General features: G+C 45.3%; 3 long non-coding RNA genes across 4 annotated transcripts; 1 reads left to right on the forward strand and 2 right to left on the reverse strand.

The window, feature by feature from the left end:
* Window positions 1–45,874: 45,874 nt before the first annotated feature.
* On the reverse strand, window positions 45,875–85,839 carry LOC105469087 (uncharacterized). 2 transcript variants are annotated; one of them, XR_979794.3, is made up of 5 exons: window positions 85,255–85,839; window positions 82,839–82,939; window positions 80,667–80,820; window positions 77,918–78,039; window positions 45,875–45,977 (listed from the first exon to the last, which is right to left on the reverse strand). It is a non-coding gene; the product is annotated as an uncharacterized lncRNA (long non-coding RNA). The 2 variants fall into 2 exon arrangements; XR_011615983.1 differs by lacking the exon at window positions 82,839–82,939 and having other exon boundaries at window positions 85,558–85,839.
* Window positions 85,840–95,172: 9,333 nt separating this feature from the next.
* Window positions 95,173–97,423, reverse strand: LOC139359681 (uncharacterized). Its single transcript, XR_011615981.1, has 3 exons — window positions 97,087–97,423; window positions 96,019–96,154; window positions 95,173–95,546 (listed from the first exon to the last, which is right to left on the reverse strand). It is a non-coding gene; the product is annotated as an uncharacterized lncRNA (long non-coding RNA).
* A 5,413-nt stretch (window positions 97,424–102,836) lies between these two features.
* Window positions 102,837–109,199, forward strand: LOC105469086 (uncharacterized). Its single transcript, XR_979793.3, has 4 exons — window positions 102,837–103,051; window positions 106,141–106,259; window positions 106,718–106,874; window positions 108,913–109,199. It is a non-coding gene; the product is annotated as an uncharacterized lncRNA (long non-coding RNA).
* The last annotated feature ends 12,697 nt before the right edge of the window (window positions 109,200–121,896 follow it).

A 121,896-nucleotide genomic window follows, 5' to 3' on the forward strand; every position in this document is an offset into this window, starting at 1 on the left:
AATCAGGCCCTGCAAGGCGAGCTAGACAACATGCAAGAGCTGGTTATGTTCTTGGGCAGTATCTGTGAGGTCCATACCTTAGTCCCCACAGATGCCTCTCATGTGGTGTCTTGCTCATGGGAATAGCCCCTAACACATAATTGCTTTAGTATAGTCACACTTAGCCATGACCATGCATCATTAGGACCTGTATGGAGCCTAAAAGAAATAAACAATAATCTGATGCTTGGTCCACACTCCTGGGGATTCTAATTTAGTAGGTCTGAGGTGGGATCTAGTTAGATGGCCATTATGCAGTCACCTTAGCTGGGATTATTGTAGGCTCTAGAACCTAAAGCAGTGACTTCCCAACTTGAATGTGCATCAGAAACCCTGCAGGGCTCATTAAAAACATGGATTGCTGGGTCCCACCCTAGAGTTTCTGGGAGTTCTGTGTGGAACCCAAGCAAATGCCTTTCCAGCAACTTCCCAGGTGATACTGAGGCTGCTGCTCTGGGGAGAAGATAGTGAGAACCACTATTTTAGTGCATAGGGAGGTGCTACCATGAAAGGTACTTCAACAGGTGAGAAGCTTGGGCTTGATTCAGGGTATTTGGATTCTATTGTTAAACCACTAGCAAGTCTCTGCAGATCTCAGTTTTGCTGTGGATAGTTACCAAGTCCATGGGCTGATAGTCAGATAATTCCTCCTGGAAGTTACTACGGAAGGACCAAGGATGATGAATAAAGAATGAATAAAACAAAGCCTGAGGAAACAAAGCATTTCAAAATGGAAATTATTCAAAGCTCCTTTAAAACCCACCACCAGTGAGAACCTGAAAGCATAATTATATAACTCATGAATATAATTAGGTACTTCCCTTCTCTCTCCACCCACTTCTCCTGAGGCTTTGGGTCTGGGAGAAGTAGGAGGGGGTCCTGAGAGTCTCAGAACTCACAACATAATATCCTGCCTTCTTCTGTTCTTATAAACTTCCTCAAAAAATAGTACTTGGATCTGGCTGGAGCCAAACCCCAGAGCTCCTTGTCCATCAATTAATATTTATGGAGCCTTCACAGTGAGCTAAGCAGGCATATAAAAGACAACAGTACCTGCAGACTGTTATTAAGCCAAAGAAGAACAAGCACCTGGCCTTCCTTCTCACAAGGTGTTGGCAGCTGGTTGGTTGTGTCTGGGTCAACATGAACATTCAGCCACTCAGCCCAGAAACATCTCTTGAACACTCACTCTGTTGCAGACACTCCCCTAAGCACTGGAGAGATGGCAATGAACAAAACAGACACCCTGCCCCAACAGAAGGGAGAGGTTAGAGGTTCTAAACAGCTTGCAGACAAGGTCTGGTGTTAGATATCTACACTAGTGGAGCCCCAATCTGGTGACCGGGTCAGCCATCCTGTTCAAAGGCTGTCTGTTCATTTCATTTGTCCCTTCTCATAAACTACCACTGGGAATTAGACATCTGACATGTGAAGGCCTGTGAGTGATGAGGTCCAAGTTTAGAAACATCAAATGCATTGCCTCCAAGGACAACTCAGATGCTGGTTGACTTTCCATGTATCTTGCCTAAATAAGATTTTCACTCTGAAACTATTTGGAGCCAAAGCATCCAAAACTCTCCAGAGCATCTTCTCTCCCCAGCAGCCCTGCTCACCGGAACTTAGGTGCCAGTTCAGAGGCTACCTTGACCCTTGCTGGAATCTTGGAGCTCCGCAGGTCAAAGGTGGCTTCTTAATGCCTCCAGAAAGGAAATGTGGTTTTCCAGTGTATAGAGTGCCCTTTTTGAAAGGTGGCTTAGATACTAGGGAACCCAGATCCCCAGATCTGAGCATGACTTTTGGCCACAACAGAAATGTCCCCGATCAGGACCTTGCGACTGTAAAGTACATGGAGGCAGATGCCATTTTTCTTGTGCATCGTAGCACCCCAGCACATAGCACAGGACCTGGAGCTCAGTGGGCTAGTGAAGGAATGAATCAGAAACACTTTATGGAATTTGAAGTCCCATGGAACTCTGGCCAAGAAATCTTACCACCCTCAAGCTCCTTACGTTAACCTCACCGAGGACACAATGCACTCCCATTGGAGCATGGAGGTCAGACATTAGGTGGAGGTGGTAGGGGAGGTGAGAATCTAAATGAAGACCATGGGACCGGAGAACCGGCCACTGGAAGACCTAGACAGCTGCCCCATGAGGGGAAGGAGAGAAATGAGTTGTGGGCTAGAGAAAAAACACTGAGCTCCACATCCCTCCCTCCACCAACCCCACTCCCAAACATTAGTTAAATGGGGAGAATAGGAGTCAATTCTGAAAGAAAAGAATTGAAAATTATTCCCTTCCAAGACAATGGACCTGGGAAAAATGGAGGTTATGAGTGCTGAGTCAAGACTGAGCCCAATACTTGAGGTAAGGAGCAGGAAGGTATGAAACATAAAAGAAATAGAATACTCGGTGTCTGTGTTCAGTGTTGTGGTATGATAGAAGAAGGTTTCAAGCATGCATAGCATGTTAGCACAAACATGTTAACTTTAATGCAATTCATTATATGCCTATAATATATATAAGCAAACCTAACATACATTTTGCAGGAAAGCAAGAATCAGGAAACAAGATAAGTTTGGCTGGGCTTGGTGGCTCACACCTGGAATCCCGAGGCGGGCGGATCCTGAGGTCTGGAGTTCGAGATCAGCCTGGCCAACATGGTGAAAACCAGTCTTTACTAAAAATACAAAAGTTAGCTGGGCGTGGTGGTGGGCGCCTGTAATCCCAGCTACTCGGGAGGCTGGGGCAGGAGAATCACTTGAACCAGGGAGGCAGATGTTGCAATGAGCGGAGATCATGCCACTATATTCTGGCCTGGGTGACAGAGTGAGATTTCATCTCAAAAAAAGAAGAGAAAACCAGACAAGTTTATGTTCTCACTGTGTGGAATGTACTTTGTTCTATACCTCGAGATATTTGCATGTGCTTTTCTCTCTCCCCGAAATGCCAGAACTTCTTTTCCTGGGAAACTCCTATTCAACTTTCAAAACTTAATTTTCATTTCATTTCTTACCTCCAAAAATAACTACTTTCCCTCATGGATTACCACAGCACCCTTATCCTCTACCATCATTGAAAATATGAGTTAACATAGTGGTTGAACCTGTTACCCATTCTCCTACCCTTCTTGACTCTGAGTTCCTGAAGACCAGGGTCCTTCCCTCTTCATCCTTGTCTCTTCAAGGCCTGTCATGAAGTCTTCAATACATGATTTTTTAATAAAAATATTGTTTAAGGGCCATTACATGATACATCAGATTTGAACATCCAATGGGGATGGGGGTATGTCTGTATGGGGAAAACCGAGTTGCTGTACAGAGCTGGAAATTGCTCCCTGGGTCAGACCTTCCAAGCAAATGGGAAAGGGGGAAGACCATATGTCAACACCGGCTAAGAGCTACCCCATCATTCAGGAGGCCCTCTCAGAAGCATGGAGTTTCACAGGCAACTGGAGACTTGTTTTTTTTTTTTTTTTTATCAAATAAGCACTTGGTGGAGTATTCAAAGATCAGCAGGTCCCAACTCGAACTTTCTAAAGAAGTCATGGCCATATACCCTACATTCGGTACAAGAATGTGGGCAGTGAAACCAGGATTCAGTTTGCCCCTTGATGACAGACCCATCAAATCCACCGGTGCTCCAGTCTTGGCAAGGCCTCCAGAACTTTATGGGGATAAACTGCCCCCTCCATCCCACTGCCGGGTGTCTGAGAGTTGCTATTTGAGAAAATGGTAAGCAAAATGAAATAAGTGTGGTATTTACCGCTGTTAATTAACAGCAAGGTGTTCATGAGTAATGTTGTGGTATTAAGGGCGTGGAGCAGCTTTTCTTATTGACTCCCTCCTTTGCAGGGTTATAAACTCCAGGAGAGATGTTCCCTCCTGGCTGAAACTTGGCAGCTGGCCTAGGGTTTTTCTTGTGGCTGGTGCAGGACCTGCCCACTCATCAGCCTGTTGAGATCTGCCTCCCTTTCTACCATAGTCACTGTTGGGGCCATGAGCTTCTGGAAAATGTCTTATTATAAGCTATTCATGCTGTGACACTGACATTTGAAGTCCCTAAAACAAAGAATTCAAGAGTGAGACTTACATGCTCTAGAAACATCCAAGTTCAAATGAAAGCACCCAAAAAGCCAATGGGAGATTGTCCATGAATCGAACAAGGCTGTCTTCGTACAGCAGGTGGGTGCAAAAGTATTAAACCAAGAGCCAATCTGTAATTCTCCTGGATCAGTAGTCAACATTTTTAGCAAAGATTCCCAGAGGGTTGCTTCAGATGAGATTTATCAGGGAGTGAGTTGCGGGGTGGTGCATCTTTTATTTCGGATTAAATTTATAACATGCTCTGGCTTCTCATTGCTTGGGTAATTGAAACATCCCACCAGGTTTTACACTTTTCACTTTCTATGTTTTTTCACCAAAAAAAAAAAATTTTAATTTTTCTCCCCCATCAATAACTCTCTGAAGGAGGCAACAGGGGTATTGTTACTCCAATTTTGCAGAGAATTCAAATGACCTTTCTAGATTCATATGACAGTGCCCAAACTCAAACACACATCTTCTGACACCAAGCCCAGTGTTCAGATTTCCCACCCTAATGTCTTCTATAAAAAATAAAAGTCAGCATTTTTCTCTCACTTGGTCCTACACCCTGCAAAGCTGATGGGCAAGCAGGTTGATGGCAATGAGTTGTGACTTCCCCTCTTGGAAAGGAAGTGTTCTCAATGAGCAGTGATTCTCTTCTACTTAAATTTAGAGAAGCTTAGTTCAGACAGGCTTGGATTTCTGATGCCTAGGGATCCAAGACAAAGGGTCATTCTCAACTCTCTTGATCAGAATTTTGATCAGAGAAAAAAAGAACACAAGAGAGAGATAACTCTGAAGATCGTGACTAGACCCCTATCTCCCAATCAGACAAAGGCAACAATAGCACAACCTCCTCAAAGACAATAATGTGATACAAGGAACCAACAAATTAGTAACCAGGAGATTTTAATTAGTGAGTTGAGAACTAGACCCAACAGGAACTCCTCCCTAGAAATTCTTCCTGTTCCAACCACCTGGCAGGAACCTTCATTCCTATCTGGAAATGTTTTCAAGAAAGCTGGCAATAACCAGCTCAACCAGTCCCATCCTCTAAGACGAAGGGAAGAAACTCTTGGAAAAGTGACCGAAGCCCAGCTGACGACTGCAGCAGGGCCCAGAGACCCAAGGAAAAGGGAAAGGACATTGGTCACAGCTGCCTTCCATGTCTTTGTAAATCTTGGTGGAACTTTGCAGAAACAAAAGACCAAGAAAGACACCTCATTTTCAAACCTGGAGATCAAACGGCTACTCATCATTATCCACCTGAATAGAATTGCACTACGAGTGCATAAAGAGATATTTTATTTCATTTAGAGATGAACGCAATATGCTTTATGTTGCCATGGCTTTCCCTTCCTAAGGCAATTTGGCTCACATTTATGTTGTGCATTCCTTGATCTCATATTACCTGTGGAATGGAAAAGAGAAGAGATGAGAAAAGAACACAGCCTGAATATGAAGGACACAGCATGGACATGTCATGCATACATGATCTGTACAGGACATGGTCCTTGGTTCTGTCTCAGAGCCCTAGCTCACCAATGAGGGGAAGCAATCCAGGAATTCATTTTTATGTCTCCTGCATCCAGGAAATCTCTCGACCACTGCTGGTCTTCAAGTTCCTCCACAATATGTGCTATTCTGAGATGACTTAGCTGAGCATCCACAGGGTAAGGGTCTGTGCTGTCCTCCTGTATCTGTTGGAATAGGCCACAGGTGATAGGAAGCAGGCAGCTCTCCTTGCTCCCAGGCTCCTCTGTCTTCCCCAAGCCATGTCACTGAACATCCAACATCTTTTCACTGCGTGGTCAGGATGATATCAAGGAGCAGTGTGGTAGAGAAGAACTTCACCTTATACATTCCCTTCTACCACCACAATGCAGAAAAGCAGGGGTCCCCTGTGAATGCTCCCCTCCTCCTGACCTGTCTCCCACTCCTCATCTTCTTTATCAATAGTTGCCTCCAATATGGATCCCACACTTTTTTTTCTCAGGGAAGCACCCTTCCCCTCACTCCCTACTTATTTTGTGCCATGAAATCTTAGTACTCTGTTGGGTGCTAATGAAGCATCTTATCCACGTGTCTGAAAACTCTGGAGAAAGTGAGTCCTAAGAGTAGGAAAGCTGGTGGGAGCTCAAGTTTATGTTAAACCGTCTTTAGTAGGAGTATGTAGCTGATTTGCTTACAAGTTTCCTAAGAAGCAAGCCTTCTTCACCAAAGCACGCATCACTGTTATTTTCTTAGAGATGGCCCATCTAGTCTTACATGTACATTCCTTCTGTTCACATGGTTTAGACTTTGTCCCTTTTCAAAACAATAACCCTGGGCTGAGTGTGGTGGTATGTTGCCTATAATCCCAGCACTTTGGGAGGCTGGGGCAGGAGGATTGCTTGAGTCCTGGAGATGGAGGCTGCAGTGAGTGCTAACTGCACCACTGCCCTCTAGCCTGGGTGAGAGAGTGAGCCTGTCTCAAAAAAAAACCCTGGAATTTTTGTTCTAAAATGTATTCGATTCCTTTCCGAGACTTCCTTATATAATAAAGTATAGTATGAACAGATGTAACTTATCCAGTGGGGGTGGGTAGTGACAGTTACAATTAGATAATGCTGATGACCTAATCTCTCCCTAGTTTATCCCACTGCAAACTGATAATTGAGAGGTGGCTTTTCAGAGTTTTTATTTCTGTGAACAAAGCTTACCTTGAACTTCTCATAATGACATGAAATATAAGTAAAAGTAACAACTGAAAGAGCCCTGGAGGTTCCCCTATTGTGTGATATGTTACATTGCTGCAAAGTGACAACAAGCAAGAGGTAAGAGTTTTATCAGAAAAGGCTGGCTACTCACATCACTCGACGGAAAAAATGGTCTTTTCTGTAGAGGATGAATGCTCTTCTCAACTGGGTTCACAGATGTGGAAGAGATGTGCATTTAACCAAAAAACGTGGGGGGTGGGGAAGCTCACTTAGCCAGCCAGATTATTCAAATAAACCCTGTGATTAGTGGGCAACTGATCATTCTCACATCTTTAAACAGGTGTGAATAGGTTACACAAAATAGAACCACAAAATAATATCACCAAAGGGGAAACCCATGGGAGTTTAATACACCCTTGGAAGAACTTCACCAACAAAGCAATGTTTGCAGGACAAAGAACTATCCCATCATTCACATGATGTATTTATTATTTGAAAGCCTTTTCACATCTCTTACTTCTTTTTTTTTTTTTTTTTGAGACGACAGTCTTGCTCTTTCACCCAGGCTAGAGTGCAGTGGCTCGATCTCAGTTCACTGCAACCTCCGCCTCCCAGGTTCAAGTGATTCTCCCTGCTTTGGCCTCCCAAGTACTACAGGCACACACCACCACACCCAGCTAATTTTTGTATTTTTAGTAGAGATGGGGTTTCGCCATGTTGGCCAGGCTTGTCTTGAACTCCTGACCTCAGGTGATCTGCCCACCTTGGCCTCCCAAAGTGCTGGGGTTACAGGTGTGAGCCACCACACCCGGCTCACATGTCTTACTTTTTTTTTCTTTAACTTTCCAATCTGTGAGATTCATGGTGACGGTATTATTATTTATGTGATTCGAGTGATAAAGTGAACAGCAGGGGTTAGTGATTCTTTCTTGGTCACATAACCTAATTGAGGATATGTCCGCGATTGTAATCCACATCACTGAGACTTGAGTTTGTTTTCTTTTCCCAGAACATAAGGTTCTATTTAGCTTATGCCATTTTGGCCACTCCTACTCCAAGCAAAAGAAGCACCTTTCCCAAGCTATACTAAGATAAATAATAACCTGGAAGTGCCTTGGCCTCCTGACCTTAAGGCACCCTTGTAGATGTTGACAAGCATTTGCCAGGATAAATGAAAAGGAGAGGGAGCCCATCTCCTCCTCTTCTCTTTTCATGTCCTGTGGTTGTTATTCTGTGGTGCAGGTATTTCAACCCCTGCTGTACCAGGCAACAGGATTAGACAGGTTAGTGGAGCATCAGATTTCAGACTGTTAACTTTTTCACTTTTCTTCTCTGCACGTAAGCTTGAGAACTGACACCAAGACAGGAAGAGGGAAACTGATAGAGGCAAAACGGAAGATTAAAAGCTGATAGACAACTCAGAGAGCTAGAGGGGGAGTCAGAAAGTATGAAGGCAGAGACCTCAAGGGATCTGATGCAGTTAATTAAATAGCATGACCTTGTAGCCATGTCAGTGTCTGACCTGGAGGAATCTCAAGGAGGGAGGGGAGGAGAGATTTAGATAGAAACCACACACGAGGAGAGTAAAAGGAAAATAAGTCTTATTAAAGGTGGAAGAGTCAGTACTAGCTGTTGAAACTTATGCATCCCATTTCTTGGATGAGAAATAGATAGCATTTATTGAGCTAATGACCTGCATAATTAATCTCTGATGAGTTAAGCTTAAGCTGTAGCAGGGAGAGAGCAGAGGAAATGTACCAAGAAAGGTGCTTCACCAAAAGCGAAGTTAATTAAAAATGAGATCAAATGATCCAAGAGTGTATTAGAAGAGAGAACTCTAAGTCTATTTATTATCCAGATGAAAGGCTGAGAGCAGCTCCTGACAGCACTCTGAAACGTTAGATTCCACAATTGCCATGAGTAGGAGATGGCCCTCAAGCAGTCATTGATCCTATGGTAAGGTCATGCTAAAAGCTGAAAGGACCTGCTGATGATCAAGTTCAATTTCTTCAGTATGATGAGGAGGAAGGGCACTGATAGGGCTTGGATTTGTGTCCCCACCCAAATCTCATGTCCAGTTGTAATCACCAATGTTGGAGGAAGGGTGTGGTGAGAGGCAATTGGATCTTGAGGGTGGGTTTCCTCCTTGCTGTTCTCATTAAAGTGAGTTCTTATGAGATCTGATTGTTTAAAAGTGTGTAGCACCTCCCCCTTTGCTCTATTCCTCCTGCTCTTGCCATGAAAGACGTGCCAGCTTCCCTTTCACCTTCCACCATGATTGTAAGTTTCCTGAGGCCTCCCCAGAAGCAAAAGCCTGTGCAACCTGCAAAACCATGAATGAAGTAAACCTCTTTTCTTTATAAATTACCCAGTCTCAGGTAGCTCTTTATAGCAATGCAAGAATGAACTATATAATATAGTCCATGACTATATATGACTTTATAGCAATGCAAGAATGGACTATGTGTAATATAGGCACCAAATTTGGAGTGATACACTGGGTTTAGTTCCTGAATCTCTCTTTCACTTGCAGTGTGACCCTTGGGCAAACCATTTAAGCTTTCTGAGCATCAGTATCTGTGTCATATGCAATGGAGAAATTGGGCTCAGAAAGCTTAAATGGTTTGCCCAAGGGTCACACTGCAAGTGAAAGAGAGATTCAGGAACTAAACCCAGTGTATCACCTATACCTATAGAATGTGAGCAAAATTACTCAGTGCCAAAAGGTACTTTGTAAATTTTGGCATTATTCAGTTGAGAATGCTGAGACCCAGGAGGTAAAATGATGCTCAAATGGTTACTTAACTAGTCAAGGCCAGAACATTGGTCTCATGGCTAATGTTCCTTCCTAGTTGAGAATACAGTTTCAGGTGCAACATTACAAATGTTATAGTGTGGTGACTTGTTGAGACACTCCCATTTGCCCTTTGGATTGAGCAGTGAACAAACCCCAATTCCACTGCCAACACATTTTCTTCCCACTTAGCCTGAGAGTGCAGAAGAACAGTGCTTGTCCCAGAAATCAATATGGCAGCTTGCCCCAGAAATCAGTAGAGCTGTTTCCCAGTGGCCTTTGGGAACCCTCTATTCCACTCTAACCGCAAGCAGACAGTAGTAGGTAGCACCAAAAGCCATAGCCCCTAGGCTATCAGGGTCAGAACAGAAATCTGCAGGGGTGCAGACAACCACTGTGAGCCTGAGGGGTTGGCACCATCTTAAGAAGAGTATGAGACCAGTCACATGCACTTAGTCTTTCTTCTTAAGCTCCTCAGAAGACTGTCTGGTGTCACCCAGAAGCCAGCAAAGCCATAAATTCACCCATTGGGTGAGCCCTATCAACCTGTCTAATCCTGCTGGGAAACAGTACATCCGGCCCTTGACAGCACTCTCATGACTGCTTGCTGAGAAGCGGTATTTTAAATAAAGAGAGGAAAAAAAAAACACCCTATTGTTTTACTCTGGTAATTGATAGCAAGTTTCTCATGAGTAATTTTATAGCACTCAGGGTGTGCCAGAGTTTGATTTAACTTCTCTTTACAGGAGCTTCAAACCTGTAGTACAAACATGGTTTTGAATGGGATGAAACATACTTCAAAGATCCACATAGATATTGACATTTCCTATTTCTGTGGCCCACATATTCAAGGCCTTTCTCTTCATTTCTTCTCTAAATGTCCTCTTCGTATATTTGGGATTCTGAAAGATCTCAACGAATTTTGGTTCTAGCATGTATGTATCTATTTAATACATGTATTCTGACAATTTTATTTTATTTTATTTTAATTATACTATAAGTTCTGGGGTACATGTGCAGAACGTGCAGTTTTGTTACATAGGTATACACATGCCATGGTGGTTTGCTGCACCCATCAACTCATCACCGACATCAGGTATTTCTCCTAATGTTATCCCTCCCCTATCCCCCCCACCCCCGACAGGCCCCAGTGTGTGATATTCCCCTCCCTGTATCCATGTGTTCTCACTGTTCAACTCCCATTTATGAATGAGAACATGCGGTGTTTGGTTTTCTGTTCTTGTGATAGTTTGCTGAGAATGATGGTTTCCAGCTTTATCCATGTCCCTGCAAAGGACATGAACTCATTCTTTTTTATGGCTACATAGTATTCCATGGTATATATGTGCCCCATTTTCTTTATCCAGTCTATTATCAACGGACATTTTGGTTGGTTCCAAGTCTTTGCTATTGTGAGTAGTGCCACAATAAATATATGTGTGCATGTGTCTTTATAGCAGAATGATTTATAATCCTTTGGGTATATACCCAGTAATGGAATTGCTGGGTCAAATGGTATTTCTAGTTCTATTTCATTGAGGAAATTCCGCACCGTCTTTTACAATGGTTGAACTAATTTACTTTATAGCAACCACAGTGGGATTCCCAAAGTGCAATCTAAAAACTGGTTCCTCAAAATATTATTTTAAAAAGGATGGGGAGAGACTTCTGCAGAACTAGTTTTTAGCAATTCACAATATATATTAGTGTGGTAAATGCTCTGAGAAGTTCTGCAGAAGAGAGCCAAGCTCATCAATAATTTGAACACAAAATTTCCCAAAGTAAGTAGAAGACAGAATTTTTCTATGGGAAACTGCATACACACAAACATATTCTACCACTTTTTAATTTAACAGTGATATCTGATCCTACAGAGCTAGAATCTTGAGGAACATGTTTTGAGAAACACTGAGCTAAAAGAGAAGGAAGGAAGTACAATCAGTGTTCAGGAGTAAACCCTATTCTACTTTACTCTGGCCTTTGTACCCCAATCATTCAATCAACAAACATTTATTAAGTATTCAATATGAATAATGGGCAATAGAAGACACAAAGATAAATCAGATGTGAAGAAACATGATAACAGCATTTTCAAAAAGAATGTAATGGATGGGCCTTTGAAAGATCCGTTTGACCACCTCTGCTATTTAAATAAGAAAACAGGGATTGAGGTAAATTAAATGGTTGGTCTCTAAACATAGAACACCATACAACTCTTCCAGTTTGAAGTCCCTTAAGTAGAATGTAAGCATGGACTCCAATAAACATTTGGCCTAGAGAAGAAAAGATGTTCTATATATAAGTGCCATGAGCCAAAGGTATCTGCAAATATTCCCAAAGTGGGCGGTCTCAAATCCTATGACTTTTAGGGAAGGGCAGAAATGAGGACTGCATATTTCAGGGAAAGACATCAAAGAGGAAATTTGATGAGCCAGATGTCCTGCATTGAGGAGGACATTGAGTTAGATACTCAAACCTGGTCTCTGGGCCAAGAGGAAGCAGGCCCCTGGTGGCAGCATTCAAGTCTACTTGGTACCTTCTACTACTTGGTATGGCCATGGGAATGCCCTAGAGTTGACGAGAGACACTGCCCTTGGACATGGAGGGTGCTCAATGGCTTCACAGATTCACAGCCAAGCTCTTCATAGCTTTCTTATATACCTCATTGCTTTTGATGAGTTGCTTATACCTTAAGTAGGGAGTATTCGTTTAGTAATGGGACTTTTCTTCTCTCCAGCCCTAGGAGAGCTTCTTCATCCTCAGAGCTTTCGATTATGACTTATGGGCTCATGGTTCCCATATTTATAAGTCAAGTTCCAAACTTTTGTTCAAGCTCCATCCCTCATACCCCAACTGCCTGTTGGGTGGTTTTCATTAGTCCCTAAATATTCCTCTGAAACTTAATATATCCAGGTTGTCTTCTCTCAAACTGGTTTTTCCTCTCAATATCCCTATTTTAGTCCCTGAAGTCATTTTACATTTTTTTTCACCCCCCTCATTCCCATCCTCTCAGGCACTCAGTTTTGAAAGCATGGAACTTTTTCCCCTCTCCTTTTCATTTCTCGTAGCAATAAGTAACTAAGACATGTCCTTTCTCTTTGAAATGTTTATCTATTCTTTGTTTATCTATTCTCTTTGAAATGTTTATCTATTCCTTTCTATTTGCTACCAATATAGATGAAATAGATTTTACCCCTTCTGGTTGAATTCACAGTCATCTAATTCCAAGGTCCTAGTCATTCCCTCTTCCAATCCATCCATATGATTTCTATACCAGGCCGTGCCACTTCAGTTGTTTTGTTGAAAACAAAACAAAACAAAAAACAGATGCTCTGGACACCATATTTCAATACATTCTCCAGGTAATCCTGGTGCTCTGACATGGATTGAGCAAATGACCCATTTGCTCTTAGTGGTCACTCAAAGCAAGTAAGTCTCTGCAATCACACCATGTTCTGGGTTCATTCACAATCTCCTCATCAGCCACAGTAGCCCCTTCTGTTTCCTGCCTACCACATGCCAGCTATCTGCTCAGTGCCTGTTATAACACTATTTGTTTGTTTGTTTGTTTGTTTTCCCAGGCTGAAGTGCAGTGGTGCAAACACGGCTCACTGCAGCCTCAACCTTCTGGGCTCAAGCAATCCTCTACATCTGTCTCCTGAGTAGCTGGGATCACACCAGCCTAATTTTTGTATTTTTATAAAGACGGGTTCTTGCTATGTGACCCAGGCTAGTCTTGAACTCCTGGGCCCAAATAATTCTCCCACCTCGGCCTCCTAAAGTGCTGGTATTACAGGTGTGAGCTATTGCACCCAGCTAATACAATACTACTAAGTATCTATCACTATACCCTTTTCATGGAAAAGAAATCTTCCATTGACATCTAAAATCCTTATCAAAAAGTGATTTCCACCTTCCCCATTAATATGAGGTACAAATAAAATTCAATGTGCCTTAAAATCTGTTTGGATAGATATCATTGCCTATACGTATTTGAACATCAATGGAAATAATCATATAATTTGGAAAAGAGAGAAGCGAAATGCATGTCTCTTTTAGACAAAATTGGAGGTAGCAAGTAGAGAAAAACATGAAAAGGGCTTTAAAAAAGGGGGCGGCAGGGAGGTAGGCACTGCCTGTTTAAGATATGGGCACTGCCCATTAGTGTGTTAGGACCTGTTGTTAATGGAAAACTCACAGTCAAGAAAGTGGTTTTGCCTAATTTTGCATTTCAAAGAAAAGTATTAGAGACTCCCCTAAACCAGGCTGTTTCAGCAGGGCCCTATCAAACTTTGCACTCTCTCTACAGAGTACAGTTCTTGAACCCCTCCCCAGTTTACTCCAACAAGGCTGTCCACCTTCCCATTGGCCCTGCTGAGCCCTGAAAATCACTCTAGGTGCACCTGCCCACAGCCCACCAGTCCAAGAACCACAAACCCAGCTGAGGGGACGAGTGGGATTACTTCAAATAAAGTAAAGATAATCCCAGGCAAGAACCTTTTATCCACGAAAAGACTCCATCAAATCATCCTCACAGCTCCTCACAATCTCCTCTTAATAACTTGCATGCCAGAATGTTACAAAGATTAAACCTGTTGAGGAATGTGATGCTTTGTAGCCCCGGCATGGAGTGCTTTGAGCCAGAGGAGGAGGGGCAGGTGGAGGGCGGTGGGTAGCAAGGAGGAAAAGAGGAGAAGAAAGCAAGACAAAAGAGAGCATACTCTGCAATCATTCTGCTAAAAGCCTTTGTTCAGCCGGCACATTATTTGGTGATCTAGACGAGGCATAATAAGGCACTTTATCTGTGTGGTTTATTATGTGTGTGTGTCATAGGTCTATGTGTATATTACTGACTGTAAAATATATATAATATGTGCCAAGAGAGAGAAGAGAGAGTGTAAACGATCTGACTCAGTGAGCATTTGCTTTGTCGGAGGCAAGTTGGTCTTCTGCACCAAAATTGTGAATATCATGTTACGCCAAGCAGTGATATTTGAGAAAAGGCCGTTTCATAAAGTCCAAATAATTTTCAGATAATAATAAATGCCTATGCTAATTCCTGTCTTCAAGAGCTTGGACAAAGAGCAGTAATATGACTCTACTGGACATCAAGCATAGAGTTTATTTTCTGGAAGTTCAACGGGTAGCAGAGAGATGGGGCAAGACAACGCCCAGATTAGTATTGAAATGTGACATTACTGCATGTTTACTTCCTGCTTGCAGACCTGCTGGAGCAAACTTGCTTACTTTTATGTTTTCTGAAACATGTTCTTTGTTAATGAAATATTCACAGAGAGTCCTCCACAGTAGAATAAGAAAAAGGTTTGAGTTAGGCAAACTTTGGTTCAACTCTTGTCTCTGCCCCTTTGAGTCATGTGACCCTCTCTGACTCTCAGTTAATTCACTTGTAAAATGGAAGAGCAATACCTATCGTGGAGGTGTTGTGAAAAGTGGAGAGAACGTATGCATCCAACACACTGCACATGGTAGACCATCGGTTTATCATTTACAAGTATGCAGTTGGGGAGTGATTTTGTCCAAGCCTCCAAGATAATCCTTCCTACCTCCTGCAAAATAGATGGGATGGAACCATGCCAAAGGGATAAGTTGCTGAAGGGGATTAGCTCTCTCTGATTGCCTTTGGGAAGCCATTTTAACCCCCTGTAGTACCCATGAAAGAAAGAAAATGAATTCTTATCAATCAAACTCTTACAGAGCCCCAGAGGGTATATTATATCTTAGTAATATAATTCTTTTAAAGGAGGATTTGCCAGGTGGCATCAAAATTAGTCAATTTATACCTCCACAAGGAAAATGGGGAGAAAATAGGAAGCATCTTCAGGATCATCATTGCCTCTGATCATTGTTGTTTGCAGTATATAGTGTGAAGGCCTAGATTTATGTACGACCAAGTCTGTGCTCTCTCACTGACCATCTGAGTAACTTCCCAGTCACCCTAAGTTGAATCTCTACAGCCATTCATTTATCTAAGCATTCATTCATTCACTCACTTAGCAACTGTGTTTTGTTTTTGTTTGTTTGTTTGAAGAATATCACTGGAGGTTATGATGCATACAAAGAAGTGAGAGGAGGGAATATCTACCTGGAGCCTGCCTGTATTTGTCTGTTCTCACACCGCTAATAAAGACATACCCAAGACTGGATAATTTGTAAAGAAAAAGAGGTTTAATGGACTCACAGTTCCACATGGCTGGGGAGGCCTCACAGTCATGGCAGAAGGTGCCTTCACCTTCTGCAAAGGCACGTCTTACATGGAGGCAGGCAATAGATCATGTGCAGGGGAACTTTCCTTTATAAAACCATCAGATCTCACGAGACTTATTCACTATCATGAGAACAATACAGGAAAACCCATCCCCATGATTCAGTTACCTCCCACCACGTCCCTCCCATGACATGTGGGGATTATGGGAGCTACAATTCAAGATGAGATTTGGGTGGAGACACAGACAAATCATATCACCACCCTTAAAGCAATAATGGACAATTTTGACAAATCTTACAAATCTTATCCTACACAGTCATTGTTGCCTTCAGCCATTTGGACATCCATGAAAAATCATCAAAGACAGGAGTAGACAGAGTGATGTGAAATACACCTTTTTCTTAAGCAGCATTGGAGGTACTAAGAGAAGAAAAAATTTTAAAAAAAATTTTAAAAAAAGGATCAAAAACAAAGGAAGCTTCCTGTTTAATACGTGGACCTTGACTTCAAGAGATATTTCATTTAGTTGAGAAAACTGGGCAAATGTACATAATCACTTAACGTAGCAATTAAGGAAAGTCAAAGTATTCTTCTTTCAACTTTTCTGGAGGTTCAGAAATTTTCTTAAAAAAAATCACAGACCGCATGTATTAATTTTATCATCAGTGTCTCAAATACAGTGTGTATTATTAAAAGAGTTCAAAGCAAGGAATGGTTCCCTCAAACTGGAACAGATAGGAAGTTCTCTGTGAAAGAAAATAACTTGGGTCTTTTGAGGTAATATATTGATTATCATGATTATTGTTAAGATAAGGAGCTTTCCTTTCTCGATTATATATGCTATTCCAAACATTGGGGTATGTACTTAATCTAAACTGCCCCATGTGATCCTCATAATAACCTTGCAACATGAATTTTATTACTCCATTTTGCAGAGAAGAAAACCGAGGCTCAAAGATGTTTTGTGAGTTCAGGGTCTCACAGCAAGTTGTGGGTGGTAAAGCTGGGACCTGAACCTGGTTCTGTGTGACTCCAAGGTCAATGTTCATTCAACTCTGTGATAACGTCTCTCTGACAAGTTTCTGACATATTTAGATGAGATATCAGGCAAGGGAGGCAAGTATGCACCATAGCACAGTGACAAAAATATCCATGGCCTGTGAGGAAAAATAGAGTTGACTGCAGTGGTGGTTATTGGTTGTTCCCAATACCCTTTGTCATCTTCTTGCTTTAGTAATAAAACCCTGAATCTCAGTCAGATACAAATATGGTCAAAGACAGGAAAAAAAAAAAAAAGAAAGAAAGAAAGAAGAAGAAAAAAGAAATTTCCCAGCCTCTTTTGCACCTGGATGTGGTCATGTGACTACATTTTAGCCAATAAGATCCAAATGGAAGCCATATCTACAATTTCCAGAAAATGTTCTTAAAGGGAAGGACTATGTCCTTCTTCACTCCTGCCCCCCTTCTTGCTGGCTGTACTGTGGATTTGATAACTGGTTCTGAACTGGCCAATCGTGAGCATGATCTTGGGAATGGAGGTCACCCAAAGTAGACCAACAGGAGAGCAGGAGCCTGGGTCTCTGAGCCCTTGGTGGAGCAGAACTGGCATTTCTGTCCTGGGCTGCCTATACCTGGTTTTTAAAACAAGAGTGAAATAAGCTTCTGTGCAATTTAAGTCGCTGCTATTTTGGATTATACTGTTACTGGCAATTGAACCTAATCCTAATTAACACATAGTTTATGTTGACTTAAGCCAAGGGTTTTCATAGGTATCAGTGGGAAAAACAGGTTGGGAAGACATGGAAATCATGGAGAACTTCTCAAGTCAAGTTAAGGCCTGTGTCACCTATTTTGTAGGCTTCCTGAGCAGACCAATGTAATGCAAGTAGCATTTCCAGAAAACGCAGGCTGTGTGGTATAGAGTATCACAGTCTGGAGAGGTAATGAAGGAAGTGAAAGCATTTGAAAAATTACTCCAATAAGTCAGGTGTGAGGTGTTCAGAGTCTCACAAAGGAAGCAGGACTGGGTGGTCAAGATTTGAAGCTGTAGCACTTGGATATTAAGTCAATTGTGAGGGTTGGAGTACAAGGTAGTCAAAAGTAGTTGAGATTTCTCCCTGAAGAGGCATGGGACATTGGCAAAAACTAAGAAAGCAGAAGGTGAAAGGAATATCAAAGAGGGACACAGACTTCTATTTTACACCTGTGGAGCTAGAGATCATGCCACTGTATCTAGAGAGATACAGCCAGGATATACATGCCTGTAGCTTGTTAAATGCAAAGCTTAAAAATAGAAGTTTAGACAGTGGTAAGCATACAGGAGAGGGTTGAAATCGTGACACTAGATGAGTTTCTCAAAGAATATGTCATAGGAATAAGACCCATTTGTAAGCATAAAAAAAGAAAAGAGGCAGCAGAGACAGAGAAGTGGTGATTAGGAGGAAGAAGGTAAATCAGTATGATATATCATCCTAGGGTCCAAGGAAAGAGTTTTCAACAACTGTGGTGTGCGCCAGAAAAGAAGAAAAATAAATGAGAAAATGTTTGAGTTTAGCACCGAAGAAGTAGGTCATTGTTGACCACTGGGTGACAATATCACTACAAGGCTGGGAGTGGGAAGCCTAGCTTCAGAAGATTGAAGAATGGATGTCTTATAGGGGAAGGGAAGTACATTTGAGAAACCTGAGTGTGAACTGAAAACTTTCAGAAGTAGCTAGAAGATCAGCACAAGAAGACAATAGTGTCACCATCTTTAATGGAATAGGATGGTCCTATATAGGTTAGTTAGTAGAGATATAAACTGAAGGAAGCCACCCCTCTAAGCCTTCATATCTCCATGAGCCAATGAAGATAGCATCTACCATGTGGGATCACTGCAAAAATAATGTGGTGTGAAGATACACAGCACACAGCATGGCAGGTAGTAATGACCCATTAAGCATCTATTATTTTTTGTTGCCCTCAGATTATTTTTCCTATATATGCTGGTTTTTTATACCAATCTAATTGCCCTCAAGTGAGTGTCCCTGTGTTTGTGGACATTAGATGAGAGCTCAAGGTAAGCCCATCCAAACCATTTTTTTAAAGTCCTTTGGGATCCTGGAGGGTCTCAGATTGTGCAGCAGCATTTTAGACCTATCAGAGAGGAAGAGAATGCTCAAAAGTAGTGACTTGAATAGTTTCTATTGGTCTACAGCACCCAAAGAGCATATGATGGCCCTCCCATGTAATAGAAATACCAAAAGCAATAGCAAGACCATATGCTAAGCCAACACAATAATCAGATCATGTGCTAAGCCAATACAATAACCAGATCATTGTATTGTGCTAATACAATAGCCAAAGCAAGTGCTAAGCCAATACAATAGCCAGACCATGTGCTAAGCCAGTACCGGCTTTATTTCATTTAACCCATTCTATGAGGTTAGTAGAATTTCACACATGAGAAATTTGAGGCTCAGAAGGGCTTAACAGTTGTCATTTGCTGCCGTTCTCATGTGAGGGAGAGGAGGGTTTTCAGCTCATCCATGTCTGGAACTCATGTGATCTGCCACCACTCTCTAGGCCTCTTTCTGCTTCAGTGTTTTTGAGAATGAGAAATTGACCTAGCACTCTGGGCTACTTCCATGAGCACTCAACCAAGAGGCAAAACCAAAACAAAACAAAACAAAAACTAAATCAGCCCTAACTCAGGCTGGGGAAGGAGGGTCACAGGATGACAGTGATACTAGCACAGGTAGGGTCAGTGGTAGCCACAGTAAAAAGAATGAGCCTGTTTCCAAACAGGGAGGGTGAAGAGGTGGCCAGTGGCCCAAGGGCAGAAGACAGATCACGGGCCTGTCACCCCCTTTATCCCGAAGCACTCGGATACAGAATTGGGACCAGACCCATGGGCCGCAGCTTGAACCTCCAGCCTGGCAAACCTCAACACATTTCTTGACTTTCCCACTGCCCCCTTCAGCCATGTAAAGCCACTACTTCGTGGAGACAAAGAGAGTTCCAGCCTTCACACAACCACAGTAATTGTGGAGGTGGCCGGCCCCCCAAGTGACTCCACCCAACTCAGACACCTCAGAACTGCTACTCTGTAAAGCACACCCAAAGACTGTTACCTCTCTAAATGAGGTGAGCTCAAGATGAAAGACCAAGGCGATCATTTTAGACGGGCTTATGCATAATTACGCATTCATCAGTCAGAGCTTTAATTACCCGAGATAAAGGTACCATTAGTGTTTCGGGGAAAACTGGCTCCAGCAAAATGCATTTCTTTTGTCTCCAAGCCAGTGACAACTAACTGTTATCCTTGGAAGGGCTTAGCAGACAGACTCCAACCTAAGCCATAAAAGGCGATGCCACTGAGCAAGCTGCAGCATTCGTGGGAGATGTGGTGCAGTCTGGAAAGACCACAAGAGCTCTGGAGACAAGCGCACATTGCCCTGAGTGACAGAGTCACATCAGGGACAGAGAAATAGAGGACCAAAATGAAGGGGACGGGGCGGGGGGGAAATCTTAGGAGCCTCACTTAGAGTATCACCTTGCAACTCCCTGGGACGAAATGCAAGATCTCAGGTTCCACCCACACCTACTAAATCAGAATCTGTATCTTCACGTGACCCCCCAGGTGGTTCACATGTGTGTTAAAATGTGAGACACGTTGCTTTCAGGGACTCCATACCCAAGGACAAGACCCCTGCTGTTCGTTATTTCAGACAAAGAGCTGGAGTTTGCTCATCTCTCCTATTTATCTATGTGTGTTACAGAGAAGAAACTGGAAGCAGAAATGTGTGCAGTGGGGGGAGGAGTGTTTTTCTTTTCTTCTTCTTTTTTTCAACATCTGGCAGGAGAAATAGCTTTTCCCTTCCAGTGTTGCTTTAAAAGGTAAACATCATTGAATGGGGGCAAAGTGGGGCGGAAGTAAGACCATAAAACACACACAATGTCAAATTGAAATGATTAACAAAGCCGAGAGGCACAGCATCCCCTGGTGCGGTGTGAGATGCGACAGACAGGTCAGGGCAAACGCTAGTGAATCGTTTCAGTACCTCCCGCCTAAGGGCTGGGACAGGCAACAACAGAGAGAAAACCATTTCACAATGAGAAGAGGAAACTGGCAAGAAAGAACCCTCCGAAGAGGGAGGACAAGGTGAGAAGGAATCATATGGGGAGAGAAATTCTTTGGGTGGTGAGGTTATAGGTGTGGTGGGCTGTGACAGTGGTGTCCAGCTCCAAGCCGTAAGATTGGATTCGCAGCCCTAATTCCCAGGCATCCAACCCAGAACTCTGAATAATTAACCAAAGTTCTGAGGTCTGAGGATGGATTTGGCTTTTAATCCCAATGCTGCCACTTAGTAGAAGTGTAAATTTGGAGGCAATATAAATTTTCTCTTTGAGGCTTGATGCTCATCTGTGAGATGAGGATAATTCCATCAAAGTCATAGGATTGGAAAGATAAATGAGATAGTGCATTTTAAACCTAAGCAGGATGCCTGGTACATACCACATGCTTAAAATGACAGTTCTTATCACTTATTATTTTCCTACCAAGTACTCTTGGCATTATGCCTTTCCCAGCAAATTTCTTCTCTCAGCCTTGACCTTAACTGGTGGTCTGAAACAGGGATAGGAAGTGATTAAATGATTTCATAAGCTCCATCCCCCACTTTCTTAGAGCTCCCAAAGTATGATCACTTAGCCCATTCATTCATTTTTTTCAACAATATTCTGAGTTTACTACATGTCAGGCATATGAACCATGTAAATTACACTTAGTATCTAAGCACCTGTTAGTATCTAAGCACCAATGGAAGAGGGAACATTATGAAAATGCACAAAACCAGGTGAAAATCTAGCATCCTCTTGATCACATGAACCTGCATTTTCTATGACCTGGCTCTGGAGCAGTGCGGGATGAGGTTTGAGCCAACTCTCTGGGCCTCCTGGAAGTGAATCTATGGGCTCTGAAATGACCCCAGTGCTAAGTGAGCAGCCCTGCAATTACTGTGTCCCACAAAGCATTTCCTGTCTGCTGTGTCCCTGCACTGCATATGGTGTCAGATGAGGGACACCGGGCCAGTGAAACCAAGCTCAGTTACTCCTCAAGTGGCCTCTTGGCACTGCTATGTGGTCTTCATCCAAGTCCAGATCATCCACCATAGAGGCTCATGCCCTTTGTCCCAGCAGTGGGAGAATGAAGAAGCGGGTGGATCTACGCAATTTCACCTCATAGGAGGCAGAGAGGGTGGCAGGAAAGGCCTCAAGAGCAATGACCAGTGGCTGATGAATTCTTAGTAGCCTTTGTCAGAGACTGCTGACACCATAAGGAGCCCTACAGAAGTGCTGAAGGGTAGTCATCAATCTGTAGGCTCTGAGATCAGACAAAACTGGATGTAAATCCTAGTTTGGCCTTTTACAAGGTATGGCCCCCTGGCAAGTTGTTCCAACTCTCTACACTGCAGTTTCCTTGCCTGTAAAATGGGGATCCTATTAGTAGCTACTTTTGTATCATTCAGGGTTTAGGCAGGAACAGATGGCACCCTTATGTTGGGTAACTTCAGGAGAGTTTAATAAACGAACTACTTACAAATGAGTGGGCAGGGTGTCGAGAAGTAGCAGGGAACAGTGCAGTGCCCTAGGACCAGAAATAGTGGGGACTATCATTATCCAGGCCTGAAGGGGCAAGACCTTGGAGGAAGAATGATGCAGCTCCACAGTAGCTATGAACTCTGGCGAGATGCAGCCAGCACAAGGTCATCCTGCAAGGTGGGGTTCGGGGAATGAAATATCCTTACCTCACTTTCCTCCCCTCACTGTCATTGGCTGAACCCCACAGGAAGCCCAAGGGCAACATAGCCTCTTGATAGTATCCCGACAGCCCAGCCTCCTGGGACACAGAGCAGCGGAGAATGCATTTGCTTGGCTAGCCCGCTAGACTCTCAGAGCATCTGGGGTCTGGCTGGCTTACGTTCTTGATTTCAACCTAATGATGCTTGCATCTTGCAGTGAAGTGCTCTTTTGGAAGGGTTTACCTCGAAGTGACCCTCTGGGCAATCATAACTCCCTCCAGATCATTCAGCAGCTGCCCTAACCCAGGATTCTAATTCTTCTGAAAAAGAGAAATCACTCCACCAGGATCCAGCTTTCCCTTCAGATACCCCTGAATGCCCAGTACTAACCCAGGACCTAGCAATGTGTTTAATTAATCTTCCTAGATCATAAATCTCTTCTGGCCCCAGAGTGTTTTATTTGGAAACTTGATTTAATTACATGTTACTTTGACTTTCTCAGGGACATCCATGAACCATCCATGAAATTCCCCAGAGGATACTGTTTGTTATCATCAGCTCCCTCCGCTCTTGGCCTCCGCTACTACTGGCAGTCTATAAACTACACTGCACCTGGCTATAAACCACCACCCACTTTATCCCCAGAAGGAAAAACAGCAATGGATTGCAAAAATCTTGGCCTCATTTGCAAACCCCCTGTAGCGCTTATTCATATTCAAATCATTTCATCCAGGGCTCAACGAATGGGTAAAATAGAGGCGATGAAACCATTCAGCATTAGGATCAACGTCAGAGACCACCAGAACCAGTAATCCCTAGGGAGAATCACCAGCACATCTGACTAGGTAAGACTGCCCAACCTCCAGACAGCCTACCAGCTTCTTCAACAAGTGAACAAGCAGCTCTTCTTCTGGGAACATCTGGGCTATTTATCCTGTGGCAACTGGTGTTTTAATGCACTGCTGAAAAGTGCAATTTGAACATAAGGGAGCTACAGTTTGGTCTCAGGAGTAAATTCAAACATAAGTATGCATGCTTTAAATGGATGCTTAAGCTTCAGGATGCCTTGCATGTCAGACCTGGCCCCATAAACATTTCTATAAACCTGAGCTTCATGATCAGTTCCCCCAGTTCTTTTCCTAAAGGAACACCATAGGTACCCCTTAGTACTTCTCCCCTGGCTTTTGACCTTTCGGGACACCAAGTTGTGGCTAGGACCCGAAGTCACAGAGGCAGTATCAGAGTGGCTCCTCTCAGGAACCATGGAGGCTTTCTCAGCCTCAGTTTCCACATTTGTATAATTGAGTCAGTAAGATGGCCTATCTCATAAAGAGGCTGTGAGGAGTGAGCAAGAGAATTTACACAACATGGAGTCCAACAGACAGTAACACTCAATAAATAATAAAAGCAGGCTGGGCACGGTGGCTCATGCTTGTAATTCCAGCATTTTGGGAGGCCGAGGTGGGCGGATCACCTGAGGTTAGGAGTTCAAGACCAGCCTGGCTAACATGGTGAAACCCTGTCTCTGCTTAAAATACAAAAATTAGCCAGGCATGGTGGCCCACGCCTGTAATTCCAGGTACTAAGGAGGCTAAGGCAGGAGAATCGCTTGAACCCACGAGGCGGAGGTTGCAGTGAGCTTAGATCACGCCATTGCACTCCAGCCTGGACAACAAGAGCGAAACTCCATCTCAAAAAAACAAAACAAAAGGAAAACAAACAGGGAAAACCTGTCCCCCAACCCTGACACCCTCTCTTTTTCCTTCTATCCCTAAAGCTAATTAAAGTAACGTGTTAAACACTAGAGAGGTCTGTTTACAGGCAGTAATGAGAAACCCGCAATCATGGAGGTATTTTAAGTGAAATAGGCCATTTCATCTTATTGATGGAGATGCAGGAAAGGGTGGAACTGTTGGGGAGGGCGGATATGCATAGGCCAGTTTGATCTGGGGGCTGGAATGAGAGGGAAGGCATTAAGAGCCATTTTAGTAGCTATAGGACGATCAGATGAGATTCAGCTCAACAACTCTTAACTAGGGAGATGCTGACTCAGTTGATGAAAACTGGAAAAACTGAATAGGAAAAAATGAATCCCATCGGGCTGCCTCCTTCTGCACATTGGCTGCAAGGCTAAATGCATCACAGGCTTCCAATAAATATGAACTAATCATCAAATTTAAGAGCGAGGAAATCATTGTTCTCCCCAGTCTGGCCGTTTGCCCAGCTGCTGCTTAGAGGGTGATGAGTTGCTTTTTATCTGACAGTGGATCTCCCCTTTGCCCAGAGAAACTATTAGGAACCCAACCAGCTGGAAGACTTTCTCAGCAATGTTTGCTTGGACTGTGTTCCTCCTTTTCCAGTACAATCCTCACACCACACCCCAGGGAATCTCACCCTTGACTTTTTTTTTTTTAAATAAGCAACTTGATTTGCTCCAATTTCCCTAAGGATCAAAGTAGAAAACAGTTCACTTGTGGCTTCCAGGACCATAGTGCCAGCAATGGAGTTATATTAAAATTGGTTAGAGCCTAGGAAGGACCAGAGGAGAAGGTTTTCCCTCTTCTTTATCCCCTCTCCCCCGAAAAGAACAAGTGCCACTAGTTCTTTAAATGAGGAGCATCCTGGGAGTTCCATGTTGACTCAAATCTGGAGTCACAAGGTCCTGGGCCACCTACAATGGACTGATTCCCTCTCCATCCAGTATCCCCACAGTCTTCTTCTGGTTAGTTCCTGCTTCCTCTTCCTGTTGAGGTTGCTGACTGAATGCCCTGAATGTCAAAAATGGGGTTTATTATCAGAGCTGGCAAAGAAGACGAGTGTCTCAAAGACATAGGGGTCAAAATGCTTTCTAAAGGTAATTATAGAAACTGTTTCTTAGTCGTCTCTGTGCAATAGGTGCTTCCAAAACATGAAAAGTAGGCCAGGCATGGTGGCTCATGCCTATAATAATCCCAGCACTTTGGGAGGCTGAGATGGGAAGATCACTTGAGCCCAGGGGTTCGAGACCAGCTTGGGCAAAATAGGGAGACCCCATCCCTATAAAAAATAAATAAATAGCCAGGCATTGTGGCGCACTCCTGTTGTCTCAGCTACTCAGGAGGCTGAGGTGGGAAGGATTACTTGAGCCTGGGAGTTCAAGGGTGCAGTGAGCTCCAATGGTAGCACTGCCCTCGAGATGCTGTCTCTAAAAAAAAAAAAAAAAAAAAAAAAAAAAAGGCAAAGAACAGAAGAATTCCTGACAAAAGCCAAAAGCATTTTATTTCTAAAGAAAAAATGTGACCTAAGCAAATTTAAAGACCAGGAGAAAGGGTATCCGCACATCCCAAATATGCTAAGTAAATCTCAGAAGAAGAGATTGAGGCCAAAGACCTTTTTTGCTTACTCTGATTTTTCCCCAGGCCCAGCTCACTTTTTGTTTGTTCTAAGCTGTGGGGACACTCAATTCCAAGTCAACCAAAGGCAGAAAAATCTGGATAACAGAAACATTTGAAGAAATAGAGCACTTTACAAAGAAATCACCAAGAATTTCCTCTGACAATTTCACCAAATATATTTAAAATTCACCAACTTCAAATTTTTCCTATACACATGGATTTCTGGCACCTGTCTATTATAAATGTAAGACACACATCTATAGAAGTTGTAATTTTCTGGCGTTTTATCTTTGAAAAAGAAAAAGAATATCCTGTCTTGATCATACTCACTAAGATAATTAAGTTTATATTTCAGGCCAGGCACCATGGCTCATACCTCTAATCCTAACACTACGGGAGGCCAAGGCGGGCAGATCTCTTCAGCTCAGTTCTAGACCAACCCGGGCAACATGGCGAAACCCCATCTCTACCAAAAATACAAAAAATTAGCAGACCATGGTGGTGCATGCCTATGGTCCCAGTAACTCAAGAGGTTGAGGTAGGAGGATCCCTTGAGCCTGGGAGGTTGAAGTTGCAGTGTGCCAAGATCGTGCCACTACACTGCAGCCTAGGTGACAGAGAGAGACCCTGTCTGGAAAAAAAAAAGTTTATATTTCACAAACGTGTTACTAGTCCAGGGAGATTGTGAGGAAGTGCAGAGTGGAGAACGGACGAGTGGAGAACTGACTCCATCAGATTCCACCAGTGTTCCCTTGTGGATTCTCTTCCTAATTCCCATCTTAGTGTGGCCCACGGAACTCCGACAAGTGAGATTCTGATCCTGCTTAAAGTCTGCCCATCCTTCTTTAGGAGAGCTCCAGAAATCCCTGTATGGGTATTCACTGGGCCAATCTTTCTGCATGTAGGTAAGCTTGATGCCTCAAGTGTGCAGCCTAGAAATCCAGGTCAGAAAAGCAATAAAATAAAATAGCCAGGAGAATCCAAGACCCCCATTGCTCTCTATATAGGCTTTTGAAGGTCTCTAGCATCAACCCCCAGAGGAGATAAGAGGCAAGGATGCCTTCTGCATCTGCTCTGGGTGTCCCTGGAGAAAGCGTATTTTAGTTTTTCAAGGCCCTACTTGGTGTATGACTATCAGGCACTAGGTAGACAATGATTCAAATTCTGGCAAGCAAATGAAAGAAAACTTGGGTGCCACTGGATACGACCATTACCAAGAGAATCTGGGACAGACAGATGAAATCTGAATGGAGAAGGTAGACATCCAACTTAAAGTCACAACCAGCATCCCCCATCCAGTTTACACACACACACACACACACACACGTGTGCACCTGTAGCTCCCTTCTTCCCTTAGCAACATAATCAGTCACATTCAACATGAATTATCAATCACATCATCTAGTTATCAATAAAACTCAAGGACCCCAGCACACCTTCAGCTGACACCTCAGCTGAGTTTTCACTGACAAATTCCCAGCCAAATACGTACAAAGGTAAGAAATCTCCAAAAAGGAATCACTTAACCCAGCTCAGCTGTTCTTTACCTTAGGCTAGTGTTGAGAGGAAAGAAAAAAAGGAGGAAAGGAAGCGATCCCATAATATCCATCCTGAGGCCTCTGAGCCAGTTTACCTAAACGTTGCCATGGCAATGTGTATATAAGTCAGTCTTCACTCTGAACCACAATCTCTGACTTGACAGAGAACACCCATTTGGGTTCCAAAGTCAGGCAATAGCCAGGCAGTGCAACAGCACGTTTTTGTTCAGGTTGAAACCTGATATTCCTCGCTGGCTACGGGAAATCTTGAGGATTTTTTTTGTTTTTTTGTTATTCTTCTCTCTGTATCCGTATTCCTCTGTTCATCTCTCCCTTACTTTTGCAGGGAGAGAGGATAAAGAAGAGGGAAAACCTTGAGGAGAAGCCTGAGGGGAAAGTAAGAGCTAGACACACCCAGCCTGGCCCTCAGACTTAGCCAGGAGCGGAGGGAAGAGGGAGGCTTGCCTGGGCACATGCATCTGGGTCCTCCCTGCTCTATGGAGCTGAAATGCAGAGCGTCACAGCTGCAGGGGAGCTCAGGGGAGAATCTGAAATCCCAGGGATGGGAAGTGACTTGCGCAAGGTCACCCAACAAATGAGCAACAGACCCAGGATAGATGCAGTCTCTTGATTCCCAGTCCAAGTTTTTTCTGCAGAAATGACCATGGACCCTCCCAGGGTTGCCTTTGAAACTAACATATTTCCCACAGGAATCATTGTGCCTGTCCCCACCAGGAGGGGCTCAATGGATGTGTGACGAATGAATGAATGCAATATCAGAGAATTAACAACTCTTTCCTTTCAGAGTTTCTGGATTCCGAAGTATATCCTCATCAACAAAATAACCAACAGCAAAGGCTACATCTCCAAGTGCTTAGCTTCTCCCAGGTCCCCAGATCTATCCACCTCTGCTGAGATTAAGAACTAGCAGGGCCCTCCCCAAGGAGTCACTCCTCTGCCCATTACTAGAATTTATATCAAGTAGCTGACAAACCAAATTATAAGCCGAGTATGTGTCTTTGTGTGGGAGGATGGTGGGGGCAGGGTGAGGAGGGAAGCTGTTCACATATTTTATGAGTAAACAATGCAAATGCAACTCTTATACATCCTTCCTCCCTGTGGACCATGAAGATTTTGGACCATGAAGGTTCATTTGTAAGAGCGTCATCTTGGATCAGCAGTGTCTTCTGTGGCTCCAGAATAGAGCCAGGTTAATTAGAACCTAACGGGGACTGAACCAATGGCATGCCCTTATCTTAAATGAAGTCAGTTAAATTACTATGCAGTTGCATGCCCCATCACTCACACACACACATACACACTCACACACACACCCCGATGGCACCCCCAACAAGACTGCTCATCTTTAAACAGAAAAGCAATTGGAAGAAATCTATAGGTTCTGCAGAGAGAGAAGCTGCATTTAGAAACAAAATCACCTTCTCTGGATAAGCTTGCTGCTTCCTGAGCTTTTGTAGCCAAGCCCTGCTGGCTGGCAGCTTGGTTTGTCTACTTAGTGAGAACCATGATGCATTGGGCTGGCTCTTGGCTTCTAGTCCTACTTGTAATTTGAAGCAAGGGTAGATGGCTGGGGTCAGACAGCAAGGAGCCTGCAGGCTTAGAGGGGAGCCTCCTTGCTAGAACAGACAACACAGGGTGTCCAGGTAGGAGGCCTATAGCTCTGCAGCGCCCTGCCTCCTAAACTGATCCTTCTCAAAGTCTAGGAGAGGGGAGAATTCAAGACTGGCCTTAGGAAATCTCTAGGGCAGAGACATATAAATGCTCAATGGCTTGATCTTCCCAGGACAATGGGAGATGTCTTATTTAAGTACCAGGGATAAGACAGATGCTGCTGTTACTTCTTGAGAATCTTGAGGGACAAACAAGTACAGCACTTGGCCCATGATAGGTACTCCATAAATATTTGTTGATTTAAACCAAATGTATTAGTCAGGATTCTCCAGAGCGACAGAACTAATAGGATCTATGTCTATATGAAAGGGAGTTTATTAGGGAGAAGTGGCTCACATGATCACAAGGTAAGGTCCCATGATAGGCCATATGCAAGCTGGGGAAGAGAGAAGCCAGTAGTGGCTCAGTCCGAGTTGGAAACCTTCAAAACCAGGGAAGCCGACAGTGCAGGCTTCAGTCTGTGATGGATGGAAGGGCCAAGAGCCCCTGGCAAGCCACTGGTGCAAGTCCTAGAGTCCAAAACCCAAAGAACCTGGAGTCTGAGAGGTCCAAGGGCAGGAGGAGCATCCAGCATGGGAGAAAGGTGAAAGACAGAAGACTCAGCAAGCAAGGTTATCCTATCCTCTTCCACCTGCTTCATCCTAGCTACACTGGCAGCTCATTGGATGGCACCCACCAATATTGAGGGTCAGTCTTCCTCTGTCAGTCCACCAACTCAACTGTCAGTCTCCTCTATCAACACCCTTACAGACACACCCAGAAACAATACTTTACCAGCCAACTAGGCATCCTTCAATTCAATCAAGTTGACACCATCTGATATGGTTTGGTTCTGTGTCCCCACCCAAATCTTATCTTTTACCTCCCATAATTCCCATGTGTTGTGGGAGACACCTGAAAGGAGATGACCCATGGGGGCGGGTCTTTCCTGTGCTGTTAGTGAATGGGCCTCACAAGATCTGATGGTTTTAAAAATGGGAGTTTCTCTGCACAATTTCTCTCTTTGCCTGCTGCAACCCACGTAAGACGTGACTTGCTCTTCCGCCATGATTCCAAGGCCTCCCCAGACATGTGGAAATGTAAGTCCAATAAACCTCTTTCTTTTGCAAATTGCCCAATATCAGGTATGTCTTTATCAACAGTGTGAAAACGGACTAATACACCATCACACCAAGGTAACCTACTCTGCCCTTTTCTGGATTACACTATCATCATATCAAGGAGAATATAGAGTGTTAAAGGGTGAATTAAAAAGTAACTCCAGTTTGACTTTGAAATCCGTAAGTTGTTTCAGCAGATTTCCTTTGTCAATTGCTTTAGTCAGGTTGATACAGGAAGCTTCTGTTCAGGAGGCCACATCAATGGTTAGTAACTAGGGGAGTTCAGCAGTGGGTGGGTAGGTATCTTGGGCTGAGAAGATTTAGACAAAATTCTAGAAAAGGCAAAGCTATAGAGATAGAAAGCAGCTCAGTAGTTGCCAGGGACAGGCTAGTGGATGTGGATTGACTGCAAAGGGCACACAAGAACCTTCCGGAGTGATGAAAGAGTTCCCTATTATGAGTGTGGTGTTGGATTTGCAATACAGTGGTCAAACTCATCTAAGTTTGCATGAGACAAAGCAAACCACGCAAAGCAGGCTCATCCCTGTGGTACAGCAGGGACATAGTAACAACCAAAGGAAGTGGACCTGCTGGGTGGAACATATGTCTTCCAAGATGATTCAGTCAGGAACAAAGCTTAGAGTGGGCTCCAAATGTCCAGAGTCCCAAGACAGTCAAGCCCAGGTCAAGGTGAGACCTGATTAACTCTTGACTAACACTTGCAGGAGTTTGATATCTCAGACCTGTCACTTCCCACCACAGTCCAGTTGGAATAGACTTCAGGAGTGTGAACTCAACTTCACAGCTCAAGGAAACCTATGTAACCAAGAACTTACCTTCAAAGTTGAGTACATATGTTTCAAAATTGATAACTGATTTGTTTTTCTGAATTCTCTGCTGATTAAAATAATCAGAGGAAGTCCACCCTCCCAAGACTTTTGGACTGGTATTCAAGAGGTCTCAGTTCACCCCTTAAAAGCTGTGTAACCTCAGGCATGTCACCGAACCTCAGTTGGAACTCTCACTTCCAAGGCACTACTTGTAATCCAAGAACTATGCTGGGTGCTGGGGATGCAAATAACTAGGACAAAGACCCCGCCCTGGAGAAATCTACAAGGAAAGGCAATACCTCAACCAAGAATTTCAGACCATGCCATCAGTGCTAAGCTAGAAGAGCACACCAGGTTTACACAGGGAATGTTTAAGAAGTCCTTCTTACTCTTAACTAAGTTCATATCAGAGTAAAAAAAGTGAGCAGCTAAATATGAATTTGCATTCCAATGTTAGAAATAATATATTTTAAAAATTATTTGAATAAAACATTTACATAGAGCCCACTCTGTTCCAGGCATTTTTAAAGCAGTTAGAACACAGGAATTGATTTAAATCCTGACAACCCTAGGTACTAATATCATGCCCATTTTACAGATGGGGAAGCGTTAATCCTCCGTTAAGCCAGCCAGGTGACTGGGCTCTAAGCCACCACCCCTGTGCCTTAGTGTGCTGTAAAGCTTTCTGGGTTAGAGTACAAAATGGGCCAGGACAGCCACTGGGAAGGTAATTGAAGGTAGCCCATGCTACAGTCCCCATACCCCATAGTGGTACCCATGCCACACTGGGCCATGTCTTTATTTGTGACAGGGTCTTGCTCTGTTGCTCAGGCTGGAGTGCAGTGGCATGATCTTGGCTCACTGCAGCCTCGACTTCTTGGGCTCAAGCAATCCTCCCACCTCTCAGCCTCCCTAGTAGCTGGCACTACAGGTGCACGCCACCATGTCTGGCTAATTTTTAAATGTTTTGTAGAGATGGGGTTTTGCCATGTTACAGCCCAGGCTGGTGTTAAACTCCTGAGCTGAAGCCATCCACTCACCTCAGCCTCCCAAAGTGTTGGAATTACAGGTGTGAGCCAACGTGCCCAGCCATGAGTCATGTCTTATAGTGTGTGCACTGAAGATATTTATTTCCATCAATAATAATAATTAAGGATAGTGGTATAATCATAATGGATTAGTGTAATGTCAGATATGTACTGATGAAACCAGCAAAATTGTAGAAAGCAACATGTTAGCATGGACCAAAAATTTTGTAGTAATGAAATTTTAAAATTCCAAGGAAGTAGAAAAAGAGTGATTGGAAATTTAGGATTGGGAGCCAGGCTCAAAAGGCGCAAGAAAGGGAAAGCATTCCAGGTAACAAGAATAACGTGTCCCGAGGCAGGAGGATGTCACTGTCATGGGTTGCTTTTTTAAATTAGCTTTATTGAGGTATAATTTACATACAGTCAAAGCCTCCTGTTTTAAATTTACAGCTAGATGAGTTTGACAGCTGTGTTGCAAAACCAACACGACACTCATGATAGGGAACTCTTTCATTGATCCAGAAAGTTTTCTTGTGCCCTTTACAGTCAATCCACATCCCTCAGCCTGTTCCTGGCAACCACTGAGCTGCTTTCTGACTCTATAGCTTTGCCTTTTCTAGAATTTTGTCTAAATGGAAGCATGTAGTATGTCGTCCTTTGGATTTGGCTTATGTATTTAGTATAAAGAGCTTTGGAGAGTCATCTGTATCATTCTGTGTACCAGAAGTCTATTTCTTTTTATTACTGAGTAGTTTTTCCTTGTGTGGTCAGTTATACCACAAGCTAATGGACATTTGGGTTGTTTCCAATTTGGGGAATAAAGCTGCTATGAATATTTGAGTACAAGTCTTTATGTGAACATGTTTTCATTCTCTTGAGTAAATATCAAGAACTGGGATTGCTGAGTGGTATGGGAAGTGTATGTTTCATGTTATAAGAAACAGCTAAGCTGTTTTTGAAAGTGGCTTTGCCATTTTGCATTCCCACCAGCAATGTATGAGAGTTTCAGTTGCTTTACGTCTTCACCAACACTTGATGTTATCAGGATTTTTCTTTTTTTTTTTTTTTTTTTGAGATAGAATCTTGCTCTGTCGCCCAGGCTGGAGTGCAGTGGCACAATCTCGGCTCACTGCAACCTCTGCCCTCTGCCTCCTGGGGTCAAGCGATTCTCCTAACTCAGCCTCCTGAGTATCTGGGATTAGAGGCACGCGCCACCATGCCCGGCTAATTTTTGTATTTTTAGTAGAGATGGGTTTCACCATGTTAACCAGGCTGGTCTCGAACTCCTGACCTCGTATTCCCCCTGCCTCAGCCTCCCAAAGTGCTGGGATTACAGGCATGAGCCACAGCGCCCAGCCTAGGATTTTTCTTTTTTAAATATTAGCCCTTCAAGTGGGTGGGGTATCTCAGGGATGTAAGTTGTGTTTCCTTCATGATCAATGGCTAACAGTTTGGAGGGTATTTTTTCGTGTGCTTATTTACCATTGGTATATTTTCTTTGGTGAATATTTTGCTATTCTTCATTGAGTTGTTTGCCTTCTCACTGAATTGTAAGAATCCTTTATGTATTCTGGATACAAGTCTTCTATCACATATGTTGCATATATATTTCTCCCAGTCCATCGCAAGTTCATTTTAAATGACAATGAGTCTGTCCGTCCAGCCAGGATCCAAAACTGAATTGACCATCTCACCTCTCAATGACCAGCCTATCACCCACTAAAAAACAAATTAACAATAATAATATTTTGATACATCAAGGAAATTCCACTATCCAAGAGAGGTCCTGACAGTCCATAACTTGGTTTCTAGCCCTGTTGTTCCAATAGAGACAGAAACACTAAGCCAAGACAATCTTTCCTAAAGAAAAAGAGGGTTGAGAAGCAGCGAAGATTGGGCCAATCTTTGAAGGAGAGTTTTGATGATGTTCTATTATGTTTGGACATGGGGACAATGTGATTAGTAATTTCCTTCCTTCATCTTGCTCATGCCTCAGTTTGTTCATCTTTCAGCTTCGTGTTAAAACAACATTCATACAGAAAAAGAATGCATAAAACATACATGTAAAGCTTGATGAGTTTTCACAATGAGTTTTTTCATTTTAATTTAATGGAGAAACACAGTTGGTCTCTAGAGACAACATCAAGCTTCACGGAATCCTGTACTAGGCTGTGTGTGTGTGTGTGTGTATGTGTGTGTGCATGTGTGTGCCTGTGTGTGTGTGCACGCATGCATGTGCTCATGCACATGTGCACACTGGGATTAGAAAGCAAAATATTAAAGAAATAATTGAGTAACTATAGTAAACAACTGTACATTTTAAAATAACTTAAAGAGTGTAATTGGATTGTTTGCAACTCAATGGGTAAATGCTTGAGGGGATAGATACTCCATTCTTCATTATGTGCTTATTTCACACTGCATGCCTATATCAGAACACCTCAGGTACCCCATAAATATATATACCTACTGTATATACTATATACCCATGAAAAGTAAAAATAAAAAAATAAATTGCTACTTTTACTGAAAACATCCTACATGCTTTACAATGAAAACTTCATCTAATCTTCATAACAGCCCCTAAGGTAGCTAATATTACACCCGTTTTAGAGATAAGGAAATTTTATGGCTCAGAGAAGCAAAAGAACACCTGGGTATTACATGGCTAGAACACAGTAGAGCCAGAATTCAAACCCAATCCTGTCTGAGCACATCACCTCTACACCATCTCTGACACTGGGGACTTATGGTCTGGCAAAGAGAACAGGCAAAACCATGTAAAGAAGGATATATACATCAATGGGAAAAATATACATGCGTTAATCAATACTTTCATATCAATCTTATTTTCCAGTTTTTAGATTCAAATTTCCAGCGACCTACTGAAAATTGCCACATGGGAACAGGGAATTCTGTAGCCACCTCCAAATTAGCAAATCTAACATCATCATCCCTCCCACCTCTAACTATGCATGCACACCTGGTCTACCCTCCTCCTATATCCCTTACCTCAATCAGTGTCGTAATTGTTCAAACAAGTATCTTCGTGACTTTCCCTCTTGCTTCACACATCCAACTCCTGCTAAGTCTACCTGCTAACTTCTTGCAAAATGGTTTCTGCCTCTCTCTTCCCACTGCTGTTGCCTTAGTTGAGGCCACCTGATAGTTCTCCCTACTCAAATCTCTTTATTATACGGTCAGTGTAACCCTCCAATGCACACCTAATGATGTCACTCTCCTAAAGTAAAATGTCCCTCCTTTAGAATACATTAAAACTCCTGAATGTCAAACCTTGCATGCCTGCAATTCAATTCTAATTTATATTCTTGCATCATCTTCTACCATTACACCCTTCTTACCAATGACTCTAAATTTTTCTCCATTCCCTAAACATACCTTTCTTTTTTCCAGTTCAACAAATGTTTACCTAGTACCCCTTTATTTGACTGTGTTGGGCGTAGGGATGTAGAGCAAGGTTCTCAATCATGGTATGATTGACATTTTGGCTGGATCATTCTGTGTCATGGGGCCATCCTGTGCGTTCTAAGATGTTTAACAGCATCCCTGGCCTCTAACCACGAGATGCCAGTAGCACCTCCCTTCAAAGCTGTGACAACTCAAATATCTCTAGACATTGCCCAATGTCCCTCAGAAGGCAAATTCATCCCCAGTTGAGAACTGCCGTAGAATGAGAGATGCTCCCTGTCCTCCAGGAACCCTCGGTTGGTTGGTCACAATGGGCATGTGCATCGTGCAATGCAGCATAGAGCAGAAGTCCCCAACCCCCAGGCCATGGACCAATACCAGTCCATGGCCTGTTACAAACCAGGCCCCACAGCAGGAGGTCAGTAGTGGGCAAGCGAGCATTGCTGCCTGGCCTCCGCCTCCTGTCAGATCAGTGGCGGCATTAGATTCTCATAGGAACATGAACCCTGTTGTGAACTGCACATGTGAGGGATCTAGGTTGCATGCTCCTTATGAGAATCTAATACCTGATGATCTGAGGTAGAATAGTTTTATCCTGAAACCATCCCACACCTCACACTGCGCCCACACTGGGTCTGTGGAAAAACTGTCTTCCACAAAACCGGTTTCTGGCGCCAAAAAGGTTGGAGACTGCTGGCAGAGAGGATGCCGGGAATGACGGTTCTAGACAGGTCCACTCTGAGTTAGTATCATGACCCTTCTCCTTCCTTCTTTGAGACTTTGGACAATTAAATTAAACTCTCTGAGCCTTCAGTGACTCCTGTATAAAACATGGATTCGAATTTCAACTTCGAGATTTGCCGTGTGCATTATAGAACTGAATATGTATAAATACTTGACATACTAAGAAATTGAGAGGAGGTATTTTCCCACCCTTCACCCTGCACACCCTCCACATCCCCAGGACGTAGCCCCAGAGTACTCTTTGTGCTTCTGCAGATGCTGTTTCTTCCTCTTCAGATCTGAGCCCCTCTCCCCTTCCCACCCGTTGATGACTCCTTTAAAACTCAGCTCCAATGTCAGCTCTGATACATTCACAGTGGCACAGAAGAAGAGTTGGTACCCTTTGTGGTTCCCACACACTTTGCTTACATCTCTCAGCATATTTGACTACCTCTTCTTCTAGGTCAAGTTAGCAAACTTTCTGTTAAGGGCCAGCAAGTAAACATTTTAGGTTTTCAGGGTACACAGTCTGTGTTACAACTATTCAGCTCAGCACTGGAGGCGAAAGCAGCCATGAACAAGAAATACATGGGGTGACTGTGTTCCAATAACGTTTTATTTACAAAGCCACCATCTGGCTTTGTAAATGAAAGTCTATCTTACTAACTTTTATAACTCCAGCCTCTTGTACAGTACCTGGTACATCGTAGGTACGATTTAAATGATTAAGACAGCAATAGATCCACATTGATCATCACACCAGTATTAATAAAACACATAACTGTAAAATATTTTGAGAGTATGAGAATAAGGAGCTGACTAAAGGAGTAAAACAACCCCTGATGCTAATTCAATAATTAAAGAATCATTATACACTTTCTTCTCTGGAGTAGAAAACCTTTATTCTCTGGAGCTGTGAGTCAAGGTTTAGATGTAGATATGGTATTGCCAGAGGAAATACAGGATGCCTGAGTCTGACTATCAGAGAAATAATTGATATGGTTTTGGCATAAGTATGGCCCATGCAATCTTTGGGACATACTTAACCCTAAAATAAATTATTGGTTGTTTATCTGAAATTCAAATTTAACTGAGTGTCTTTTACTTTTATTTGCTAAATCTGGCTACCTTGTATAGGTGTAGAGTGCTTCTGTTTTCTTCTCTCCACCTTCTTCTTGCAGAAGAGGCGTTTGGCCCCAGAAAAGATGAGAACCAGTCTGACCTGCTCATCCACCTTCCCGCCCCCCACCCCCCCCAGGAAGAGGGCCCCCTGAAAACCACATGGCAGTTCTGTTGGAACTGGAAATTTAATTAACAAAATGCTAACATGTAATTTCAGAGGAGGAGGGAAAAAGAGCGTTATCACCAAGTTAATAAGAGAACTATTTTAATTACGGCATTTAGCAAGTTATGACCAGGCCACTGCATTCTCCAGGGAAGGATTCACATCATTCAAGAATCTTAGAGCAGGGAAGGGATGTGATGGAGTTGAGGTGGAAACGCCAGTATGGCAATATCCTGCAAGCCTCTGAGAGACATCTTTGAGTTCTCTGGCTCTGGCATTTAGAAGTCCCCAAGGAGCCGTGTTCTTTCTCTCCCATGACTCAGAGAAGAAAACTAGCTGTCCCCATCTTCCATGTAAAGTTCCAGCCAAACAGGACCTATGGAGACACATAAAACCCAAACCTGACATGCAGAGCTGGCCTTTGTCCCCACATCCTTTGGGGCGAAATGACTGGTTTTCTTTGGCACCACAGCTCCCTCTCTCTGGGCCTTCCTGCCGATTCATCAGTCCATGCTGACACCTCTGTCTCTTTCCCCCAGTGGACCAAATGGCAGAATGGACAACAGATCTTGACACAGGGTCAGGGAAAAGAGACCGTGGCCAAGCCTGAGAGTGACGGGGAGGCTGTGGCAAGTGGTGTCACAGGGTAGAAATAGCTCCTGTGGCAGAGTCAGATGGCCCTTTGCTTTTGCAAGTTAATCCCAAATCCTCCAGGGGAATCAGAGGGCCTGTCCTCGGTGACCGGGCAGTGGGGCCTATTCTTTTTCCCAGCCTCAGGAGAATGAGGCTGGACCCAGGGAGTAGAAGGAATGTGGCGCCACAGCATTAAACAACCCAGGCCAGGATCGGGCTGGCCTTGGCTTTCCCCATCCTGCGCTCATGACTCCCAGGCATTTTGTTCCCAAACAGACTGGGGCTTCCAAAGGGGAAAGGGTGGGCGAAGAGCTGGAAACTCAGCCTGTGAAAGTGGCCATACAGGAGTGGAAGGCACTGGGAGACTCTGCCAAAAAGGAGGGGGGCGGGGGGCAGAAACTGCCCCTAGGGATTTGTCTTCCCCTTCCAGTCACCAAAGGAGACTCTCCAAGCCCTAATCTGAGTGGACAGTGTGTGGAAGTAAGGATCAAGGCCTGGCTTTTGGGTAGAAGAGCCTCAGGCAGTCACAGTGTCATTTGGGGAGGGAAACGAAGAGAAGACGGAGAGAAACTACAAGTGATCTTAATGCAATATAGCTCAGTCCAACAAAAATATGCCTCATTAAAATAGATTTAATAGACCAAACTGCTTACATGACTTCCTATACTCTGGGCACTAAATTCTCACTGTGAAGACCATGTATAGTTTTCTCCATCCTTTTCTTTCCTTCTTCCTCGTCCTTTCTGGAACACATCAGGTTGAAAGCCATTAGTGTAGCTGTCCACACTAGAAGGCAGGGATGAGTCACAGTGACCCAAGGTCGGGTGTCAGGCCCAAAGGGTGAGGAAGGTGTCTACACCTGGGGAAGGGCCCATCATGGGTAGTGGAGCCTGTGCAGGATGAAGAGGCATCCAGGTGGAGCAGAAGGTGACCACAGTGATGAGGGATTGGGTTATCTGCAGGGGGATTAACTAAATAAGTAAATGGACTAAAGATAACAAAAGCCAAATTCCTCACTGTGGGGAAAGGAGTACCACCTGTAGGAAGGGAGAAAACTAGAATGAACCCCAGGTGCTGGACTGAAAATGAAGATAATAATGGAAACGTGAGCTTTTCAATACACATAGATAAATACAGAAATAAATATAGATGTAAATGTTAGTACATGTATGTTCGTGTGTGTGTGTGTGTGTGTGTGCTTGTGGCATACACTTCCACATATGTCTATGCACATGATTCTGCTGAGAGGGCCTGGGAGCGGCAACATCCCAACATCAATGAGCACACTTAGTTCCCAGATCTGTTCCTACGTGTTATTCTCCACTAAATGGAACCAAAGCTCCTTGGAGAAATGGCTGATTTCAGGTATGGGACAGGGAAAGTACAAGAAGAACCTGATCCATTGTTCCATAAATCAAGGAGGTGCTCAGAAATGATGAGGACAGGCTGGGCACTGTGGTTCACGCCTGTAATCTCAGCACTTTGGGAGGCCGACGTGGGCAGATCACCTGAGGTTGGGAGTTCGAGATCAGCCTGACCAACATGTAGAAACTCTGTCTCTACTCAAAATACAAAATTAGCTGGGCATGGTGGCGCATGCCTATAATCCCAGCTACTCGGGAGGCAGAGGCAAGAGAATCACTTGAGCCTGGGAGGCAGTGGTTGCAGTGAGCCAAGATCATGCCATTGCACTCCAGCCTGGGTGACAGAGCAAGACTCCATCTCAAAAAAAATAAAAATAAAAATAAAAAAAATAAAAAGAAATGATGAGGACATGTCAAAAAAGTCACAAAAGTCAACTTGGAGGAGGCTCCACTTGCCAAATCTGGGATAATCTGAGCAACAAAATGAATAATGAAGTAATGGCATATGGATAATGAAGAAAAAAGGAATCTTCAAGTCCACATATTTATATAAATTAATTGAAAATTGTATGAGAAACAGAACACTTTCATAGTTTCAAAATACCTCTCCACCAAAAGAAAAATGTTGATTAATGACACAAGGGGGCCGGGCGCGGTGGCTCAAGCCTGTAATCCCAGCACTTTGGGAGGCCGAGATGGGCGGATCACGAGGTCAGGAGATCGAGAGACGATCCCGGCTAACAGGGTGAAACCCCGTCTCTACTAAAAAATACAAAAAAATAGCCGGGCGAGGTGGCGGGCGCCTGTAGTCCCAGCTACTCGGGAGGCTGAGGCAGGAGAATGGCGTGAACCCGGGAGGCGGAGCTTGCAGTGAGCTGAGATCCGGCCACTGCACTCCAGCCTGGGTGACAGAGCAAGACTCCGTCTCAAAAAAAAAAAAAAAAAAAATGACACAAGGGAAAGGGACAACTTTATGAGGGAGGACTCAGACAGGCCCACCTCGCGTACCATGTGCCAGAATCTAACAAGGACACAGCATCGTGTTACATCCCTGCCAAAGATGCATCCCCTAAATCTAATAATTAGGGATCATCAGACAAACTGAAATTGAGAGATATCAGAGAGAATAATTGGCCTACAGCCTTTAAAACTGTCAATGCCATGAAAGTCAAGGAAAGTCTGAGAAACTGTTATGGTTCAAATGAAACATGATGAATAAATGACAACTGGATCTTTTGGCTACAAGAGATATTATTGGAACAATGGGTGAAGGAGATTGACCTCTGAATATTAAGTGGCAATAAGTTATCAATGTTAATTTCTCGGTTGTGATGGCTGCATTATAGCCACGTAGGATGGAGCTATGTTGCCGTGTAGGAAGCTATGCCATTTGTAGAATTACACAGGAACGTTTTTGCAGGGATGCGGTATCACATGGGCCACTCACTCTCAAACGGCTCATGAAAAAAATTTCCTTGTACCATGTTTGCAATTTTTCTGGAAGTTTAAAGTTGTTTCAAAATAAAAACCTAAAAAGTAAAAAAGACTTGGTAGGTGGACACGATGAAGATATCCAAATCCAATAGTAGCCAAAGGGGAACTGAATCTTGGAATTCTCTCAAGATAAGAAGGTTGATTACAGTTGGCTGGACCCAAAGTTGAATTGAGAATTCCAGACTCACTGTACAACTTCATGTCAACGAGGCATAGAGGAGATACTGAAGGTTCCAAAGATGATGCCCTGTTTCTTCTCCCCAAAAAGCTTGTGACAACTGATAATCAATGAAGTGAAACCACTTGTCTTGGTACTGGTTCAGTGCAGATGGACCTTTCCTCCTGGGCACCATGCTTATGCCTTAATTTTTGCAGGTGATTCCTGGGGAAGACTTCGCTGCTTTGCTTCCCTCCAATGTGCTCCTCCAAGTCAGGGTGCACCTGCGGGTGCTGCAGCTCCCTGTCTCTGCCACCTGCATACCGCCTGCTACTCTCTGTAGAACCCAATGACCTTCAGCTCACTGGGCAACAACAAAGACTGAGCAGGGAGAGTTCCTTTCTTCTGAGAGAATGAATTGAAAATGCAGCTCTCATTTGTCCAATATTAACAGGACAATTGCTTCTCCTAGGAGCTGTTGCTTAGACACCTCTTAGGTCTTCCTATCTAATCACTTAATGCCAACTATTTTGGGTCACCACAGAGAAAATAAAGGGGAGATCCAGCAGCTACTGGATGGAATGGCTCTTCCCAGGCAGCCAGCCCCATGTCAGGATACTGCGTTTGAGGAATGGAAGTTAGTTTCTGCAGCTCCATGAAATACAGATGTACACACACTAGAGTCACAAACCCTCCTGAGTGTCTCACCTAAGAATATATGCATCCAAATCACATTCTTCCCTGATGAATAGTTAATAAAGTTTCAGAACACACCAAGGCCATCCCCCATCCCCACCTCCCAGTTTAGGTTGGAGAGACAGCAGATCCCACATAAAAAAGAAGGGGAAAATGCCCAGTGGACCAGTTCAGGTGTCTTTCTTCATAAAACTCTCCAGTAGAGGGAAAAATGCAAACTATGCTTCTTAAACCCCGGCCTGCCATGAGCCACAGCAGCAGGCAGGTCAGCAAGATACTCAGATCGTGTAACACGGCCCTGGCACCTGGCTCCATGTGGCACCCTGACAAATCAAACACCAAACTGCCAGGCCCATTCTCTGCCACCTGCACTGCTGGGAATCCAATGCTCATGTGAAATGCTTGAGTTTGTTTAGCAGTGGGGGAGAGCAACCCAAGGGTCCCAGCTTATTTTATAGTGTAGCCCTCAGAAATGGGTGCTGCCACCAGCCTCATAAGGTGTTGCCCTATCTAGGAGTATGATTCAGATAATCCAACCAAGGGACAGAAATGAAGCCCAGGCTCACACTGAATGATAAGCTCAGTTAGGATGTTTCTGTGCATTTTTTTTAAAATTGGGAAAAAATGACTTTTAAAAACCAGGGCAAGAAGTCTTAAGGTAGGTGGTTCCAGGGTGAATTAATTTATTAAATAGCAGCTCAAATGTGTTAGGGCTCTGGGCCATGGTTCCTGAAATTCTCTTCACTTTTCCCCATGGCCGCTATAGCTCCAAACATCAAATCCTGTATCCAGCACCTATCATCTGTTAAGGGGTGTGCAAGGATGGGTCAAACAGATGGGACCCCCACTTTGGTGCAGCTTATAGTCTATTGTTAGTCCAGAGGCTGCCCTGGAACTCCTCCATCCATCTACAGTGGCTCCAGCTCCTTTCATTTCTTTCTGCATAAAGCAGTTTTGAGCAAATCAATCTATACTCACATAATTTTTGACTCGGGGTAGTTTTAAAGCTGGCACACCCAGAATTTCTTTTCTCTGAAATTCTGGCTTTCTCAAATCCCTGAAGGGGTTTTGTTTTTGTTTGAGTTTGAGGTGGAGGCTCCCTCTGTCGCCCAGGCTGGAGTGCAGTGGCGCAATGTTGGATCACTGCAACCTCCGCCTCCCAGGTTCAAGCGATTCTCGTGCCTCAGCCTCCGAATAGCTGGGATTACAGGCATGCGCCACCACGTCTGGCTAATTTTTGTATTTTTAGTAGACATGGAGTTTAAGCATGTTTGCCAGGCTGGTCTCAAACTTCTGACCTCAAATGATCTGCCCACCTCAGCCTCCCAAAGTGTTGGGATTACTGGTGTGAGCCACCGTTCCCAGCCTGAATGAGTTTTATTGAATAATTAAAACACGTCACAAGTAGAAAACAACTGGAGCAGTACCTGGAACATGATGAGTGTTTAAAAAAAAAAAAGTCTTTCCTGTCCTCATTCTTGATACTCCAGGTTCCTGGTCACCACCACCACTACCCATTTCAGGAAGGACGCCCTCACCACTGTGTTCTTAACCAACCTGCTGCCTAGCGACAGGACGGGTTAGGATTTATAGATGCCCTGCTCTCCTCCACCTCAGTTCACCCACATGGGCATCTGAGCTACACGGCTTGCACTAGGTCCCACTTACAAAATCAATGGCAGGTTAATTTTGTACCAAGTAGAAAGCTGTTCCACAGCTTCAGAAGGCACTTTTTAATTAGTTCAACATCTCAGAGATACATGCCCTGGGACATGGGTAGATGGATAAATTTATGGATGGGGGTCAAGAAGGAATCTCTCTTTAATTGATCCGTTCCTATATATCAGTTACCAGGCCACATGTAATCACATTGCATCTTCCTCCCAACCAAACAAAGGATGTATTATTTCTTTCCATTTGCACATGAAGATTCAGAGAGATTCAAAGATTTACTTGACACTACATAGCTAGTGGTAAAGCCAAGATTAAACCTGGGTGTCTTGGGCCCTGATCTTTTTTATTTTTACCATCTCTGTTGCATTTAGCACAGGGAGCCATGAACAAGATACAAGGGCTTAGTGTGAAGCATTCCTGCCACAGTTATGCAAAAGCCTCAAAGCACCCACTTTAGAATGGTGGGAAAAAGAGTTTCATCTATTCATTCAACAAACACACTTGCCATGTGCTAAGAACTGGAAGAGTTTAGAGGATTCTACAATCAAGACACAGAAGAATTTCAGTCTTTAAGGACCTCACATCTAGGTAGGAGTCAGGTTGGTGGGAGGTAAATGCACAAGTAGTTCATTAATTTAAAAATAATAAAAGTAGAAAAATAATCAATGGTGTCTTCTTCTTTTTTTTTTTTTTTTTTTTTTTTTGAGATAGAGTCTCGCTCTGTCACCCAAGCTGGAGTGCAGTGGCGCAATCTCAGTTCACTGCAAGTTCTGCCTCCCCGGTTCATGCCATTCTCCTGCCTCAGCCTCCCAGGTAGCTGGGACTACAGGCACCTGCCACCAAGCCTGGCTAATTGTTTTTTTGTTTTGGTTTTTTTTTTTTTGTTTTTTTTTTTTTTGTTTTGTATTTTTAATAGAGACCGGGTTTCACCATGTTAGCCAGGATGGTCTCGATCTCCTGACCTTGTAATCCGCCCGCCTCAGACTCCCAAGGTGCTGGGATTACAGGCGTGAGCCACTGCGCCTGGCCCAGTGGTGTCTACTTCTGAAATGAAAAATATAGCGGGTTTCTTTTTGCATTTTTGGTAAGAGAAAGACCTTTCCAAGCAAAAGGTATTGTTATGGAACTGTTAAATCTACATAAATAGCAACAGAGTCCGATGAAAGAAAGAAGTACTGATTTGATACTGCTTGTTGCTGTGCAGGAATAACATTCCCTCCTGATTTTCACACATTCTGCCAAGTGGGAAAATTCCCCTCCACCTCCCTGTATCAAATCTAAATGCCAAATCTCCAGAGGGCACGCAACAGGGAGGCCCATGCTGATCGGGCTCTGCTGTAATAGGTTACACGCAGGAAAGCAGCCAAGGGGAAGGAAGAGGGAGATGAAGTGACAGAGGTCAGCACTTTGGTGGTGTCATTTTGGGCAAGTCATTGACACTCTTCTTGTCGAAGTTTCCACTTCTCTGTATACTGAAAATAACTCACTTTGCCCCTTCACTGTTAAAATAAGCCGAGTTCCACCAGTTCAGGCCTAGCAGAACTTGGTAATAAAACAAAGAGGAACGGACCCCCCCCCGCCCTTCATCTGCTTTGCCTAGGAGACCGTGTTTATCAAGAATTCTACCTTGAGAGTTGGGTTAGTCTTCATCCCTAAAATAAGTGTTATCTCTTTGAGCTCTCGGGTTCTTCCATCTCAAACTTGCTGCCTCACAGTTGCTTTAGAAACCAACCTCTGCAACCATCCTAGAAGGGGTCAGTGTCCAATGAACACTAAGACTTTCTGGTTCCTTGACCGTTACTTGAATACTTTTCGCTGGCTATGTTCTTCCCAACTCACTCTCATGACACGTCTTGGATTTTTCATCACCCAAAATAGTCCTACCTCTGACCTTTTAAAACCTGAGGTCTCTGACACAATGTCCTATCTTTCCAGCTTTTTCTCTTTGCCCATTTTCTCACCTCATCATCATCTCCACACTCTGGACCCCTCCCTTTTGTTTCAGTTTGCCACCTCACTCCTAGGGTCATTTTCTTCCCAACCGAGCCCATTTGCCCATGGTCATTCTTATGCCAATAACTCCAACAGTGCTTCCCATCATTCCACTTCCAACCGCACCTACGGACCAGGCCAACAAAAGGTCTGCTTCCCTCCCACATGAGAGTGACCACATACCGCTAGTCTGCTCACAGCCAGTTTCAGACAAACCTCTCAGTGCTCAGCAATCCTGCAATTTTCTAATCAGCTCCATCCTTCATTCTTCTCAGTGGCAATGCCAAATTTTTAAGCCTCTTCTGCCATCATTTCTGATACAAATGACCTTGTTTTCTCTTTCACTGAAAAAAAAAAAAGATAGAGGCAATCAGATGTAAACGTCCTCACTTAGTGCCCAACCCTACCTGCAGTCTTGCCTTTCTCCCCAGGTCTCTAACACAAATTGTACCTTCCCTTGTATCCAAGATTAATCCATGCACTCTTGCCCATTTCTTCCAAAACGTCTTGCACACAATTGATCCCAATGTCTTGCATATTTTTCTCTTTCCCCATTGGCTTCTTTCTCTCATTGTATTAACACCCTCAAGTGTTTTCTACCTTAAGAGTCTATTCACTTTCCATGTCCTCTAAATAATATTCTCTTTCTCTTCATTCACACTACCTTATTTCTCTTAAGTGTTGCCTATATTTAAGGTATCTTTATTGTTTGCTTGTTTTCTTTTGAAACAGGGTCTCACTCTGTTGTACAGGCTGGAGAGCAATGGCACAATCTCACTACAGCCTCAACTTCCTGGGTTCAAGTGATCCTCCCACCTCAGCCTCCTGAGTAGCTAGGACTACAGGTGCACACCAACACACCTGGATAACTTTTTTATTTTTTGTAGAGACAGGGTTTCACCATGTTGGCCAGCGTAGCCTTGAACTCCTGAGCTCAAGGTAACCACCGCCTTGGGTTCCTAAAGTGCTGGGATTACAGGTGTGAGTCACCGCACCCAGCAAGGTATCTTTTTTCTCATCTCTCCATGATCCTTCAGCTCACTGGATTTGTTTCCTCCTTCTCTTTCCTAACACAGCTCTCACCTAGTCACACATGACCTACTAGTTCCCAAACACAAGGTTGTTTTTCAATCGTCTTATTTGTTCTATGTTTACCCTATTACCTACAATATCCTTCTTTAAATGTTCTTCTACTTCCATTTCAGGCACTCTCCATTGTTTCTACTCCTCTTGCTTCTCCTCTGATTGCTCCTCTTTGATGAACTTCTCTTTCTCTATCCATCTCTCAAATTTTGGTGTTTCCCAAGGCTCTGTTTTCTAACCACTCTACATCATTTCCCATGGGCATCTCAACCATGCAGAGGCTTTAACCTCCATCCACATGCTAATGACTTCTCAGTGACAGGCCTATCCCAGACTACTCTCATGGGTTCTATACTCATAGACCCAGCTACCTGCTAAACATTTTCACGTGGACCTCACATGGGCATTGCAGACTTAGCATGTCAAAACTTCTAACAATTTTACTTTTCCCAGCTGCTTGCTTTCTTGATCTCCCTGTCTGTGAGACTAGAACCACCAATAGCCTTTTGCCCAAGTCAGAAAACCAAGAGCCACCCCAAATGCTCCCCTTCCTTACACTCACATATAATTAAAAATTGTCTAGTTGACCTCAACCTCCCCAAATCTCTTGTCAATTGCCCCCTCTCCATCACCATTGTATAACACTGCTGTCAGTTTCCTAGCTCAGAATTTTGCAAATGCTCCCAACTGGTCTTCCTGGCTCCAGCCTAAGTCCCCTACAATGTGTCCCCTGCATGATACCAAAGTCGTCTTTCTAATATGTAAATATGGTCATTCCATTCCCATGTACTTAAGATTATTTTTTGGCTCCTTACTGCTGATAGGATAAAAAGCACCCTTCTTTGCACGGCATATAAGACTGTTTGTGATCTGGCACCTTCATTCCTATGTAGCCTCATTTCTCATCATGGTTTCCATTATCTCTGACACTTCATATCTATAATTACTCACCATCCTGGAATAGCCTGTGTTCTGAAAGCCTCAGTGCCTTAATGTGTGGGTTTTCATCTGTCTGGCATAGCTTATCTCTAATTCCCACTTCCCTCCCCATGTCTCCTTGCCTATCTTGGGAGTCTCAGTTCAAGCATCTCACCTCCTGAGAAGTCTCCCATGACCACACTGGAAAATTTTGGAGCTCCTCGTCTTTCTGTCTTCATCTATCACTAGGCATCAAACAAAACTCCATTAAAGGGTGTTCATCTTCCCCTCTCTTTTCCCCAAGGGAGGAACCTATGTTCTTTCACTTTGTCTTCCAAGGGTCTAGACTCAGGTATAGTGAGTGCTCATAAAGTTGTATTGAATGAATGCATGAATAAATGAAATAAAAAAAGAAACACCACTCCTAGTCTTTTGTTATACTGTTTTTTGAGACAAGGCCTCACTCTGTTGTCCAGGCTAGAGTACAGTGGTTTGTGATCACAGCTCTCTGCATCCTCAATGCAGTGAGCTGAGTAGCTGGGACCTCAACCTGCCAAGCAGCTGGAACTACAGGTGTGTGCCGCCATGCCTGGATAATATTTTTATTTTTTGTAGAGGTGGGGTCTTGCCATGTTGTCCAGATTGTTCTCAAACTCCTGGGCTTCAGGGATCATCCTGCATCAGCCTCCCAAAGTACTGGAGATTACAGCCACCATGCCTGGCCACTCCTAGTCTTTAATCTTACGTGTACATCACTTAAAACAAATGTACCAGTAAAAGGAAAGAAAAAGGAACAACATCAATAAATGCAACCAGGTCCAAATATAAGGGTTTTTATCTAGGAAAGTTATTTTACATATTGGATAATATAACTAAAACGGATGTCTGTAAGTATTAATTTTAATGGCAAAAACCACAACTATTTTGCAATAACCTAATAGAAGACCATTGAGTGTACATAAGTTCCTATTAGAGTGCAGGATTGCTGATATCAAATCATCCTCCACATCCAAGTTCTAGAAGCATTCACTGTGTACTAAGCCTCCTAGACCTCTGACCCCATTCTCCCACCACCAAAGGAATGAAGGCCTCCCCTTTGGGCATCTGGTCACTGGACTGTGGCTCCTGGAGCAGATGCATCTATACCCCAGAGAGTGGACGAGCCACTTGTGCCTTTAGTTTCTGCTCCACAGACCCTTTCCACCATGACTTCATATTTCCTACCACTGATGCTCTCTGTTGGTCTTGGCAGCAATCAGCAAATGCCTCAGTCCACTGTGGATGGGAGTTGGGGGCCAGGGTGACCCGTTCAGCCTCTCCTGCCCACAGCTTCTTGGGTTTGTGACTTAGCAATAAGCGAAGCCTGGGCTGGGGAGACAAGGGTACACACAAGCAACCAGCCAGGGCGGGCTGCTCCCTGACTCCAGTCTAGTTTTCCAGCCTCTGAGATACATTGCTTTCTTTAGGCCTCCAGAGAAGCAAAGTTCATAGGAACAAATCCAGGTTGGAGAGGATGATGAGAGAGATATGGCTTCAAGAAAAAAATTTTATCATGCTGCTGCTTATTATTGAGCAAGAGTTCCCAAAATGTTTTAACCATGTAATAGAATTTGGGGTGGTTTGCAGTTACAGAACACTGTAATGGATGACTTCATGGACAGCATCCTCTCACAATCTAACCCTCTTCATACCCCTTCTCCTATCACTCCCCACCTTCCCATGCCCACCAAGGCATCCTAGCATTCAAAAATACAGGATCGGGCTTCTTCCATTCCCTTCTCGAGATGTGTATCAAACTATTGTGTGAGGATAGCCAGACAAGTGCTACCTTCTTGGAGAATTCTTTCAAATGATCAAACTTGAAACTAGATTTTTCATCTTTCCCCAAACCCAACAGTGCATGTTTATATGCTATGCAAACTGACACAGACCTACTGATCCAGATCCTTAAAAAAAGTATCAGTCCAGGACTGAGAAAATGTTTCCGGCTTTTTCCTTTGTTCTTAAGCAAATATCATCATGTGTTGTTGGTAAGCAAGCAAACAGCAGCGAATTTTATTATGACCTGTGAAGACTTTGTTCAGCAAAATAAAAACCCAAAAGCTAATTTATTGAATATTGACAATATACTAGGCACTGTATTAGGCACTTTATATGAGTTGTGTCATTTAATGCTCACGGTGGATCTTTGCATTTGTTGATAAGGAAACAAAGAGAGAAAAGGAAACTTGCCCACTCTGCCTTCGACTATCCCCAAGCTTACCCCAAAGAAGGGAAGCATGGACCTCCCAAAGCTTTTCCCAGCAGTGGCCTTGAGTGCTCTTCACTTCTTCCGAACCAGGTCCCCTCCCAATCATTACCCAGCTGCAAACTCATCCACAGTGTCTTCCGGTTCCTATCCTACCTCTAGATCTCCGGATATGACCTCCCCAGAGCTTGATTCATGACTCTCCTTAAGAACCTCTGACTTGCCTTTGCTCCAAGGCTCTTCCACCCAGCTCCAGAGTCCTCAAAACCAACTTCTTACCCAGACGGAGGGATTGATTTGGCCACTACAGCAAAGGGCTCCTGGGAATAATTTCAGCCAACATATCAGGAATGTCACAATCACCTCCCTACAGTCAGCACCGCCAACATGTGAGTGGTGTCAAACAAGGAAGGAAGGACAGAAAGGAAACCTTGAGAGGGGCAGAGACATGTATGCCACAGTGTCCAAGCAAAGCTACCATGTGGCCCACTTATGTTGCATCAGTCCTGATTTTAGTCCTTCTTCTAATCCTTCAAGGAATGGGGTAATACCCTGGCAAGGAAGATGGTCCCTTCCTACCCAGAGTTTCTGGGAGCATTAGCTCATCAGAACCTCCTTGTACCCCTGCCACAAGATGAGCTTGCACAGAATGAGCTAAGGGGAAGGAGTGGCTGAATCAGAAGCTCATGCCAGACCATCTCACGGTTTGAACAGATCTCCCTCTTGCTGCTTAGATGGTAGATCTTAAGAAAAATAACCTCCACCGACATGGCTGCAGCTTCCTCTGAGCTTGCCTTTTAATCCTGGGCCTTTCCCTCATCCTACCGTCTTCCTCCCCCAACCCATTCTCTAGGCTGTTCTCCCTCTCCCAGTCCTGTTCACTAGTCCTTGTCCCCTGAAGGAGAAAAAAGGGTTAAAACATTTCCAGGACTGGAGAAGTCAGGCCACAGAGATGCAGGTGCTAACAGGGAAAGTGTGGGTTGGAATCTAGAATGATCTGTCACAGTTCCAAGAGCTTTGGATAAGGAGTAATCATAGATTTTGCTAAACGTCTCTAGGTGAAAATTCCATAAATCTAGAAACTGTGAAACTCAATGGAAATTTAATTAAATGAGTTAATATATAGAGAGTGCTTGGGCCAATGCCTGGCATGTAGTGAGCTATATAGACACTTAGAAATGACTAATAGTTTGGGGAAATACACATTTCAACATTATAGCAGTCTATAGGTTCCAGAGTCCTTACAAACGGTGATCTGACCTGGGATCTCTGCATTCTAAGTCACCACTCTCTTTGCTACCAGTCCTAAGATTTGCTCTTTCCTCCGTCTCATTTCAGTCTTCCTCCTCTCTCTCCCTAAGAATCTGAGAGTTTGTGTACATAGCTAAAGATGCCTCTCTTTGGTTCTCAGCACCATGCCTTAGTCTGAAATCCAGTAAAAACCCTGATTTCCCTAAACCTTGTGTTGGTGTGGCTTATGTGGTATCTTTCCTATCTCCTTGGCAGTGATTGCATTGGCTTCATAATAATAACCATTTAGAATCAAGCTGTAATTATAGGAAGGCACTGGAAAGCTCATGCAAGAATAAGCTTTCCTCTCCCAGACACACTGGCAAGGGTTCTGGTTGGATTTTTCAGCTATGATTCTCTCTGGAAATCTCATGGAAAAAAGTTTAGAATTATGGAGGGAGGTGAGATCCCAGTGGTCTTAACTTCAGGACCATCCCCTCATGTGCCCATTGCTGTTTGATGCTGCCAGCCAAAAAACGCAGAAGTCTTCACTCCCGACAGAGCAAATGATACTTAGTGTCCTTCAAAATTACAACTCAAAGAGGATCCAGGGAAAAGAAGCAAGTATTTTCTCTTTTCTTTTTTCTAAGGCTTCAAGGCGGAAGGGAGGAACACGGCTGAGAGAGAGAGAAAGTGCCTCCACCTAAGTGTGCAAGACCCCAGTAGGCAGCTGACCTCCCAGCTTTACTGATTGCTCCAGGATCATGCCCAGTCCTGGCTGCACTCAGCTGTGGCTGACATTCTTCCCAAGTCCCTCATGTTTGCCAGGAGAGGGGAGTGACAGATGCCGCTCTCCTGAGACATGATGAAAGATATGAGTCAGAAGAAGTGGGAGGAAAATTGGCATCAGGTTCAGGACCCAGAATGCCAGCAACTGAATGGGGCTGAAGGAAGAGGAGGGGGAGCTCTAAGGGAAAAAATATGACCATCTCCAGCTTCTTTCTTCCTACTGAGATATTTCCAAAATATGCCAGATACAGAGTGGTCAAGTCCAGGGCCACTCTGAGAACCAAAGAGCCCTCTGCCGATGTGGTTTGAGCTTCCCCTGTGCCAGGTTCTGTTCTGGAAGCTGGGCTGACAAATGGGCCAGGGTAGGTGGTGTGGGGATGATGAGGCAAGGGTGATGATCTGGTTTTGATGTGGTCACACCATATGCTATCAGAGTTGCAGGAACTCTCAGGAACCGCTGGTTTGCAGATAAGCAAGCCAGGATTCAGAGGGCACAGGGTTTGTCTAAGGCACAGATACAGCTCCCTGGTTGGCTGGCAAGACGCTGGTTTGTTTGACTTCAGAACACCGTGCAAGGACAGTGCAGAAGATCTGGTGCACGAGCCCATCAGAGACCAGCTCTCAAGTGAGGATGCCGACAACAAGTTGTCACCTGTGGGCCATGCAATGGACGCAGAGGTGGCCATCGTGACAATCTCAGTACACCTACCTTACTGTCTTGTTTCACTTAGGGTCTAGCATCTGTGATTAACAAGCCCTCATTCCTAAAATATCAAAGAAATCCAAGCAATTGTTCAAACACAAATCTGTGATGGAAAGTTTTTTTTGTTTTTTTTTGAGATGGAGTCTCACTCTGCCCCCAGGCTGGGGTGCAGTGGCACGATCTCAGCTCACTGCAACCTCCGCCTCCCGGGTTCAAGCGATTCCCCTGCCTCAGCCTCCCGAGTAGCCAGGATTACAGGCATGTGCCACCACGTCTGGCTAATTTTTGTATTTTTAGTAGAGACAGGGTTTCACCATGTTGGACAAGATGGTCTCGATCTCCTGACCTTGTGATCCACCCGCCTCAGCCTCCCAAAATGCTGGGATTACAGGCGTGAGCCACCGCGCCCGTCTGGAAAGTTTTTAAGTCACGTATTATGAGGCTTGTGACTCTTTTGGCTCCTCTTCAGTGACAGGGAAAGGGACCCACGGTTGATCTAAGTACTATATCATGTACCTAAGTGACTTAATAAAAACAAACAAGCAATAGCTATCGTAGCAGCAATTCTGCTCAATCCAGTCAGTGTTTACCTGATTTGTTAATTTCACAAAAAGAAATGTCTTCTCCCTGACATTTCTTTTTGTCAGTTTCACTTTTTCACAAGTTTCTGCTTTCTGTTCAATTTTGTGGGAATAAAAGAAAACCAGCAAAGAGCCCCAATCCTAGGAGAGTGTTCTCTAAGTGTGGCACACAGAGTTCCATAACCACAGTCCCTGGAAGTTCGGGTTTAAAGATGCACATTCTAGGGCCCTAACCCTGGTCCACGAATTCAGAAGCTCTAAGGGCAGAGTCGGGGTGTCTGCATTTTAACAGGTTCCCCTGTGTAATTATAGAACACCGCAGTTTGATTTTTAAAACGCCTCTTCGTGTGCCTGTAGCAGGAAAAATCTCTCGGAAAAAAAAAAAAATTATGCCAGCAAGATCACTGTGCCCTCAAAGTTTATAATTTAAGCTGGATAGAACCAGACACAAACAATGATACAGACCACAGGTCAAGGGCAGGGAGTGTGGAGTCAACACTTCCCCTTTCAGAGCGATCATCAGCTCTGAAAACACGTGTCCGTTGTTGCTTTTCCCTCCTAGGCTGTGAGCTCCCTAGTGACAAGTGTCAGACTTATTCGTGTCATCTCCCCAGCACCTTGCCCTTCACTGTTTCCTGGCACAGAGTACGTATTTCACACATTCGTGCCGAACAGGTGAATTAGGCTTGTCCCAGGGAAGACACAAGGAAAGACCCAAGCGAAGATTTCCCAAATCGTGCCCAAGTTCTTTATCCCTCCCCTATATTTCAATGCGCAGATTTCCCCGTGGGCCACATGCCGAACACTCCAGGCTGGGAAACTGCCGGGCAAAACTCATATGAGGCTTGGACACTACCCGTTGGCTGCCAAGGAGAAAGGAACCCCAGAGAAAGTCCTTTTTTTTTTTTTTTTTTTTTTTTTGGTTGTTTTCACCTTATGGAAACCAGGAACAGTCTGTTTCCAAAAGTCACAGCTCTAGAGAGCCCTGCTTGATTGGGGTGGTGGCGCTAGCATTGCTCAGTCTCCAGGATACCAAAGCTAAGCAGCTAAACAGACACCAGGGTCTCAGAGAAGGAGGAACTCAAAGGAAAATGCATGCATCTGTTGGGGACGGGCCTCCCATGCCCTTGGGGACAGAGTGGGTAAAATAACTATCACCTGGGGACCTGCAGAGATCTGTGGCCCCCAACATTGGCCCGAAGTTTCAGAGTGTCCTAAATAGCATCCTTTAAAACTCATTTCTTTGGTTTATTTCCTATTCTTTTAAGTTGAAAATGCTCCTGGAATTATTTTAACCCTGATTCATGCTAGGATACAAATTCCTTCAACTGCATTTGTTTGCCAGGGCTGCTGTAACTAAGTATCACAGATGAGGTGGCTGAAGCAACAGACATTTTTCATCTCATGGTTCCGGAGGCCAAAGTCCAAAATCAAAGCATCCACAGGGTTGGTTCCTTCTGGAGGTTTGGAGGGAAGAATCTGTCCCCAGCCTCTCTCCTGGCATCTTCTCGCTGCATCTCTTCACATTGTCTTCCTTCTATGCAAGTCTCCATGTCCAAATTTTCCCATTGTGGGCAAGGCACGGTGGCTCATGCCTGTAATCTCAGCATTTTGGGAGGCCGAGGTGGGTGGATCACGAGGTCAGGAGTTTAAGACCAGCGCCAACATGGTGAAACCCTATCTCTACTAAAAATACAAAAATTAGCTGGGCATGGTGGTGCACACCTGTAATCACGGCTACTCAGGAGGCTGAGGCAGGAGAATCACTTGAACCCAGGAGACAGAGGCTGCAGTGAGCCGAGATCATGCCCCTGCACTCCAGCCTGGGTGACAGAGCAGGACTCCATCTCAAAAAAATAAAAAAATAAAAAAAATAAATTTTCCCATTTTATAAAGAGGCACTTCATATTGGATTAGAGCCCATCCTAATGACCTCATTTAACTTGATTCCCACTGTAAAAGACCTTCTCTCCAAATGACATCACAGTCAAAGGTACTAGGCTGGGGGCTCGGACTCCAGCACAAGAATTGGACCAGAACATGATTCAACCCATAACACTTACCCAGTCTTTTTCTGGAGACAGAAGTTAGACAGAGAAAGGCCTGAGGAGAAACAGATCCTGAATGTCGGACACTGACAGAAAAACTCAGCAGCCTCCAGGGAGATAGGGAGAGGGAGGCACACTTACAACAGTGCCCAGGGTGGGGTTCAGAGCCTGGCCCTTGACCTGTCTTCATATGGCTATTGCACTGGGGACACCACGATTTCCTTCTGCACCTGACCTACATCTCTCAGGTGAGATGAGCAAGCTGGTCCCCTGCACCTGCAGAAGGTGGCTTTGCAGAGTTGGGAGGTCTGTTTACTGATTCCATTTCCCAGAGCACTCAGTCCCCCTAATAACTTTTTGCCAGATTCAACTCCCTCCAAAGCCTACCGTGCCATGAATGCTGCCTTGGCTCTTGGGTTGCCTTGAAAATATTTTCTAGTTGTGATGAGGGTTTACTGTCACCTTTGGTATAGTCTAAGTTCTTTTGGTGTCAGCTGACCTGAGATCTAATACCTGTTCTATCACATACCGCCCACATGGCCTGGAGCAAATTGTTACTTCACTGCTCTGTGCCTCAGTTTCCTCATCTGTAGGTGGAGAAAATGGTAACTCACAGTGTTACTGCAATGATTAAATAAGAGCATTTGTAAAACGTGCACATTTAACAAATGGTGGTTATTATCAACCACTTTACAATGGGTAACTCCTACTGCTTCCTATGTGCACAACAAATAACAAATGTTCCCCACGACCTATTGGTGTATGATGCATATGTAGACACTTAAAAATGGTCACCCAGTGGGTTGCATGATAGCTGGCCTGACCCCAAATCAGATCCAAACGTCTTAGTCCTCTTCACAGAACCCAGGCATCCCCCCGATCTCTGGACTCCATACTCTTCCTCTAATCCCCAAACATGCTATTCTTGATATACCAGTTCCTTGGGCTGCTTTAAGGGAAAACCCTCTAATAAAGGTTGAGCTGCACAGCTGGGGTCAGGGTGGGGGCAGGGATCATGCATCAGAACATAGGGGCCCCTAGTTGTCACCCTGGGAGTTCTGGGGGACTTGGATTTCTACTGCCCCAAATAACCCCTAGCTGTAAATATTCAGCAAGAAAAGCCAGGTCCTCTGCCCTTGCTCTCTGATTGCTTTTGAAATCCAGCACCCAGGCTAAAGAGTTAACATAACCTCATTGCAGAGGGATTTCTCTGTAATCTGTACACATGTCCCAGGGATCAGGACTGTGGGAGGTGGTGCTAGTCCGTGGCAGTTGCTCAGGCCCTTGGCCCTCAGCCCACCAAGCTCCCAAAGCCCTCTTGTTCAAGTTGATTTCAAATTTAATTAAGAACAACTGAGCAGAAGCCAAGGTCTCTGCAGGGCCGTCACCCCTGAGCTTGGAAAGGGCCAAGGAGATAAGCATCTCATCACAAACCAGAAAGCTGGAAGGGCCATCACCTTCACCTGTGAAAACAAGGCAGCAATGACCACCAGGGTGCTCAGCACAGCCTGTGGATGACGCGGAGAGGGGCGATGAGAACACCGTCAGAGCAGACACAACTGGAGCCACGTCCCGGCCATCCTCATAGGCAGGCAGGAGGAGCCCCTTTGCCTTGCCATCTCACTCCCACCCTCTCTGGCCAAAAAGACTCACATTGTGCCCTCAAATTCGTTAAGCTGATAGCCCACATCTGAGAAGGACTTAGCCAAAAAGAGAGGACAGACAGAGAAGAGAAAAAAAGGTGAGCAGACCAGGTGACCTGAGAGGTCTGTCAAATTGGAGCCCAGGAGGGGTAGATGCCTGGAGAGGTATTGGGGTTGCTGAGTAGCCGGATGATTGTCTGATGTTTCTAAAAGTGTGGCCCACTGGCCCCCCTACCACAACATCAGAGCAGCTCCAAATTCTGGGATGCTTCTCAGTAATATAGATTCCTAGGCATCCACCCAGACTGAGGAAAAGATCCTCTAAAGGGGCCAGGAAATTAGCAATTTAAGATGTTCTTCAAGTGATTTTGACAACGACTTTTTAAGACTAGGACCCTCTAGAATAGGGATTGGCAAACTACAGTCCGTGGGCCAAATCTGGCCCGCAACTTGATTTTGTAAATAAAGTTTTATTGGAACACAAGCCTGTTTGCTTATATATTGTCAATGGCTGTGTTTGCAATACAATGGTGGAGCTGAGTAATTATGAAAAAGATGGTGTGACCCTCAAAACCTGGCCCATTACAGAAAATGCTTGCCAACCCCTGGCCTAGAGCAGTGATTCTCAACCTTAGTGGTATGTTAGAATCAGTTGGGGAGTTTTCAACATTGCTGATGTGGGCTCACCTCAGTAAGAAGGTAAGCATAGGCGTGGATGGGTTTTGATGTTCCTAAGGTCTAGGAAAAGTCTGGGGAAATCCTGGGCTCTTACAGAGCTAGTAACAATTCAGAATTTCCTCCTGCCTCTTCCTCTGATGGTAAACAACTTAAAAAGGTATTTGTGGTTGATCTTCTATGAACATGATGTTAGAGCTAAACAGGGGGTCAGATGTATCTGCCTTCAGTTGCAAGAAATACAAGTCAGTAATTTTTGCCCCTTGGATTCTAATGTCCAGCTCTGTCCTTAGGGAGACAATCTTCAGCTGGTTCCAGTAGTTTCCCAGCTCCAGCTGACCACCGACTGGTTGCATCAGATTCACTTGGGGGAGCCTCATGGAAATCCAGACTCCAGGTCCCATTTCAGAACTATGAATCCAGTTCTCCGAGAGCAAGGCCTGTGGGTGGGTTTTGTTAAGGAGGTTCCAGGTGGTGGTTCAGACATCCAGGCTTGGGAGCCACTGCTAGGAGGCTCTCTGGGGCCTGGCTGGACAAAACCTTGTTTCAATCAGGTGGAAGGCTTTTTCCAGAAGCCAGCCCCCAGGCCCAGAGGATTCATTTTGCTCACTTTTGATGTAAACTTGGACAGTAGCTGACTCTATGTCCATCTCTTGGCTCCCAATGAAATCAGACCAGAATACCATGGTCTCTGTTAAACTTGGGGTGTGTGTGTATGTGTATACTTGTGTGTCTGTGACTGTGAGAGAGTGTGTGTGAGCAAGTGTGTGCGTGTGTGTGAGCATGTATGAGTGTGTGTTTGTACCCGTGCATGCATGGAAGTGTGTACATGCATGTTTGAGTGTGAGTGTTTATGTGTGTGACTGTGTGGACATGTGTTAATGTGTGTATGTAACTGTGTGAGCATGTGAATATGTGCATGTATATTTGAGTGTGAGAGTGTGTAGGTAGGTAAATGTGTGGGTGTGTGTGCATGTGTGTGAGGATGCAGGTGTGTGTATATGTGTGTTTGAGTATGTGTGTGTGTGTATGTCAGTGTGTATGAACTTGTTAGCATGGGTGTTGGTGTATGCATGTAGGTATGAGCATGTATGTACATATGTATTTGAGTGTATGTGCATATGTATTTAAGTGTGTGTGTCAGTGTGTGGGTGTGTGCATGTGTTTGAATGTGAATGTGCAGGTGTGTGCATGTATGTTTGTGTTTCAGTGTGTGTGGGTGTGTGCATGTCTGAGTGTGTTTCAGTGTGAGTGGGTGGGTGTGCGTATGTCTGAGTGTGTTTCAGTGTGAGTGGGTGGGTGTGTGCATGTATGTTTGAGTGTGTTTCAGTGTGTGTGGGTGTGCGCATGCATGAGTGTGTGTGTTTCAGTGTGAGTGTGTGGGTGTGTGCATGTCTGCGTGTGTTTCAGTGTGAGTGTGTGGGTGTATGCATGTCTGCGTGTGTTTCAGTGTGAGTGGGTGGGTGTGTGCATGTATGAGTGTGTTTCAGTGTCAGTGTGTGTGCGCATGTCTGAGTGTGTTTCACTGTGTGTGGGTGTCTGCATATATGTTTGTTTCAGTGTGAGTGTGGGTGTGTGCATGTATGAGTGTGTATTTCAGTGTGAGCGTGTGGGTGTGTGCATGTATGTTCGAGTGTGTGTTTCAGTGTGAGCATGTGGGTGTGTGCATGTATGTTTGAGGGTGTGTTTCAGTGTGAGTGTGCAGGTGTGTGCATGTCTGAGTGTGTTTCAGTGTGAGTGTGTGGGTGTGTGCATGTCTGAGTGTGTTTCAGTGTGAGTGTGTGGGTGCGTGCATGTCTGTTTGAGTGTGTTTCAGTGTGAGTGTGTGGGTGCGTGCATGTCTGAGGGTGTTTCAGTGTGAGTGTGTGGGTGCGTGCATATCTGTTTGAGTGTGCTTCAGTGTGTGTGGGTGGGTGCATGTATGAGTGTCTTTCAGTGTAAGTGTGTGGGTGTGTGCATGTATGAGTGTGTGTGTCTTTCAGTGTGAGTGTGTGGGTGTGTGCATGTATGAGTATGTGCGTCTTTTAGTGTGTGTGTGGGTGTGTGCATGTATGTTTGAGAGTGTGTCTTTCAGTGTGAGTGTGTGGGTGTGTGCATGTATGTTTGAGTGTGTGTCTTTCAGTGTGAGTGTGTGGGTGTGTGCGTGTCTGAGTGTGTGCGTCTTTTAGTGTGAGTGTGGGTGTGTGCATGTATGTTTGAGAGTGTGTGGGTGTGCGCGTGTGCATAAACTCACTCCACAAGAGTTAGTCCTTGAGCTGAAGAGCTCAGGTTTTCAGGGCCCCAGCCAGGCCAGGCAGGGGTCAGGGGGAGGCCAGTAAGCGCCAAAGGCCCCAAGCACCAGGAGGTGCCCACACCAGGGCCACGCACTGCAGGCAGGTCCTGGACCTTCCACAGCCCTCAGATCCCTCTGCTACTTACCTGCCCTGTGGCTTAGGCAGGTGCTGCCGCCTTCCCAAGACTCGGGTTCCTCATCCACCTCAGAATAAGGAGCGTACCCACGTGATGGAATTTTGGATGGGGGGAAAAAGGGAAAACTAAGATAATGTTTTTAAGTGTCCAGCTCAGAGCCTGGCTACCAGCAACTGCTCGCTTGTGTGTCCTTGCACCAAACATTTAGTGAGAACTTGTTCTGAATGGGTTCTGTTCTGGGGATTGGAAATAAAACATGGAACAAAACCCCCCAAAAATCCCCATCTTCATGGAATGTACGTGCTAACAGGGATGGGGAGGAGGACAAAAATAAACAAGCCAGGAAGCATATGGTACCTTCAGATGGTGACCAAGGCCGTAAAGAATAACAAATAGGACCACAGATACCACATGACCACAGAAACATGAGTGTTGGTCACCATTCAAAAACTGATGCAGCCAGTGGTGACGCCGCCCCCGTGGAGGGTTTAGCTCCTTCACCCCAGGACTCCCTAACTTCCTGGGGCTCAAGTATAGTTATTTGTGGTTAAAAGCTGAGCATTCTATCATGAGAGTTAGGCAAAGCAAAACAAAAACAAAACCTAAAATAAAAACATTTTGAGAAAACCAAACAAACCCCCCCACAGACGTTTACCAGAGGTTTGTTTCTGCCGGCTTCTTGGCTGAGAGTGAATATCTACATGCACAACAAGAACTGGGGGGACGGGGTGCAGAAGCACCTTAAGGGGGACCCCGTTTCCAGAGGGGCAGCTGCCAGCTACAGGGATGGCTGGGACCCCGAGCCTGCCCAGGAGGAATGCCCTTCCAGAACCCAAACCTTCATTTTTAGGATGTAACTCTAGATGCAGAAAAGACTAAGAAACCAAGACTGGCACTTTTAGCCAACCGCGTTCCCAGGGGCAGTTTTGTAATGGAGGAAGAAGATTTTGAAATACCTCGCTCTTCCAGCCAGTGAGAAATAAATCTCCGTTTCTGGTCAGAGGCTGAGACTCACTGGCTCTTGGATTCACTCAGGAGAGAAATCCACCATCTCTCCCCAGCCCATCTCATCTCCACCCAGCGCCACCAGGGAAATGACTGTCCCCCAGCTGCATTCACCCGGCTTTGAAAGGTCCTGCGAGGCTTGGAGAAGTAACATGCTTTATGCTGACTGTGCTTTCTCAGCTACCATTTGGGCTGTTTCATGCAAACTCAGCCCTTAGGCACGTTTTATGCCTTTATTTCAATTCCACTCATCCCCTTACCAACACGACGTGTGCGCGTGCACTCACTCACATACACACACACACACACACACACACACACGAAGCCAGGATCTAATTAGACAATGTCAGTAAGAGTTCTTTAAAAACTGCTGGACATAAACAAAGTGGGATTCACTGTTATTATTCCCCATCAAATCAACAGGACATTTTCCCCCAAAGCCCCACAAATGCACACATCCCAGGGCAACCGAGCATTTTGGAGAGCACTCAGTGGGCCGTCTGCATTTACTGACCTTGTTGTGAGGAAAGGATGGGAAAAAACAAGCAGCAGGGATATAAGATTCTCCCACACAAACTGGACCCCCAAGATACTCTGCATTCTTTCATCAATGGCCGTCACACCCCTCCCTTCTCTGGGACCACAAGGAAGACTGACCATGGATCCATTTGGATCTGAACACTAAGCAGAAGAGGCCACTTGACATATGTTTACTAAACACCCACTCTATCCCCTGATGATACTAGATACCAAATAATACACAAACAAATAAGCCATACTCTCTTCTTTCTAGGAATGCAGAGTCCATAAGGATAACAGACGAACAGATGCTTTTTGTTTGTTTTGTTTTGAGACAGAATATCGTTCTGTCACCCAGCCTGGAGTGCAGTAGCATGATCACGGCTCACTGCAACCTCTGCCTCCCAGGTTCAAGCTATTCTCATGCCTCAGTCTCCTGAGTAGCTGGGATTACAGACTTGTGCCACCAGCCCAGCTAATTTTTGTATTCTTAGTAGAGATGGGGTTTCACCATGTTGGCCAGGCTGGTCTTGAACTCCTGACCTCAAGTGATCTGCCTGCCTCGGCCTCCCAAAGTGCTAGGATCACAGGCGTGAGCAACTATGCCCAACCAGAGATGTGTTTTTAAATGACACTAACATCCAACCTCCTTTCTCTGACCATTAAGACCTTATGGGATCTGATTCCCTACCTCCTTTTTCGAGCATGTGCTGTACTCCTTTTGCCTCATTTGCTGTGTTCCAGCCACACTAGCCTTCTTGCTGTTTCTCAAATGTGCTAAGAATATTCCCACTTCAGGGACACGGCATTTTCTGTTCCCTCTGTCTGGAATGTTCTTCCCGCAGACCTGCCAGTTGTTTTCTCTCTACTTCCTGCAGGCTCTGCTCCCTCCGGGGAGGCTCCCTCAGCCACTCTACCTGAAACAGCCCTGTGCTTTCTTTATCTACCCCTTTACCCTGTTTTGTTTTTTCTCCATAGCATATGTCACTGTCTAACATGATGGTACAAATGTATTATCCGCCTCTCTCACTAGAGGCCCACTGAGTCCTCTCCAAAATGCTTGGTTGCCCTGGGATGGGTGTATTTGTGGGGCTTTGGGGGAAAATGTCCTGTTGATTTGATGCGGAATAACAGTGAATCCCATTGGTGCTCATTGGAGCACCAACTTGGTTTCTTTTCTTTCCTGCTATATGCTTAATGCCTAGCATATAATGGGTAAACGATAAATATGTGTTGAATAAATGAATAAATAAATAAATGCTATAATGAAAACAGAATGCAGCCGAATCTATCCAAACCACTCCCGGCCTGTTACGTGAGTATCCCACTCGAAGCATCTCCGTTCCTGGAAAGTTTCCTTTAAGCACAGTCCAAGGACCAAAGTTTGTTTCTCAGAGGCCATTTATTGTAAGACTTGGAGATGTGTTTCTCTGGAAAAAGACGTTTATGCCAATGTACAATGAAATCTCAGAAAAGCGCTCCAAATCATAGAAAAATACAATGGCGATTTTCTAAAATATAAGCTGCAGAATTTCAAACACTTCTATGTAAATGCCCTTATAATAAAGCAAAACAGTGTCAAGATGATATAGTGGAAGGGAGGCAGGAATCAGAGCCTCATCCACCATGGCCTCCTTCCCTCCTCAAAAGCCGTCACTAAGACAGATGAGTGACACGAAGACTGTCACTAAGATGCCCAGCCACCTACAGACATGGTTTATAATGCAAACACTGAATCTTCCCAAGAAAAGCCAGGACAAATGGAAATAAGTGAGAGTATATTTGTCTGTTGACATTAAAGCTTCAAAGCCTAGAGAAAGTACCATCACCAGCCTCTGGCACAAGGCCCCCCTGCCAACCATCCCCAGCAGCCTACTGCAGAGCCACAAGCATCTCTTCTGGATTGATCAGAGCCAGGCTCAGGACACTGAGGCACAGTTGCCGGCTTTAAAATATTTGTGATGCAAAACAATTTTGATCATGGGAGAGAAGGAAGTCATGCAAGTGTGGTGATCCAAAATGCAGCAGGAAATAAGCAAAGGAAGAGAGTTTATATTGGACAAGTCTAGAAAAAAAAAGAAACAGAACAGGAGTGTATTTCCTGAATCTGGTGGAAAAGGGAGGCCATAAAGCCAAGTTAGATATGTGCAGGTAGGAACCATGATTCCCTGTATGCATGTCTGGGTCACCTATGAGTTGCTTCCTGCTTGCTGTAGCATCATTCTACTCCACACACTACCACTGGGAACCCTCCATGGGCTGGTGAAAGAGATGTAAGATGAGGAGACAGAGGATCTCCCAGCTTACCCTCATCTGCCTCAACAGCCCGAAGACAGCCATCAAGGGAGCAGTCACAATAATAACAGCAGCAATTGTGATTGTAGCAAATACCCCTCCTCCCTGGGCCACTGTAGGGGACAAAAACTCCCCATAAATTGTAAAGCAGGTTGTAGTCATCTGTTTATGCAAACACTCATTGCAGGCCTCCTCTGGGCCAGACTTTGCTCAGCAGTAACTGGACAGACAGAGGCTAGGAGCGCTGGTATAGATCCTAGCAGGAAATGCAGACAATGCAGAGAGAGAAGTAAGTTGGGTGGCACAAAGAAATATGAAAAAAAAAGAGAACAGGACAAGGGCTGGTGGGCTGGTGGGGTTCAATGTTGGATAGAGAGGTTGGGGAAGTTCCCTCTGAGAAGGAATATTTTTGTTTTTGTTTGTTTTGAGACAGTTTTGCTCTGTCACCCAGGCTGGAGTACAGTGGCATGATCTCGGCTCATTGCAACCTCCCCCTCCCAGGTTCAAGTGACTCTCCTGCCTCAGCCTCCCAAGTGGCTGGGACTACAGGTGCACGCCACCCCACCCAGCTAATTTCTGTATTTTTGGTAGAGACAGGGTTTTGCTGTGTTGGCCAGACTGGTCTGGAACTCCTGACCTCAGGTGATCTGCCTGCCTCAGCCTGCCAAAGTGTTGGAATTACAGGTAGGAGCCACTACACCCAGCCAGGAGGGAACATCTGAGCAGACCCCCCACATGAAGGGCCAGCCATGAGACCATCTAGAAGAACAACATTCCAGGCAATGGGAAAAAGAAATGCAAAAGTTGGCAGCAGATGCTCAGGCAGGTGAGTACGGGGAAGAATGAGGTAATGAGGGACAAAACTTCGCCAACCAGAGCAAGACTTGGGACTGTGCTTCTCCATAGGAGTTGGAAAGCAGCAGGATCACGGCATTCACTCGGTAACATCTGAAAAGGGTCACTCTGGCAGATCTCGAAGGTAGCATGATTGCTCCGTGCCCAGAACCACTCATAGCAGCTCCTGACCTCTGTGAATCCAGTGGAAACAACTCAGACTGACTAGATAGTGGCTCTTCCTTGGCCTTTGACTCTTCCATCTGTTCATTTTTTATTAACAGATTAACTGCAGAGGAAAGAGAATGGGGAAGTTGCAGCGGTACCACCATCTCCCACCAGGTTATGCTCCTCCACATCCCTGGTGAATTTGCATGAGATAACAGCAGTAAGGAATGGTAAGGAATTCATTGCAACAGAACCGAAACCACAGGATGTCATAGCAAGAGCATCCCAAAGCAGGAAATTGTTAGGGTTAGAGGTAAAGTGTTGAAGCAAAAAGGCGGCGGGTAATAATTACGGTGCAGACACTGCTTAACCAAATATGCTTTTGCACATTCCTGCCGAGGAACGCCCGATGCAAAACTATTTGCATGCTCTCACTGCACATGTCATCTGCAAACAGCCCAGCATAGTTCTGGTTTCTCTAGGTGAGGTGACTCTCCTTTCCACGATAGCAACAGCGTTGTTGCTTTGCTCCAGGCCTTGTTGTTGGTCATGGAGGAGCCAGACTCCAGGCTGTAATATGCTCGCCTCAAGGCTGGACTATCAGAGCATCAGAGTGTGTCTCAGAATGTCAGGAAGAGGAATCAGGTTGGCTGAGAAGGGTGGTGATTTCTGATAGGAGGTTCCTGGCCAGGTGCAGTGGTTCAAGCCTGTAATCCCAACACTTCGGGAGACGGGGGCGGGTGGATCACCTGAGGTCAGGAGTTCAAACCCAGCCTGGCCAACATGATGAAACCCCGCCTCTACCAAAAATACAAAAAGTAGCCAGGTATGGTGACGTGCGCCTGTAATCCCAGCTACTTGGGAGTCTGAGGCAGGAGAATCACTTGAACCTGAGAGGCAGAGGTTGCAATAAGCCGAGATCATGCCATTGCACTCTAGCCTGGGCAACAAAAGTGGAACTCCATCTCAAAAAAAAAAAAAAAAAAGTTCCCATTCACCCTTCTACCTTAGACGAGTGTTGTCGGGTTCTTATTCCTTCCAAACTTAAAAAATTATGGGGAATGTTAGAGTCCGAAAAAAACAGGAGTTAGAGGCTAGGGGTTACTAAGCACAGGGCCTGGGGTTCCCTCTGACAGCAAGTGGAGGTGATTCAGCTGTGCCTTCTCATTGTCTCACTGTGTGGGTTGAATTGTATATCCCCTCATCCCCCTAAAAAAAGTTCTATGGAAGTCCCCTATTGACTCAAAATGTGACTTTTTTGGAAAGAGGACCTTTACATGGGGTAACGAAGTTAAAATTAGGTCATATACATGGGCCCTAATCCATCAGGGCTGGTATCCTTATAAATAAGGGAAATTTGGACACTTGACAGACACACACAGATGGAAGATGATGTAAAGACAAAGGGAGGAAGCTGTTCACAAGCCAAGAAACGCTTGGGTCTCCTCACAGCTAGGTAGGCAGCCTGGGGCAGGTTCACCCACACAGCCCTCAGAAGGAACCAACCCAGCTGAACTGGGAGATGATCAATTTCTGCTTAAGCCCCCCAGTTTATGATACTGCTGTTTAAGCCTCCCAGGAAGTGAACGCACTCACCAATAATAGCTTATACTGAAGGGCCGTCTTTAGCAAATATTAGTGAACCCCGGTGTCCTGCAGGGGACGTTCGCAAAGTTGAAGATGCGGACAATTTCACATGGTTTTTGCAAGGTGCTGGGCTCCTAGCACGCATTCTGCAACAAGTTCTTTGAACATGGCCTCCTCCCGGATTTTCCATGCTTGCTTTGCATAAAGCAATAGACTGAGACTTGGACTATCTCATTTCACCCCCAGGAACAAAATGAGTGTGGATGTTTACACCATTTTATAGGTGAGAATACAAAGGCATTAGTTGTTATACAGTGTTCATGGAAGGTGGCTGAAAAATCTGGTGCAAAGAGGGTGTGCCAGGGACCCCCCACGAGGAGGGCTCTGCTAACAGACAGGGGAGGGCCAGGGAGCCTTAAGTTCTCCTGAGCCAAAGAAACCCATCCTTCAGGGGAAAGAGACAGACAGGTCAGAGTTCCAAGCCTGGTTCTGCCTCCTGCAGCCATCAGGCCTTGGGCATCTCCATTCCAGGGTTTCTCTGTGGGAGGAGTATCGGCAGGGGTGTCCACATATGGCAGGGCATTCGACCCCCCTAGCGTCTACCCACTCACTGCCAGCAGGGCCCCGTACTTCCCCCCAGGCTTTGGGGACCTCCACAATCACCCCACGCATTCCAAATACCTCTTAGGGGGTGGTGCCCTATCCAGGTGGGAACCCCTGAATCATTCTGAGTCTCATTAACTTCACTCCTAAAATGAGAAAGACATTATCCTTCCTCCCAGGTTATGAGGAACTTGAGATTTTTTTCTTTTTCTTTTTTTTGAGATGGAGGCTCGCTCTGTCGCCCAGGCTGGTGTGCAGTGGCACGATCTCGGCTCACTGCAACCTCTGCCTCCTGGGCTCAAGCGATTCTCCTGCCTCAGTCTCTCGAGTAGCTGGGATTACAGACATGCACCGCTGCGCCCAGCTAATTTTTGTATTGTTAGTAGAGATGGCGTTTCACCATATTGCCCAGGCTGGTCTTGAACTCCTGACCTCAGTTGATTCACTAGCCTCGGCCTCCCAAAGTTCTGGGGTTACAGGCATGAGCCACCACGCCTAGGTGGGACTTGAGATTTTAGGTGTATAGAAGGCAGCATTTTCCAACCTCAGTGCCATTGACATTTTGACCTGGATGGTTCTTTGTCATGAGGGTCTGTCCTGTGCATTGTATGACATTTAGCAGCACCCCAGCCTCTTCCCACGAGATGTCAGGAGCACCCCTCTCCCAAGTCATGACAAGCAAAACTGTCTCCAGACATGGCCATGTGTGCCCAGTTGAGAGCTGCTGATAATAGAATAATACTCAGAAGAGTGTGAGGCTCGTAGTAGAGACTGAAGGAATTACAGCTCTTATTTATGAAAACATCCAACTTCCTTCCTTTTCTCCTCAGCAACATCCACCAATCCAATTCAGATAAATGAGACTGCACCACTGACTCCGTGCACTCTCCCATTAGGTGGAGCAGCTCACAGGCTCTGTCATGGATTCCAAGGACTGAACGTATTTATGGCCATTGTCCTCCTCTTGCCAATTTCAAGGGTCCTTGGCAGAAGCCCTGGCCTTACCTGTGACCTCTCCCTCTCCCTCAACTCTCTGATCCACCTGCCACCAATCCAATTGTTCATTCCTCCATATACTCTTTTCTCTCCATCCCCACTGCCAATTCCAAGGCAAAGCACCCAGAGATCCCAGCAATTCCTAGAGAAAGCTCTGGACCCTAGTCTTCTGTCTCCCTCCTTCAATCCTTCCATCTTTCCTGTTGGGGCTTCACTCCCCGGACACCACTCTCATCATCCATATACCAAGGTCAAGAACTCTCCTGCCCTTCAAGTTCTTGATCCCCATCCCTTCCCTTGTGGACAGGCTGACTTTCTGCTTTCCGCAGTATGTGCCTCCTCTCATTCCTCCTCTCTCACTGCATGCTCAGCGCCTTCAGACAGGCAGAGTATTGCTCCAACCTCTTCCCATTCCTCCAATCCCAGTGCAACCTCAGCGTCCCTCCCCTAAAGCCTTGTTTAACTCTCCAAACCCCACTGATTTCTCCCTTTGCTAAAATTCTATTGCAATTATGGTCATTCACACACAGCAGAACACTTATTGTTTAAATGCAGTATTGCCTTTCCACCCCCTGGTATCCTTACATGAATGATGGTTTTATTTCCAGAGTTCTAAATTCAACCTTCCCTACCCCACCTCCCGCTAGATACCTGGCTTACTTCCTCCTTCTGTTTTTTGTTTAAATATCACCTTCTTAGCCAATCTTCTTTGACCACCCTATTTAAAACTGTAGCCCCTCCACCACCCCCAAGTTCCTCCACCCCCTCACCTGCTAGGAACATGTCGCCTAAGCAAGTCCCTGCTTTCATGGAGCTTACAGGAGCTGACAGAATTGCCTGGGCAGAAAATATATTCACTTTACCACTTATTTCATTCACAGACAGTTCAATATTGAATCTGTTCTCAGTATTTTATTATGACTCCTTATCAATGTCCTTGATCTTGACTTTAATCTCTAAGGACAAGAACCTTCTCCATTTTGTTTTTCTAAAATGAACTTTGAAGTTGAGCATAATTTTAGATTTATAGAAAAGTTGTGAATTTGGTGCAGAGAATTCCCATGTATCTGACACCTAGTTCCCCTGTTGTCAATATCTTACATGAATATGGTATATTTGTCACAATTAATGAAACCAACATTGATACATTATTATTAAATAAAGTCCATACATTATTCAGAGTCCTTTAGTTTTTTTTCTTAATGTCCTTTTTCTACTGCAGGATTCCATCCAGGATACCACGCTACACTTACCTGTCATGTCTGCTTAGGCTCTTACTGGCTGCGACAGTTTTCACACTTGTTTTTCATGACCTTCCTTGACAGTTTTGAGGAGTACTGGTCAAATCTTTCGTAGAATGTCCCTCAACTTGGATGTGTCTGATGTCTTTCTCATTAGACAGGGGTAATGAGTTTTGGGAAAGAAGATCTGAGAGGTATAGTGCCACTCTTATCATCTTGTATCAACGGTGCAGACAAAACAGGACATCACTGCTGATACTGACCTTGAACACCTGGCCGAAGCGTTATTTCTTACTTTCTCCACTGAACATTACTTGGTTCCCAGCCTTTCCATACTGTACTCTCTGAAAGGATGTTACTAGATCCTACTTCCTTGTGGGCAGAGTATCTACCTAAATTATTTTGAATTCTTCTGCATGGGAGATTTGTCTACTAGCTCCCACTTATTTATTGGTTCAATTGTTTCTTTATATCAGTATGGACTCATGGGTATTTGTTTTATACTTTGTGTTATAATCTAGTTAACTTTATTTTCTTGTTCAAATTGTTCCAGGTTTGGCCATCGGGAGTTCTTTCCATTGGTGCCAGTGTTCCTTTGACCTATCCCCATCATTGTGTGTGTTAGTTTTTGAAATTTTGTTTGTATTTTGAACGCTTCCTCACTTTCTGGCTCTATCGATGCTCCAGGCTCATCTTGGATATGTCCTGCCCCACCTCTAGAATCAGCTATTTCTTCAAGGAGCTCTAGTTCTTCTTACTGCAGAATAGTACTAGAAAACAAGATCTGGGATCTCAGTGTGCTCACCGTGACTAGGTTGTGGTTAATTCTAAGCCTTTCCTAGCTGACAAAGCAAGGAAATGTATGTGCATAGACTAGTCCATGTCTCTCCACACATGTGTTTACAAATGTTTCTATACGTAATCATCTGTATCTCTATTAAGTTAAACATAAACTTACACTGATATTTTTCCAACTCTAGTCCATTACCACATAGATCATCCTAGATTCCTCCCATTTCTGGGCTTTAAAGTCCTACTCCCACAGTGAAAAACAAGCTTCCCGCCGGTCACCATCCATGTGCAGGACTGTTCAACTGCAGTCTACACATACAGCTGTATCAGAATTGTTGACCCATACCCCGTGGGAAACAACTTTATCAGCTACAGTAAAGTGCTTACAGGCAGTTCCTTTGCCTTTAGTCTTACCCCCGCATTTCAAAGTTACTTAGATCAGCACGTTTTCCCACCAACCCCTTCAGTTAGCTTGTTTCATACAATTATAATACATCTAGATTATTTTGTCACATTCTCCATTCCACTCTATGATTTCCCAACCTCCTCAACAATTTGTTAAATTGCATACATTAGGATTCGTAATGTGCCGTAAAGTTCTGTGGGTTTTGACAAATGCATAGTGTTCTGTCTATACCATCACAGAATCAAACAGAATAGTTCCATTGCCTTAAAAAATCTCCTGCCCAACACCTATTCAACTCCTTCCCTCCAGAACTTCTGGAAAACGCTGATATTTTGGCTGTGTATATTTTTGCCTTTTCCATATATATAGAATCACACGGCATGAGTTCCTTTCACTTAGCAATATGTGTTTTTGCATGCCTTGATAGCTCATGCCTTTGTGTCACTGAATAGTATTCCAACATATGTATGCATCAAAGTGTCTTGACCCATTTAGCTATTGAAACACATCATTGTTGCTTATAGTTTTGGATAATTACAAATAAAGCTGCTATAAACACTCGTATGTAGAATTTTCTGTGGACTACAATATTCAATGAGTGAGATACATAGCTGGGAGCGTGGTTTCTGGATTGCACAGAAAACTGATTAGCTTTGAAAGACTATTTGTTTTTAGAAATTTTCAGTATTGAGACACATGCAGGTAAATATTTAATAAACAGGTTTTTAAAAAAAATTTATTAAGGACCTAACAGTCAGCTGCTTAGAAGCTCAGTTCCTGGGAGAGAAGCTTTTAGCTCTGAGTCAAGGAAGGGAACTTCCTGGCATATGTCATCTCACTGCCAGAAACAGAGTCAGGTTGCCCCAGCATTGAACTGTGGATCAGATGGCATGTCTTCTTCTGCACCTACTTGCCTTGCAGTTCAGCTATGCCTTGTGGTTTCTCAGGTAATACATGTTAGAGGAATAATAATGACTATTGCCACTAAGTTGTCACTTGAAGTTGAATATGTGGCCCAAGTGAAAACTATATTTTCTTCATTTGATCTATTTTCTTGTATTTCTACTTTTAGCCATTTTCCCAAATCCAAACAATCTGGCTGCCACACTCAGAGTGGAGAGAAGTCGACTTTTCCAGGAAAAAGAAAAAAAGATTTTTAGAGAGCCTAAGCTCATGCAGAGAATGTCAGACCTCTCCAGAAGGATATGGCCCTGCTCCTGTCCATGGGAGAACAAAGGACCGAATACATAATGGACCAAAAAAGATGCAGGTTGTGTCTATATTCTCTTGCTGACCTCTCCCGACTGAGCCCAGAACAGTGGGCTTGAGACTTGAACATCGATTACAGTCACCTAAAGGGCTTGTTAAAACCTGGACTCTTGGGACCCATCCCTGAGATGTCTTATTCACCCAAGAATTTGCATTTACAAAAAGTTCCCCAGTGATGCAAATCCTGCTGGTCCTGTCCCATTCTTGGAGATCCACCTGCCTAGAGAACTAACTATCCTTCATGCATCCAAACCCATTGCCATCTCTAGATCGCCCCTCTACTCCTTATATAAGAGATGAAGCTTAATGGAAGAGCTTAGAAAAGTGGATCTGAGATTTGGGGAAGAAGGGCCAAGGGGTCTAGGCACCGACTCTGGAAACGCAAGTTGTTCGCCACTCTGGAGATGCTCACTAGTGTGGAAATGCAGGCTTTTGGAGATGGAATGGGCTGTAGTGGCCAAACTCCCTTTACCATTAAAAAAAAGAACATAAACCCAGAGGGTGGAGGCCACTCTCTCAAGCCCACACAGCAAGCCTGGGCAGAGCCACAGTGACCTAGACCTTTTGACTCTTCCCATAATAGTAAAGCTATCCTTCCTTGTTCAAGGCAGCACAAGTACCTTCTGACTCAGAGGTGAGGAGGGCAGGATCAAGCCCATTCCTGGAATGACAATATTTGAATTGTCATCTCAAGGGGAAATGAACGAAGAATAGCAGCTCCCTCAATCCACTCCCTGCTAAACACACACACACACACACACACACACACACACACACACACACACACGGGTTCACAAAGGCCAGCTCTCCAAAGAGTCAGGGAGTAGGAAATGGGCAAGTGGGGAAGATGAAAGCTCATTGTTTTTGCAGCAACACTAGTCAGAGTAATAATTCAATTTTGACCACACAGAATAAACAGTTCCAAGCATCTAGAAGATGAGACTGCTGAAATTCTCAGCTGAAAACCCAAGGGGACAGGAAAACCAGAGCGGTACTGCTGTACTTTCAGTTCCTCCCCCAAAATAAAAGGACTCCAGCCAGCCACATCTTGCCCTTAGAACCCTGGAAACAGGTGAGCGATTCATGACATTTGTTTAAGATGAATCAATTCCCAGCACCATGTAGGGAGCCCAGGTCTTGGAGTGACCCAAAAGGAGACGTGCAAGACAAGCAAAGGAAGGGGGATGGGCGAGAAGAGGCTTTGTCTGTTTTTCCTGAGATTTTAAATATTATTAGATAATTTCTTTCGAATTTCTAATAAGCAGGTTGAAGTTTAAATTACAAGATCTCTAACAGAGTCAGGATCCAAATAGCACAGGAGCCGGCAGACAACAATTTCTGGGGCCGGATGGGTTTCAGGTTTGCTCTTTGCAAAGACAAAGCTCCTATTGAGTGGTGGAGAGGAGAGCTGGGGAAAAGAGAGAGGGCTGTGGAGGGTTTTCATTACCTCGATCATCATCCCCACCGCGAGGGGAGGATGTAGAAGGAAGAAAGAAAAGCTGGACCTGGCCAATGCGCTGCTGAAAATGACAGCTTGGAATGAATCACACACCTGATATCTGTGGCTCCTCCAGAGCAGAGTGTGGACATGAGACGAAGAGGAGGAAAGAAGGAAGGAAGCCGAAGCCCTAGCCCTGCACGCTCACACATCCAGCAAAAATAAAAAAGCAAAAACATCACAGCAGAGGACGGGTTCTTGGTAGGTGGTCTAGGGCTAGAAAGGTGATCTAACAGTTTTACGTTTTTTCTTGAGATGCCTTGTAAACATTAGATTAGGAATATCAACACTCAAGGGAACTTTATAGTTGAAAACCAACAGCCACTTCCCAATAGAAGGTGAAGCAGAGATGGCAGAGATCAAGAGATACAATACCTCTCCCTCTATGTGCAGGTTAACAATGGAGATTATGGGTCTCTGGGGCATTGCCACAAACCCAGTCTTGTTTCTTCCTCTTCCTCTCCTTCCCTCATTTCTTTTCTCTCTGTCATTATTAATGTCAGAGTCAAGTGCCGTCTTTGAAAAAAGCAAGTCTCCATCTGAATGGAGTTGGGGCCAGGTTCACAGGCGTTCTTTCTTATTGGAAAGTCCTCCCTGGCAGGTGCTTCTCATCTGCTAACCCCTGTGTCTTCCCTTCTACTGTGCTGGCATTAGGAATTCGCATCTCCATTCAGGTATGGCCAAATAGTATCTGAGAGGTGAAACCAGTAGCTCTCAAACTGGGCTGCCAAAAAGTTGTTTTTGTTTTTGGATGCCCAGTCTCTACACTCCAGAGATTCTGATATAATTGGTCTATGTTTTTAAAGTTCACCCCAGGTGACCCTTACATGTCACCAGAATTGAGACCCCTTATGTTAAGAATTATCCAAGGAGTGGTTCTCAGACACCTGGAAGGCTCACGAAAGCTAGGTTGCTGGACACATCTGCAGAGTGGCTGATTCAGTGAGTCTAAAGGTGGATCAGAGAGTCTGCCTTTTCAGCAAGCTCCCAGGTGATACTCAGGTGGCTCCCAGGGACCACACTGTTAGAACCACTGATCCCAAAGCATATATGTTGTAATTGGTGAATAAGATGGAATGTGGGCCTCCCTGCCTCGAAGTCTGCACCCCAAGCATGTTTATATTTCCCTTTTAGTTTTATTTATTTATTTAGAGATGGAGTTTCACTCTTGTTGCCCAAGCTGGAGTGCACGGGCACCATCTCGGCTCACTGTAACGTCTGCCTCCTGGGTTCAAGCAATTCTCCTGCCTCAGCCTCCCATGTAGGGAATTACAGGCATGGGCCACCATGCCTGGCTTTTTTTTTTTTTTTTTTTTTTTTTTTGTATTTTTAGTAGAAACGGGGTTTCACCATGTTAGCCAAGCTGGTCTTGAACTTCTGACCTCAGGTGATCCACCTGCCTTGGCCTCCCAAAATGTTGGGATTACAGGCGTGGCCACCGCATCCAGCCTGTTTTTATTTGTTTATTGTTTGAGACGAAGTTTTACTCCTGTTGTCCAGGCTGGAGTGCAATGGCACAATCCCGGCTCACTGCAACCTCTGCCTCTTGGGTTCAAGTGATTCTCCTGCCTCAGCCTCCCGAGTAGCTGAGATTACAGGCACCTGCCACCACGCCCTACTAATTTTTTGTATTTTTAGTAGAGACGGGGTTTCACCATGTTGGTCAGGCTGGTCTCGAACTCCTAACTTTCAGGTGATACACCAGCCTCAGCCTCCCAAAGTGCTGGGATGACAGGTGTGAGCCACCACACCTGGCCTGTATTTCCCTTTTAAAGTGGTCTATTGGACCAAAACAGTCTCTAGACACAATGACTACTGTGGAGCAGCTGTAGAATCTCTTTCCTGAGAGATGTGTCAGATAGCATGGGAGAGAATATTCCAGGGCATTGCTACTCAATGTGCACTCTGTGGACCAGGAGTATGGGCATCACCTGGAAACTTATTAGAGGTGGAGTCTCTCAAGCCCCACCCCAGAGCCAGGATTGGAATCTGCATTTTTACATGGTTTCCAGGGGATTTTATGAACATGAAAGTTTAAGCAATGCTGTTCTAGGAGAGCTGAGAAACACCGTGATTGGAAGTTGGAGAAATTAGGTGGTGTGCTGCCCAGCACACCTGCAGAGGGCGGGGGGCGGGGGGCTGCAGCTCATCTAGGTCCTGCTAACCCCTGGCAAATACTGGCAGCATCAGGAAGGGTGTTCAAAGAGGACACTCGACCATGATGATAATAATGACAAAGAGAAAAGAAATAAGGGAGGAAGAGGGAGAGAAACGAGATCCAGGTGGCAATGCCCCAGGGAGTTAAGGTCTAGAGACTGGATTCAATGATGTCTAGAGTGTGTTCAGCCCTGCCACTGCCACTCAGTCCAAAGGTAGAGGAAGGAGGGGAAAGCTGTGGGCTGGGCTCTGAGCAACCCATGCACACACTGTCACTTAAGCCTCGCCAGATCCCTATCACGGATGGCCATGCCTGTTGTATTAGTCTGTTCTCACATTGCTATAAGGAAATACCTGATACTGGGTAATTTATAGAGAGGTTTAATTGGCTTACGATTCGACAGGCAGTGCAGGAAGTATCATGCTGGCATCTGCTTGGCTTCAGGGGTGGCCTCAGGAAACCTATGATCATGGTGGAAAGCAAAGGGGGAGCAAACATTTGATACGGCCAGAGCAGGAGGAAGAGAGAGCAAGGAGGGAGGTGCTACACACTTTTAAACAACCAGATCGTACAAAAACTCACTCAGTATCATAAGAACAGCACCACGGGGATGGTGCTAAACCATTCATGAGAACTCCACCCCCACGATCCAATTACCTCCCACCAGGCCCCACCTCCAACACTGGGGATTACAATTTGACATGTGATTTGGGCAGGGACACAGATCCAAACCATATCACCTGGTTTCCAAGGGGAAGTCAAGATAAGGAAGATCAGAGGACCTGTGCAGTTCCCATAATTACTCAAAAAAAAAAAAAAAAAAAAAAAAAAACCTAGGAGATTTCTTATCCAGGTCTGGGAAGTCAAAGTTCACATTCTCCTCACCACAAAATGTGAGGGATGGGTTCATGGGAGATGATTACAGGAGCACCAGAATTTGGGAGTTTCAGAGGATTCCCAAATTCTGCCTTGTCCTTTGCACAACAGAGTAACCAAGCCACTCTGAAAGGATGTGGGAGACAGAGCTTTGGGACTACACACGGGCTCTGGACTCCAGTTGCCTAAACTGAAGCCCTGTCTCCACTCTTTGCTAGTTTCAGGCTCCCATCTATGAATTCTCTTTGTCTCCGCTTCCTTGCCTACAGAAGATGGAGATGAAACTGATATTCACCTCACTGAAATTTTGGAAGAATTAAATCAGATAAAACATTCAAAATTCTAAGCCCTGTGCCTGGTACATAATAAACACCCGGTCTTTTTGGAAGAAGTACCAGTCCCTAGTCTTGGTCCGGTCAAATAATCTCTCTAATTGCTGCTCTGGAAAGGAGCATTTTAATTCCACAGCGAGACAATGTGGAGAAGTGGAATGCTATGGGAAATGTGGGTACAAAATGGGAAGGCGAAGGGCAGATGAAGCCCAGTTATTTATGTGATTGCAGGATGTTTGCAAAGACACACTCAAAATGCACACAAGTTGGCGTTTCCCCACAAGTGATGGCAGTGAGCCTGGGAAGGGTAATGTCGACATCAGAACCATCTGGCTGTGCCTGCAAATTCAGAAGCCAATCACCATTTCCACCCTCTGAACTCTCACCACCCCAGTCCTACATTTTTATACCAGAGACCCTGAGTCCCCTGGAAGGGGAAATAGTCTCTGTCCCATTTGCTGCCCATAAATAATACCCCACAAAGAGTGCTCACTTTAGAACCTTATCTTGCTTTGCAGTTACCTTAAGTGTAAAAGACAGGAGTGGAGAAGAGAAGCACGAGCTGAAAACCTGCAAACTTCTGTGCTGCCCTGGGCTCAAAGGTTTACAAAAGGAAGATCTGTTTTGAGAATATTTTCCTGTTCAAGAAGGGTAGTAGTGGTGATCATCAGAGGCGCCTTGGTGTGTCCTAGGCTTTTATTCCTGGGGTTCACAGGAGTCCACGTAGAGTTCCCCTTCCTGCTCAACTGCTGCCCTCAAGAGCCAGCTAGCCTTGCTCAGGTCATTGCAATCAGGTGCCATAATTATTACTATTTGCAGGTGAGAAGACTGAGTCTTAAAGAGTTTCACCTACATGCTCAAGATGGTACCTATAGTAAGTGATTGAGAACCAGGGTGAGAGCATGGGCTTCCAGAGCCTGGGTTTTAGCTGCAAGGCCAACCTTCATCCATGGCCGTGCAGGGGGACTATCACTGAGGTGGGGACTCACCAGACCTGTGTGGACATCTTGGTCTTGATGCTCACCTTTCTTCTGATACCAGTGTCCCCATTTTTCTCTGGAAAACCCAGTATCAGTCTTGCCCTGGAGGGCACCTGACCCATGCCTGGCCAGTCAGCACATTCCTCAGGCTGCCCTCTCTAGATTCATGGTTCATGAATCTAGAGAAGTGGCTCATTCTGCTGGACATGGGGGTGTGAGCCCAGGAGCCCGGAGGGAGAACCTGCCTGAGAATTAAACCAATGCGGAGAAGAGCAAAACCCAGAGATGTGTGTCAGGTAGGAAGGCCATGCTAAGCTGAGGTAACAAATAAACACAATTATTGTTATTATTATTATTATTGTGTAGCTTAACATAATAAAGGTTTATTTCTCCCTCACATAAAGTCCAATGTGGGTCAGATGATTTTCCAGGGCAACTCTCTTCTGCTGTTCCTTAACTTGGGGGTTCAGGCGCTCTCCATCTGTAATGAGGCCATCTCAACATGCGGCTTTCAGAGTTCCTGAAGTGGGAAATAGAGACATAATACACTCATTTTATTGGCTAGAAGTTGTCATGTGACTTGCCTAAACTCAAAGGGACAGGGAAATATGGCCGTCCAATGTGACCCAGAAGGTAAGAACTACTTAAGAATGAACCCCAAAGGTCTCCACCACAGATGGAGGCAAATAAAGTAGTTTAAATGATTTAACATGATTTAAATCTCTAGATCAAGCTGTGCCTGAAGGAGTTGTGGTAGTTCTTAAATGAGCCAATGGATTTCTTTTTTTAAGTCTAGTTTAAGTTTAGCTTTTTTCTCACTTGCAATTGAACAAATCCCACTTGAAAGGAACATACCTAGTCCTCACTCCCTGGCTGACTCCAGCGTCTCCCTCCTCCCAGTCTAAACACCACCCACTACGGGCTTCTGCCCTTCTACTCACTAAGGAGAACTGCAACACACATAAGCATAAATGTTCTAGATTTTCCTAGGAACTGTCTTTTCAGCTGCTGTGAAGGCCAAACGGTACATGAGAGAGTAAGTCACTTAGGAGAAAATAAAAGTCCATGCTAAAGATAGCCTTCCATCTTGCAAATGAGTAGGGTTCCCCTGAAGGAAAGCTAGGACTTCTGTAGAACGCCATAAAGTTAGCTTTCTGAGATACTTTGGAGAAAGTGGCCACATCTGTCCTTAGACTGGCAGCAGCAGCAAGAGTTGGCTTGACCTCCTAGGGACTTTACTTGAAGACTCTGGCTGGAGAGAGAAGACCTGGATTCTGGTTTAATCTTTGCCATTGACCAACTGGCTAACCTTGAGCAAGTCATTTATCCTCCGTGGGCCTCAGTTTCCTCATCTGTAAAGTGAGTATGTTAAAGTAGCCAGGGTCTAATATCCCTGTCTCCTTTATGCCCTAGATTTCTGTAAGATCCCACTTCCACGTGAAGGTGCTCAGAATGTGGCTCAGCAATTGTCCTGCTGGTCACAACCAGCAGGAGTGAGTGTGCTGGTTGAAACCCTTCCCAGAACTTCCCATGCAGAGTGGCTGCACACTGTGTACTAGCTGGGTAGACACTGGGTAGACAAAGGATCTCAGAAAGCTAACTTTATGGTGTTCTACAGCAGTCTATCTTACCTTCAGGGAAATCCCATTCATTTGCAAGGTGGAAGGCTATTTTTAGCATGGACTTTTATTTTATCCTAAGTGACTTACTCTCATGTACCATTTGGCCTTCCCAGTGGCTGAAAATCATATTCGAAGAACACTGGACTGGAAGCCAGGAGACCTAAGCTCACATACCACTTGTTTCATTGCCTTTGACAAGTCCTTTAAATCTCTCTGGACTTAAGTTTCTCCATCTTTCATGTTGGAATGGTGATTTGTGCTTCCTTCAGAAGATCAAACAACCTTCTAGAGGCCTCTTTGGGCTTAGAGTCACGTGACATGGTTTGAGTTATCACTCTGACATCTTCTAGCTATGAGACCTTAAGCAAGTTGTAATCTCCCCACACCTTAAGGTCTGTAAATAAAAATACCAACCATTAACTTAATTGATGGCTTTCTCTGTGTTTCTCTATAACCTCATGACATAGGTACTATTATCAACTCTATGTTTCAATGTCCTTTAACCTCTCTAAGCTGCAGAGTCACAGAGCAGGTGGCAGACCCATATTCCAACCCAGAGATGTCTGGCCCTAGTCCCTGCTCCACACCACCCTCCCTGCTTCCCTGACATGGACAGTGAATGAGGATGGGTACAGAGAAGCCCCAAATGCTACAGAGGTGTCTCATTCAGGTTTGTATCACCATTCATCCCTAGAAACATAATTAAAATGTAGTATAGTCTCAGAGACCTTGTGATGAGTGAGTGATTAACAGGTGCATAGATGGATAACAAAATAGATAAGTTATAAACGGAAAACAATATGGCGCTATGCAGATGCCCAAATGTATGCGTTGATCCAGGTACCATCACAGCCATTCCATGGGAGTACCAGGGATATGGTGATCAGGTGTGCTTGGGGTTGGGATACGGAAGTGGCCAAGTTGAAGGGGCCCAGACCACCACACACCAGAGGGGCTGGGGTTTCTTCCTCTATTCCTCCACCAGTGGCCCAGAAGGTCCAGACATGTGCCCAGAGTAAGAAAGTCATCTAATTAGAGCTCTGATGCTAAATCGCATGAGGGCCTTCCCTGGAGCTCAGGATAGAGGGTTGGGAATGAGGCATGCAGAGCTGGAGAAAAAGGGCTGTTCACCCATCACTCAGCCATCTGGGTCCCATGCCTGAAATGAAGGGGACTCCTCAGCTCTCTCAGGAAATGTCAGCAGCCAAAACAATGTCTTCCTTCTTGTGTTTTCACTCCTTCTGCATGCCCCTGTGGCCCAGGAATATATAGATTCATCCATCCAATTTTGAGTACTGCTATGTGCCGGATACTGCTCAAAGGGTCTGGGATATCCTTAAATAAAAACAACCAAAAATCCCTGCCCAGGTTCACCTTGTGTCTGATCACAAGAGCAAACCCTGCCCAACCACTGCCAGAATTGGTATCATGGGGAGTCCTCTGCACTGACCATCTGATTATCTTGCCCTGAACAAAGGATCAGAGCACTGTTTAAATGCTGGCATGGGTCCTGGAATGAACTCACATCTCTGGAGAAGACCTTCAACATTGGAGAACCAGCTGGTGCCTTCTTCTAAAAGAAAGGCAGAGGTCTTGAACTTCGTGATTCCTTGCAAATCCCAGTCTAAGCCATTCAGCAGCAGGAAATATGTGCACCTGGTGAGGTCTCCGGCGTGGGTCTGCAAAAAGAAGGAGGCAGGTTGATAGCCAGCAGTTGTCCAAATGAATTCACTCAGTATAAATGCTGGGTACTGACTAAGTCCACGGCCCCTTGCTAGACGCTGAGACAGCCACTGAAGAAATGAGAGGCTGTTCCTACCCTCCATGAACTTCCAAATGAGCTGACAATCGGAGGGGCTGAAGAGGTTAGGAAAGCTGTTTGGTTAGGGGTAAAAAGAGGGATAGGATAGGCAGAGGGAAAAACCAGGACCAGGTTGGATGTAATACTGAGAACATGCACAGCCCAGGTATAGTAGCAGGGAGCTTATATTCATTCACTCACTCATTCGTCCATTTAGTCAATAAATATTTGTTCCATACCTCTTCTCTCCCACTCTGCTAAGCTCTGCAAATAACTTGGTGAGCATATCCACATCATTTCTAAACTGATGGTCCCAGTGGGAGAGACAGGCATTCATCAAATAATCACACAATATTTCTTTGAAGGAGAAATACAAGACATATCAAGAGAACCATGTATGTTTTTGTGTGTGTATGCATGCATGCACACATGTGGTGGTTAGAGACTGGTGGTAAGGAGACAGTTTCTGCAAAGGGAACAACTTTTGCAAGATGTCCTGAGATAGATAGGGATCTAGTCCAGTAGGTGGGCTGAAGAGAAGCAAACTAGAGGTGAGGGCAGGAATCAGCAGAGTCCAGGCTGATGGTACGGGTCAAGTCAAAGGTTTTGCTCTCGTCCTAAGGAAAGGGCAGCCAATAAAAGGTTTATGCAGCAAACAACTAGGCTGTGATTTGTGCTGGAGAGAAGATGTCATGCTGAGGGGTTGGGAGGTGAATTCACGTTTCCTTCATTTTATGAAGAATTTGCAAAACCTTTGAGCCAGAAAAGTTCATTTTCTGTTCTCTCAGAGGCATTATAGCGAATGGTTATGAATCCAGGATTTTACAATGAAGATTCCAATCCTACTTTGGATAATCAATAATAAATTATGTCTAAGTCCCATGTTTCTTGTAGGGCTTTTGTAAGCATTTAAATGCAAACATATGTACATGTGAGCAGTATCTCTAGCACTTACAAGCACCCAGCAATTTACAACTATTTTTCTTGGTTCTCCTTGCACCTTGAGTAAAGAGATGCTGAGCTGTATCATAAGTTTCAGTAGAGTTTGACCACTCTTAGGACCATCTTTCACTGAAGAACCTTTGGCCTATTGCTTTCTTGCTGAAGTTTAAATGTTTCCAGTTTCTTTTTGAGAACAGCTGGTCCCAATCTACTAAATAACCCCTTTGCACACTTGAAGACCATTATTAAGATTCCCTTTGGCCATAAACATACGAAGAAGTGTTTAACATATGAAAAAAATGTTTAACCTCACCAGTAATCAAAGAAATTCAAATCAAAACAACAAAATGCAATTTTTGCCTATCAATTTGGTAACTTTTTAAAATGATAGTGCACAGTGCTGGTGAGAGTAGGGTAAGGTGGCAATTTCGTACATTGCTGGTGGGAACATAAATTGGTACAATCTTTCTGGAAAGCAATTTGGCAATATGTTATCAAGACCCTGAAAATTGTCCTTACCCTTTAACCCAGTAATTCCACTTCTGGGAATCTATCTCAAGGAAATAATCAAAGAATCAGACAAAAATTTCTGTTCATGCTGTTTGATATAGCAAACAATATTTTGAATTAGGAATAACCAAAAATTACCTAGAAGTCAAATGATGTCGTGACATATATTAAAAAGTTATTAAAAGTCATGTTAACAAGGCATTTTCAAGGACATTTAAAATGGTCACCAAAAACTGTAAAACACAAACATATAGAAGATACAAAACTAAACACAGTAGGATTTTAATTATGTAATTATATATACTTTTATTTTTATATGTGTACAGAGACAGCTAAATGCAAACACAGCAAAATATTAACAGTTCTTACTAGAGGGTGATAGAATTAGGGGTGGCTCTTTATTTTCTACTTTATATATAACCAAAAACTTGTTTAAGAGCTCACATGGCCTTATGTATTTTTCTAAGTAGTTCATCATGGTCCCGTTTCTGCCATAGCATCTTGCCCAGAATCGAAACAGCGGACTTTCAGTGGTTACAGTTTTCCTGGAAAGGGCCAGATAGCAGATATTTTAGGCTTTGCAGATCATACAGTCTTTGTTGCAACTTCTCAACTCTATTGTTGTATGGCAAAACCAGCCATAGATAATATGGCAACCAATGGGCATGGCTGTGTTCTAATTATATATATATAATTTATATATTTTTATATTTATTATATATTATATTATATATTATATATTATATTATATATTATATATTATATTATATATTATATTATATATGTTTATATATAATATATTATATATTATATTATATATAATATTATATATAATATATTATATATGTTTATATATAATACATTATATATAATATATATAATATATATAAAAAATATATAAATTATATATATATAATTATATTAGAACACAGCCATGCCCATTGGTTGCCATATTATATTACATATAATATAATATAATATATATTATATATGTTTATATATAATATTTTGTTTATATGTTTTTATAAATATATTTTTATATATAATATATATTGTATTTTACATATATTGTATATAATTGTATGTATTTATAAAATTTATATATTTCTATATATAATATATTATATATTTTATATAATATATAATATATATTATATATCATATTATATAATATATATATAGGCAGTAAGTCAGTTTTAGCCTTGGTCTTAGTTTGCTGACACCTGGTCTAGATGATTTGAATCTCTCCTGGCCCAAATTATGTATAGTCTCAAACAAGTATAGTTGGGGAGACTTCTAGAAGGGTGGGGTAAGGTTCTTGTCCCCACATTCCTAGTGAGTCAATCAGTCTGAAGTGTACTGAGAAGCAATCAGCCAGGGTACTTCTCCCAGGCTTTGTTTATTCACCTCTTTGGGGTTTTTTTTTTCGTTTTTATTATTTCAATAGTTTTGGGGGTGCAGATGGCTTTTGGTTACATGGATAAGTTCTTTAGTGGTGATTTCTGAGATTTTAGTGCACCCGCCATCCAAACAGTGTACCCAATATGCAGTATTTTATCCCTAACCCCCTCCCAACCTTCTCCCGACCCCAAGTCCCCAAAGTCCATTATATCACTCATGCCTTTGCATCCTCATAGCTTAAGTCCCACTTATAAATGAGAAAGTACCATATTTGGTTTTCCATTCCTGAGTTACTTCACATAGAATAATGGCCTCCAACTCCATCCAAGTTGGTGCAAAAGACATTATTTCATTCCCGTGTGCCTAAGATAAGAGGATCTTTGGGTCCAGAAGTTCTGGGCTGATCAGGCATCTGCACTAAATTCACCATCAACATGATCAATTTGGTGACCTCCCGAGAGCACGAGACCACCAGGTTGCCTCAGGAGGGGTGAACCGGCCCCGGTGGGAAATCGAACAGGTCACAACTCCCGGGCTGATCTGTATTCGCCTCTTTGGATAGCTCCTCCCTCTTCTTGTGCATCAGCGCCCTCTCCAAGTACCTCTTTTGCCACCACCCACTGCAGCCCTTATCCCATCTGGTGTAATAGGAGTTGATGACTGAAAGGAGCTGCAGGGACTTGGAACAGTTGGTGGCTAATTCGAGATCTCCCCTCTCTACCAACTGTATGGTAAATGCACCTGATAGCAATAACTTACGCATACCCTGAGAACAACGCTGTATGGCACATGCACCTGACTGTGTTTTCAGAGTTCCAAGCTAAGGAGTCTGGGAGGAGCCAACGCAGAGATTCATTTTTTATCTGTGAGGAACATCAGAATGCCCAGCCCTTCCTGCGGAACATGGGCCATGCAGGGATCAAGGCTCTTTGTTTGGGAGTCCAGTAAAGGTTGCCAGGTGGAGACTGTCAGGGGAAGGGTGCTAAGTGAAAATGTTACATAAACTGCATGCTCTTTGCAAGTAGCTCCTGCCCAGCCCACCACCACCGGACTCTCTCCCCTGTATGTAAGCCCCCAGCCCATGTCTCATCTGCTGGCTCTGGGTCTCGTCTCCAGCCTCCTGAACCTGGTGCCATCCCCACTGGAGTTGACAGGGGTTCAGCACAATACCAACAATGAGATTTTCAGATTCCTGGGTTTGTGGTTCCATCTTCCTTCTGGCCACTGTGTTCCAGAGGAGGAGAAGGAGAGAGACAAAGGATGAACTGTAATGTGCTGCATCCCAGGCATTGCTCCGAGGGGTCCATAAGATGGTTTTTTGGTGGGGAAAGTTTTGTATTAGACAAATAGAACCCTCACAGCAAGGATGCACCATAAACTTATGTAAACAATAAGTATATGTGTATGATACAAAGCTTTGGAAGTTCCCTTGTTGAGAGTAGAGTCTTATATCACTCACCTTAATACATGCACAGGTCATTACCCGGTATAGGTAGGGAGCCTTTCTGCCTTCTCCACCTTTCCTTTCCTGCTCCAATTCTTTTTGTACGTTTCCAATAAAGTCCCCTTGTTTAAACCATTTTAGACATTGGGGCCTTGTCCAGGAGGCAGAAATGACATCTCAGAGCAGCCCATATATCAGATGGTGAGTGAGGGAGTTATAGGATGACAGTGGCATTCCAAGGGCCTCTACTTCTTTGTCACTTTTCCGAACAAACACATCAAATGCACGGTTGAGAACCACCAAGTGAAAATGACTCACGTGGCAAGAAAAGTCATTCATTCAAGGGTCCTCCCAATGACCTCTTCTGGCTTTCGGGTTTGATTCCCCTGACTGGTTTTATCTCACTGTCATACTTTCTATTGCACCCAAGAGGCAGGCACTGGCGATGGTCAACTTTCCTTAGGGACGCAGCCATCCTGTTAGTTAAACAGTGATGAGGAAAGAGAAGAGAACAAGGAGATTTTGCATCTTAAAAATTGAAAGTTCCAATAGGTCATTTTGCTTAAAAAGAAATCTCTCACACCATAACCAAGGCAGAAAATATTTATACCCAACCCTCACCTCCACCTACAATCTCTGTTAGGCAGCTGCTCTGTGACTTACTTTTCTGCTCAATATTGACCTCAATTGATATTTTACTCTAATTTCCCCTGAATAGAAATGTTTGGGGATTGTTTTGCTGGAGGAAGAGCACGTTGAGAGCCCATTGTGAATTTCACTGTCCCGTGCCATCTTTTTATGAAATCTTGTTCAATAAACAATCACTAGGGGCAACACGGTGGATGGGAAGGCCATAGGATTAGAAGTCATTCATGATCCCACATGGTAGGCATTTTCTCAGTAGAAGACAAGATTCAGTTTGAAAAGCATTTCTGTCACTCCCCAACTATGTGGATCACTTCATCTCTCCAGGCTTATCTTTCTTCTATTTGAAGGAAGAAAGGATGGCCAGGCACGGTGGCTCAAGTCTGTAATCCCCACACTTTGGGAGGCTGAGGTTGGCGGATTGCCTGAGGTCAAGAGTTCGAGACCAGCCTGACCAACATGGTGAAACCCTGTCTCTACTAAAAATACATAGATTAGCTGGGCGTTGTGGCAGATGTCTGTAATCCCAGCTACTCAGGAGGCTGAGGCAGGAGAATCTCTTCAACCTGGGAGGCAGAGGTTGCAGTGAGCCGAGATCACACCACTGCACTCCAGCCTGGGCGCAGAGCGAGACTCCGCCGCAAACAAAACAAAAGAAAACAAAAAAATAACAAAAAAATAAATAAAAGGAGCAGGGTGGGAGTGGGAAGCATATATATGATCTCCATCATGCAGGGCTGTGAAGCTGGAACAGGGGCCATGTGATCACTCAGCACAGGGAAGGTGCTTAGAACATTCCATCCCCACTTCATTCGTGAAGCAAGAAACCATGCTAATAGCTCTCAGAGTTGCAGAGAAGGATGTTACCCAGCCCTGTCCCCCAAGCGCTGGGTCTTCAGGGAAAACATCTGTGTACACAGATAACTCAGAATATTGGGTACATTGTGAAAGGTGCTGCCAGAACAGAGAAGAGTAAAAAAATTCATTCGAACAGCCGGTATTAGTAAAGACTTCAGGGAAGAGGTGGCATGTGAGCTGAGCCTTGACCTTGGATGGAGATACAGCCGGGGCTTCTGGGAGGGAACCATGAGAGCACAGGCTGAAGACAGGAGGGGACAAAGCATTTCAGGAAATGATGAAGCATTAAGGACCGTCAGGTGCAGAGAGAGCCCAGAGTGAGTGAGGTTCAACCCACTGAATTTCAACCCACTGAATTTGCCTCTGCCCCACTGCTCTGGTGCAATGGAACTTTCAAATGTCTTACTCATCATCCTCTTCCAACCTACTCATTCCTGCAGGAGTGTCTGGCTCTGTTGATCTGGGCAGTCATCCCCAAACCTTCTCCACAGGTGTCCATGAGCCTGTTTCTCCCTGAATCTTCTTTCTTTTGTGCAAGTCTCAGTATCATCTCAGTGTGCCCCCAGTGTCATCTTTTTGACCCTCTCCCTGGGTGGTCTCACACCCTCCTCAAAGAACTGAAGGAGGCCAGATTATGACAGAGCCACAGATGCAGTGCTGAGATTACATGGTTTCTTTTTTGTTTTGTTTTGTTTTGTTTTGACTCAGTCTCATTCTGTTGCCCAGGCAAGAGTGGTGCAACCGTAGCTCACTGCAGCCTCCACCTCCTGGGCTCAAGTCGTCCTCCTGCCTCAGCCTCCTGAGCATAGGCATGTACCAACATGCCGGGATAAGCTTTTTTATTTTTATAGAGACAGAGGTCTCACTATATTGCCCAAGCTGGTCTCAAACTCCTGGCCTCAAATGATCCTCCTGCCTCGGCTTTCCCAAATCACTGGAATTACAAACATGAGCAAGATTACATGTTATCATGGGGGAGGGGCACATAAGATTCTCAGATCAGGAAATGACATAATCAGAACGTCATTTTAACACAGTGAACGCACATCTCTGTCTGCCCAGGATAATCCCCTGGCATAATTATCAATGGAATCCCCATTCACTCATAAAAGCACTTTCATTTAGATGAAAAATTACATGATCACTCTCAGTTTAGATTACCCTGCTGTCCATGGGACACAGAAACCAGGGGCAAAAGGAGGCTGGACCAAAGAGAGCCATTCAGAGGCCATATCAACTATCCCAGCAGGAGGCAGGGACTTCCAAAGGCAGAGAACTCATGGGAAGGCAAAGTACTAGATCAAAGGACAAATTTGAAGGTAGGTTCAACAAGACCAATGATTACAGGATGAGTGATGGAGAAAAAAATAAGCAGACCCACTAGATGACTGACAGTTTAGTATCAGATATAGGGACTGGACGGGCTGAGCGGGATATTCTTGCGTAAGAGGGCAAGGAGCTGGCAATGAGAATCTGGAGCACAGCAGAGGCCAGAGCTGGAGATGTGAATTTGGCAGATGGCAGAATCCTGGGAACAATCATGGCTGAAGAGGGACGGTGTGAGACCATCCAGAGAAAGGGTCAAAAAGATGACACTGGGGGCACACTGAGATGATACCGAGACTTGTGCAAAAGAAAAGAAGATTCAGGGAGAAACAGGCTCATGGACACCTGTGGAGAAGAAGGTTTGGGGATGACTGCCCGGATCAACAGAGCCAGACGCTCCTGCAGGAATGAGTAGGTTGGAAGAGGACGATGAGAAAGACCTTTGAAAGTTCCATTGCACCAGAGCAGTGGGGCAGAGGCAAATTCAGTGGGTTGAAGAGGGAGTGGGCGGTAAGGAAGTGGTGTCAATAAGCACAGATGATTCTTTGGATAAATCTGTTAGTGTAAGGAAGGAAAGAGATGAGACTGTGGTTTGAGGGAATAATTTTTAAAAAATAGGGGGGCAGGGAAGCATTTGGGAAGTTAAATGTGAAACCTGAACATATTTGAACACCAAGGAGACACTGGCAAGAAGGAGGGGGTGTAAAGGTGCTGGAGATAACCATGTGGAGTAAGGTAGGAACAGATGGTTTCTGTTCCAGTGGGGAGGCCAGCCTTAGACAAGAGGTAGGACTCTGGAAGAAAGTGAGGCTGCACTTGGACGGAGTGAATGCTACAGGTGGTGGTGGCTATAGTAGCAGTATTATAACAACAATCATTAGTAGTAGTAATAATGAATGGTTAATCTAACTTTTTGTTTACATGTAAGTTCTCTGCACTGTTTAATCCTCACAACAGCCCCATTTTATATGTGAGGAAACTGAGCCCAAGAGAGGTTAATTAAATTGCCCATAAACCACTATAAAAAATGCCAGAAGGTAGATTGAAACCCAGGTCTTTCCAATGGCATAGCCAGACTTGTAGGCCACTTGGAGTCAGTATAGACCAATGGCTCAGTCCTTTCAGTGAGCTGGAGGTGAAGTCATCTTCTGTGAATGATGGGGGTGGATGTGGAGGCCTGAGGAAGGAGGAGAAGAGTTGAAACAGCTGCTGGGAAGAATGCAGTAGGGATGAGCCAGAGAAGAGAGAGGGCATGGACAGCTTCCCAGGGGCACTGATAGTAGATTCCATCTTGTTCTTATCACCCGCATTCCCAGTCCCATTTCCTACCAGGGGCATGCACCCCACATTCTTCTCATTTATTTTGTGTCCTCTCTCCTCTAATCCCTCCATCAAAGGAAATAAGAGCCATGTGGCCCAAGTGGAATGGGTCAGATTCTTCCCACTGCTGGAGGACTTGGTGATGGCCAGTGGGTAGAGCTGGGGAGGTGGTCCTCAGAGCCTTTGTCCTACCAAGGACACCCTCAGCCTAAAAGGTTTAGGGAAGCAGGGCATTCACCAGGCAACAGGGATTGCGGATGGAGTGTCTGGGAGCTGTGCCTCTGTGTTTAGAGGCCCAGCGTTGCTGTTTCTGACTTAGCCTCCCAAGTTGCCTGGGCCCAGCCAATAGCAGAAGAGAGCTGGAGCCAAAGTACTGATCCCAGGTGAACTAGCCATCTTCTATTCCATTAACAAGCCTATCCATCCCATATGACCTCTTTCTACGGGAGATCTATCAATTTTAGTTAACAGTCAGTGAAGAGGACACCATTTGATCCCAGAGCTTAAACCCATACCTCTGATTCACTGGTTTGACCACTTAGAAAATAGTAGCAGGATCAAATAGGCTGAGCCTCCCTCTTTGGACAGAACTTCACTGAATTAGTAAATGGAAGGTGCTAGCCTTGGAGACAAGCTTAAAGATATGATATTACTGCTTGTCAGATGTGGACCACCACTTTAAAAAACCACTAAGCCACTGGTCAAATTGATAAAATCCATACAGGACCCGAATCTAGAAAACATGGGGCTCAACTCTAATTTCCATAAAAGTGGCCAACAGGACCAGGGAATCGGCATTGAATTCTCAATGTGTACTGACTTTCAGCCTCCAAATGTCATGGTTAACACACGGGGACTCAGGATACGACATCTGTGGGCTGGCAGGTTCTAGAAGCATTTATTGGAATCTTCTCAGGACTCTTTTCCACAGTGCTAGAAAGTCAATTGTAAGAGAGTAATCACAACGAATTCTTAATAATTGAGAAAAAGCACGGGGAAAATGATCACATCTGTTCAGACTAAAATGGAATTGTTTGAGGGAATGCAAGCAGGCAACGCTCTAATCTACATTTAAGGCAACTATATTTGTAAGATTGGGGACAAGGAAGAGGAGAGAAGCAGCTCTTGAGAGACAGAGTCCTAAATCTGTATATCCAGCATCCATGGGTGAATATTTGGGAAGCAGTGATTTGTGTGTGTATGTGGGTGTGTGTGTGTGTATACACACGCACACATATAAGCACACACATTCTCACACACTCACACCCACAGACACTCCAGGTTTCTGAAGAGTTGTGTACCATTACCCAGCTCGAGTTGAAATGAACCCCGTGCCTCCCTGTAGCCCGTTTTGAGTGGTATTCTCCTACCATGGGCAGGAGAGTCTCCTGCAAACCCTGGCCACAGCGTCCTCAGTCCAACTCTCCAACAGATTACCATCCTTCCCTTAAGTCTCCCTGAAAAGCAGCCCAGGGGCAACAAATCCCTCCCTCTTCCACCAGTTCCAACATTTCTCTAATGAATGCAGGAGAAAATTAATTACAGAGGGATTTTCAAGACCTCAGTATCTAATGACCAGCCCCAGCGCCCCCTCCCTCCAGCTTCTTTGAGGCTCCTCATTGGCCCTGCCCAGCCCTGCCCTCCTCCCCTCCACCCTCCCCTCCCCTCCCTTCCCAGAACCCAGGAACAATACCGCAGGCTAATTAGGCAGGGAAAGAGTTTCTTGGCAAAAGGGGCTGAGTGCTAGGTCAGTACCTTGAACAACCCAGAAGAAAAACAAAACAGCATTAAAAGAAAAAGAAAGGGAGGGGGGACCTGTTAATCCCAAGTGCATTTCCGCCAAATATTCTCCTTTTCAAGTGTTTTCTTCCTGGTAAACAAAGTTCTGTGGCTGGCTTTGGAGATTTTAGGACTCGGTTGCTTAGTAATATTGGGGAAAACACGAAGTCCCCACCTCAGCCCCATTTTGTGCCTCTTCTCCCTCGCTCACTGCACTGAGGGGTGGTGACACATTCCCACATTGTGAGGGACAGCCCGTTTGTGAAGAAGAGCTGAGCTTTCTTTTCTTTTCTTCTTTTCATGTCTAACAGCTTCCCGAAGCTCGGCAAAGAACAGAGATTTCTGCTCCCAAGTTTGGTGAATCTACACCAGCGCTGTCCAGCAGAACTCGCTGTGATGAGGGAACTGTCCTATATCTGAACTGTCCTATATCTGTGCTGTCCAATATGGTGATCACTAACCACACAGGGCCACTGGGCACTTGAAATATGGTTTGCACAAATGAGCAACTGAGTGTTAAATGTTATTTCATGTTGATTAATCGAAATTGAAAGAGCCACAGAGAACTTGTGGCTTGGAGAGCCACAGCTCCTGTCAAAACCTCTGTGGGCCGAGAGCAACCAAGGGCACAGCAGTAGCGTCTGGGGGGCTCGGTGACATTTACGAGGGACAGAGGATGGGATGGTATAAGGAACACAAACGAAGGTCCTGATTTCACTGCAGCCCTATCTTCTCTTTTCTGTGCCCTTGGGCATCGCTTAAATTGATCCTCAGTCCCCTCTTCTTTAACGTTAGAGACAATCACAAGAGTGTACCTCACGGTTGTTTTGAAGCAGGGGCAATGGAAGCTGAGTCTGCTACTGACCCCTTCCACCAGAGAATAACAAACACAGGCAGACCTGGCGCTCTGCCTTCCTGCCTACTCTCCAGTCTCATCTCCTGCCCTTCCTTGGCTGGCATTTTTTGCTCCCAGAATTCCATGCACTTTCAATCTTGGCATATTTGCCTCTCTCATGCCTTCTGTGTGGAATCCCTGCCCTTCTGGTTGCTTTGCCGTGGCCAAGAAGATTCCTGATCAATCTCAAGGGACCTAAAGAACAGGGAATCTTCTGAGCTCTGAGCTAGAAAGCCTGCTTTCCCTCTCTTGTTAGCCCATCTTCCCCTCTCCTGTCATCCCATCTTCCCCCTCCAGTCATCCCATCTTCCCCCTCCTGTCATCCCATCTTCCCCTCTCCTGTCATCCCATCTTCCCCTCTCCAGTCATCCCATCTTCCCCTCTCCAGTCATCCCATCTTCCCCCTCCAGTCATCCCATCTTCCCCTCTCTCGTCATCCTATCTTCCCCTCTCTTGTTATCCCATGTTCCTCTCTTGTCATATTTCTTTTTCTCTCTTTCGCTCCCCTTCTCTTTCCAATATGGCTGCCACTAGCCCACATGGCAACTGAGCAATTGAAGTGTCACTGGTACAACTGAGCACTGAATTTTTAATTTGAGTTTACTTCATTGAAGTTGAAATAGCCACATATGGCAAGCTCTTGCCTGCTCGCTTCCTCGCTCTCTTGCACGCACACACACCCCACATGTTGTAGCTGGGCTACACACCCCTCTCCAGCCTCTTCCTTCTGAACATGTGTGCCCCTGAACTTACCTACAATCTAGTGTTGAAGCAACCTCTTAAGAAATCTACCATCCCGTTAGAAAGCGAGCAATTAGACAAGACACATCCTGTGTTCCACTCTGTCTTGCTTTGTTTTTCGTCTATGTCCCAGCATTCAGTGCAGCACCCAGTACATAGTAACTTCTCAATGGATATTTCCCATCCATGGAAAAGAAGTTGTTCATCAGTCTACACCCTGTATCACGGGGCAGCAAACTACGGCCCACAGGCCAAATCCAGCCCACTGCCCACTTTTTCATGGCCCTCTAACTAAAAAGCGTTCTTTTATTTTAAAATGATTATATAAGTACCTCCCTAATAGCCTTAACTTTGCCTCTTGGCCTACAAAGCCTAGGATTTTTTTGCTTTCTGGCCCTTTAAGAAGAAGTTTGCCAATCTCTGGTCTGGATCCCAAGAACAGCTGCTAATAGGGCTTGGTGTAGCCTGTGGTTTGAGACAGGGATAAATGGGGTCTGGGGAGGGGTGTAGAGAGAGGGGCCCACACCTGAGACAGTCCCAGCCAAGCTGAGCCCACAGGTACCTGGCTAAGTCTGCAAGAGCTGGTCCTCAGGGACACTGCCAGCCAGGACAGCACAGATGGGCACACCTCGTGCTTCCTCCTCCCTCTCTCGACCTCCTTTGCCACACTGCAAACACCTCGGGGACGAGGGCTTAGGGGACATACGATGTGACCTTCTAAGAACGTTCTGCCGTGCCCACACTCGAGCCATGGCAAATGGAAGATGGAATTTTCCGGATTCTGTTTTGTGGTTTGACTGCATGAAGTAGCAGTTTCCATTCAAAGCAAAGCCCCTAAGCATATTTTTAACAGCAATGGAGAGGTCTTCCAAAGAGACAAGCATAGGGGCTTGGAAGCAATTTGGCAGGCAGGAAGCAGTCTGTCCTTCCCTTTCCTGCTAAAACATGAACCGAGGTTTCTAAGAACCAAAGCAAAGACTGCTCCAGGCCCCGACCTGTTGCTCACCACATCAAGGTGAGCAACAAGATCCTGAAAGGTTACCCCATCTCTGTCCTATGCTCCTCAACACCCTCTATACCTGGCCCATGTCTTCCTAATCTCCCCCCCAGAAACAAATTGTCAATCATCTCTCCAAACATCACCGGCATCTGGGAATGTCTCCTGCCCCACTCACTCCCCTTCTGGTTCACCCTTCCAAACAGAGACGGGCTGAGCACACCCAACGTGCTAAATATTTCCCTGCTGCAGAATCTATTTTGCTGCCGTGGCTGCTGCTTGGCAGCAAAAAGACAGGAAGCTATTTAGATATATTATCTTCCTTTTCAGGAAGTTGAGAGGAACTTTTCTATTGCAGTTCACACAAACATTCCGTCTGATGGTCATTTAGTCATGCCGGCTCATTAGGTCACCAGTGAGGAATGCCCAGGCTGATTAAACATCATTCCAGCTTCTCTACTCGCTGCCCCAGGTCCTCGGGAGAAAACAGAGCTTCCCTGGCCTGGTGGTGACCAAGACAAGGAGCCCATCCTGAAAGCCACAGGGGCTCACTGCCAACCTCACAGCCCCTCCCCAGCTCCCACACAGAGCACTTCTTACTTTTAAGGGGGGCTGATGTCTTTATAAAGAAATGTGTATGGCACTGAGTAGGAAGGTGGACCCCATGAATACCTCTGGTCAGATAATGCTGTCCTTTAAGGGAGATCAAAGAGGGCCCTTGGCAGAAGGCCCTGAGAATGCTGTTACCGAAAAATGCAAGACAGACCCATGATAGGTCACAGAGATGAATTCATAGCTAGAACACAAGCTTGGTGCAGAATGTAGCAACCAACTATGAGTGAGTGGTGGTTATGCACTAGACATATTCCAAGTATTTTATGTGTATTCACTCATTTAAGGCTTGAACAACTCAACAAGGTAGGAATCATGAGGAAATTGGCCCAGAAAGTCAAATACAGTATTTCTGCTTAAGGTTGCACACACAGTGGATCTAGCCTGTGCTCTGCATTAGGCCTTTCTGCAGTGATAGATATGTCCCACGTCTGTGCTTTCCAGTGGGGTCACCAATGGCCACACGTGGCTATTAAGTCCTTGAAAAGTCACTGGTGTGACTGATGAAGTGAATTTTAAATTTTATTTAACTGTAATGTATTTAAATTTACATGGTGCATGTGGCTAGCGGTTACCATATTAGACCCCCCAGATCTAGGTGGTCTGGCTCCAGAATCCACACCCTTAAACCTTGGACTGTCCTGTCTTTCAAATCAATTAAGAGAATATGGAACTACTTACTGGGAGAATAATTAAACTCTAAAGGTGGAAGTTAGGTAGAGTTTCATCAATATCTTAAAGGACAAGAACATGTGAGAAATTAGACTAGGAAAGAGAGAAACGCTAGCTTAAATTAAATGGTAGGCATTCAGGTCAGGTGTTTGGGAGGATATATCTATAAAAGGAAGAAGGTAAAATACCAACATGGCTTGTCAAGAGAAGAAGTGGCTTTCCTCTTGTTTAACCAATAAATTCTATTGAGCTCCTACTACGTGACCTTACTGAGTCTTTCTCTCTAGAGTCATGTGGCCTGGGTGGGAAGCCAGGTGTGATCCACTAAACAATGCCAGGCTGCATGGGCCAGAATGGATGGCAGGACTAAAGTCTGTTTATTTTGTTGGTATTCCAGTTAGTCGTTCATCTGTAAAGGTAGGAGTGATCAAGGAAGTCTTCATGGAGGAGAAGGCATTTAAGCTGGAATTTGAAAGAAATGGCTTGAATTAGAAAAGTGGGACAGTGGAAAGGATGATTACAACGGCATACTTGGAAGGAAACATGAACTGTTCTTGGTGACTCTTGGAGACTGACATACAGAGAATAATCAAAAATGACCTTACATGTTTTGGCTTGGATAAAAATAGTGGTTCTTGGGGCAAACACAGGAACTTTAGGGGGTGGTAGGAGACAGTTTCAGAAATTATGACTTTGGTTTTGGGCATGTGGATTCTAAGGTGACAGATTGTGGAAATCTTGGATTAATATCCACTTTTCAGTTTAGATGGGAGGAGGGTGGATTAGAAGGCTGCCCGAGATCACCTCCATTCCTGGCACTCAGAGAAGTTGCATTTCTTTTAAAGCCAAGAAATTAGGCCACGGGCAGAAAGAAGAGGAGCCACAGGACTCCAGAGAGGTTCACGTCACCACCCCACAGGGGACAAACGCATACCTTGTTTTCTGAGTTGACAGACATCCGGTTACTTCATCTTGGAAGTTACATTCATCTGCCCTTTGGAACATCCTGCCCAATGACCGATTTTTTAAAATAACTTCTTTTCCCTGATTATATTTGTAATACCTACTCACTGCAAAACATTTGAGAAAGCTCAAAAACAGAAATGAGGAAATACAATCACATAGACACACACACAGAGATCCACAGACAGAGATATGTATGTATATATAGAGACACGCACGTACACACAGACCCGCACATGTATGTGTATGTATGTCTGTGTGTAGTGTATAGAGTTTTCATCCATTTTAGCTGGTATTTAAAACTGCACTTTTAGCTGACAAAATCTGTAAGAATAAACAAGAAGATAACAATAGCCAACTTTTATTGAGTTGTCAGTATGCTGTAGACATAGGGAAAAAATATACACCAATCTCTGCACACGCATTTTAAAGCAATCTGTTCCTAAAATGCATCTATCGACTCTCCCCTTATTACCCAACATTCTTCAACACTCAGGTAGGTGCGGGTACCTGTTTAACATCTCTTTTTGCCATGCACCTGTTTTCTTTCTAACTAGAGAGTTATAGTTTCAGAATCACCTGTAACAGCCTCAAGGCAGCCTATAAGAGGCCAAGTAGAGACAGAGTTAGGGGTTGACACATCATTAGGGATCCAAAAAGGCAGAATCCCTGCCAGGAGGCTCCGCCAATATTCTAAACCTCAAACCTTGAATTGCTGAATTTAAAGAATGCCCTGGACAAGAAAATCAACATTAAACACACCTAGAGAAATACGATAAATAGACACATATGAACAGCGCAAGCAGGGAGATTGAGTGCCTCTGGAAAAAGACAACAGTGGGGAAGGTGTGTGAGGAGGTAGGACAGGACCCAGGGGAATTTGTCAGCTGCTGTCTTTAACCTGTCCCAGGGAAATCAGGATTGAAATATTCCCTAGTGAACACGATTGGCATATGCAGTTCATCCACAGATCATGGAAACACACCCGGATACAGACACACACCACATACAACCTCGATGGGTAATGCTTCCCTCCCACCTTGGTCTCCTGGGGATACCAACTAAGAGACTGGTGCTTCATTCTTGGAGACAGCCACAGTCTTTGTTTCTGGAGGTGGGTGGATCCTCATCTGGTTCATTTTTTTTCAAGAAACTGCCTGCTCCCTGAGAAAAGCTTGCTGGGGAGAGAGTTGTCTCACTGGATATGTCTGCGGAGGGGAAGAGAAGGGATGGCCTTTCCTCCAAAGATAACACAGCAGCCCCCGACCTCCTGCGAGTCTCCCTCCAAAACCTTCCTAATGAGCTGTCTCTGGGAGGGGGTGGATGTTTTCCACACTATCTTGGCCACTCCTTACGGTTTTTTTTTTTTTTTTTTTTTTTTTGAATCTTCACTTTACCATGCCATAAACACTGTTTGCCATGACCTCTCCCTCACTACCATCTCGGACAGCTTCTCATGCGTGAAACATATTTTTGTTCATTATTTTGTTGTCCACGACCTTCCTTCCCAACCGTCCAGCCCGGGTCTCCCTCCCTGCACCCTTCACCCCCACGTCACACATATAATGAATTGCCATTCCTTCAGACAACGGGGTGGAAAACTGTGGTCTCCAAGGCAACGGGGTATCCTGGGGTGGGGTGCTGGGGAGGGGGACCTTGCCCGGCCAGGAAAGGACTGGAAGTAAAGGGGGGTGGGGAGGCACAAGCAGAGATGATATCATTCCTGAAGCCTGCAAGCAGCCAATCCGCTGGTGAGGATATGATGTCATCTCCCCCGCCCCCGCCCCCTCTTAGCCTAGGTAGCCCCACTGAGAATTCTAGACAAGTATTGAACTGAAGTTGTATTACTGTGAGAGAAAGGGGGCGGGGGATGGCGATGGGAGAGAGAAAGAGATCTACGGACCCTCTGGATGGCCCAAGCAGACACTCCAGTCTTCACCAGAGGCAGCCCCATAAAAATGTCATCGGCTCGGGCTCTCCCCGCATTACAACACAATGATTTCTTTGGGGAGGAGAAAAAAAAAAACCTAAGATTTATTTTGCAACCACACCTCCGCCTCCCTTGGAAGAGAAATACCAACCAACAACAAGTTGTGAATGAAGTGTCTGCAGATCAGCCCCCCTCGCCCAGCCTGAGAACTTGCCAGACGGAAAGGCGCACATGCGCACACAGCACCAGCTGAGCCGATTTGCGCTGCTCTCAGCAGCCACGGGGATGGAGGAACCGCTCAAGGATCTCTAGAGTGCGAGCCTGGTTCGGGGCAAAGTTGCCCAACCTAGTGGTGTGAGCCACGGAAGGCGCTGGGGAGAGGGGAGTCTGTCCCCAAGACAATGACAGCATCCAGGGCTCAGTGCCAGGCTCCCGGGAGAAGCAAACAAGCCATGGCTTCAGGGAGGGGTGCAGGCTCATTAGAGAGCCCACTGAAGTGTTACCACCATGCAGAGACGAGGGGTGAGAGGGCACGGCTCTCCTCTGCCAGTTTTTTTCTCTTGGGACGGGGAAGCAGCACTGTTTGGAAAATAGCACACTCAGACCTTCCCCCCCCCCAATGCCAGAAATGTTCCCAGGAGTCCAGGCCACAAGGACAGTGTGTGCAATGGCCTGGACCAGGCCAGAGCTGTTCTCCCACCCCTTAAACAATGCATAAAAAGCAGATTCCCCCACATGCTCCTTCTGGGATCTTTCTGGGGTTATCTCACATGAACCCACTTAGGTTGTCTTTGAGGAAACAGAGAAGTGAAGATCCCCCATCCACTCCCCATTCTGCAGAAGTGGACTTCAAGGTCCAGAGAAGGGACAGGACCAGCCCAATGATCAACCGAGTCACCAGTGACTCTGGGGCTATGCCTAGGACTGTGTCTCCAGTCCATTGTTCATTCCCAAGGACAAGCCCACAACACAGTAGATGGAAAGCCTTCGATCTCAATGTCACCTGTTTGCCACTTTCTGCATAAGTAATGTCATTGTTGGAATGAGTTTATGATGGTCTCCATCCCCATTTCTACGAGCTGTGAGCAAGACATCTGCTGCATAGCTCGTGTGTGTCCAGGCCTCCCTGGACCAGCAGCTCTGACTCACACATAGAACGGTAAGGCACAGCCTCACTCCCAAAGGGCCTGAGATCCAGGAAGGGAGACAAAACAGGGGTCATGAAAACGTGTGAATTGCATACACCAGTAGGATGGATGAGGGCTGGGTTTGCTCAAAAAAAGAGGTGCAATTCTGACTTTTAGCAAATAGTTACTGGCGTCCTACTCTCTGCCAGTTGCTGAAATACAAACATGACTAGGTCTGAGTTCTACCCTCATGGCATTTATATCAAGAGAAGGAGACTGAGGCTGTAAACTTAAAGTCTTCCCTATGGAAGCCCCAGGAAGGCAGGGGCTTGGTTGTATGGAGGCTGTATGAACCCAGCACCTAGCATAGCGCCTGCTATACAGTAAACACACGATGTTGAATGACCAAACAGAAGCAGTGCCTGGAAGGATGTTTCTAACTCTACAGGACCTTAGCAAGGAGATGATACTTGAACGGGTCTTTGGAAGATTAATGATCACTTGCCAGGTGAAAGGAGGGCGAACATTCTAAGTAGAGGGAACAACATTTGTAAAGGCATGATGTATAAGTGCAGGACAGGATAGGTTAGCTAAGAGAATGAATAACCCCTGTATTAGTCCATTCTCACACTGCTATAAAGAACTGCCCGAGACAGGGTAATTTATAAAGAAATTGACTCACAGTTCCACATGGCTGGGGTGGCCTCAGGAAATTTACAATCATGGTGGAAGGGAAAGCAGTCATGTCTTACCCGGCAGCAGGTAAGAGAGCATGTGTAGAAAGTGAGAGGGGAAGAGTCCCTTATAAAACCATCAGATCTCATGAGAACTCACTCACTATCATGAGAAGAGCATGGGGGAAACCTCCCCCATGATCCAATCACCTCCCACCAGGTCCCTCCCTCAACACCTGGGGATTACAATTCGAGATGAGATTTGGGTGGGGACACAAAGCCAAAGCATATCAACCTCCAAATCCCCATGGCTTAAGTAACAAAGGACTATTTCTTGTTTTTGCTACTTTTCCATTGCAACTCTGCTCCATGCTGTGGCCACTCTCTGACCCAGGCTGATGGAGCAGCCATGACTGGAATATTATTGCTGGTCACCAGTGAAGATGAAAAGGAGGGCCCAGCCCTTAAGTGACACACCCTGCCGCTCATAGCTCATTGACCATAACTGGTTGCATGACCCCACCCAACCCTGACAATGGCCAGGAAGTACAGTCCTAACTAATTCATCATAATCAAAAAGCTAGAACTATTCAGCAGCAGGATTAATGACTATCACACAAAGACATGTAAAATTGGTCTTGTGTCTTTGGGGAATATACGCTGTGAGCTGTAGCAGTCCAGGAAGGCTTCTTGGAGGAGATGGGCTCAAAACGGGCTCTGAAGAATAGACAAGAGCCAGGAAGGCAGAAAGAAGAGGGAAAGGCATTGCGGACAGCAGAAACAAGCCAAAGCCAGACACTAGGAATGAAGCTGGTATCAGGCAGCTGGCAGGGACGAGGAGGTGGACTAGAGTGGCAGGATTTGGTTATTTTACCAACTGGATGCCGATCCTTTCACAGTGTCAGGAAAGATGGATCCAGCATACCAGAATGCCAGGCGGTGCTCCTGCAATGCATGCTTTCTCTTTTGGGCCATGTTTTAAACCTTTTATCTGGGAAATTTTCAAATTTATAAAAAGTTGCAGAAATAGTCAAAGAAATGCCTGTATACCCTTCGCCTGGGGTTTTCTATTATTCACATTTTATTTTATTGAGACAGGGTCTCGCTCTGTCACCCAGGCTGGAGTGCAGTGGTACAATCTGGAATCCCTGAAACCTCTGCTCCCCAGCTCAAGCGATCCTCCCACCTCAGCCTCCCAAGTGGCTAGAATTACAGGTGTGTGCCATCATGCCCAGTTTGTGTGTGTGTGTGTGTGTGTGTGTGTGTGTGTAGAGACAGGGTTTTGCCATGTTGTCCAGGCTGATTTCAAAATCCTGGACTCAAGCAATCCACCCACCTCTTAGATTCTCAATATTCGCCTATATAACCACAGTGCAGTTACCAACTTCCCAAATTTGCATTAATACTTTAATCTCCATCTATGTTCCAGTTTTGTCAATTAATGCAATACTTTCCTTTCCGCCATGGTTTCCCTCCAGCTTAGAATCCAGTCTAGAGACTGGCATTGCATTAAGCTGCCTTGACCCTTTGGCCACCTCCAATCTGAAACATTGCACAGCTTTCTCACCCTTTTATAACAATCACATTTTTAAAGAATACAGTCCCACCTGTCACCTCTTTTCCTTTAATAGACTGTTCCGCCCGGGGCTTGTGTCTCATGTTTCCTGGTGAACAGATAGACTTTGTACATTCTGGGCAGCTGTGCTACTAGGTGATGCTATGTCCTCATGGTGTCCCTTCTGGAGGCACGAGATGTCATCTGCCCTCTTGGGTGATTGTATTTTTGATCCCCTGCTTATGATAGTGCCCAGTTTTCCCACAAATAATAGCTGCTTTTGTGGGGTTTTCTCTTCCCTTGCAGATTAATAAGCAGTCAGAAAGGACACACTTTAGGATGATAAAAATATCCTGTTCCTAGGCCAGGTGTGGTGGCTTATGCCTGTAATCCCAGCACTTTGGGAGGCTGAGGCAGGCAGATCACTTGAGGTCAGGAGTTTGAGATCAGCCTGGCCAACATGGTGCAACCCTTCACTGTACATGGTGAAATTTTGTACTAAAAATACAAAAATTAGCCAAGCATGGTGGTGTAACCCCAGCTACTCAGGAGGCTGAGGCACAAGAATCGCTTGAACCTTGGAGGCAGAGGTTGCAGTGAGCCGAGATCATGCTACTGCACTCCAGCCTGGGTGATAGAGTGAGACTCTGTCTCAAACTAAAAAAAAAAAAAGAAAGAAACTCAAAGAATCAACTCTATGGAAAGTGCTGGTTCCCTTTCATAACAGATTCTTGGAGCCAAAAGAAAAGGATGTAGAGGCACAAGGCAGAGATGTGAAGACATAATTTCCTTCCACCAGGGCAGCTCTGCATGCCACATTCTTAAAGTTCTTGTGGATTTCTGTGCAGTTTTTCACAGCCTGGACACAAGGGTCCCTATGACCATCTTCATTTTTGGCGCCAGAGCTGTCCAATTCTTTGTCAGTTACTCCATCCCCCTATGCTGATCTTCTAATAAATAATCCTTGGGCGGTGTTTCTCCACTCCCATTGTACATATGGCAATACTGAGGTTCCCCCAAATCAGGAGCCTTGCCTTAAGGTCTCTCCAGGGACAGGAAATGATCATTTCCCACATGGGTCAGGCAGTGACCCATTAGTTAGAGGGGACACTAGAGTCACTGGACCCTCATAACAGGACTGTAGAGAATAGTGGTTTCCACCTAAGCAAAATGGGGAGGCCAGAGGACTGCAGAGCGTGCAAGGTGGTTTCTGATGCTGGCACCATACAATACTTATTCTTTGATTCTTTCCTTCCAGTATCCTTGCATTTTTCTTTTGCTTAAGAGATGGGGCTTTGGAATCAGGCATCTGGGACAATTTCCTAACCTCCATGAGCCTGTTTCCTCAGTAAATGGGGGTGATGGTACCTACATCTCAGGACTGGGTTATGGTTAAATTAGACAATGTGTTTTCCTTTTTTTTTTTTTTTTTTTTTTTTTGCTAAGCTCACCTGTCCTTATAATTCTGTAATGCAAATCAGTGCAAATCACTAGAGCTAAAGCTACAACATACAATTAATAAGGATGGGTCACGAGGATATAATAATGTGTTTCCATAGCTTTTGAACTGTTTTCAGGCAGAATTTGATCCTGTATCATAACCTGAGGATTGATTGAACTTAGACAACGTATTTTCCACTTGTGCTTAGCCCAGTGACCAGAAGAAGCCTCAATATTTTGAAACCACAGCTGTATTTGTAGAAAAGACCTTCAAAAAGGTAATTAAGGTAAAATGAGGTGATATGGGTGAGCTCTGATCCAATAAGACTAATGTCCTTATAAAAGGAGGAGATTAGATCAATGTTTGAGACGATGGCTATGCTGATCACTCTGATCTGATCACTATACAGTCTGTGGATCAAAACATCGCTATGTACCCCATGAATATGTACAGTTACTGTTTGTTGATTTTTTAAAATTAAATTAAATTGACTTTTTAAAAAAAAAAAAAGAAAGAAAAAAGACCAGCTGGAATGTTAAAAGAAGAAGAAGAAGACATTAGGACATAGATATGTGCAAACACAGAGAAAAAGACCAGGTGAGAACTCAGTGAGAGCGAGAAGGCAGCCAGTTTTTAAGCCACAGAGAGGCCTCGGGAGAAACAAAAAAAAACCTGCAGACACCCCGATCTTGGGTGTTCAGCCTCCAGAACTGTGAGAAATAAATGCTGTGTAAGCCCCTCAGCCTATAGTGTTCTGTGCAGGCAGCCAGAGCACTCATGGATTCTGCCTCGACCCGCCCCCTTCCCCCGTCCTTTCTTTCCCTTCTCCAGTCTTCCTTCTCCGTCTTTTCTGTGCTCCCCCTGCCCTTTCCAGGGCTCCCACAGGACTTTCCAGGATGCCCATGGTGAAGTATTGCTGAAACTCGCTCCTCAGGGGACGGGATGGGGCCGGGTCATCTGGCCCATGCCTCCAACCTCTTTGACCAAGTTCCTGAGCCTTTGGCTTGAAAGAGTGGGGTGGAAAACAGAAAAGACACCACTGTACTGTTTGCCCAGCTCGAGCATTCACTTAAAACAGCCCAGATCAGCCAGGCGTGGTGGCTCACACCTGTAATCCCAGCACTTTGGGAGGTGGATCACGAGGTCAGAAGTTCGAGACCAGCCTGGCCATCATGGTGAAACCCCATCTCACTAAAAATACAAAAAAAAAAAAAAAATTAGCTGGGCATGGTGGCACGCGCCTGTAATTCCAGCTACTTTAGCAGGCTGAGGCAGGAGAATCACTTGAACCCGGGAGGCGGAGGTTCCAGTGAGCTGAAATTGCGCCACTGCCTGGGCGACAAGTATGAAACTTTGTAAAAAAAAAAAAAAAGAAAAAACAGATCCCAGATCCACTAGCACCACACACATCCCTCCCCAGAGCCCATGCCGTAGCCCTTGACATCAGAGCTCAGGGTCAGAGCAGCACTGAATAAAATCTCTCACTGTTGGTCTGTGGCTTCTGACAAACTAGTTCTCTACCACCCATTCACCCACCGGGTGGCAAGGCTGCTGGGCCAGATGTGGAGAAGATGCTGGCACCCTAAGTCAACAGTCAGCTCACCCGAGACACTGGCTGTTCAGGCAGAGGAAGACCCGACCTTGGCTCCTACGGCGCTGCCAGCCAGCGTCAGTTCAGGCTGCAGAGAAGCCCCTGGCTCGACTGACCAGGCAGGCCGGGAAGAATTCCTTTTCCCTTGCATTCTCACAAGGCACCCCCACCACCAACACCATGTCTTCATGTCACTCGACCCTGGCTGCTGCCTACGTAGCAGTCAGGAGGCTCTGGAGGATGAAAGAGTGGAAGGAGGCATGGGAAGGTGGAGGGCTGGAGGGACAGCAGGACCTGGAGAGGACCCTTGCTCACAGTTCAACTTGGCCCTGTTCCACAGGGCAGGCGGCCTGCACTTGGGGCTCCATCTGTGGCCTGTTCCCATGCAACCTTGGCCTTCTCCCCGCAGGCAAATCAGGGCATGTCCAGAAACGATTACAATCAGCCGCACTACCCTGAGGTTTTTTGTTTTTGGTTTTTTCTCCCGAGGCCTCTCTGTGGCAGAGCCCAGCCAGGGCAGAAAACATACTGTTCTTCCATTTTATGAATGAGCAAAGCCGTATGCTTTCTATAAATGTCTGCGTAAATCATCGGTGGGCATTCCCCTCTTGGCACAAGAAAACCCCAATCCAGACTGCACAGGCAGCTTCTTCTCCGGGAGGGAGGCCCAGGGGTCATTCTCTCCATTTCTTCTGGGCTCTAGGGAGCTGCCTCCTGGGCTGGTCTCTGGTTCTGCAGGGAAAGCTCTTGCTCAGACAATGATTCAGTCCCAAAGGGGCGACAGTTCACCTTTCCAGGGGCCTCCTGGGCTGAGCTCCAGGTGAGGCCCAGCCAGACCTGCTGGGGTTCAGGGGATCTTTTGTAAGCCATCCTCCTGGGAGCTCCAACTCTCCCAGGCCCGCAGCCCTACCTTGCCCATCCCAGCCTGCACGGCCATTGGAAAGGTCTCTGTGCCACTGGCATTTTATGTAAAAGCTTCATGTCCACTTAACTAATATGTAATCATTAATATTACCCCTGGCCCATGTAACCAACTGTTAAACTGACACTAATGAAGTGAGTCGTGGGCACCATGACCAATATTAAAGCCAAGTCTGAACTGTTAACTTAAATGACTCAGGCTGATTTATACACCGTGCCTTGCATTTAACCAGAATGGTGGGTATTTTATATCAAAATGCACAGACATTCCCTCCATCCTGGCTTTATTCTTTCTGACTACCTCCCAGCCCCAACTGGATCAGACCAGACCAAACCAGATGGTCCCGGCCTTAATTATCTGGATCATAGTGCTACCTTTTTGGTGAAAATGCATTCCCAACAACTGGGAAATGCATGGAAAATCTGGCGTTCAAAATAATGTATTAATGAGTACGTTTGACTTGGACTTTGGAGTTGGCTGAAATGAGCATGCTATGAAATTTGGCTAATTCAAATGGTTTGAGTACTCATTTTATGAATGAGCAATGCTGGGGAGGAAGGGGAGCAAGCTGGGGAGGAGGACAACTCCGTGTTGGAAGAGCCCATCTGCAGGTGCGGCTTACCGGCTTCACTCCAAGGCTGGTTTCTAGGAGCCAGGAGAGAGTCACAACCCGGGAGACTCGAGTCAGGGAAACTCTGCTGAGGACACCCACTCCTGCCTCTGCCCTTACCTTCTTCCCAAGCATGCTGGGGTTGGGGGTGTCCCTTTTAATTTAGAGGTTAGTGACACATTCATCTCATAGGACATTATGCTTGTGACAGCTAGCCTGCCTTCCTTGTGTTCCCACCCCCAGCTTCAGGGACACCAAAGGCAGCCACTTGCCTCCAGCATCTAACCAGGAATCATGGGCAGGATCGGGAGTGGGCAGCACCTAGGAGGAGCGAAGCTGCAAGGAGCCCTGAGCGGGGCCAGGTGGGCCAGGCCGGGATACCAGGCGGCCATAAGAACCCCGGGGCTCCTCTGGGACAGTGGGCCTGGGTGTCTGGGGTTGGGCAGATGTTGGGGTATCTCCCTTCTAAAGACCTTGGAAACTGGTGCTTCCACAGCCAGCATTGAGAGTTTGGGGTGGGAGAATTCCGGGTCTGAAGATAGTACCTGCTCCCTGCTCCCTGTAACCCCTTGCAGAAGGCCAGAGGGGCCAATAGAGAGGGGCAGGTAATGAGCCACCTGGACAATGGCTCCATCAAGGCTGCCTGGGATACAAGTTAGATCTCACCCTGCAGTCCTGGTAGACACATCAGGACACCCACCTCGCCATGTGGCACTGTGGACTGACTCGAAGCAAGTTAACGTTTGTGTTAAAAGACTCCAGAGTCTCACTGCTTGATTTTTAATTTTTTTTCAATTCGTTGTTTCTCTTTGATTCCTAGATCCCTTATAGCTGTGTGGCCTTGGCCAAGTTACCTAACCTCTCTGAGCTTCACTTTCCACATCCACACAATGGGCATGAGAACAACCACACCACTCATGAGAAAGGGTCAAGTAAGATACTGCATAGAAAGCCCCTTGCACAGCACCTGGCAGGTGGTAAGTGCTCATAAAAGATGGCTATTGTCATCTTCCTTATTCTTCCCTCAGCCGTCTAACCTCTGTGCCTCTGGACAGGAGGTTCTAGTCTCCCCACTTTCCCACTCATCAGCCTCACATCCTCCTGTTTAGTCTCAGGAGAGTCGGTGGCAGGTCTGAGAGCTGTCGGCTGCAAGCCCAGCGATCTCAGCAGAGCCAGCTCTCAGCAAACCCATTTCCACCTGAACTGCCAAGGTGTGCAGTCCCAGGCCAGGCCTGCGGGCTGTCACGTTTAGCATTTGGTTCTCTCTTTCCCTCTGCTCCTTGCCTCGCCTGCCCCTAAGGACGCTCTTAGCCACCCTGCTGCTCTGTCAGGCCCTAACTCGTTCGGCCGGCTTGCCTTGGTACCAGGGCTTATCCAAACATCTTCATCGCTTTTCATAAATTCAATCCCTCCTTATCAGCCGCACCATCAGGAGGAAGGGCAGGAGGGGCTTGTGACTGAAGTGTGGGGAAGAGAAGCTTTAATTAGCCTCCTTGCTTCGCGGGGTCACCCGCAGTTCAACCGCCCTGCCTCCGCATGCTCCCAATCACGTAGTGGGAAGCCAGCCCTGCCGCGCTCTCGCCACACTGCACACCGCTTGCACGGCTGGCCTCTGCTCCCCGCATCCAGGGCTGGGTTCCTGCCCCTGGCTGTGTGCTGGGCAGGAGTCCTGCAAACTGGAAATGAAAATCAGCCAGCACCATCCTCTAGAACATCAGTTCTGTGACAGCCGCTTTGCCGCCATCTCCCAATGCACAGTACAATACTACTAGTAGCAGCAAAACCCCAACCTTGGTTCTATGAGCAAACTCACTTTGCAGAGAGTGCTAAGCCCCTATCAGAATGCGAAGTGCTTTTGCCAGTCCTCAAAAACAGCCTCCGTGATAACGAGGTAAAAAGAGCACTGGGCTTCGAGTCGAGCTCACCAACGCTCCGAATTCTGCTGCCTTTTAGCTGTGCAGTCTTGGAAAAGTTTCCTCATCCTCAAAAATAACAGAGCATGGATAAGAGTACCAATCCTTCCTACCTCCCATTGCTGTGAGCCCTAAGCGGGAACATATGCAAATATACTTCCCAGTGTGCCAAATTCTAAACAAATGACACGTATTCCTAGCCGTCCAGCCCACTAGGTGTGTGGCAACATCTTGCCCAAAATAGTAGGCCCAGAGACTGATTCTTTCCACACTTGTTTATTCACTTAACTCAGCCACTGACCTGCAGCCCAATTTCTTCCATGAAGACCTTAACCTGAATCTCCAGCACCCCGCTGCTACGGTTTAAAAGCTGGGGCTAATTTTTCGTGGTATAAGGACATCGTCCCCAGCTCCACCCCATCTACCACTGGTTGCTTCCTCTTCCCGAACATTCAACCACTCGGCGGGGGTTGTATGGGAAGCCAAACACAGCCCTTCCCAGATCCCTGTCTTATACTTTACGTCAGTTTCAAATTCCCAAGATAACTGAATAGCCAAATTCATTTGATAACATTTCTTTGCAAGTGTGCTTCTCAGTGCCAAGCCTCATCCTAGCGCCTAGGAGAGGTCCCTGGCTGTTTCTGGGCTGCCCAGAGGGGCAATAAACAGTGAGATCCTAGGGTTTACTCTCCAGCTAGGACTGTCTTGGGCAAATGACTATGGATTTCTTAGATCTTTGGGGAGAAGGCAGAGGCAGCTTTACAGATAGAATCCGAAGAGTGGATGCTCAAAGGTGCTGAATGAATGAATTCTTTAGTCATCGTGCTCTCTGGGAGAAATGGAAACTCTCAGCCTTCGATTTGGTTCATAAACGAACCCATCGGGGAGGAGCCCCTCACCCAGTGCTCAGCCTAGTGCTGACCCATTACCATGCAATGAGTGTGAGACCGGAGGAGACAGAGGGAAGCAAAAGAGACACAGTCTTAGATTCCCCAAGAGGTCCCAGCCCACGCACTCATGATTATGATGATAGCTGGCATGTATGCGTTATCCAGGCCTTCCGAGCACATTCTCATGCATTTTCTCTTTTGATCTGAGGCAGATAACGCAGACGGGAGCATGCGCCTGGAAGGCCACCCTGCCACACAGCACACTGACTGAGCAAGAACAAAGACCGTAAATGAAGAAGGATGTTTGCACTCTGCTCCTCGCTTGCCTGAAAACAGGAAACTTTGGAGACCTGTTCTGGCAAGGTTTCCACCTCTTCCTCACCCCAAAGCTGAATAGCCTGAGAGGTCTTACTTTTATTACTTTTTTTAAGAGGACAAATCTTTTCCAAGGCACTTTTCTTTTTCTTTTCATTTTGTTGCTGTGATAGGGAACTGTGTGAGTTCTGACCGTTCAATGGGGAAATGGGGATCGATCATGAGTAATTTTCCCTGACATGCAACCTGTGCAGGTCTTGCCTTCCTCAAGCACCTGCGAGAAGAAGTCGTCACTAGTGGGGAATTCCAGCAGGTGACCCAATCGAGCCAGCTGGGCAGGCTCCTGGAGCTGATGGCTTGGGAAGGAGGGAGTCAGAAATGGCAGCCCCATGGAGGTATGCCTGTCCGCGGATGACAGAGATCACAAAACAATGACACTGACTTGTCGTGGGGATGGTATGAACAGACACCAGGAAGGATTGGAGAAGATCTCTCTTGCTGACAGAGTACAGGGACCAGCCAGCTAGGAAACCCAGAGGCCAGATATGTCTGAGCGTAGGAGCAGGAGCAGTGAGGTATGTCTGGAAGCAGCAGGCAGGACCTGGGCCAGAATGGCTTTGTGAGATTCTGTTTTGCAGCCTCAGCAGCCTCTGAGTCTTACAGTCCCAATTCTTAAAGTTGAAACATGGGCAAGGTACTAAATCTCTGTATCAGTCAGGGTCCTCCAGAGAATCAGAACTAATAATAGATGATAGATAGATAAATAGATAGATAGATAGATAGATAGATAGATAGATAGATAATCTATTTTAATAAATTAGTTCAAGCAATTGTAGGTACTGGGAGGTCTGAAATCTGTAGGGCAGGCCAACAGGGTGGCAACTGTGGATGTTGCAATCTTGAGGTCAAAATCCGTAGGGCAAGCTGGCAGACTGGAAACCCAGCCAGGAGTTGATGCTATAATCTTAAAGCAGAATTTCTTCTTCCCTAGAAAACCTCAGATTTTGCTTTTAAGGCCTTCAGCTTGTTGGGTGAAGCCCACCCACATTCCCAAGGATAATCTCTTTTACTCAAGGTCAACTGATTGTTGATGTTAATGACGTCCACAAAATGCCTTCACAGCAATGTCTCGATTCGTGTTTGATCAAATACTTAGGCGCAATAGTCTGGCTAAGTGTAAAGAGAAAACTATCACAATCTCACTGATGAGAGGCTCCAAGGTCATTTTATGGGCTCTGCCATCCTCCCACATGAAAGCCCAAGAAGTAGGTTTTACCCTCAGTTGACAGCCTTTTGATAGAGGTACTATATTCTCTCGAAATCACCACCCACCATGAGCCGCTAGTGTGAGTCAGCACTCAGTGATGCCTCTCAAGTTGAACTGAACTACATTTGGGAAATTAACAGGCCTGAGACTTAGGAGATGTGGGTTCAAGTTCTAGCTCCACCATTAGTTGGGTGTGGTGGTCCCTTGGGCAGGTCATTTTTCCTATCTGGGCCTCCATTGTGCCTGTGTGTGCGTGTGTGTGTGTGTAGTATACAACTGATCCTTGAACAACATGGTTTGAAATGCGAAGGTCTCCCTATATGGGATTTTCAATCAAAGTTACACTGAGTGTGCCTGCCTCTCCTGCCTCCCCTTCCACCTCCTCCACCTCTCCTACCTACACCACTCCGAGACAGCAAGACCAACCCCTCCTCTTCCTCCCCTTCCTCAGCCTACTCAGTGTGAAGATGATGAGGATGAAGACCTTTATGATGATGCACTCCCACTTAATGAATAGTAAACATGTTTTCTCTTCCTTATGATTTTTTAAAATTTTAAGTTCTGGGATACATGTGCAGAACATGCAGGTTTGTTACATAGGTATACATGTGCCATGGTGGTTTGCTGCACCTATCAACACGTCATCTAGGTTTTAAGCCCTGCTTGCATTACGTATTTGTCCTAATGCTCTCCCTCTCCTTTCCCCCAACCCCCTGACAGGCCCCGGTGTGTGACATTCCTCTCCCTGTATCCATGTGTTCTCATTGTTCAACTCCCACTTATGAGTGAGAACATGTGGTGTCTGGTTTTCTGTTCCTGTGTTAGTTTGCTGAGAATGATGGCTTCCAGCTTCACCCATGTCCCTGCAAAGGACATGAACTCATTCTTTTTTATGGCTGCATAGTATTCCATGGTGTATATGTGCCACATTTTCTTTATCCAGTCTATCATTGATGGGCATTTGGGTTGGTTCCAAGTCTTTGCTATTGTAAATAGTGCTGCAATAAACATACATGTTCATGTGTCTTTATAGTAGAATGATTTATAATCCTTTGGGTATATACCCAGTAATGGGATTGCTGGGTCAAATGGTAATTCTCCTTATGATTTTCTTAATGCCATTGTATTTTCTCTACCTTACTTTACTGTAGTAATACAGTATATAGTACATATAACAAACCAAATACGTGTTAAAATAATGTCTATGTTACTGGTAAGTCTTCCAGTCAATACAAGGCTATTAGTTCAGTTTCAGGGGAGTCAAAATTATACACAGATTTTCAACTACATGGTGGCTCAGCACCCCTAACTCCTACATTGTTCAAGGGTCAACTGTATGTGGAAGTTGAACCACAGGTTATCCACTTGTAGCAAATGGTTAAATCACTTATCACATATCCATGCTATGGAATACCATACTGTAGTTACAAAACAATAAAGTATCCATATACACTGATGGGGAAATGGCAGAACTATGCATATACTATGTCTTTGTCTGTTCAGGCTACTATAACAAAATATCATAGCCTGAGTGGCTTATATATGACAGAAATTTACTTCTCACAGTTCTGGAAGTTGGAGATTTAAGGTCGGAGCACCAGCATGGTTGGGTTCTAGTGAGGGTCCTTTTCCAGATTGCAGACTGCTGACCCCTTGTGATGCCCTCACATGGCAAAAGGGGAAAACAGCTTCCTGAGACTTCTTTTATAACAGCACTAATCCCATGTACAAGCGTGTCATCCTCATGACCTAATCACCTCCCAAAGGCCCCACCCCCAATACATCACCTTGGGGGTTAGAATTTCAACATATGAATTATGGGAGGACACATCAAGACTATAGCATCCTATAAGCCAAATCTATAAGCTCTATCTTCATTTGTGTGTTTGTGTGCACTGTGTGTATGTGTGTCCAGAAAGAAGACCAGAATAAAGTACACAAGGCTGCTCTAGTGGTTACCCAGAGGAGGAAAGTGAGATGGGTGGTGGGGCAAGAGAGATGGAATGAGTCTACCTACATATACCGATCCTGTTGTTTCCAACCAGAATATAGTCACATGTCATCTATATGATTTTAGATAACAGTAACAACAACAATAGCAACAAACAAAGGAAGTGGGTAAACTTAGGCTAGTTCCTGTCATTATTTCAGAATTGTCCCATCTTCTCTAGTCCCCAAATTCTCCTGGGTGGGGCCTCTCAAAGTTTAGCTTACTATTAAGGAGTGTGTAAGCAAAATTGTTAGCAAATGCCATCATAATGCTCAAATTTTTCCATTGAACCTTCAGTTATGGTATCATTTGGGGGTCTTGGCAGGAAATAAATGACACACTCAAGTTAGGTGATTCTGAGGCAAGTTAGTAAAGGGTTTGTCATATTAGGTGTGTCATGAAGGATAGTGCCACCCATAGGGCTCTAGTACTGCCCTCGAGGGAGCAGCTGCTAGTGACCACACAGAGGGATAGAATGGGGAGGGGACAGTCAGGTGCAGTGGTTCATGCCTGTAATCCCAGCACTTTGGGAGGCCGAGGCGAGAGATCACCTGAGGTCAGGAGTTCGAGACCAGCCTGGCCAACATGGTGAAACCTCATCTCTACTAAAAATACAAAAATTAGCCAGGCATGGTGGCAGGCACCTGTAGTCCCAGCTACTTAGGAGGCTGAGACAGAAAAATTGCTTGAACCCAGGAGACGGAGGTGGCAGTGAACTGAGATCGCACCATTGCACTCCAGCCTGGGCGATGGAGCAAGACTCCGTTTTAAAAAAAAAAAAGAATGGGGAGGGGTCAGTGTGATGGTTAATACTGAGTGTCAACTTGATCAGACTGAAGAATGCAAAGTATTGTTCCTGGGTGTGTCTGTGAGGGTGTTGACAAAGGAGATTAACCTTTGAGTCAGTGGGCTGGGAAAGGCAGACCCACCCTCAATCTGGGTGGGCACCATGTAATTAGCTGCCAGTATGGCCAGAATAAAAGCAGGCAGAGGAGTGTGGAAGGACTAGACTGACTTAGTCTTCTGGCCTTAATCTTTCTCCTGTGCTCGATGCTTCCTGCCCTTAAACATTGAACTCCAAGTTCTTCAGCTGCGGGACTCTTGGACCTTCGACCACAGACTGAAAGCTGCATGCACTGTCGGCTTCCCTACTTTTGAGATTTTGGAACTCGGACTGGCTTCCTTGCTCCTCAGCTTGCATACGGCCTATTGTGGGACCTCACCTTGTGATCGTCTGAGTCAATACTCCTTAATAAACTCCCCTTCCTATCTACATCTGTCCTATTAGTTCCGTCCCTCTAGAGAACCCTAATACAAGGAACACCCCAGCCTCACTCTCCTCACTCTCTCCCATCTCCCACCAAAGTTCACCATTTTCCAAAACCAACCAGAAGCCCTAAGGGGGCAGGGAGAGTGTTGATACAGTTCATACAGGTTAGCCTCCTGGAGCACAGAGCAGGGTGGGGCAGAGTGGAAAGGGGCAAGCAGAGAAATCCACATGCACAGTGGCCATTCTAATGAGAAAAACCATGCACAATCACAGTTAGATTTTTGCCTGAAATATTATGCTCCCATCTGGCTACGCATATGTATTTTGTTTCCACTCTACTTCCATCTCAAACTGGTTTTGTGCTCTTGGGCACGCTCCCACTCCAGCCCCAGGCCCCTAATTTTTTGATCCGTAAGATGAGGGTACTGGGTGAATCTAATTATTTCTGGGATTCTTTCCAGCTCTAACAGTCATAACTCTTGAGTCTAGCCCTCTACCTGAACCTTGAGCCTTTTTATGGTTGGAAACTGCTGGTGACAGGTCATGAGTCTGCAGGGGTCTTTGTGCAGATCCTGCCTCTTCTACTTGGCACAAAGAAGGCAAAACAGGTCTGCAAAAGTGGGCCAGTTCTTAACACTATCTCTGCCTGGGCTCCCCACTGGAAGAACCCAAGCAAAATAAGTAAAATCCACCCTGTTGAATTGACGGGTGGTATTGCTGATTCATCATCTCCTGACAAGGGGCGGGTAAGTGGCGAAATGTAGTAAGTAACTGAGCTTTTTTTTTTTTTTTTCACCTATATCAGTGCCCTGTTTTCTCCTCTATGCCCTCCTCAGCTCCAACTCTGTGAATCAGGAAAAAGATAGTTCAGTTTCCAGTAGTGTTGCCAACAACCCCCATTCCTCAACCAAATACTCCCATCTGAGAAATGTAATGTGCAATACACATGCTATTTGCATGCCCTTATCCTAAACAGGAGAATGACCCATCGTCATTGGACTCTGCCTATCCAAGTCACAAGCTCTGAGCTCTCCTTTCTCTCAAATCTGGCCATGCCTTTGAAATCCCAGCATGCCTCTGTCTTCAGAGCATAGGGGCTTTTTGTTGTGACCATGAACCAACAGTGCCCAAAATCTGAGAATTTTGAAGAATGCCAAACACAGCTTTATGCCTAGAAGCAGCTATAGTTGTACTCATAAATGCTTCCTCCAAGGCTTAAAGGTCATTCCCTATCATTTTTCCTGCAGACTTTTGGTTTCAATATATGGTGGGCCCACTCACAGGCAAGAATTTTCCTGGGCATTTCTAAGGCATTGCAGCTGTACTTAGGTGAGGAGCCATAACAATGAGATGTGGAATAGAGCCAATCAGCTGAAGAAATTGATACTGAATAAGGAAATATTTTTTACCAGTGAGAGACTCTCAACAATGAAATCAGTGCCCTAGCAATGTGGAGCATTGCAAGAGATTGAGTCACACCATGTTAGGGTCCGTGCCAAGATGAAACACCCAATTACCCATCCTTCCAGGTATGAGAGTTAAGAAAGACATGCTAGGAGGGTCTCAGTGATTCTTCCTCTGTGTTTGGTTGATTTTAGTTTTCAGGGAGTGATTTGGTTGACCTGTGAATTCTCAGCTTTAAATAAAGACTCGGAACTATGGAGATAGCTGTTCTTCATCTGTGGACCTCCTAAGAGAAAGAAATAGAATTAACAGTAATTGAGAATGAATAGATAGGCCAAGCAGGATTCTAAGGGTTCTATAAACATGACTGTATTGAATCATTGCAAATATCATGCCCATTTAAAGATGTGGAAACGGAGGCAAAGGAAATGAAGTGTGTTTTTCAGGATCAATAACCTGCAGGACTAATATTTAAACCTGGGTCACTCTGACTTTGGTGGCCTTGGAGGCCCATTCACATCAACACACCACCTCGGTGAGGATTCAGATAAACTTACTTCAGTCTAGGTTTAATGACTTTTGAGGTCCCCAAATGGCAGTCGTTAGGTATGTTTCTTTTCTGTGGGCTGTGCCGTTCCTCCCAGAGCTGGGTCTGCTTCCCTGCCCTCCTGACTCCATGCACGGAAGTCCAGCCACATTGCAGAGGAAGGACTTGCTAATGGAAAGAAATGAAGAGACCCAGCCTCCCTCACCACCCATTGGTGCCTGATTATTAACACATTTTTTGCTGCCATTGGAAATGGAAGACAGTGCCAACTGCTTAGTTCTCCTGGCTGGCCAGCGCAACCTGTATGACAAAGGGGAAGAGCCTTCAAGTGAGTCAGGAGAGGAGCGGGGCTCTGGGCAGAAAAGCTCCCCAAAGCAAGTGTGCTGGGAGGATGTTTTTTGTATTTTAACCAGTGTTCACCTCTGTCTCTCCCTACACAATATTTCCTTGCACTACTTGGTCTTTCCTCATCTAGTTAGTGAGGCCCGATTGAATTTGCTGCATTAGAGTGTGGATAACACCCCCAAATCAAAGACATAGCATAATACACCCTGGTTTTTGAGTTTCAAAGAAGGCTTTTGAAAGGTATCACAAATACAACAGATTTGGGAGAACATGTGCTGAGGTGGACTGAAGTGGCCCTTCGATAAAAGCTGAGAGATTCCATGTTGGGGGAGCAAAGGGAGGCAGGCTCAAAGCAGAGAGTGAGATGATATGCCAAGTACTGAGTCGGGGTACCACTGAGTACTGAGATGACATGCCAGGTACTGAGTCAGGGGTACTACCGAGTACTGAGATGACATGCCAGGTACTGAGTCAGGGGTACTACCAAGTACTGAGATGAAATGCCAGGTACTGAGTTGGAGTACTACCGAGTACTGAGATGACATGCCAGGTACTGAGTCAGGGGTACTACCGAGTACTGAGATGACATGCCAGGTACTGAGTCAGGGGTACTACCGAGTACTGAGATGACATGCCAGGTACTGAGTCAGGGGTACTACCGAGTACTGAGATGACATGCCAGGTACTGAGTCAGGGGTACTACCGAGTACTGAGATGACATGCCAGGTACTGAGTCAGGGGTACTACCGAGTACTGAGATGACATGCCAGGTACTGAGTCAGGGGTACTACCGAGTACTGAGATGATACGCCAGGTACTGAGTCAGGGGTACTACCGAGTACTGAGATGATACGCCAGGTACTGAGTCAGGGGTACTACTGAGTACTGAGATGATATGCCAGGTACTGAGTCAGGGGTACTACCAGGGTGCTGTGAATAAGTGAACAGAGGCATGTCCTCTGGTTGGGATCAAAGGCTGCTTGGCAGCGCCCAGGGTGAATGAACGGCTGAGGTAGGCCATAGTAACCTGAAAGACAGGCCATAGTAGCCTGTCGGAGGTCTCAGATGAGCCCACTGCAGACACGTGATATGGAGAGCACACTGTCCCACCCCCTAATTGCCAGAGCACTCTGTTAGCCTTCCCTGTTCCCTGAATTTAGAGGCAACACCCACGAAAAGGGTAGGAAGGATCTGAAATGCTCTGGTGCAATTGAGTTTGTGATAATATGAGTTCTATTTCTTGCATTTCTGAGTTTGTAAACTGAGGTTCACACCTACTCTCTGAGTTAGGCACCTCCCTGAGACAGATCTCTGCCACCCACTACCTCTCCACACAGTGCAGAGTTTGCTCCCTCCCCTCCTCACTGCAAGGCTGCTGGGCACCTGCCCCATGGGCATGTCTGCCGGGCACCTGCCCCATGGGCATGTCTGCCACCCAGAAGACTCCTCCATCTCCCTGCCCACTGCACCCATGAGGGCTTCTGCACAGCCAGACCTGTTCTCTTGGAGCCTCGGGCTTTGACCTGCCCCATCAAAGGACAGCAGCCAAGGTGACAAGCCCATCCCAGCTCAGATCCTCCGGCAGAGGCAGATACTGAGGCAAGAGACAGGCTAAAGGGAAAGTATAATATCCTCCATCTCCCAATCTCTGGGAACACTGTATTTGAGGTTTGTTTGGCCACCCAAGATGCTGGGCTCTGCCAGACCAGATAACCATTCCAGTTTGACAGGCACCCACAGCCCCCTGGTATGTGCCTTTGACCCACCTGATAGTTCTGCTTTTCTTTTCTTCTGGGATCCCCGAGCTTCTGTTCCCTCCTCCTCACCTGGCTAGAGAGATGTCACCCAGCTAATGTCTTTTAACCCTGCAAGAGGCAAGTTACAGAATGCCCCAACATCAGGATTTTTTTTTTTTCTTTTTTTTTAGCTTTCAAAACCTTGGAAGTACTGCAGGGTAAACCACAGTTTGAGATACCTTGCAGCAGTGGTTCTCTGCCATTTCTCCCTGCAGCACATGTTTGTCTTTCTAAAATATTTCTTTTTTTTTTTTTTTTGACGGAGTCTCACTTGCACCAGGCTGGAGTGCAGTGGTGCGATCTCGGCTTACTGCAACCTCCGCTTCCCAGGTTCAAGCGATTCTTTTGCCTCAGCCTCCCAAGTAGCTGGGACTACAGACACACGCCACCACGCCCAGCTAATTTTTTTATTTTTAGTAGAGACAGGGGTTTCCCATGTTGGCCAGGATGGTTTCAATCTCTTGACCTCATGATCCGCCCACCTCGGCCTCCCAAAGTGCTGGGATTACAGGTGTGAGCCACTGCACCCGGTCTATAACATTTCTATTTCTGAGTTTATAAACTCAGAAATCTGAGTTTAGGGCAACCAACGCAACCAAATCACTCTCTGAAAACTAAAATCAGCTCAGGTTTCTCTCCTACCGTGCACCAGGCTCTGCTGTAGGGAATGGGATCAGGCACAAGCAAGATTTACAAGGTTCCTGCTCTCAGGAAGTGTCCGTTCCAGCCCAGAAGGGTAGACATGGAGATGCATGGCTCAGATCCTTCAAAAAAAGGACGCATTGCCTGGCTGAGAGGAGCTTGACTGGCTGACAGCCACTGCACTGGTGCCTTCGAGGTCCTCGTCAGCTTTCAGGCTGAGGTCATGCTGTTCTGGAGGCAGCCCTAGCTAATGACAATACAAGGTGGTGGAACAAGAGCCAACCCGTTTCCACCCACATGGGACTTCTCCATTGGGCAGTCTCCGATCCAAAGCTTCCCATGGGCTGCTGGAGACTGCCCAGGTCACCTTCACATTCTGATGGTTCCCCCTGCCCAGTCCAGCTCCCTCCCCTTTTCCCTCATAGGATGCTTATTCCCCCAACAAACCCCTAACTCCATCTCTGCATTGGCTTCCTGCAAACCCAACTGGTATGTGGAGGACATGCAAACCAGCATGAGTGTCGGTAGTGACACGTGCTATGGAAGAAGAACAGAGCCCCTGGACAGAGGCTGACTCACTCCTAGAAGAGGGCCAGGTTTGCTCAAAGTCAGGTGCACCCAGCCTCTGAGAAGGGCATGTGTGCACTGACACATGAGGAAGAGGAGCCAGCCATGCTCAGAGGAGCTGGGAAAGGGCTCCAGGCAGTGTAAGAAGGAAGACTTGCATTGGAGGTCCAGGAAGGAGCGACTGAATGGAGCACAGTGTTGAGAGATGGGCGAGGGAAAGGAGATGAGGCCAACAGGGCCAACAGAGCCTTGGATGTCCAGTTCTCCTCCAAGTGAACTTCAAGAACAGCAGCGTGATCTGTGTGCGGCATGATCCCACAGACAAACCCAAATGTGAGGAGGCAATAAAACAGGGCAATAATTTGTCATCGCCTCGCTACTCACAGCTGATGAGCAAAAGCGGCTAACCTCGTCCTGGCTGTGACCTCCATGAGACAGGCTAGGAGTGATGGGCAACTCTGGCCACTCGGAAAATCATCTTGGACTGCAAGGGAGTGAAAGGGATGTTGCTAGGTTAGTACCTGTTCTGATTTGTTTTTAAAAAGTGAATCACTCCCAAACCTCAGGGTGTTATTCATCAGCCCGTCACTTGTTCCTCTGTGTGATGGTGACACATTTGCATGTCATGACAACCTAGATGAGCACTGCTTCCCTGGAGTAGGGGAGCAGGTGGGTGGGAACGGGGGAAGGTGGTTGGGATGCCAGAGAGCCTTGCCCTAAATCAGTGGTTCTCAACTGGAGGCGATTTGGTTCCCCAGGGGACATCTGGCAATGTCTGAGGACATTTTTGGTTTTTACACTTGTGGGTAGGAATGCTACTGGCATCTGGTGGGTAGAGGTCAAGGGCACTGCTAAACATCCTACAGTGCACAGAACAGCCCCCGCCCACAAAGAATGATTCAGCTCCAAATGTCAACAGGGCTGCAATGAGCTTGAGAAACCCTGCCCTAAATCAAGAGCCAAATTGTTCATCTCTGAACCAAGGGTTGCTCTCAGATGGGGTCTTTGGATGAGGGCACGCAGCAGACTTTGATAAATACAACCAGTGGGGGCTTTGTCAGTGCAGTTCTGCAAATGGCAAACACAACATCTAAGTGTTTGCTCTTCCTTTCTTACTGTAGTTTAAATACCAAGAAACATTACCCTAAAAGAATTTTAACCTCTAAGACTGTAGATGTTCCTACACTGGCATCTTCTAAGACCGGCTGATTGGGCCAACGGGGGTATAGACTCAACCAGAGACAGGGGAATGGACAAGATGACTGCCCATACCCCCTGCACTTACCCCAAGGAGGTTCTCTCCAGCCAGGCATTTTAATTAATTTTAGTCCCTTTCAAGACCACAGTTATTATTGTAAAAACACCGATAATACTAAACACATGTGGAAAGCATAGCGCCGGCTGCAGCCCTGGAGACCTGAGGACGTGCTAAGTCATATGTCATCTGGGGTGGTGAGAAATCAGCAGGCCCCCTCCCCCTGCCCTCTGAGACCCCAACACCCTTCTCAGTAGGACTGCTCTCCTTCTGTCACCAGCCTAGCCCCCTCCCTAGCTCAGTTTCCCCACCCCCACCAAAGCTCAAGTACCCTTCCCTCCCCACAGAAACAGCCAAGGTGGGTGGGGTGGCAGGTCTCTGGAAATCCTGGTTTAATGATTTTATTAGTAAAGAGGGGGGAAGCAAAGAAAAGGCGCATTCTCTCATTTTGGAAGAATGCTTCATTATCTGCCTTTGCAGGGTGTGAAACACCTCACTGGGCTGTAACCAGCCCTGAATTATTGAGTGAGATGCTCAGGCGTCAGGCTTTCCTCTCCCCCGTCCCCCTGGCCCACACCACTGTTTGCTGCATGGTGTCTCAATTCCACTTTCAGGTGAAGGCTGGGAAAATCCAAGAGCTACAGAGCTGCACGGGCATTGTCCTCCCAGAACCACGACCTCTTTCGGGGGGTCTTGCCCTGAAAACAGTCCCCGTGGCACGTGTCTAGTTCCATCTTCACTTGTGTAAGACCATTTCTCCTGCATTCTTGGCCTCACATCTGATTCCCAGGTGCCTTTTGCCTCATGAAACACCTCAGTCCTATTTTAGAGGTTAGAAAGTTCCTTCTTGGCCAAAACGGAGCTAAAGACGCCGGCGTTTGGGTAGCTCTCTGTGACTGACTAAGTGAGTATGCAAAAATCTTTCACCTCTACAGCCCTGCTTGCCTTCATCTCCTCTTGAAGATGACAGAGAAGATACTGTTCTTCCCATTTTACAGGTGGAAAAGGCAAAATGCAGAGAGGTTAAGTGGCCCTTCTAAGGGCACACAGCAATTACGAGACAGAGACAAAGGGAACACAGGGCTCCTCAACAGCAGTCTCCCTATAAACTGTGGACTGATCTGCCCCGTGCCAGATCATCCCTAGCCTCTTTCAGGAGTGCCCTTTACAGACATTCTCTCCAAACCCCAGGGTTCCTGTGGCCTCTGCCACAGAGGGGACGGTCTGGTGGCTGTGTTCCAGATCACAGCCTCCATCTTCAGTTTCCATAACACTGGGTTCAGGGTTGGTCCCTCCCCAGGGTTAGATACTGCCTCTTCCGCTGGGTCCTCCCCTGGCTCCACCTCTGCATCTGAACATCTAGCCTCTTCCTACCACCACTCTCCTCTGCAAGAATCCTGCAGTCACATACGCCCTCCACCCTCAACTAGGCACGAAAGGTCAGGCCAAACTAGGAGTTCATCATCTACAGAAAAAAGAAAAAAAAAAAAATCTTATATCTGTCCCAGTTGTGGGGAGCTTGGACAGTGCGGCAGCTCACCTTCCAAACAAAGACCTAAGTGACAAGTTCCTTGAGGACAGTCCCTTAAGAAAAGAAAAACAAAAATCCAAAAAAGTGAACACATATTGGCACTGTTGTATGTTGTATGATAAACTCATTTAATCATCACAAAGACTACGTGAAGCAGGTGCTGGTATTATACCCTTTTCATGGATAGGGAAACTGAGGCACAGAGCAGTCAAGTAACTCGCTCAAGGTCACATAACTAGCAAGCGAGAGAGGTCTGATTAGACCACG

Source organism: Macaca nemestrina, chromosome 17, assembly GCF_043159975.1.
Source record: "Macaca nemestrina isolate mMacNem1 chromosome 17, mMacNem.hap1, whole genome shotgun sequence".
NCBI classification, from domain to species: domain Eukaryota; kingdom Metazoa; phylum Chordata; class Mammalia; order Primates; family Cercopithecidae; genus Macaca; species Macaca nemestrina.